This window comes from Diprion similis, chromosome 11 (assembly GCF_021155765.1).
Source record: "Diprion similis isolate iyDipSimi1 chromosome 11, iyDipSimi1.1, whole genome shotgun sequence".
Classification (NCBI taxonomy): domain Eukaryota; kingdom Metazoa; phylum Arthropoda; class Insecta; order Hymenoptera; family Diprionidae; genus Diprion; species Diprion similis.
Genome location: NC_060115.1, coordinates 3,002,734 through 3,118,868, shown reverse-complemented (window position 1 = coordinate 3,118,868; position 116,135 = coordinate 3,002,734). Strand labels below are relative to the sequence as shown.

Below are 116,135 nucleotides of genomic sequence, written 5' to 3'. Positions count from 1 at the left end.
TGTATGGAGATTTAGAGAGTTATGTTATAATTTTACGAATAATTGAGCCTGTTTCCCGGCTGGCCGGTGGTGGCGCTGCGGGATGATTCAGCATGCTAACATAACAGATTCGTCGATCAAATTTAGTCGCCTCAGAATCAATGCGGCCAAGTGTACACCCAAATCGCAACGGAATGGTGACGGAGCAGCGATATAACGTTCCCCCCCTCAAACGCGGTAGGGGCGCTTGATGACGTCACACGCGGGAAACGTCGATGGTCGTCGGCACGATGCGTCGCGTGCGGAGAGAGCGAAAATCCCGAGTTGAACGACTGACTGGAGTCGCGACTACCGTTCGCAACTCTTGCGCCCGTTCAGCGTTCCATCGCTCAGGGTATGTATAATGTATACAGCTGCGTACAGCTCGGATGGCGGTGGGGCGATTAGAACCGAGAGCCCGCGTTCACATGCGTAGTTCGCTCGGCCGTCAGTCAAAGAGTCGGTCGGTTCTCCGCAGGAATAGTTCGCGGGAGCGAACGGAGCGAGCTGCAAGCAGACGCGCTATTCCCATTCCTCCGGCTTCCAGCCTCCAGCATTTCTGCGTCCTTCGCAGAGAACACGCGCCCGCGCCCAACAGCCTCGCGACAAGAGGGTGAAACGGCGGCGGCGGTTATCTCTGTTGTTTTTTTCGTTGCATACCTAGTTGTGGGTGGCGCCGCATCGTCGTTGATCGGTCCATTCCGACTTGGCGTTAGATCGTGTCGGTCGTCGTTTTTATCGTCAGTGGTCAGTGGTGACTGACGTGTGTTGGGATAGAAATGCCGCCGAACGAGGGTAGCAGGGGCAAGGAATTATCCTCGTCGCAAGTGACAACACACGCGTGAATGCGCTAAGCGTGCATACGTGCGTGCGTGCATGCGTGCGTGCGTGCGTGCCTATGTGCCGTGTGATGCATTCGGTGTACGGTGGTAGAAGGTAGTGGCTGCAGGCGAGGAGGAGGACAGGAGTAGTCCGTCCCCTTCTGGAGCGAGGCCGGCGTCCGGCAGCATGAGCCCACGGCGCTCGGCTGCAGCTGTCACTTTTATACTTTCGTTGTTGTTATTATTATCGTTGTTGTTGTCGATCGGCAATAACGGATGCTCAGCTCATTCGGATCGCACGACACCCTCGCAGACTTCCCTGGATCGCTGCAACGCCACTGCTGACGGTAGAGAGGTTGTCTGCCGTGGGGCGGGTTTCGACACGATATACGGACCGCTCGGATCAGCAACCCTTTCGCACTCCGTCAATCTCACCAAAATGTAAGTCACTTATCTCGTTTCCTACGGAATCCTCCCCCTCCTTGCCTCATCATCGTCCGTCCATCCTCTTCCTCCTAGACAAACTAAACATCCACGCCTAATATAATACGCCTCTACAATTCCCGCCTTATTTTACGTCAACTATTCGACACCTAGGTACATACCAGTCTCGGAACCTGCATAACTGCGACTTACTTCGAGACCCTTGTTCGTTTTCCATTACTCGAAAGTTCACCGTAAAGCACGCGTGTACGCGTATCCATGTAGGCATGTATAGTACGCACATACGTGAATCGAATGCGGCGAAGCTGAATGCCTCGAGATTCGCTACGAATGCACCTGCGGGACTACTTTGGATCCCGGTCTAACTTTACTCGCCGGTGTCTGTAGCCGGAGATGGGTCAAAGGGTCGTAGACCCTCCCGACACCTCAGGTCTGTAGGTCTGCACCGCACTGTCTGTACAGTATAAATTAATAACCGGCTGCTACCAACGCTGCCCAGAAATTCTTTTCCCCGGATTATTGCCCCTGTACTATTCTTACCGAGTTTTCTTCACACGGCAGGGCGAAGACTCGCCTCGTCGTTCGTTAAGAATTTTTCAAACTTGTATACCTGTAGATACACTCACGGAGAGAGTATACATTTCACCACATTAAAAAGGGATCGATCAATAATCTTATTCCACCCGGTAGCACGCGCTGTGTTATTAATCATCCCTCCCAAGTCTTGCAGTAGGAATTTATTACGCGTTGTGCGAATATTTGATGAAATATGTATATGTATAGTTTATATTACGTAGGCTCCTTCCTCTATTGTCCGTTTCCCTGGAAATATAAAGGAGTAAATTGAGAAAAAAAGGGACAGAAGAGTCCGCGTTTAGGAATAACTCGCGCGGGGTTTCGCGTAGGTATTATACTTATAACGTAGCCGGGCCAACGGAAGGTCGGAAGCAACTCGCGAGATGTTTTATGATATTTTTTATACGCTGCCAGGCCTCCCGCACAAGTAAATATAGGTATAGTTACGATCGGAGTAAAGTAAGGTCCATTATTCGCTGGTAGGCTCTTCCATTCCTGGATACACTTGTGCTAATCCCTTCGCAACTAGATTTATTGCCCACGGGGCTTTCGCCGGTTTTTGCCCCGCATGCCGTAAAGTTATCTTATTATCGATTGGACAATCTTTATCACCCGAAGAATTCTCTCTTCGTGCTTATCCGCGGACCGTAATAAAGCAACCGTGTAGAAACGGTGACATGTACTACATACCGTATGTACGCATGGTTTATATTATCGCCCCGATCTTCGTAGGATTTTTTTATCGTTCTCTTTTTTATTATGATAATTTTGGCAACTTGAGCTGGCGTCACGAAGTCAAGATTTCAAATCGTCGTAAGTCTGCTTTTTATACTGTACGGTCTAGTTAACTAGAGGTTGCGTGCAAACAATGCGTCATTTCGAAATTTTTTTCACCATAAGGGGGAAAAATCGAAAAATAAATTTATGATATAATATAGGAACCGAAATATGCCAATGGTGCATAATCGCAAACGCGAAACGACTGCACGTGCCGACACATTCGCGAGAATTTAAACCGTCCAAAAAACAGCGCTAGACCTGCGTATGAATTCTATTGACTCGGCTCACTCGTCATCGCTTTGCGGATCAAAGATGATCGTGATCACTAGCTGACTTTCCTTTTCTCTGCATGTAGGCGTTGAGAAAAAAAAAGAAGAAGAAAAAAAAAATAAGAACAAGTATACTTATACATAACATATACAGCTGCCTTCTCACTTTGAGATTGCTGTGATCACTGTGCCAAATGCATGGGTAAAATACGACTTCAGATGTTGGTTGGTATCGTATTCTTTTTAGTTTCTCTTTTTTCTTTCTTACTCTACTTTGTGGAAACTTTAATGGGCCACACAGAGTAACTTATTGGTAGATCACATACGAAATACATACGTACCTACATATCGACGCGAAGCGGTTATACACACACCGAGATCCAGCTTTCATGGGGTGTAAAAGAACAGTATTTAATATATAAAAAAAAAAAAAAATTAAAGGTTAGTTAACTAATTAATAATGCAAGAGTAAACCTACAAATCGAGCTTTGCAATCTAATTAGAACAGTGAGTCAATTGTACGTGTGTACTAATGAGCAGCGCGTATCTGGTGTTGAAGGAGACGGTTGCGGGTCTCGTTAGTATAGGTATGCAGGCAGGATATGCGGGTTGATTCAGGAAATTGTTTACTAAGCTGCAGGCCTTGTTTTGCGGTATAGTTTATTCATGGCGTACTGTCGTTGCGTGCAATTACTTCTCACCAATTCCAACGTCACTCTTTATGCATAATATTACGATTTGAATCTGATAAACGAGCAAACACATGTACATGCAGTTATGATTATCGCGTGTCACGCAATTGATATTATTTTTGGTGAAATTTGAATCCATATGCGTGCGCAGTCAGCGACGTTATATGTAAAAAAAAATACCATAAATACCTACACGTGTATTATATCCCTACGTTATGTTTTATGATTTGAAATTCTTTTCGCCTCTCGACGGCGTTCATCAGCTGCGTGTTTCGCGGGTGCAGAACCCAGAGTTTATGTATAGATTTTATTACCTCGGGAGGATTTTTCACCGCTTTTCAGAAAACAATATTATTTGTGTAATACGTTGAGGTTTCCTTACGCATGCATTATATCTAGAATCGTTATTATACATATCATTACTAAGGAGCCTAATAACTAATCTGCTTGCTCCTTGTGAGGTGCGATGAAATTTTTATAGATCGCGATTCGGTATTATAATACCGTATACATTATACCTTGCAAGGATTATACTATTATATTATACACAGTATATACCTATATTCGTGTTGAATGTGAGTATAAATTCTACGAGCCCCTCATCCAGGGTTCACATTATACGTATACTCGTTTCGCACGCAGCCCGATATTGCTTATCCCCAACGGGTTAATTATTTCGTTGTTTAAATGGCGCTTGGTAATATCGTGGGAACAAGCGATTAAGGGTACAAAGTGACGAATGCAGATATACGCACGGTACAAGTAATTACAATATCTAGTGGAGGTGTACAAAGGTGCGAGATTATACACTTCGTTATACCCTCGCTATGACTCCTCAATTAATTAATTATTATTGATGAGATATACGCGCGTAATGCTCTAAATATCGAATGAAAACTGTGGCGGCGATTTTTAAAATCACCGATAATAGATCAAGTATATTCATTCTCGTGAATATTTCTTTTTTAATTATATTATACTTCTCTCACTCTTGTAAATCCTTTATTGTACAACTATTGTGTGTGGCTATATATTATAGACACGGATAAACATATAAGGTATACCTATATATACTGTGCGGGGTGAAATTTGTCGAAACTACGTCGCGTTGCGGGGAAATTTTTTCCTCTTTTTTCTTTCACTCTTTTCACAGCCATTTCGCATCAGCATGTATACATATCTGTATAGATATATCCGTCAGCGTTCGTTGAGCTTCGCCGGAAACTCGGCACCCATGAACGAAAGACGCGTTTTAGATTTATGGCGGTGAGACATCGAAAAGAAACTTTAACCGGCTGGGATCAGGGATGTTTTGACACCGCGACTTTCGCAGACCTCTCGATCCCTTCTACCTATCCCATCCGTAGGTAATATATCTACCTACTTCCCCTCCTTCTGTCTTTCACGGAGTAACTATAATTCAAGACTTTTTAAATTGGGGCATCGCTCGCCGAATATGCGATAAAAAAAAAAAAAAAAAAAAAAAGAAAGACAAATGAAGAAAAAAAATCACCCATCATTTGCTTGTATATAAATAATATCACTCGGTTGACTGTGTATTTCGTGTATAGATATATATATTTTTTTATTTATTTATTCCTTTTCACACTCAACGCACTGGTCTGTTATAATCGAGAAAACCTTCAAATTCCTTTCAATAGCAGAATTTTCTTAACTCGGGTCGTACGAATAGTAGCGCAAATTAGACTGATTTCATTCGATTTGAGCTTGGCCAGCTTCCAACTCGGAAGCACGCATTGATTTATCGACTCCGCAGTTCTGCTCCCAATCAACTGTGTGTGTGTGTGTATGTATATATATATATATATATATATATATATATATATATATATATATATATATATATTTATGTAGATATAAACATTACCAGTGAATTAACTGTGAGGCTTATTCACAATATCTATTATCGATCCATGATACTGCATATATTTCGCCAAATGTCTGCAACAACGTCTATTATTTTATATTCTTCACTTCTCTCGAATGAGGATACGGCCGGTGATTGTTGCTGATGATGTTTCTTTTCCCTTCCCATTTTTCTTTCTTCGATGTTTATTTATTCATTCATTTATTTTTACTCCTCTGGTCGCTAGAAGCGGCGAGACATTTCATGATGATTAAAAAACAATATATGTCTTCTTTTTTTTCGCGAACGCAATTTTTACGATATATATAATAGAGAACGGGATTATACATTTTTAGGAAAAATATTCTCCAGATTATACTTGGAGATGTAATTATGTATATGTACAATTTTCTATGTAATAAGGAAGCTGAAAAGTACAACAATAAAGTACGTTATTATACATATATATAGATCAGTTTATATTCAATTACAATTTTCTTACGAAACGTTCTGCGCGGACTGTCATTGTGGTCTAGTTTTGGGCGGTGACCGAATGATGATATGTTTCGTGGAATTTATCCATGCACCTAAGTAACGATTAGCCAATCGGTGCAAAGCAAAACTCATCGTCAATACTTTCGCTACATCGACGTGTGATTTACACATCGCGTAAAATTTCGCCGAAATTTGTTAGTCACGGAGATTTTGGGGAAACAGAAAAATAATAATAATAATATTTGTTGTGTAACAGTTAATTTATTGATACGAAATTACAGAATAGAAGAAAAATATATCCGCGGCCATTGTAGGGTTAGAATAAAACAGCTATGTAGATGTATTTAAATATCATACTCATTGTATAAAAACAATGCGAGTGAACAGCTGGTAACCCTTTGAATCACACATTATTGTGCCGAGTCGAGTTTTATAACAAGATTGTATTCTGTGGTTCTCCAGATCAATGATTACGAATCTGGAATCAGATTTAAAAAATTCGAGATGGCGGATCCAATATGGTGGACGAAAATTTCAAATTTGATTGACTCCGGTCAAAAAACTCTATACAGGGGCTTTCGGGATCGCTGATTACTGATCTGAAATCAGATTTGAAAAATTCAAGATGGCGGATGCAATGTGATGGATGAAAATTTCAAATTTAATTGAATACGGTTAAACAACTCTACGCAGGGGTTTTTCGGGGTCGCTGATTGAATTCGCCGTACTGAATTTTCAAAATTTGATCTCAGTTTCGTAATTAGGGACTCCAAAAACTTGTAATTTATATAAAACATGCGTACGTGCAGAGGACTTAACTTTCTCGGAAATAAATCATTCCTTCAATTTTCACGATTTTTTCCAATCAATTTGTTTCTTACAATAATAATTTACGTTACATCGCAATGATTACTCTCGTGTATTGAATACCCTTTAAAAAGTATACCATCAAAAACAGCAAAAAACCGCTAAGAAATATATTATTGAAAATTTCTCTAAACATACAAAAAATGTGTATAAATTCGGTGGTAAGAATACTTACCACCACGACTCCAAGGGTTAACGTTAACATATCCAGAAATTTGATCGAACTTACCGCGTCGATCGAAATTATTTATTGGGTCATCCTTACCACCATTAAATATGCGTGCACTGCACGTATAACGTGGAACGAGGTACGCGTCGTACATAAAACACATTTACACGTGATTGTAGTGCGGCGATATAAATTCATCCATACACACACACACTCACACACACACACACACACACATCGCCGAGGTGCGTGTTGAATCAGTGTTGCAAACCTCTCATGGGTATTATTTTTTTCTTCATATTATACCATGACTCTAACACATACCTACACCCATGTGTTTACGTACGTACGTGTAATGTACGTAGGTGTAATGTACCTGTAATGTACAGGCATAGAATGCGCTAGCAGCTAGGCCAGCTGATCTATATAGGCATGTGAGTTTGAAAGTAGACGGCAGCATATCAAAAGCAAGAGTGAAAGCACCCATGCTTGAACTTGTGCTATTTTTACGTGTATAGGGTGATCCAGAAAACGTTTGCGTTTATCCTTGGGCATTGTATAATGTACGTCTGTGTGTATACATGTATGTATATTGCATACTACTATGATAATCGACGATGACGACAATCGGCTACGTGATTGTATTATATGACATAAAAAATGGCCAGGTGTAATCGTCATCGTCATCATCATGCATCCATGCATCCATGCATTTATGTATGAAAGAAAGTCGATTATTAGAAAATTTCGTATATATATATATGTATGTATATATTTTTTTTAATCCTCTACGAATCGCGCCTGTAACTTTAGACACTGCACTCACTGCTGCAGGCATTCAGCTATATGTACAAAACTGCTTGTGTCAATCTATATAATATAAATCCGGAGTTCTGTATCTTATATACGTGAAAAGAGCGCCGGGAGAGCGTTCTTGAGAGCTACGTTTTAATTTTATATTTGAGATTGGAACGTCGAGTATTTTTTACTTCATCTTTTTTTGTTTTAATTCTTTTTTTTTGCCTAATTTTATTTTTCATTGATAGGTCATAGGTATATAGGTGGATGCGGCTAGTTGAAGGCAAAAGCCTACACGAAAATAGCCTACATGTTGTACATACATGCATATATGTATGTGCGTATATCTATATATTTGGCCTCAAAGACAACAAGAAACGCGCAGGAATATTTAAATATATGCACTATATAGTGTATTATTTGACATGTGACACACGTGTGTGTTCAATCGAAGAATTATGTCGTTTGGACTTGACGCATATTATTATTTATACATACGTGCGAAGTAAAATATATTATGTAGATATATACAATTTACATAGATATGTGTATACAGATGATATACAAATGTAGGGATAGTGGTACAAATAAATTCAACGAAAATTAAATAATATAAAATATACTATTAAATATAAAATTAAATGATATAAAATCTACATAAATGCACTCGTGGAAAAATTTACGGGGACCTTCGGTTTTGGACGGATACAGGTCTAACTTGAAAAAACGTACTGTATTTTTGCGTAAATTGCAATAAGACGGATAACAGTCAAAATAACTTAAAGAACAAGTAAATTCCAAGTAGAAAACAATTTTTGAACTAAGAATCTTAGCTCTAAGCTACATTTTCCAGATTTAGTCTATATACGCATTATTATCCGAGTAATACTATATCTTTAATGGCAAATCACTCGTGTCAAATTTGTAAAGTAGAACTTTCGACTTCCCGTAGTCATTATTCGCGATGAAGGGAATATTTTTTTAGATTTTAAACTTGACCATTTTGTACCTCGGAATTTTCTCTTTGAAATGTTTTTTTAATATCGTCCGCGATTTTTTCACGCCAAGTGATAAGGTATGAAGAGAAATGGCGTCCGACGAATAACTTTGATCCTATGTATAAGATGTGAAAAAAGCATTGTACAAAAATTTTGTTTAAAAAAAAGAAAGAAGATTCTATCTCTGAATGTCACCTTTCTAAATCTTTAATCAATAATTATCCTCAACGTCTGCAATGGGAAATTTGATAACTGTCCAGAGATGATCTTTAAAATTCGGTAATCGTATTACACTTTACAGCGACACAGCTTTCCTAAAAATGGCGATTGTGTTTTCTCGTATTACCATCTTTAGAATTAAATATTTGCCCCTGTTCTTAAATTATTCATATACGTTCTTTAACACCAAAGATATTAAAGTTCGAATAAAAAAACGCGATAAAAGTTTTTCAGACACTATTTCTGTTGATATTGGATAACTTGGTGAGAAAAATGGTAGACATAATTAGAAAAAAAAAAGCTTTCGAAAGGAAAACTTTCAGCCAGAAAATGGATAAATTGAAAATCTTAAAAAGAAATTATGTTTATCGCGTCCAATTACTGCGCGAAGTCATAGATAATTCTCATACGTGACTTAAAGCTAGAATTATTTGAGAAAAAATATACGTATGGACTGAATCTGGAGAATGGAGCTTGAAGCGAAGATTTTCCGTTTCAAAATCGTTTTCCACTGGCAATTTATACAAAGTTGGCCCTTTTGCCAGCCGGGGGGGGGGGGGGGGGGGGGCATAAAATTTTTCCATTCATCGGTGATGTATACGAAATTTGCGAGATTGATATACGTTATCATCTCCGGTCCGATGCAAAGATACATTATATACATTGCTTCGTTCGAGCCGTGTAAAACTCATGTTTATCAATGTATATAATGTGTGTGTGTGTGTATATGTATATATTGCTGTACATATGTTGTTAAACTTCCTGCATAAGGCATTTCTCGTTCCCCCTCAACACATGAACGGTTCTTCATCAATCAGTGTCTATCTGACGCGATAATCAATCATGACACTTTGGTTTAGTGACAGTTATTAATCTGGACAATGCTCTTCCAACGGGCTTACAATAATTTCCATCCAGAATATCGTATCTATACGAATGTATGTATGTGCAGCAGATACGTATACGTTATTGTTTATAAAAGCCTACATGCGAATTGTTTTTTTAGCAGAAAGAAATATTTTTTCATTAAATTATGATATTATCACTCGTTATATTTGTATTATATTGGTATAATAAGAGGTCTCGAAGTAGCGAGTAATCCTGATTAGTTGATATCTTGCAATAACGTGTTTGAATTATATGTGTATAATTTGGCAAGATCTTATATTTTCTTATAAAATTTTACATTCATCGACTTGTGTAAACTCAACATTTATTTTCTTTTGTTTTTGTTACAGCGATTTGTCGAACAACAATATAACTAACATTCCGGCCTTTGCATTTCATCAGTTATCTACACTTCAAGTTTTGTAAGTATTTCATTGTAAGCCACACACTACGTGAACTGACAGAGTGCGTACATATGTCACAATGATTGTTACACATGGTTATACACATCATGCAAATGAATTATATTTTTCCGAATTTTCAATACTTGAATGTATTATTTTTGCGACAGGTCTTTTCGACGTAATCATTTGGTTTCAATCAGCATCGATGCGTTTGTTAATTCAACGAATTTAAAAGTGCTGTGAGTAGTTTTTTGTCAATTGTGCAGAAGGATGCGGAGCAGATTTACATTATACTACTATATTATTGATTGATTGTGAATTTTCAAATGTCATTCGCAGAGAACTTGACGACAATCTGCTGACAGAAATACCCAGAGCTATCGTACAGCTACAAAACCTCGAGGACTTGTGAGTATATTTATTATTTATCATTGACGGTATAATCGAACTACTAAATTTCATTACTCGTACTCTTTTGATGCAACATTTCTAATCCAAGGTCTATAACGAATAATCGAATACAAAGGATAGAAAGCGGATTGCTACAGCACTTGGGAAATCTGGAGTCTTTGGATCTGCGAGGAAATCCCATAAAAGAAATACACCCCGGTAGCTTTCAGGAACTCAAGAAACTTCGTAAACTGTTAGTATCTGTAACCGCAAGAAAAGTCTATTGATTTTATTAAACAAATGCAAGTGAGAAATGAAACATTCCTCCCTAGGAATGATTCTATCCACCGCTATCTAATATTAAATAAGCAGCTTGGCTGTGTATTTTATCTTCCAGGATTTTGTCCAACGTTAGGGATTTGAAAGAGTTTCCAAACCTAAACGGAACCGGCGCACTAGAGTTGCTAAGACTAGATCGCGCTAGACTGAAGGAGGTACCAGCTGGACTCTGTCAAACATGTCCAAAACTTAAGAGTCTGTAAGTTTTGAAATAGGTTTATTTGAATGTTCAATCTCATGCATGCAGTATCCCGACAGATTACGCATTAACGGCATATTTATTTATATAATCACCCCGTCTTATTTTCGCTTTATTCTCTCAGAGACCTGAAGTCCAATTACTTGACGCGCATTCCAACTTTGACAGAGTGCAGTGATCTTCGTGTTTTGTAAGTATTTAACAGCTCTCTCTATTCATCTAAACATATGTGTGTGTATACATATATATATATATATGTACAGGGATGGCCAACCGGTCAGTTGCAATCGACCGATCAATCCTGGCTATTAGGCCAGTCGATCGCGACACGGCAAAGAAAAATACATGATTCTGTCAAAAAATATTTTATTCAATTCTGTGGTAAAGATTTGAGATTGATAGATTGCACAGAGTTTGGACAGTAAACAGTAGATCTCAGGTCTGATCAAGTTGGCCACCTCTGGTCTATAATGAATTCAATATCTGTTTTCAGGGACCTGACTAGTAACATGATTTCTTCGTTATCTGGACAACCTTTTAGAAATCTCTCTGCGCTACATGATTTGCTCTTATCAAATAATAATCTACGATCGCTACCAGGAGATGGTTTCGACGGTCTATTCAAATTGCAAGTCCTGTAAGTTTCAGTTTGGATTGATCCAAGAATTGATAAATAAATTTTTTAATCTACTCAATTGATAAATCAAACTTAAAACTAAAATGTGTTACAGAAATCTTGAAAGTAATTACATTGAATACATACATCCGGATACATTCAGAGAGAATAAACACCTTGAAGATCTGTAAGTGTAATATTGAGTTGCGATATCGGAGTAGATCGAATTACTTCGGTGGTTATTTTTACACGTGAACCCTGTCTTTCAGAAATCTTGGAAACAACGTATTTCCAACTTTGCCAACGGCTGGACTTTCTCAATTGCTGCATTTGAAAACTTTCAATAATCCTGCGCTCAAGGAATTTCCAGCACCCGAAATGTTTCCCCGTGTTCAGACGATGGTACTGTCGTATGCCTATCATTGCTGTGCTTTTCTTACCATGGAATTGGACGAACCAGTTACCAAATCACCGGTAGAAGAGTCGGTACTTTTTCCTACCAATAATAAATTTGACATGAGTCTTTGGAATTCTAGTCTCACTGATATCTGGCCACAGTTACGTAAGTATAAGTACATAATTTATTATAATTTAGCTGCATGTCTCAAACTTTGCACACTCAATACCAAAAGAACAATAAAAAACAGAATAAAGCTCTTGAATCTGCTTATTTCAAAATGAAGCGTAGCATTAGTAAAATTTCGTTTGTAATACCCAAGTAGAGAAAATAGAAGATGATTTCTTGAGAATCTCTTGATTTACTTTTAATTCCAATCACACTTAATGCTGCAAAATGTTAGTACATAATATGTTAACATATATCCTTCGAATTTAGAATCAATACTCACATACAGGTTTGAGGAAAATCACAGAAAAAGAATTGCTCACCATTATAGTAACAACTGATTGAATAAATATGTAACACTTTGGTATTGGTACAAAATTGTTTGGAAAAAGTTTGCAGCACTGAAGTGATGAAATTTTTTAGATAACTTGAGCAACAAATTTGGAACAGAAATAAATGAACTTTGGGATAACTTTGGTTCAGATTTTACATACCCTGGTAACCTGCCTGCCTATGTGGAGGATTATTTTGAGGACCAGGAAGGACGAAGTACAATTCCAAGTCATTTGGCACCATTGCACATACAGTGCTTACCTCAGCCTGGTTTGTTTCTCCACATACAAACCTCTCAGTTCCTAGGAATTTCTATTCCAGAAAGCCCGATGCAGGCGTTAATTATTCGAATTGTAAAATTTAATTCTAGGACCCTTTTTGCCATGTCAAGACTTGTTCGACTGGTGGACCTTGCGCTGTGGAGTTTGGATCGTCTTTCTCCTGGCCATGCTTGGAAATGGCACCGTTGTATTTGTCCTGATCTTTTCAAGGAGCAAGATGGATGTACCAAGGTTTTTGGTGTGCAATTTGGCTGCCGCTGATTTCTTCATGGGTGTCTACTTGGGTAAGTGAGTTGAACGTGTCTTTGTCGGTGTCATTTTAATCTATTCTCGTACCCCTCTGCAGGCTTGTTAGCAGTGATCGATGCCTCGACACTCGGCGAATTTAGGATGTACGCCATTCGATGGCAGATGTCTGCTGGATGTCAACTTGCTGGTTTTCTCGGTGTTCTCAGCTCTGAATTAAGTGTTTACACCCTTGCGGTGATAACTCTGGAAAGAAATTATGCCATTACTCACGCAATGCATCTTAATAAACGGCTATCTCTGAAACACGCCGGATACATTATGACCGTTGGATGGGGATTTGCTCTCTCAATGGCAACATTACCCCTGCTTGGCGTATCTGACTACCGAAAATTTGCGATATGTTTACCATTCGAAACAACAGGGACAGTTTCTCTTACGTATGTAGTTTTTTTAATGCTCATTAACGGAGTAGCATTTTTAATTCTCATGGGATGCTACCTGAAAATGTATTGCGCTATTCGTGGCTCCCAGGCATGGAATTCAAACGATTCGAGAATCGCCAAACGAATGGCGCTTCTGGTATTTACAGACTTCTTGTGTTGGTCTCCGATAGCATTTTTTTCACTCACTGCAACATTTGGCCTACAGTTGGTTTCATTGGAGCAAGCGAAAGTATTTGCCGTATTCGTTCTACCCTTAAATTCATGTTGCAATCCTTTCTTGTATGCTATATTAACTAAACAGTTTAAGAAGGATTGCGTGCTGATTTGCAAAGCAATTGAAGAATCTCGCGTAACGAGAGGTATAGGTAGATGTCGTCACAGCTCAAATTTTAGTAATCGACAAACTCCGGCCAATACTAATAGTCTAGTTGATAGATCGTCGAGGGAAAATCAAGCACCATGTGTGTGTAATACTCGGCTCCTCGAAGCAAGTCAATGTAGAAGTAATTGGTGGGGAACGAGGTGGTTGTGGCCGTGTACACGTAGTCAGCATCAAAGACACGCGCGCAGCGATCAGTACGCCTATCAAATTGCCGAAATACAACAGAAACAACACAAACGTGCTTCGTCTGTGTCATCTAGTGAAAATTTCTCTTCTTCAAGATCAGATTCTTGGAGACAGACCCACCACTGCGGTATACCATTACGATTACTAGACCCCAAGAGACGGGCCTCTTCATGGTTAATAACAAGGAAACCGTCTCAAGACTCTAATCTTAGCTCATCGCGCAACGATTCCTCTGGCTCAGCCACAACTGCTAGCACTAGTACGTGGAGAATGTCTCGCTCAAGCGCTTCTCTAGACGTGACTGCCCGTCCAGCGCCAAGACCTGTAAGGCCAAAGCCGCGATTAACGAGACAGCTTGCTGTTCAAGAACCAGATCCTCCTGCGTCGCCAGGAAGGTTAGCTGTTAGACTTCTGGCCACGATACCCTCAGCGGCTGAAATGAGCGAACAGCAGGACGACGAAGGTGTATTAGGAAATTGATAATGCCAGTAAAAAAGAAAGAAATTAAACGTAGGGAAAAATATATTTATACACTTATTACTTAAGTTAATGACTTTACACGTGGTGTAGAAAATTTACTATTGCAACGGGGTAATGCAAATAATTGGCCATGTCGGGAGTTGGCAAATATATATATATATAGTAATATACATATGACAAGTAAAGAAAAGGCCATGACATTAAATCCACCTCCATTGCTCTCTGAAAAACAAAATGTTAAATTATTTATATATTTCCAATATCAATAATAGTATTATTTCATAGTTTTCAGTGTTTCTTTCTCTCTCTCTTGCTCTCAGCTCTCTTAATGGTGGCGTAAACTCGTAAGGATAGAAACTGCTGACATTAATATTTGTAGATTTTCGGAATTTATAAGACTGACAAAGTACATTTTATACAATCCCATGTAGCAATGCCCACTCAACTGTTACATTTTAAATCCACACTACTTGACGTACAAGATCAAACAATGCACAACTCGGGTTTATTATTATTACAATTGTAAGTTACTCGGAGGTGGATTTGCTGATATTTTGTAAAATCGACACAAAAATATCTTGTTATTAAAAAATTTGCACGGAACTGAATTACACACAGATTCATGAAAGGTGAAATCAAATAGTAGCTAATGTCAAATATTGAATCTCAAGTCTTGTAGGAAAGTTGGAAATATTATAATTTCATCCACAACATAATTCCCCTCAATGATACGTTTCAATTTACCATTTTTATGTAAGTATTTATTATATACAAGTATTAACATTATCATTAATATACACATATTATTTATAAAAGATTAATATATTCCGTGAAAATATACATCTCATAACAACATATTCATGTGTAGCCCATTCAATTGATGTAGATACTAGGATCTTTTAGTCACTCATTGTCAGAACTAATCATTTCCCTCGTGAAAATTATCATAAATATGTACCCGACACACTTATAGTTTAATTTAAAACCAGTCCACTCCAAGACACACAGATTGCGCACCAATCTTACAAAAAATAATCCTGCGCGTAATTATTCTATACAAAATTATCCTATACGAAGGGATGCTGTGTAAAATTATATTTGCACGTAAAGTTATCCTCCACGAAATTTAGTCCTCACATGGCGTTTACACACATGATTACTTGTCTGATTTCATGACGATATACTTAATAAGTACGTGTAAAATAATTAGGTGTAGGATAATTTTCTGTACAATTGTCATGCACTGCCATGACACGGATAGCTAATAGCTAATCTATTATTTGCTCAACAGTATATGTATAATGACAGGATAGCTGAAAAGGCCAAAAGCAAGAAAACCAGTTAACTTACCTTACTCATATTGTCAACTTTTGAATTTTATTCGACAAAATTTCACGCCACCAGAATCAGCTAATTTTTGGACGCACGATCTAATGTAGCTGATTACTGGATGCGGGTAGATTTAAAGAGTTGTCATTAGTTAAGTAAATTATTGATTGAAATAGAATTGCATTTTCCAGCCATTCATAGTTCAACCATGATCAAAGAAATTATCTATATTCAGAATGTTTGTAATAGGCTGCAGTTGCCGCATCAGATTCCACTGAATACGATGCCTTCGTATTATAATATATTGAATACGTGATCTGTGTTGCCTGTCATATTATATCGATGATGGTGGTGACATATTTCATCATTGTTGGTAAGTTAATTCTAATAAAATTCGGAACAGTTCGTAGCTCAAGATGGTTAAAATAACGGCTCCAGAGTAGGGCCAATATGTTGTAATTACTAACTTGACAAAGGATATAATAAGTTGTGTGAAATGTTGATTACTCAAATCTTGAAACTTTGAAACAAATTTTGTGTGATAGCTAACATGTTAAGCAAACTGATAATTATTCATGCTAACAATTTGAATTATAGATTGTATTCCTCGCTGTAAGATATATACGTACCCTAACAATAAGACGTTTGTCCTGCGTACATTTTTAGGTAAACTGATCGTTCCTATAATGCTACTGGTTGTATACTCTTTGATGTCCACAGTATTGAATTATTATTGGGAAGAAAAATATATCCTCCAAATCGTTGAAGTAATATTTAATTAAAAAAAAAAAAAAAAAAAATCTAGTTAATGCTGCAATATTCACTTTATACACGTTTAGGTATACATATTCATACAATTATACATATTTTATTGAAGAGTCCCTCCTTCCTATTGGAGTTATTTATAGTAATATTTCCACTAGCTACGATATTGGACCGCGATTTGTAAATATAAAAATACACCTTTTAACATTCTTCCGAAGTAACAAGTTGTAAGTGTAATAAAATAGTAGTATCGCAGCATACATTTTATATCATAGTGAAAATTTAAAAACTTCAGAAAAATGTAAAACGCGACAGTTCTTCAAGCATTTTCTTGTGTTTTTTGCAAAAATGAGTATTCTGTCATAATAATCAAAACATACTTCAATCTACAGATTCCGAAATTACTCATAAACGAGATTTATCTGTTGATACCTTTACTGAGAATTTGTACACAATAGATAATATTATTCACTTTCGGTCGACATAACGCTTCGAAAACATCTATACCTGCTGAGGATAGATTAATATTGCAACAGAATCAGTCATGCCAGGATGTCTAAGGGGTGTAAACAAAACTTCGTTACAGTACCAATATAATTTTTCGTGTGGCAATCTGTTGAGTTTGAAAAAGAAGAAAAACAATATTCATTCGGTAGTCACATACTTATGATTATAAGCTTGAAAAATATGCAATTCAACGCAATGGTCAATGGCAATATCATAAAACACTCTCTAAATTGCAGTGATTGAATTACTAAAAATTATGCATTTTGCGTCATAAATATTTAAAAAAACGCTTAATATGTGCAGTTCGCGTAGGTGGTTGACGGGTATTTTTCTACACGCTCTGATGTTTTAAAACAAGAAATATTAATTATAGATATACATATATTAGAGGTAAGGAAATTTAATGTGAGGTATTCGAAATAAGCCTGGCTATTCAATGTACGTCGAATATGAAATTATTCAGCATACAGTTTGTATACCAGTATTTCTATACACAGGTATGCCAATGCTCGGGTACATTGATAATTTATGATAAATTTTTATTAAACCTTTAAGATCATGGTAGATCATTGATAATTATTATACATAAAATCATGGGGTGTAAGGACGATAATATTGTTGGACAATAAGAACTGAATTATTGAACTCATGTAAACCTAGTCAATATTTTGCAGTATATACGAAATATTATATCCTGTTCAATAGGCCTATGATTAACAGATTGTAAATTCTTACGGAAGATAAACACAGCTTGATTTGGTTGCTTATAGATGAATAATGGTCTATCTTAAAAATGGGCAAATCGACAGAAATCGCTGTTGGGTTTGTTTCTTTTTTTTTTTTTTTTCATCTCCTAATTCTCTGTAAAGATAAATTTGAAACTTTATGAAAAACGCAGTACGAATAGCCTGTGTGTAGTTACTTATTGTGCCAAAGACTAAATACTTCAGGACCTTGCAATCTTGAGTTCACTATTAGGAGTCATGTTGTCTGTGTTTATAAATATTTAAATCCTGCGAGTGAAATTATAAGAGTCAATTTATCTAACGTGTTCGTTGGAGATTTACAATCCAGCTAAATAAAATTATTGAGCCATTGGTCTGGCTTACTTGTCCTGTTTATAACGAAAAGACAGCATTTTTTTTTGTAATATATCGAACTGTTTTTAATTTATCTACTCCAAAGTAATTAAACTATATCGCCGATAATTTGATCCATAATTATTTCACTTTCAATCAAAAGAGGATTCGTAAAAAAATCCTGAAGAAACAAACGTATTTATTCTTGAGTACTAATTTTTATTTCGGAAAGTTTGATATATTTCTTCGATTACAAGGAAGACGCACATATTCTATACAGGCATTAAAATTCTTACATAATATTCATCTAAACATAATTCAATTGCGTTACAATTAATGTATAGTGAATATATTTAAAGGGGCTCAAATCTATTACTTTAAACTATTGGGCCATATTCAGATAGAACATATTTAATTCTTTTTTAGTTTATATAATTATTCATGTACACAAATTATTTTTTTAGCTGTTCAGTAGAGGGAGTTTGCAAATTGTTTTCCCTTATATCTCTGTAAGGATTTTGAATGAGACGCACGGCCTCCTTAAAAATATTCTATACGCAACTTGCCCAATAATAAGTCATGTAAGTAAGTACATGATCTGTTTTATGTACATTTATGTGCCTACATCTATTTACATTCACGTGTATGATCGGTATTTTTAATCATAATACGTTGAGATTTTTCTCATTTCAATATATACGTGCGATAAGACACTAAGTGAAATACTACCCTTGTTTAACCTGTATTTGACGTATATACCCCGTCACGTAAAGCAGGATTTTATTTGATATTGGGATTAATTTGCTTCAATAGGGGAAAAAAACAAGGAAGCGTGCTTGCTACGCCAATAGACTTACCAGTGCTGGAGTAGCCATAACTAAATGTCCGAAAAATGCTAAAGCAGTTCAAGTTTACTGTTCATTTTCTACCACGTTTACAGTAGTAAACAGTACTGTATTAAAAGCGTAGGTATAAGTTTTTTCTATCAAGTCACTTGAGGGAAATTATTTTTAACTGGTATAGAATCGTGAGTAAATTTTGGGTAATTAACTGAAGTCTCGCAAATCATTCAGCACTCCAAAGTTTGATTCTAAATCCTAAATAAAGTATGATTCGAATGGGTATCATTCGTGAGTCATTGAATAAAATTAACAATTTAAGTTCAACAATCCAGGGTATATCACCCGGCCTTCTTTTTTTGCTATTAACGAAAACAATGCCACAGTCATTGAAAAATGCTTTCAGCATAGAAGAAAAAAATTTAATTTTATTCCAAGAAGTACAGAATTTATTGCCAATTTTGAGAATACTGTATTAATAACTTTGAGATTTTTACGTATTATCAAGTAAATTATCCTTACACCGACAGTACAGCCATGGTTGAAATTTTTTATGTTATTCAGATCCCACGCATTTGGTCATTATTGCTAAATAGAGGAATTACCTCATGTTCTTACTTTTCATTTACATTTTTCACATAGTTAGATCGTTTGCAAATTCGCGATTACATAGATCCAACATTGCATTCTCTTTTTTATTGCAGATTCACCAAATTTTATAATAGACTATAACACAGAGTCGAATTATCTTCACCATATTATTTAATTTACAAAAGTCAAAGTTTGGAACATTATTTAACGAATACTTTTCAAACGTAATTCATACAAAATGTTAAATTCCTAAAATCATTGGACTTCATTCTTTCCAGAAGTTACGTTCATAGATCGTCATATCATCATACTTGATGTGTTGAGATGCAATATTCCAACATATGTGTGAAGATAATTTGTGCTTGGACCGTTCTTCAACAGTCACAAAACTACCGTAATTAACGTGAACAAAAAAGAAAATTCTTATCCAAAGTTATCGTATTATACCATGAAAAACTTATTGCAATACATCACAATTTTATACTTTTAATTGTCATTTCTTTTTCCTTTTTCAGCATTGAGTGGGCGTAAAGACTATGATTGTTTTCCAATCAGTATTGATACCATACCTAGCTACATAAATTCAAGTTAAATGTTACAGAATTCGGTGTATCAGAGTATGTCTATTTAATTATTACAGCAAACGGGATGAGACACATGTGTCTAGCCAATTAACCAAATATCGTAACTTGAAATAATAATTCCTAGTTGAGATGTGAAGTTTTTTCCAAATATTTTAAGTATGCAACATTATGGTGACTAGTGAGGATCATGTGAGCTTAGATTTATTTTTCTTAAATGGGAAATGGAGCTTTCTGCGCCTTCTTTTGAGCTCGTCATTATCAGCAGTGGAATTCGAATCGGTCGATAAAGTTTCATCATCAACTGACATGACAGTAGGAAGATCTTTTAGTGATTTTTTAACAGTATTTATACGGCTGGTCAATTTCTCAGCTGTATCTAATGAATTGTCAGAAAATGATGTTTTGGATAGGAATGATGAGGTAGTCGGTTCGCTGAGGACCATATTAGTATCCTGGCTGTAAGATCGCACCATGTGCGATGTACGGGTTTTCTCTTTGGGGAGGACTCTTCGGGGTTCTTCGTTTCCTTCCCCAACGATAAAATGTACAGCTTCCGGTGGTGTGTCCTTTCCCGTTTCACTGCCAGATGAGTCTGGAGGTATTGACGATTCCTTCCATGTTAAAGTCTCGAGCATACCTGTAGACATAATGCGACCTGCCACTATATCAAATCCTGTCCAAAAGCATCTTATTACAACTAACCAGATTTACTGAAATTGTATTAAATACGAGTGCCAGTGTTTTTCATTTCCTGAAAGTCGAGAGCTTTTGGATTTTAAGCAGCACTCGAATTTCTCAAAGTGAACAGTACAAAAGTTATTGAATGAAATACACCTGTATGCATGAAACAATATTGCACTCAAAATTTTTGTTATCAGTAAACATCATACTACAAATAGTTATTTCATGCTAGTAATTAATTGATGTCACTATATTGAGGTTGCTAATAATCACTCCACAGCAACCGATAAAATAAAATTTTTATGGCCAACACAACTAAATGGTAAACAAAATATACAGAAACTATGTAGAGGTAACCTTTTGCCAACAGCTTTAATATTATTTTTGCAACAATCACAAAATATTCGAGTGCTTCCAAATTCATTGATCTTTTTATCTGCCAAATTTTTTTATGTTTCTTAAATACCTAATTCTATTTCGAAGTAGAGTTGCGATTCCGAATGTATACGTGATCATTGTAGCATTGAACTCTATAAAATATTTCATGATTTCATCTTAAACCCATATAAACAAAACGTATGTTGATGAGAAGCATACAAAATACATATATGTGTATATCTAAGCACAAATATTTTTGGAAGCAAACTAATAGTTCGATTTATAGATTTTTGTTTTTCTCTATTTTTATTATAACTTTTTTCGGAAAAAAGCGACAGGTGTTTCAAAAAAGTTGAAATCTCGTTTTCGTAGACATTTGAGATTTTATTCATGATGATCTAAGCATTCGAGTGAGTACACAATTTTCATTGGATGTATGGTAATCATGTTCTCCGTACCAGTTGTCTAAGAATAGAAAGGAAAAGAATCAAATATGTATATTCGTTTATACAGCCATTCTACAAAATATATTAAAGACAATTGTTATTATCATAAAATTCTACAGAATATTAAAATTGTCATCCCAAAACTATCACAATCTAAATATTACAAATTATATTCTTGCACATAAATATGTATACATACATACATACAAAAGTTATTGGTGTGCAGTGACAAAAAATTCTGATCTCTCACAATATTGCCATGTATCAACTACAATTACTACAGTCGTCAATACACTGGTGCTTGGAACTGAAGTGAAAGCGTATTCAGAGTTTGAAAAGAATCTCATTGCCAATTATAATGCAAATTTGAATTGTACAGTACTTACATGCAAATTCTTTTTTACATTGCTTTGGCGTAATGCAATTTAATGAACGTAGGTTCGGTTATTTTTCCTCTTTTATTAGATTAAATATGTATAAGACCATTCGTTTAAGTAACGGGAAATTAAAATTTGGTGCAATTGTTACATATGTGGCGTAGAACTTTCATTGCTCACAATGAATGTCCGAGTTATTACTGTATCATAAAATAAATCGCAGTTGATTAAAAAGTGTGTAACGCGAAAAAAAATAACGCCAAATAATTATTTGATATCCAGTTCAACGATATCAACTTGAACACACGTCGTATGTACTGACCGTAGTAAACATTCCCTTATTTAAATATAAAAATAATCAAAAGAAATCTTTAATATAGTTCTATATATGCTCAATTTGTTTTTAAAATGAATTTAAAAACTGACTGTAGCCAGCTACAGACTGTTCATTCAACAACTAAAACCTTGAATATTAATCAAGGTATGACTTTATTGATGTCATCCTATCAAATACCACAAGCTTATTTGATAACCAGCCAAGTGTTATATGTGTAATGGCTACCAAATAACAGTACACTAGTATGTGGATATCAGTAATACCCATCACTTTTTACTAAACTTGAAAAGAGGTACAGATGCACAGTGGACCGGAAAATACTTGTTAATAATTGAAGTGGCCTAACGATAGTGTAAACTCAGCTCAGCTGTAATATTGAGTGAAATTTCATTCCTAAGTACTGTTAGGCAAAGTTTCAGAAGTAACTTTGAATGTCAAGAATGTCCAATTAAATTTGAGCACAATCGCTCTTCTGCCTTATATCCAGATTTCGTCAAGGAGGAAGAATGAGATAAATAAATTTAAACTACTTTGATCACAATTGCTGTTAGCACATCGTGTCATTATCAAATTATTACTGGCATGTTATTGCTTCAATTATAATTCTAGCACAGTGTAGAAATTCAAAACAACTTGAATGTATTCTAAACAGATCATTCCTGTAGAAGCAGAATTCAAAATTATAGCTAAATCCAACAATGCATAAATTGCAGATCTTAGGACAAAGTATCGCTTTCCTTCAATAGTGTACATTTAGGTAAAATATCATAAATACAGAAAAAAAAGATGGCGATCAAAATTTAGAATGAAATAAATATCCAAAATAAAAGAATATCGACAACATTAATTTTGCGTACATTTACCGATCAACATTAACATATGCACTAATGTGAGAAGTGCATTATTATTTTGATTAAAGTAAATTTTGTATACATAAATAAGATGATAGATACAGTGAGGATTTTTCGAAGCAGACCCCTCACGTTGACTTTAGAGGCAAACTTACAACACTTGATATGAGAAAAAGACTGACCTTCAGTAGCTAAATGCACGCGCTTTGAGAGGTACCCTCTGTATGTTTACCACTTCCATGTATACAAGTATACAGGATCGTGATAATACGTATTATTCGAAATATATTACTTAGAATTAACCATGCAACTTGTTTTAGATTTTGCATCGAATATCTAAGAGCAAGATCTCACGTTCCAAAAATTTTCACGTTAGGTTTCAAGAGTAATATAATCACATCCTAATTAACACAAATTATAGTGATTAAAAATTCAATGTAACATATTTTCTTGTCATTGAAAGAAATCAGCCACACACAAAAGTGTGAAAAAAAAGGGTGAGCTAATCGTATGTGAAATAAATTCATGTAGGCATCGGTGACTAAAGATATGTCCAAGACTGTTAGTCCCGGATTATTTTTCGTAATGGTTTGCTGGGCTCGAGCAGACACAGGGGTAATTCCAGTACTCTGCACTCACCGATCCGTCTTCTGGGATCCCAATGTAAAATCAAGTTGTCATAGTAGAATACTAAAATTTCCCCCCGAACCCTTCATCTCCGCTGACCTATTACGCCAAAATTTATGAGACTAGCAGTCTTCATATATCTTCAGTCAACATAGGCACTGACAATAAACAATGTCAGTTGGGTTGGATGTCCCTACATCAGTCGAGGTGATTCCGTCATTGTCGGAGGCGATTATTCACGAGCGTTCGGTATAGGTACCAAAATGTACCAATGTATACCAAACCAATAGTATATGTTAAGTAAACTATATGTTGGTACTCTTTGGTACCATATACTACATACCCGCCAAAAATCGCCTCAGGTGGCTTTAACTATTGTCAGCTCCTATACCATGCATTTGACTAATACCAGCCTTGGTAGATGTCCGTTTGCACAATGCACTAATATGCAAATAAAACGTGTGTCACTGAGATGACACTATTCAACTTTACCATATAACAATCACCGAAATAAAGATGATCTTTTTGGAAAAGCATTTCTATAAACTATAGCCATGGCAAAAATATTTTATCTGAAGCAACGTGTTGAAGAAGAGAAGCAATGGTTTTGTAAGTGAAGGCAGAGGTGTTGACATAGTGAGACGAGCATCAATCGGTCAATCTGAGTGCTCTTGGATGTCCAAATCCGGCTTACCTGCAGCACCTGATGTTGATGGTGAATATACAGAGCTTACATCATCGTCCAAGTCATCTTGACTACTCATGCGGCCTGAAACACATTGTCATTATAACATCGGCCCATCAATATTATGGTGATCAACATTGCTCAATTGCTCGAAAATATCAGAAAACATTAAGTTGACAATTTTTTTTCATGTAAGACACATGCACCAGCATTAAGCATAAAACATTTGACCACAGATACAGCTTTGTACATGGTGCAGTGAGAAGTAATGACACAATTTTTATGTTTCAAATTCTGAATATGCAACGCAATGGTTGTAAGAATGCATAAATCCATACCTCTGAATCCAATACCTCGTCCGTTTGGTGCTCCTCTGTACAGAATATTTTCAAGGTAAGGTAAACCACTGTTATTGATTATGTTAAAACCACAGAGGAGTTCAATTTGCTTCCAACGGTGAACTCGCTCCTGTAACTCAATGGTAACTTCGTTCAACGATGTCCTTGCATCTACAATACTTTTGTCCACTTCATCGATAGATTTGCCATGAGTAGAAACAAATGCACCGACCAGACTGGACCTCTTCTTTCTCAACTTTTCACACTGTTTTGTAAGAAATTTATTAACGGTATTGTGAATTTTTTATAGAATAGAAATGACAGAACATTAAATGCACAATTTTTTTTATTATAGAATCAATACGTACTGCCTCACGTGCTTGCTGCAATTGTTTTTCTGCAGCTAGTTTCTTTTTGGTGTATGCTTTGTTCTCTATTTCATGGGTCAATTGCAACCAGTGCTGAAGACCAACAGGTGGAGACCAACAGCGATCTTCCAGTTCACCAACTGTACGCTGTAACTCCATTTTCAGCATCTGGGAATGGAAGGATATTCAATCTGACAAATCTTTTGAATTCCATAAAGAACTATCATATCAACGCAATCGTAATTATGAAGTTTATGCCATTGTATATATGATCAGGTCCACCGAACACACATAAATGATGTGCTCACACAAAAACGCAGATATCCTATACAGTTTGTAAGTAAGAATATTACTGATATGATTACCTCAATTTCTGATTTCAGTTGTGTAACCTCAAGATCTGAATAAGATGTGTTGAGACCCATAGTCTCGTCTTGTAAACGTTTTTCTAGATTTTGTTTCTCTGTTGCAGTACTTTCCTGCTCTAATCTTGCTCTCTCAAGTTCTTTCTGAAATTCGATTTTCAATACAGATATTAGTATTGATGGTAAGGATTGCGAGTGAAATTAACTCAAAGACTTGTAAATATCAAGAGTACACTGCAATTTTACCTGAAGATCTTCTAAAGCAACTTCGGCCTTTTGCAAACTCTCCATATCCTTCATCATTCTAAAAAGATGCTTTTGAGAGCTTTTTTTTTGTTGGTAGGCATACCAACATCCAATCAGTGCCCCAAATAACAGTGTAATGAGAATCAGATCTTTAAGACTGTGACCAGTATCTATTTGTGCATATAAAATAATTATTATATGTTCAACACTTTTATTTTTCATCTATCATTATGTGAAAAACGATATTATAGTTACCTTTTGGAGGTCCAAATAGAACGACATCCATAGCTTTTAAAGCGATTTTTTGCTTATGAATGGGATCTTTGATTCCAAGAACATTGCTAAGGTAGTGCATGTTGTTGACAGCTAGCCTGAAAAAATGCAGTTTGATAATTGTGTGACGAGAATTTCCAGTAAATGTAAGATAAGCATTAACTACCTCGGCAAAGTGGCACCAGTAACGCGATGCTGAATAAACGTTGGTACGTATTGGGGAAGGTCAACGTTTGATGTCAGCCATTCTGAAGTTTGTTCTATGGTCCAGTTGTGTACCTTTATCAAATTTTTTTCAAATTAAGCGGAGGATCCACTTGAAATATTTTTTTCCATCTCGTATAAGAATTTGATTTGCTTTTTCCTCAAAATTCAAATATTTAAACTTGAGTTTAACTTATTGCAAGCTGCGAAATTCATAAAAATACGAAATTGGAAGTAAGAATTGTTAAGGCATGCTTGTGCTCATGGTATTCCAAATCAACATGTAAAACCATTTAAACTATTTAGCTACATATTGTACCTCAGAACGTAGCCAGGCCTCCCACAATTCTCTAACACTAATGTGCATGTCGTCATTATGATGAAACGCGCGTTGTCTTCTTTCATATCCAGCTTCGTACTGCAGTTCTTCTCTCAAAAACTGTCAATAACATAGAAACATTTGAGACTCTTTGTTTTTGCCCGAGCTCAAGTCTTCTGCAAGCAGGCATCATCGATGAGCTTTTGGCAGTGTCATGAAAACAATACTTACATCATCTGATTCGGAAAGATCTACATTCCCATTGGCGTCGTCATCCAACTGGCTGTGAAGCGACTTTATTGCTTCGAGGCCTAACCGGTCGTGAGACGCCATTGTCAAACAAGCTAAGTCATCGTTACAAGTCTCTGTACCTGCGAAGTATTGAAATGATGGTGACAAATGTATACGATTAGCTTGTAGTAAAAAAAAATACATATTTGGGATTAAGTAAAAAATAGTTTGTTCCATATGGTTCTACAGGTACATTCTAAGCAGATGTGCAGACAAACAGCATTAATGGCTTACTTTGCAAACTGAATGGGACACACCTATATCATTTTACGCGTAAAGCTAAATTTGGAAACAACTGGTAAGTAGAGTACTTTTGAAATTTCTAATGACTGAGAGCTGATAGGAAATTTGAGATTGGTAAATAAAAAGTATAAACGTTAATGGTGCCTAATGCTGATTACTGTGCTACTACTCGCTGCAGTCCTGCACATCTGGAAGTGTATTTGAAAGATGTTTCAATATTATAATTATGGTTTACCTCGCATGTGGTGGAAATTATTTTTAATATAATAGTGCTAGTTGTGATAAGACTTGCACATGGTTTCTATAGAAACTGAAGTTGGCTTATTTTTATAAAACGTTTGCAATGTTACGATTATCCTTTCCATACTTACAAATTCTCTTTTTGTAGGTGGCATTGGGAAGCACGAAAAGGATATTAGTCAGATTTCAATCAGTTTGCGGCATAAGTGGATAAAAGTTTTCAATTATCCAAACAAAACGTACACAATTTCCTGAACTCTGTCTATAGATAGAATTGCCGCCAGTAGCAAGGATATTATAACAGGATTATTGTTTTGAGCAAAACGTTTCTTTTTGACCATTCCAAGTTCAATGGACATTTATAAGACATACCAGATCCATACAATTTCACAATAAATTCAATTCAGGTATGCATGTAAACTGTGGTTAATCTATCTGCTCAACCGAGTAGGATATATCTCTGTTAGATCTGTCAACAATTTTACTAATAAAAAGTTGAAGCTAGACAATCTGTATGTCTGGCGAGTATGCACCAATGCCGTGAATTTGTATAGTAGTTAGAGAGAACTTACTGGATTCGTGTGCGACAGCCTGGGCCAATCCATCAGTGAGGCTAGAGGTAAATGCTGTTATTTTAGGTCCAGACGCCCCGGTCGAACCGGGTTGGTAATTATTGCCGGAGTCTAACGCACCCCCAGTAGCAACACCGTGGCCAAAACACCAGCAAAACACGTAACACGAAAATAATCCAATTACTTCGGCATTTACGACTGCTCGCATTTTAGGTTAGATCCAGTTCAACTCTGCCAGCGTTCGCCACTGTCTTTTTTCCTAATCGTGTCGGAAATAAGAATCTGGCACTCGATACACCGCTCGTATTTGGTATGACAGTTAATTGGTAGCCGTCAGCGTTCAAGGTTACAATAATGAAACCGGGGGCTAAATTTTTGAGCAAATGAATTTTACTGATTTAGACTGTCGCCTATACAGCCAGTTTACGTATATAATAATATCACAACTGAACAACGTGCCAATATTTTCCACGCCATTAAAATTATTTTAAACAACTTTAGGATTATTTCAAATTATTTAAATATCGCATGAATTAAGTACACTTGGTTCACTGAAAAAAAAGAATGTCTCTTTGCTGATTGCTCCGAGAAGTAGGACGGAATAAGATTGACTTCCACACTACAAAACTGCATAGATTTTAGGGATTTTTAGCTAGTATTAAATTCTACCACCCGTAGCGTTTAGTGACAATAAACATTATGTCGTATCCGTAGACTGAAAAACCCAATGACGATTACCGCTGGACAAATTTCCGTTACCACACACCGCGGGTAAGTGGGCCCCTTGGAGTAATCAGTTTTCAGTAGACGTATGTCGACAGGTCCTATGAAAACAGACGTATTTTAACGAGCCGAATAGAACGGACGTATCTCATAAGTTGCTGCAGTAAGTGTATACACAACTTGTAGGATATTTGAGAAACTCTTATGACTTTATGCCCGCAAAACATGAATTTTTTCCCGTACTTTACTCCTACTATAGCGAAAACTAGAATTCCATTGGTTTTGATGCGTAGCAAGCACGTGCTGTCGCATCCTTGCGTCAGTATGCATTTTCATGAGCGAATTTTGCTGCCTATAGCGTCTCACTACTGTAGCAATTTGCTGGTTGTGAAGATCCAGCCAAAGACGGTAGAAATGGTACGTTTCTGCATTTATCATTCCATGCAATAATCGGATTATTGGAGCGTTGTCCGTTGTTGACAGCATGTCTATGGTTGACAGGTACAGAAACCGGAAATTATCCCTTAACCAACTCGATGGCGCAAATATTGATGTAAAGTTAAGCGCTTTATGTAGTTATTTAATACCTTGACGCCGTGCCTTGACGTCAGCAGTCAAGGTTATAAGATCGTGCGATATCATAAATGGTCACAATCGTCACGATTCGCGAAGCATTGTGTCGTGTATGGAGCACATACACATGTCTGCACGAATTTTTTTTTTCGTATTCGCTACCCCATTAAAATGACATTGAATATATATGCATACGCATCATCGTGCATACATATCCCTTCGTTTAGATATTTTGTACGATAAAGGTTTATTACAAATGCAAAATTGAGTAACGATACGGGTGTAGTAGTTTAGCAGGCGTAATCATATAATAGGGATTGAAAAAGTGGGGAATGAAGTAATCATGTAAATCTTTTTCACATTTTTGTATTAAAATGCCTCAACAGTACCGAAAATTCTTCTCTTTTGTATAGGTCAACACAGATTTTGAATTTCAAATCATTTCCTGTCTACATACATATAAACGTAACAATAGTTTAAAAAAATATTGAAGCAATTAATAATTAGAGGAACGTCGAATATACTAGAGGAGAGAAACCACAATATCATTATACTTCAGATGTCATAAACACGTTAGATGTATACGTATTTCTAATTGCGTCAAATTTACTCATCAATCATCATCAACGTCGGATTTAGAGGGGTTTTTACACATAATTTTTTCACTGGTAAGTTGAAGTTTCTAGGCTTGATCTGGAATTGGAGAGATTGATATGATTAGCGGATAGTTTATGTAAATGGATTAGAGACCAAAGCACATCACACTCTGTAAGCCTTCAAAGCATAGTGCAGAAGTCATAGCTGATAAAACGTTGTTCACTAGATTTTGCAAGATCATATACACTATGAATTCTGCATTTTGATTAAGACTTCGGAATATTTATGCGTTTCGGTCCAAGTCGGAGCTGAGGTACAATCTAAGGATAGTGGTCAATCGCATGGTTAATGGGATGGCTTATAATAAAGTTGTATAGGTACTATGATTAGTTATTTCACATATTCTATAGTCCTACTGCTGTTTGCACTCATTGGGATTGGCTCCCTGGGCCAGTTTCGCACCTGGTGGGGCGTTAACATGACCATCCTCTTCATCTTCGTCCACCTCGTCATCGTCATCCTCTTCTTCAGGCTCTTCTTCGTAATCGTCTTCCTCGTCCTCCAGTCCTTCGCCTGAGAATGTCGAAAGATTTGTTCATAATATTTTTCAAACTGTCTTTTGCTCACTTTGTTTATCTACACGTTGAAATTTCGTTGAATCATGAATGCATACCTGTGTAATATAGCACTGCTCTGGGTACAATGCGCTCTCTTATGTAGTGACCAATTTCGAAATCGCTCGTCAAAAGGGCCTGAGTTTCGTCGTCAATTTCAGCTTCTGAATCTTCGGGTACTGTGACAAAAAAAAAAGTGATTTTCAATTGCAAGTTTTACCTTAGCTTAGTTTTAAGATGGCAGCATTACTTACCAATTGGTGGACTAAAGAAATTGAAGAAGGAATCATTCTGTACGGTCTTTGTGACCGTGCGCACTGATCCACGGGATTTGTGTTTCTGATTTTTCTTGATTGTTTTCACAGTAACGTTCTTTCCTTTCTTCCAATCGATTACACAGCCCTGTCAAATTACACAAATTAGATTTCAGAGTAGTTTGTAGTCAAGGTAAAATAGGTAATACATTGCCCATGTACACGCCGAATAGCAAAGGTAAATACTTCACATTTAAATTCAACAATTTCTTACCTTGCATTTGTAGATTTCAGGTCCTTCGAAACTGAAAGGATCACTCAATTCAGGGGCACATTTCATTGTATATTCCTTAGTGAGGACAGAGTTTGAGAAGTACTCGTTTGGTTCAAAGTGGAATTCCAGAACAAAGCCCTTAAAAAAAAACACAAAAATTTGTGAACATTAAGGTCGTCACTTTCATGCCAAGGCTTGGATTTCAGTTAGTTGGTAATCATTACATATTCATTTGTTGCTCACCATTGGGTTTGATTCTAGGAAAATCACTTTGACATCATAGAGATGCTTAAGAATGGGCTCATCGTGTTCCTGGACCATTTCTGCCAGCATTCCCACGTTCTTAAATATTGTGAGCCAAAATTCTGGAATACCCTTGACATTCTCATCTTTAACCCTAAGGACAAACGAAGAAATATATACAAGACATTTTTCATGCGATATAGAAACATCATGATTTCTTAATAGCAATGTCTCAGTAAAAAACAGGCATGGGTGGAGAACTAAAGATTTACTGTACTTTCTTAAAATGTGCAAATTTAATACAATCAATATCGCCGGTGTTATTAACTTTACTTCCAAGTATGGATCAAATTGTCACCCCTGCGTATTCTGTACTCCATAAAGGCAGAATGTATTAATCACACAGTTAGTAGTTCAGAGGTCATGAAAGATAAGTGGATCACGAGAGTGCATATTCTCTGACGATTCGAAACTATTTTTCAAGGACATGTTGTATATGTTTGTTAATGTATCATGTTGTGCTGCTACCAGAAACCAATTGAAAATATTACAAGCACCAAAATTTTGCTTTAGATTAAATTCTGATTGCATAAATGGTTGAGTTGATTTGATACGTTACATAAGCTATAATAATTAGTAAATCAGAAGCCTTGAAATCAAAGAAACATACTCGTCTTTTTTCTCTGTAAGGTCTTCAATCTTCACCTTAGTCTTCAATTCGTTAGTAAGGCCTTGTTCTTCTTCGTCACTTTCCCACTCACACTCCTCTTCAGTTGGTTCATAGATGCCAGATACAATTTCTCCTCTCTTTTCGTACAAAGGTACATACATTTTGTGGTATTTGCATTCAAGAGCATGAACTTCTTCATAAAACTTCGCCTCAATATTTGTAGCTACCAATTGTATTTTTTTTAAAGCTTTAATTCTACGTTTAACTGGAGCTGGAAGTGCCTGTTAGAAAAAGAAGATCGTCAGACACGTTTATATTTTTAAACAATTAGACGAGAACTGTTCACACGATACGTTATTGCTACTGATATATTGAGCTGGGAAACATGATGAAAAAGTGATTTGAATCAAATTTTTTTCACGTCATATATTTAAATTACTCGAATTATTAACTATCCCTGCATTGTTAAAAACATTTTTTTTAGCTTTTTCATCAAACCGGGATCCTTTGGTATAAGAGAACTACAAGCGAACCAAGTACCTCCAACATTTGTGCATGAATACGATCTTGTAAAGCTGCCAAAAGATCGGGCCTGCGAAGGATTTGGGAGTTGATACCCGTTGGCTGGTTCTCATCTTCATCCTCAACGAATTCCAAGTCACTGGCGTCTCCAGCTCGTTCCGGATCGGTGCTCATATTTCTGGTCTAAAATAATTGCGAATAATAAAGTAAAAAAAAACTGTTCATCTTTCCCTCCCAACATGTCTGACGTTTGAATAGCCATGTAGAGAGAACAAAAGGTTGCCCGCGTGCGAACACGTTTAATTTGTTAAATATGAAACGCCTAGAAGATCAGAATGGGGACTGATTTTCGGACCTCGAACTACGTGGATACTTTTACATGGTAAAATACTGTCGATAAGCATCTCGTACGAAAATATTTGAGATTATATTGTCAAAATTTGAAGTAAGGTTTTATGCGCCGCGACCGAAGCAGCGTGCACATGGAGCAAATTACAGATGCTAGATTAGCTGGATAAATCAATGATATTTCATACGTTAATTAACGAGCGTCGTGACGCGTGAAAAGTGGAGTACATAGCGGGTAATAAACGGAGATTGAATTAACGATATATATCAAAAATTCATACCCTTGGTTGAGGTTGAGGATCTAAAAAGACGAAGCGACGAACGAAGGAATGAACAGCGAACCGGTCTGAGTACCACCGTACAAAAAATAATCGAGTCTCGTCTCGACTCTGGACTGACGCGAACGTAACCACGAGACTCAGTGTTACCAACAGTCCAAGAGGTGCGAGATGCAGGCGATTGTTCACGCATCCGGCTGGTATTTGGTGACGAGATAAGACCAACTGACCAATAACCACAATCGATATTGAAAAGTGTCGATAGCAATATAGAAATGGCTGACACAAGATATTCACTTCTGCTAGAGACGAAATAGCATCAGCACTAAATAACACGATATACTATTATGATTTGGAATAAAGTATGTTATAATTTTTTTTTTTTTATAACTCTAGAATTAGTGTCGAAAATTTACCCGTCTTCGCACGGACACAATAATGGTGAGTAGTTTTTCCCCTGTTTTTTTCAATGGCCCTGTATTCCATGTTTGATTCAGTATACATAACATAACACTTGTATTATAATAAAACTAACTTTTATAAATTAAAGGGATAATAATCATTTATGCAATCCATTTTTTAACTATGGCTATATTTTTCTTTCGTAAATCGGATTTGTCGTATTGCCATATCAAAATATATTATTTCAGCCGCTTTCCTACATTGCGTATTGTTTACGACACATAAAAACCACAACTGATTGTGAATCGTCCGCCTTGGATTTATCACTTATGCTTGCGGTTAATATGAATGTCTATATATCTATGTGTATGTAATCAAAGTGTCGAGTGAATTTAAAAACAGCTATATCAAACATTACGTCTCCAATATTCGTACTATTCAGTATCCACTGAATGATTCTAAAAAATAAAGTGCTGTGCTCTTGATACGCAATTGATAATAACACAAATGTCTTTCATCAAAAACTTCTGCACATGCTTTGTTAACGTTCATTTGAATATTTTTCTTATAATTCTTCTGTGCTTGTCACTTTCAGCATTTGTGCAAGCCAACAATGAGGTCCAGTACCTTTTGGACAACATTCCCCTGTCCATGCACAAGGTAATGAGATCTACTTTTTAATTCACTTTTTTCCTTTGTTCTAAACAGCATAATCATATTGTACTATCTTTCTTTTACAGGGATTCTCTGGTTCAGTTGAGGAACATAGGTAAGTTAAGTAATGTCAATGACGGTGGATTTTTATATCAATTCAGTCACATGCAATGATAACCTCTTGAATGTAAGAGATTTTTTTCATACCTCACTTATTTTCATGTCTTACTCCTGTTTCCCCTTTTTCTTCCATAAACTGTGCATGATCTCTATAAATTCAGAAATTTTGTTAAAGGAATTCGATGTCAGATGACAACACAGTCGATGCGCTATCATACATTCAATTCAAACCAAGTATATTGGACTTCAAAGAAAGGTGTGTAAATAATTTGCAGTACGAGGCTGTTTAACAAGCACTAAAAATTTTTTGGAACTTGTGATTTAACTATATTTTTAAATATAATTTTTAATATATGAATTTCAGACAGCTTGGTGTACCGCATCAAGAAACCGTGACCTTATACAACAGGGATTGTAACAAAACAATTCATGTCTCATCAATTTCTGGGAATACACAGCACTTTCATTCGTCTTTCTTCCAAGATAAAGTGAGTCTTTAGCATTGCATTTAATACCAATAGTCTGATGGTCTGTCCTGAAGAAAATAAATATAGTTATGAGTGCTACCAGATTCATGAACAAATTTTATCTCCTCAAAGGTAATACCGCCCCTTGGAAATACAACGTTCAATGTTGTATTCCTTGGTAGGGAAGAAGGTGAAATCGATAGCTATCTGTTCATTCATACCTCGGACGGTACTCTAAAATATCAGGTAATTACGATAGTGGAGTAAAGCCAAAAAAGACGAAAGCTATCTTTGTTTTTTTATGATTCAGGTTCGAGGAATCAGTGTGAGCAGTCCATATCGATTGCGACCTGTAGTAGGGATCAAACTACCACTGAATGCCTCCTTCACACCTCTCATATATATGCATAACCCACATCCTGAGCCCATGCAGGTGATTACTACTTGTCATACATATAATTAAATTTTTATATTACAAAGTGATTCCCTTATTTATTTTTGTTCTTTTTTTTTGTACTTTTCGACTCATAGGTAGTCGAAGTCTACAGCAGCGGAGGTGAATTCCAGCTTGAACTGCCGTCGGGACAAGCAGAAGGCCCCCGAGAATTGTGGGAAATACCTCCTTATCAAACAAAACCTGTTATCAGATTACACTTCAATGCGTATACAGAAAAGAACCATACAGCCTATATTAGGTATGCATTTTATTCTATTGTCTCTATAATATTTTTACTTTTGTATCGATGACATTCCATGTCAATTTAAAAATGTGTAACTTTTCAAGGTTCAAGGTTAATAATAGTGCCGAAGTACTGGTAGTCGCAGTTGAAGTAGAAGTTGGCAGTGGAGCCGGACTTCACTGGGGTGGAAGTTCTGGAATTTTTAATTTGGGCATGGGAGGATCGCTCCAGCCTCCTACTCACTATCCCATAGTTCTGAAAAATTCTGCTAAGAAGCCTGTAAAAGTGTTGGTTAGTTTTCACTATTGCACTATTCTATGCAAAATGCAATTTTTTCTAATGATTAATTTCACAAGATTGTTTCCCTCTTTTGAACTTTCTTCTAGAATATAATAAGCACGCCCGTGTCAAAGGCATTGAGAATTAATTTTGAACCAGTTGTGGTCCCAGGTGAAACAGAAGTACCAATTACCGTTGGAACATTGATATACGACTGTAAGTAGTTGGAATATTCTGCGTTACTGTCTTCCAAAATGAATGAATGCGACACAACTCATTATAAATATTCGTATATGTTCTAAATGTAGTTGTGCTTTTTTTTGCATTTCAGGGAAAGTTGGATTAGATTTACAACACTTGAAAGGAAAACTAGTTGTAAAAGGCATCGGGCCTGGTGGCTCACCTCAGAAGCTAGCGATACCCTGGATGGCAGAAGTCTTAATTGGCGGTCTGGAAGTAAACACGTCTGTAACGCATTACTGTGCCCCGTATTCCACACACCCTCGAAACTTTACTGTTGTGAACAAGTACAAAGTACCGCTAGCTATAACCAATGTGTCGCTATCGCCAGAAGCAAAAACACTCTTCTCGGTATGGTTAACAATGACAGACTTTCAAGTCATGTACCGCCAAGCGCCTAATACTAATCCTTATATTTTTCAGATCAAAGATTTTATTCCAAAAGTACTGAGACCGAAGCAGAAGACTAGTATATTCTCATTGCAATTATCCAATGAGAGGAAGTCTGATAATTTGAAACTTGAATCCTCTCTACTAATTCACTCAAATGTTTCTATAACAGAAGTACCATTGTTAAGTTATGATGGAAAAGTGAAAAAAATTATACCAGGAGAGAAAGAAAATGATAAAGGCACAATGAACTTTGGCACTGTCGGTAGCGGGACAGAAAATGAAGCTATTTTTGCATTGGAAAATCACAATCCCATTAATGTTGAACTCCATGGCTGGGGTGTGAACATGCCTGGAGCTGTGTTGGAATTAATGGGATGTCAAAAAGGACCAACTCATTTGTTCAACAAAGGCGTTCGCAACATAAGCGTTTGCAGTCAAATTGGAAATGTAAGCAGGAAAAAAATCACGAATGCTTATTGAATGTTGAAAATAATTTTAATCATATTTCAGTGTTAAAAATATTTCACCATGAATAGGTGATCTTATATCTATTGAATTTCAGCAAAGCATAAAACCAGGATATTTAGCAGTATTTAAAATTAAAGTAAAAACTGCTGCCGTTGAGGAAGATACAATAGTAGGAGAAGTTTTCGTAAGAACAACATACGAACGCCTGACCGTACCTGTCTTCATGCGTGTCGCTCATGGGCGTATTTCTGTAAAGAAACTCACTTTCACGGATTGTTTTCCAGTTAGTCAATTTTTCCGCAGTAATTTTTGTTGATGTTTTTGTGAGCAAGGATAAAAAACCATATGTAAAATCATGAATTTTCAGGGATCCATTTGCATCCATCAAGTGAAAGTGCACTCAACATTTGCAAGGCCGATGGAAATTACGTCAGTTGCACCATTCCACAAGGATGAGAGATTAAAATATATTCCACTGGATGAGGCATCTTTGCCTGTTATATCAAAAGGCGATAATCATATTGGATCCATCACATTTGACTCGTCGATTGCTTGCAAACATCATTGCTACTTGGGATTGTCTCTCAACGCAAGCGGTACTTCTACATACATTTAATTCCGATTTCAAAGAGTGGATAACTACAATATTGTATTATCTTTCAGCTGGTGCTCAGTGGCTAAATACCTTGAGCCTTCCATCGCATACACGTGATTCGGATTTAAACCTATTAAACACGCGTTACACACGTTATTTAAACTCTACGGGTGGGGGATCTTGGGAAAATATTACCATGCGTTTGGACACTACAGAAGTAAGAGGTCACAGATTTAGTGTAAATATAAAACATTATTGGCCAAGTCTTCTGGGTAATACTGGTAACTCAAAGAACAAGAGTTCTTTAATGTTTTCACTTACGCAAGTGGGTAACACTTCCTATAGAACAATAAAAATTGATAATCCCAGTTCTAGTCCGTTGCTTGTGCAGCTGGTGCTAGATTGGAGTTACCCACAAGGGATGCGACTCTATCATTCTTTACCTAACAAGTAAGATCTTTTTCTTGAATATCAATTTTTCAAAGTATTTTCAAGTATTAATAATTACTTTTTTCCATTTTCTATTCAATATTTTTCAATTGACAGGTTTAAGCCGATCTGTTTAGAATGTCCCATGACGATTCCCAGTGAGTTTAAATTGGAAGATAATTCTGAGGAGAGACAACGGTTTGGAAAACATTGGAATGTCGCAGCACCGGCTCAATCCCTGCCACTTTATCTCGATCCACACGAATCTAAAACAATACGAATATCCTACACTCCCTCGTCGGCCAGTTCGTCATCAGCGCTTTTATACATCAGGTCAATTTTCACTTATGTTCTCATTACATCTAATGTACATACAAGTTAAAATGTGTGTGCGCGCGCGCGCGTGTGCGTGTCTGTGTATGTGCACATATATGTTGAATAAGTATATGTGTGTAGTTTTTTTTTATACGATTTACGTGTACGGGTTTCAGAAATAATATGACGATACTGGAAGTTTTGCGACTAGTTGGGCGTGGAGCACATGCACAGTTCAAATTTGGTAATCGTAAGCCGGGATCGAATACACCGCTTCTTTTTGAGCTTGCTGATAAGCACCTCAAGGACTGCGAGCGTAAGATAACACAATTTGAGACTCATGTACTCCTCAATCTTAGTTATAACTATGAATATTATTTTCATTACTTATACATTGGTTAGTTTTAACGTCATTTCAATTGTCATCCTAGTCAGTCTTGCTTTTTTCGAAGTGCTCTTAATGTAATCTGTTACAGGTGAAAGATTGAGGCAAAGCCCGACACCAAATCTAACAGTGAAAAGATCTTTTACTGCAAGAAACACCGGTGAACTGCCAATTGATATTCACGGATTTTACATCAGTGGATTATATTGCGAAGGATATGGATTCAAAGTATTAAATTGTGCAGCTTTTAAGTTGAATCCAAATGCAACAAAGAAAATTGAAATAGCTTTTACACCTGACTTTACACTCTCACGTATTGAAAGAGAGTTACTCATATTAACGAGCTTAGGAACAGACAGTGTCCAGGTAGAGGGTGTCAATGAAAGTGGGCTGGCTAAACTTTCTCTGTTAACTACTGTTCCTGCCCATACCTTAGAAGCCTGTGCAGCTGTCATAACAAGACCTTCTTGGGAGGAGCCTGTACAACTCGCTGCAATTTGCCTTTCTACCATATTGCTAATATGTATTCTTGCTATTTCGTTTCTTGAAGCAGATAGAATTCTGCGTGGGGCATTGGTTAATTTATCTAAAGGGGGTCCTATACAGCCTCCTCTTGATCTTAGATTATTAGCAAATGTTTCGATGGCATCCACACAGAGTAATGCTCTTGGCAAAGAAAAGATGAGTAGCGACGAGCGGAATAGACAAAGTAAAAAAGACGAGATCTCACCAGATTGGTCCATTATGAATGTGAAGAAAACCAAGGAGAAAGATACACAACGTGGAATAAAAATTCCAGATTGGACACCAGACGAGGAACGACGATTCAAAATGGATACTGAATCGAAGGAAATATCGGCAGCCAAGAAATTGGAAGATCCGCCAATTGTAGAAACTGCCAATAGTAATAGCAATAACACAGCTTCCCTGGGAACTAAGAAAAGGAATAATAAGAAACAAAATAACAATCTAGAATCTGTGCTGGTAGAGACTCTGGCACCACTTGGAACTGCGCCTATACCAGACATCCAGATTATACCAGAAAAAAAAAATTCACTAAGTAGTTTACCAAAATCGAGTCCTACTACAACCAAAAAGGGCAAACTGGCTCCGACAGCCAACACAGTTACACATGCAACTGTTAAAGAAGAAGTAAAGAGTGTTGAAAACGAAGTGCAAGTCGAAAATACAACACAAATTCCAAATAACATTAGAGAAAGTAAATTAGAGTCAAAAAAGAAGCAAGAAATCAATAGTAGTGGCGGACACGTTCAGGCTAACAATCATTATAAAAAATACGAGGCTTCAAGTAGCCAAAAAGTCAATCAGTTTTCTGAAGAGGAGACGTCATCTACTACGACAGAAAGTTCCGTTCACGAGGATACAGTTCCATATAAGGTCACATTTTGTTTCCACTCCCTTGTATTTCATCACTAAGTTAGATGTAATATTGTAAAAAATACTTTTGATTCGTAGGATTGCGATCGTACATACGTTAAACCTGAGAAACTTCAAAGAAAACCTTTGGTTAAAAAAGGAAAACCACAGAACATACCGCCTGGACCATCTATAGATTATAGAGATAATTACGAAGGAGATTGTGATGATGATGATTATGATAAAGAAAAACAGGACAATCCGAATCGCTGGAAAACTAGTACAACTCGTTCAAATACAAAGCACCATCATCACCCTGCCCGATGTAACACTGAGTCATCCTTTAAACTAACTCGTCCGAGCAAAAATCCGCCCCGGAAAGAAAAAGCTACTCAGAAACGCCGCGGTACTGAGAAGAACCATCCAAAGTGTATGTAAACAAAACATACGATTTCAGCAATGACAATCTAGAATGTGATTGTAAGTTTGAAATGTTTTTATCCTTTTAGCTAATTCGTTGAGAGCAACTTTGTCACAAAGGGATGAGAGTAGACCTGTTCCACCTGCAATCCCATCTCCACTTCCACCACCACCATCTTGCTGGGGTGAAAACAGAGCTAAATTTAGTGATGTTGTCGCCAGGAACCAAGACAGCATTTCGATCTTTGCCAATGCTAATAGTATGCCAAAAATTTATTCAAAGTCGCTTGAAGTACCTAATCCCTGCAACATACAGACTGAGATAGCGAATAATAGTCCAACGCAAACTGAGGAAGCACCTTGTAGCACTGTTGAGCTCAAGATGAATCCTAAATTTGGTACTGCACATCGATCGTGCAAAGGTGACAAGTCTCCTGATCAAGAACTTTTATCGATGCAGCCAAACAATTGCCATTCCAATAGTTTCTTCATCAACTCATTTACAGAGCCGCCTGTAAGTTATAAAATGATTAATGTTATGGTTTTCTACCCTCCATCGTACTATTACAATTGAAACTGAATTACTTGTAGTTTGAACCAAAATTGGTGCCATATGAATTACCAGAAACTGACGAACCTCTGGTCGAACTTGAAAGTCTCGAAGCAGGTTCAAGCTGTGGGTTATGGGATGATGGCAGTGGAATAATAAATTTATTGAATGATAAGGGACCCAACTTTCATGTCGAGCACTCAAAGTCAGAAGAGAAAACCCCAAACTTGTCCGATGCATTGAAGGGTAAATCATCTTTAGTGCAATAAACACATATGGGGATGTAATTAAAAATACGAATCCGAATGCAATAGAAGTCGTATGTTTGCTTCCAACTTTGCACACTTGTCTGATCTCGATAATCAAATTTCTGGGTTTCAGATAATTGGGTTACAGTAGAAACAAATTGGGAACCACTTTACACACGAGGAGCAGTTGGAGAAGAGCGAAGTGGAGTTTGGGGTGTTAACACAGGTGGTGTGTGGGCAGCTGCACCATGGGGAGCTCCGACACCACCAACAAACACGCTGCAGCCTTCTACAACATTGCAAGAAATAAAACAGGATATTCCGGTATACTATTTACAGATATACGTCTCCTTGGAAAAAAAAAATCTAGCTCCTATAAATTTTCGTCTGAAAAAAATTGATGTGTACTTATAATGTCACCCTTGTTTTATCACTTTCCAGGATCGCTCTGGTTTTGATCCGTTTCGATCTCTCAGCACCATTTGGACACCATCGTCAACAGATCCATGGAAATCAAATCTTCAAAAGTAAATGTTAATGATTACATTTCATTTTCATATTATTTTCTAACAAATTATGGATTCGTTATGTTAATCGTACCCATCAATTCACACTTTTTTAAACAATACATTTCGGTCAAAGTAGGTAAGTCAGATAATCTCGTTTCTTTTAATTGTTCATTTTATTTAATCAGTCGGCTTTCTAATACCGTATTGTTCCGAGTATAAGCCAACCCCGCATATAAGACAACCCCCAATTCTGAGACAGTATTTCAGGATGTTCTTCTTAGTTACTCGTACATAAGACGGGACTGCGTATAAAACAAAAACGATTTTGGGGAGTGCTATCAACGTCAAAACACCTCGACTTATATTTGGAACAGTATGGTATTTGCTTCAACTGAACATTCAACATATGTATATTCAGAACGGTGGCGTAAAAGGAATTCATTGCAGATAAATGGTGTCAATTGTTGAAGATTTTACAAAAAGAAAGCATTCTTTTTAACATTGTTGCAGATGAATAGAAAATATGAATACAAAAACGATGTGATTATGAGATAATTTCTTTATTAGTTACCTTGCTAATAAAACATTTACAATGAAAATGCAAAAAACTGCTATTGAAGCTTTGAACCACTTGTCAAGTTTTGGAGTTTGTCAATAGAAAACTCGAAATAACTTGTATCGTTCACCTAAAATATTACTACTGTACGACCTGACAATGTGTAACAAGGATACACCGTAATTCGAAAAACGTGGTCAATTGTTTAAAAATTATTGTCGGTCAATATGTCCTACATTTTTTTTCCTGATTGTTATTTTGCATGTATACGGGAACTATGCATTTTTTTTTTTTCAAGTTGCTTTGCCATTGTACTCTGGAATACTGTGGATATAATTAGAATCTATGATTAGAACAGTCTAATCATGATTTTTGTTTTCGACCATACAATTTTATTACTCAATTGTTCAGGATACATTTTAATAACATAACTATAATTTACGATATGAGTAAGACCCACAGTATCAAAATGATAAAAGTTCACAAAGCATACTTACGTAAATTCAATTCAATATCGATAATTTTTAGTTTATCAAGTCTAAATCACCAAATATATCTGTGATAGATGACTGCATTAGCTGTAAATACATATATTGTTTGGACATCCGAATGTTATTGTGTTACTTACGTAAATGTATGTGTTGAATTTTTTTTTTTTTTTTTTCTTTATATAGCTACTAGCATACTATTATAACTGTACATACTCTACCAGCGTAACAAACAATAGTCATAAACAGCCGGATGAATATTTTTGATTCAAATTCATTTGGTTGCAGAGCCATTAACTCAATAGCCAGTTTGATGTACAGATATGTCGCGTCAACAATAAAACGTTTTTCTTTTACCTTTAGCCCTTACCATTACTGTAAATGTTTTATTTTGGCCAAATACGTATTTACTTAAAAAAAATTCGCGTATTTCACAAAGGTCCTTTCTATTGTAACATTTTTGTAAGACTTTTCATCCTTGTTTTTGAATAAAAAGAAACTACGAAGTTTCAGTTACACTTTACATACTCTTAAAACTTTTCTATTTCGAAACTTCAGGTTACCAGAGACCAATTGTTACATAAAAATTCGCCGTTTTATTTGTAAAATGACATTATCAATAATTATAAATTTTACAAAAGCAACTGAACAACTGGAGTGAAAATTTCAACCTTTATTCAAGAAGTAAAGATATAAATGTATAAATATAATTTTGATAAGAGGTACCAAATATGTATGCGCACAGGATATTATTGTTCAGTTTGAAAAAGATGCTTAAAAGATGCACACAATTAGGTACACAGAGGTAGTAACTTTAGTACAGTTGCAATGATCACATCATCGTCAGTTTACAACCAGGTACTGAAGTCCTAGGCATAGCGCACGACTTAGTTTGCTGTATTCTCCGCAGCAGCATCTGAAAAAATTTAATCAACCTGATTACAATTTGATAAAATCCGCTAAGGTAATCACAGAATAGGTAGGTAATGGTACCATGTTGTCTTCTTCAATTTTTTTCTGTTGTCTTTTTCTATTGATCGCAGAGCTACTAGTTCTCGGGGGTCCTGAGGTTAATTTTACAGTTTTACCCTGCGGTTTTTGATGGGACATTATTTTCCTGAGTAACAGTTGGTTTTCTCTCTCAATTTTTCGCAATTCTTCATTTGTGAAGCTCATATTTCTTCTCCCACAGCGTGTCAGTTGTCTTCTTTGCTGCTCTAACATGAGCCTGCCTTCGCCTTTACTCAGATATGTCATTTCGCTTTCCGACAAAGGTAAATCTTCATCTTCTTTTCTATCTGTCTGCCAATCTCCGCCATTCCTAGTCCTGATGATATCTAAATTTCTTTTATTATAGTTGACATCTATTGAATGTAACAGCGAGGAACAACCGCTCATGGATGAACGTGGTGTAACATTTGTAACTTCAGACTCTTTGCAGGAAATATCCGAACAAAATGAGTCTACGTCATATTCGGATTTATCATCGTTTTCCATTTCGTCTCGATTAAGATTTTCTTCCAGTTGATAAGTGTTCAAAGCTATTATATTTTCAGATTTGTTGCTAGCTCCAGAAATTTCATTCTCAGTTTCCTCATAGTTTCCAGATCTTTGGCAATCTTTGTGTGCCATAGATACTGCTGCGGACAACTTGTGGTTTACCTGCTCTGGAACTTGCTTGACACCAGTTATCATCAATTCCTCCGATGCTGTTATTTTAGTTTTGGCCATAATTAAAATAAAAAAATAAATTACTATAAAAATGATTAAACAAGTTGATGATTGCTGTAAAAGTAAATGCTTCGAATACACAAAATAAATATTACTCTCTTAAGTCAGATGTCTAGTAGTAGGCTTCGTAACTATGACAACTGAATCGTTACACCTCTGGCTGATTTCATTGAACTAATGATTAGTGAAATAGATGAAATAGTTTTGTTCGTAAAAGGGCGGGAAGCAAGCTGACAATTGATAAAAGTGCGTCATCAAAATTTGTGAATTCAGAGTGACTTGGAGCAGCCTTGAACAGATGATTGTAGTGTGTCGAAACCACTCTATTATTCATATCGCCGCCGACCTCCTCAGAGTTCCTCATTGATTTCCTCATTTACGAGGCTTTCACGACGTCCTGCACGAGCACCCATGAGTATGTAATATTATGCCGAAAACATTTGGTGGTGTCACCCCATTATCACGCTTCGGAGTCGTATCGGGCTAGAGTTTAGTGCAATATAAGACAGGTTTTGCAAATGTATTTGATACTGATTGTGAGTTTCCAGGTGCTTATTACTTCTGGATTCATCCATCGTCATTTAGACCTCTGTTCAAATCCGAGAGCGATATGAAAATCTGGTTGGCAGAGCCAGAGACCCGTTGATTAAAAATATATTCTTCCGCGTACGCCTGATTCAACTCTAAATTCAAATCAAACCTAAATTTGTAAGACTACGCTGAAAAAGTCGCGTGCATGTGAACGCGGTTTAACAGTGATCGTCGAGAATCGAGTATCGAAAGAATTCAGGAACACTCGTGAGCAAATGTTACTACGTGTAAATAGATTAGATTATAACTATTAGTTAATTAAATAAAACGTGTCTACTTGGCGTGTGACCAAGTTATGTTCACCGGCTTTCAAATCGCCTCTTTATGACTGGAATCTGTTGAAACGGTGAGGTATTATCTATCGTCATATACTTACAATTCGATTTAGAGGCTAGGTTCACCTCGAATAAGATTTCAATCTGATATTAAGTGATTTGATTATATTTATATTTATCCACGAAAGTTTAGCCGCTGACTGTTTTTAACCGTTTCGTAAGCGTGCAGAACTTATTCATATGCTTTGGTGCATTATTATTTTAGAAAATCTGTAAATAATTTATTAAGCCTAAAAACGATTTTCAAAGCCACACGACCAATTTTTTTATTATTCGTAGGTCTTTGCGCAATTGTAAGTCTGTACTGATTCAGTACCATTTCATGTACGTATACACAAGTGTAATTTTAAGCCATTGTACTATTGCTTCGGTAACGAAATATACTCGATATATTTATTCCCAGATAATTTAAATGGATAGACTTTTTGTCACCGTCCTGTTCAGTCTGCTATTTAGCGGATTCAATGCAGACAAAGATCATATCCACAATGAGGATTTCAGCGATACTTTAAACCATGGTTATCGAAGCCCGGTCCCCAAAGGGTTTGCCTACTTAGCTGAGCATTTCGATGACCCTGAACACTTTAGGAAACAATGGGTTTTGTCTGAAGCTAAAAAAGATGATACTGATGAGGAAATTTCCAAATACGATGGTTGGTATTGCTTTAGCTGGAGAATGAATCATTGATAGATGATATTCAATACTACGAATGACTCACAATAACTCTAACTCAATTACCAATAATTCACGAAACTTCAGGTATTTGGAAGTTGGAAGAAGCTTCAAAATATGCTCAGGAAGGTGACACTGGACTAGTATTGAAAAGTAAGGCTCGTCATGCTGCCATCTCTGCCCCCTTGTCAAGACCCTTTTATTTCGATGACAAACCCTTAGTCGTCCAGTATGAGGTGATACTACAAGATGGCCAAGAATGCGGCGGCGCTTACCTTAAACTTCTGACTCTTGATTCTCAGCATAAAGACCTCAAACTCTTTAATGACAAGACTCCCTATACCATTATGTTTGGGCCGGACAAATGCGGAAATGATCATAAGGTAAGGAATATTCATAAATAATATAATATGAAAATGAAATTAATGAAACAAACTTCTTAAATATTGTAACATAATTTATTATTCACAGCTGCACTTCATTTTCCGCCATCAAAACCCTCTTAATGGTTCCTTTGAAGAAAAGCACTGCAAAAAGCCCAAAGACCGTCTTGAAGACGCATTTAAGGACAAACAACCTCATTTGTACACACTTATAGTTCGACCAGACAACACTTTTCAAGTGAAATTAGACAATAGTGTCGTAAATGAAGGTAGCCTACTCGATGACTTTACTCCACCTGTAAATCCACCTCTAGAGATTGAAGACCCTAATGATAAACGTCCGGAAAATTGGGATGAGAGAGAAAAGATACCTGATCCCTTAGCTATTAAGCCTGAGGACTGGGATGAAGATGCACCAGCTCAAATAATTGACGAAGAAGCAGTAATGCCTGACGGTTGGCTAGAAGATGAGTCAGCGATGATACCTGACTCTAGTGCCATAAAGCCTGAAGACTGGGACAATGAAATGGATGGAGATTGGGAACCACCTATGTTGAGCAACCCGCTGTGTGAGAAAGCTCCAGGTTGTGGTCCGTGGAAGCAACCATTGAAACAGAATCCCCGTTTCAGAGGAAAATGGTTGGCGCCGCTAATAAACAATCCTAATTACAAGGGTAAATGGATGCCTCGCCTTATACACAATCCTGCCTATTTTAACGACGAACATCCTTTCAAAATGACGCCAATTGTAAGTATATTGAGCATTGTGATGCAAACTACAGAAATATGCATTGTTTAATGAATAACAAAGTCCCATTTTTACTGTAGTGGCCATAGAGCAAAGCGGAAAAAATTAATTTTCAAAATCAATCTTCCCTAAAATAAATCTTATAATTCCATCTAAAAGATTTGTATTGGACCGTGTCTTCACACTCCTAATGACCATCAAATTTGAACACTATCTTCCACATTGCTCTTCAGGATTTTCGAATAAATCTTGTCAGTATAGTAGGGACGACTGATTTCGAAAATTAACTTTTCTTGCTCCATCCTAATGAACATAGGAATCATACACATAGTTTTCCCTCTTCTTGTCTTAGTTCGCAGTTGGATTCGAACTCTGGTCCATGTCACCTGATATCCTCTTTGATAATCTCATTATCACAGATAGTGAAGAGGTTGCAAAGAAATGGTCTGATGATTCGTTTGAATTACGTCGAGCGAGAATTGCTCAGCAAAACGTGAGTATTTTGTTCCTTACCGATTAATGCATCTAAAATCTCACTGGTTGACAATATAAAAAATTTTCAATTGTATGGAGCGGAATTTTTTAATGCCATTAATAATGGCAACAAAAAAATCTGAAAATGCGAGCGGATAATGCTAACACACTGTCATGTGGTTCTATTGGATCGTGATATCCAGGAAACCTTATGGGGTAGAATGATGCATTCTATGAACAATAAGCCAGGATGGTGGGCCATATATTTCATCTACTGCGCTATACCTGTTGTATTATACGTCTCTTACCTAATCAAGCGCTCTGGAGAGGTACTGAAAAAAGATGCGAACCCAAATTATGTTGTGCTTAATCCAATTCCTTATCTAATCACAACCGTATCGCTATACTTTTATAATACTTGAAACAATCGTATAGTTTCAAGTAAAATCCTTCCATAGATATATCACTTCATCTAAAGCCGATAGTTTCTTTGTGAAAAGAATATATAATGTAATATATCATTTTTGTTACTAGTGAATCGTTATAACCTCGAATTTCTCTATGATATCGTGTAGCATTAATTTAATGGAATTAAAAGCCCAGAGCGAAACTTCTTCCATGGGGCATGGACAGCTGGTTTGGCTATTGGTCCACATATGTACATTGTGCACCAACATCACAGACGAAATATTAAAGTTATGTACGACGAATTTAGTTTCTGTTGTGCATAAATCAATACAATAGGTGTCTGATAACCGAATATATTCACAATAATTAACAAGGGAACAAATAATGTGTACTGGGGAAAATCAGGAACTATCAGGGAATTTTTTTTCAAGTTGAGGGTTGACGCCTTGTATAACTTTGCGTATCAGCGTTTTTAATAGAGAAATATTTCGATGAAGAAAAATACGTCACTAAAGAATATATCAAAACATAGTAAGATACAAATTTACATCGGTATTTAATATGATTGGTGTAGAATTTTTTTATTGTTACATATAGTGGAGTGTGTGGAACCAAGTAGCTGCATTTACGGTTGATCATCCATGGATGTGGGCTATTTACGTATTCGTTGCTGGTATTCCCATACTTCTACTAGTTTACTGCTGCTGTATTCCTGCTCAGGTATTATGCTTGGTACACTATAGTTATCGCCTCAAACTTTTTATATGTATGATATATGTATAAAAAAAAGTAAGAAGAGTATGCGCTTTGAAATTAGATTGCTCCCTGAATCATGTATTACATAGTTCCTTTTGAACTTACCTTGACTACATCAATACACTTTCTAGAGATTCTAATCTGTTCAACAAAACTGGGTATTATATATCCATGTTGAAATATTTTCATGATCCTATAATTTGCAGTAAAAATTTTCTCTCGAGCCATCTTTCAATCCACCCGAGATTTCATTAAACTGTAATTCAATATTAGGATAAACAAGACTTCAAACCAGAAGATAGAGAGCCCTTGCAAAATGAAGACCTAAATGAAGAAGAGAGTGTGGCAGATGAAGAAGATACCAGTGCAGAGAACAAAGAGACTGAGCAGAAGAATAAAGAAGAGAGTGATGGAAAACAAAAAGAACTTGTCGAACCTGACGAGTTGGAGAACAGTAGAGACTCGGACGAAGTTGTGACGGAGGAGTCTATTAATAAGGTTTGTAACAATGTATTCAGTTTACACCTGAAATGTGTTACTGTTCGAAAGCCTAGCAATTCAGAAGGTGAATACAAAGCTGTGTATATGGATCCACATGGATTAACGGCTCAGAATCTAGGCAATACCTTCAACTGAGTGTATTAATTTGGTACGCACAATGCTGGTGGTATGTTGCTGTTATAAAGTAGTCTGACTTTTGTTTTTATTTGTAGGAGAAGCCACTAGCAGGAGGTGATGGGCCTCGGCGAAGAAAGCCTAATAAAGAATGAGCACAGTGCAGATTAACATATTGTAATCACATTCCGCTGTAAGTTCACTATCACATGTTCTACAATTACAAGTTATTATTACAGTCGATAAGTATTAAATTTATCCTGGACGACAACAGAGTTATCTGTTAGCATACCACTTTTATTAGCTACAATTAGATCACTATTTAATATCACGTGATCATTGTGGGTAGTAAAAGTCGAATCATTTCATGTGTCGATATTTTTTCTTTTATTATGTTGGTTAATAATGAGTCAACGAATGGCTTCATCCTATGCAGCAGCGATGAAACTTCGGTAGATTTCTCATTAAAAATATCTTGTGTTCACTTAATGTTGTTAGTCGCAGAAATAAAACTCCACAATATCAATATTGTAATACTGATGATAAAGTTTCTGAGAGTGCGCATTTAGTTACTGCCACCGGGTTTTCATTGTGTAGTTCATAAAGTTCGTTCGTGTGATGTTGAGTGATTGATAGATTGTGTAAATTCCTTTCCTCGAATATCTTAAAATTTGTGCCCATATATTCATTAAAGCTTTGTGCCTGTCTTTTGAAACTTTTTTGTTAGTCAATTGAAAAAATCAATAAGTCAATAGTTTGTGGGTTTATCATCTGTCTAATCTTTATGTGGATTATGCGGTTTAATAAATCTCATATGTATGAGTTTCTGAAACTTCTGAGAAATGCAGGTGATAATTGGCAGCGTGTAAATCTTTGACGTGAATTTCACAATATAACTTTTTTCACCCATCATTATGAACTGAAATCAATTTCCATTACTCTAATGAAGATACAAGTAATTGTTAAGAAGACGAGTTCGACGCTGCTTACTAAAAATTATTTTGAGCATTTGATCAGTATTAGGTATGTAGCAATGGCATTTGTTACGAGTAAAGATGTCAATATTCTTGAAAGTGAGAATGTGTAGTAATCCTCAACGTAAGGAGTCAATTTTGACAAAGTTATATTCAACCTATGTATTTTTAATCTGATCTTGTACTGAAAGCTGTAACAGGTTTGACTACGAGTTGAGTGAAATGGATACAAATATACACAAGTACTGATCTGGTATATACTAAGTATCTTTGTGCATGTTGTCCTTGTTATAAATGTCAACTCTAGGTGGAACAAAACTGAGACCAATGGACGTAAAGATATCGTGTATATGTTTATGCATAGCATGAAAGTCAGTTTAATTTATTGTGCAAAATATTATTTACTTTCACAAACCTTAATCTATAATACAATATTTATTTATTCAGCCCCATGTAATGGATATACCTACTTTTTACTTCATAATATAGGAATTATGTACGTATGTACATACATGAATTAGCCAAAGCAAAAACAATTTAAACTGTTTTTGGATAATTTCATACCACATTGCTGTACCTGTTGTAATTATGATGTAAACGTTGTTACATTGTTAGTCAGAAGTCTTTCATTTTAGAATTTCTTACTAGTAATTGAGACTTAATAATTCGTCTTGAGAAGTAATTCTACTTTTGTCTAAGAGCCGTTCATCAAATGCTTCATTGAAATTTGGGAATTTCAATTTTCATAACTTCAAATTTACGTTATTGAAACATTAATAAGCATCCGGCCTGCTTTAAAATATTTGTTTTTTTTTATTATCCAAAAACAGTGTTCATAGTACAACAGCTATGTAGTATCCCTCATGAGTATTATGTAATTTCCTGTTGTTAATAAACGGTAATAGCTTCGTAAATGTAAAGACCGTGAAATAATAATTTCAGGGTGAGCACCAGCCAATTTTCTTACCACATATATGCCTACATAAGAGTGAATTTTGGAGGATGATTACTGGAAAACGTTGATGTTTTTTTGAATCCTCTATACAAATGGTTTCTCAGACAAACATGTTTTGCGTGAAATAACGTTAATTAACGCAATGTTTCGAACAATTGAATGGGAAGATCCAACTACTTGGCGTGAAATCGATACGGCCGATATACTTAATTACGTAGATATAAATTAAACAGTTTTGTGTAATCAGATTCCCATATATGTGAGGACAGGAATGGCTCTGAGTCGTAAAAAAATTAAATGAATTTGGTTTATCCATTTAATCAGGATACTTGTATGTCGTGCTGTGACAAGTTTATTTCAAGTAGATACATCACATACTTATCAGTTATTGAATTCATATAATTATAGTCACATTATAACAAATCATATTTCCCTGTACAAATAAGATACAAAATGGAAATCCATAGATTATATGTAAATTTTCACTAATGTGAGCAGTCAGTTCCGGTGATGAATGGTGACACTAAGAATTAGTTGGTGACGAACTTGATGGATTCTGGGAACAGGATTTGCAAACTGGTACTGCACGCTGTGATAATTGACCAGCTAGTGTCCCGTGTCTTCCCATGCACCTTGTGCAGAATATGTTGCCGCAAGACCAGCAATGGTACTAAAATTATTTATCACATTACATATTATAGTAACCATGAAAACTTTGGTGAGATATAAGGCAAATCGAGGGTGAAATATCTGTACCTTCTTGTTGAAAGTGTCAAACGTAGTAGAGCAAACACATTCTTCAATGTTACGAGAAGATTTCCAATCCAGAGCAACGGATTTCAATTCTTTCTCTAATTGGTTTGTGCTTATATTTGTTCTGTTACTTATTTCTTGAACGTTAGCAGAATTTCTTATTATCTTCTCCGATAGAGATTCTTTGCTGAATTTATTGTCCAGATGTTCGTAGTGTGTTTGTAGTCCCTTTTTTGGAGCATCATTTGGTGTTAATAACTTGCCCATTGAATTGACTCTCTAAAAGTAAGTTTGCAAACATACTTAATTATATTAGAAATTATGTGGAACAGTTATTAATACGCATATGGATCAATCAGCAATATACCTTATACAAAAGTTTTACATGGTCCTCCAAAGCAATGGTGTGGTCATGAATAGTTAGAAGTAAATCTTCATATGTCTCTCTACAGTGTATGCCGTTTTCGAATCTACAGTATAAACCCTTCCAGAACCTATAATTAATTATAAACCAGTTATTACGGTTCCAATAAGATAATTGTGTCATTTATACTAATTTATTACTTACAGGATATTTTGTGGCGACAACTTAGGCCATAGAACATTGTTGCTCTCTTCTTTATAACCATTACAACAGTACAACGGATTAATATATTCGTTCATATGATTTGCCATGTGTCCCCACAAGGAATAAGTTCTGTCACTGAGTCTAAAATATTTTTAAACTCATTAAAAGTTCTGAAAGACTTTTCTATAAGATTTTATTCTATCCCGCACTGCAAATATTTCACCTTAGTGTCTGTCTATCCTTTTCACAGTTACCAACAAATGTTCCATATTGACAACTATGAATGTGATCATGAAGAGTCAAGAGGAAATATTCGTTAAATTGGAAGGCATATGGATGCTGGTTCAAAAGTTGGTATGTTGCGTCAATAAACTGAGTGAATATTGGTGCTATTTCTTTACCATCACTGCTTATATGACCACATCGATTGCTGAACTTGTGACCAAATGATAGCCAGTCTTTCTCTATTAATGCCTAAATATATAGACATTATAAAAGAATATGAATGATGACACTTTAGTCATATCATTTTTTGTATAAATACATGATTTACAACTACTGCACTAAGATTTTCACCTGAAATCCTTGAATTGTTCTGTAAAATGGATCCAGCATCAATGCTGCAACAGAACAAACTTGCGCTGTCCGATCCCAGCCATCACTGCAGTGAACTACGACACTAACTCCATTTGAAATGGCACGTGCTATGAACCAGCCTGTCTCCAGCACGGAACGTATGTGCTTTAACCAGCCACTACTTTCTAATCCATTCAGAAAGCTGCTCACTGTTGTCATTTTATGCACTATCAGGTGAAACATGTTTTTTTAACTTTTGTATTACTTTACTGCTCGACACAGGGAATCGTATTTGAAATGATTGTATAAGTAGTTTAAAAAATTTTACAGTAGCACTTACACTCTGTTAGCTTATTCAAGCTTGCTCGCATTACATGAATATTTTCAATGCCAAAAAAATGAAATTTGATATTTTCGTAAAAGCTTTCGTTTTCATAGCCTTTGCCTGCGGCTCTATTTGCCATTGCGTTAATCTAAAATCGTATAACCATTATAGCCCTTTAGGAGTAGACAGAATGTGCATTATTTTTACCTATGAGCTGAACTTTGATTACAACCTGGTATCCAATTTAAATTAAGACACTTACCCGTGGTCGTGTGTCAACCACATACATGTATTTGGAATTAGGATTAGTACAAAGAATGTTGTATAACATTTGCTCATCTTCAGGGCATCGTGCATTGAAACCAGATAATGGCTGACTGCATCTACATATCGCAGCCTGTAAGTTGAAATTTCACTTTCATTGCAATCTATTTGAATATTTTTTAAACTTGAGGAACCAGAGATCAGCGGCAACAGATAAGTTTCGAACCTTGTTAGAATGAAGATATGTTAAAACTGGTAAGCGGCCTTTACTTCTGAACTTGGCACTGCCAGACAATACATTATTTGTCGATATACTAGGTACGTAAAGATACTTTGGATACGTATCGCACAGCTGAAAAATCAAAATTGTAATATGTTATGTTATGGAATATGCAGAGTTCAAAAGACAGACAAATTCCTACCTCGTAGTTGGTATTGAGATAGGATAGAGACCACTCGTCGTTTGGAACACCTAATCTTTGAAATTCACTCTGAATATCAAAAAAATTCCAGCCGGCATGTTGTGGCAATTCATCCTTACTTGCTTGGTAACTGAAGCAATACAGATCTTCTAATCTTGCTAAAAATATTTTTATTGTACATATCATTTTTATTTACATATTATGTTTTTGTACAGTTTGAAATTGAAATACTTTTTAGTTTTTTATCAAACGGAATTTAGTAACCGAAAAAAAAGGTTAAATTTAAGGGAATCAGCTTGCTATCTGTTGTACAGTTTATAAGTCATTCAACTGATGCTTGAATAGAACTGGAAACAATGTGGTGTATAAAAGAATGAATCATGTAATAATCTTACCTGGCGATGACAATTTTAACAGTGTGAGATATATATCATGGCACTCGCGTTCCTTCGGTATTACAAAAGTAACAGTTAAAAAGTTTTTACACTTTATTTGAAGAGGTGATCCTGTGGTTGACAACGGCTGCTTATCTACACTGGTTATATGCATATATAAAACCTGGAAAGAAATATTGACTGGAAATGTTTTTAGAAAACATATGTATATCTTTAATATATGACAGTGCTGAACATATCGTACGAAGGATAAAATAAATCAGAACGGAGCAGATCTTAAACAGTGCTTAAGGTTGTGCTCTGGTGGATTTCGATGTTGATGTATATATTTGTAAATATCTATGTCCAAGTATCTCAAATGTGAAAAAGGGCTTATCAGCCTCATTCTATACACAATTCTCAACAAAAATATCCCCGACACATTTTCATTTGACACAGAAATACAGTAATGGCATAAATTCTATGAATTTACTATTGCGTTTTCGTAGAATACATACCATTTCTTTAATTCTGTGTCAAATGAAAATGTTTGGAATTTTTTTTTCTAGAATTGTGCATAGAATGAGGCTGTTGAGCTCTTGTTTGTGTTTGAGATATGTGGATTCAGATATTTGGAGATACATAAGTCAACATCGAATTCGACTAGGGTGGGCACCCCCTTAATTGGGTAAGATATATTGGTACATTGAAATGGGATATTTCATCGATGATACGGCGAGAATGGTCAACAGTCAACTAGTCAAAGGACAGGGAAATTATTACCAATTCTCATTGCATAGGTGCCTAAAGAAAATCAATGCAAATGAAACCTCACCCATATTTGTTTTTTCCCATTTGGGTCCACAAATATCAAATGTGTAGCAGTTGGGTAAAGCGTTCCCAAGGAATGATTGTTGCTGTACTTATCGAGCATCCGCACATTTTCCACCTGAAATAAACGAAACAGAAAACACACGTAAGACCTGAGGCATGTAAGTATTGAAAGAAATCTCTGACAAGGTTGCACTGTGCACACTAGCCTTTGGAATTTTAATCAACTCCATCGTATTCATAATCCTTAGCCCCGTTACGTTTGTTAGAGGGGTAAATCAAGGCAAATCATATCTTGTTTTTATGCGAATGGTTGTACCGGTGTGAACATCAATCTTCTCGCCTGTATCAAATTTTCATTCTCGGATTTGACACTTCCCACCAAGCCTTCTGCTGCGGCCTATTCGTACCAAGCTGTTGCCAGCTGAACGCCAGCTGACAGTTAACAGTCAACCGTAGATGCGTGTCCACATAAATACATATATGTCTGAAAGGTATGCGTCGTGTGCTTTTGCAGAACTGCAGTATAGAGATCAGTGGTATACATCACATCTCCGACCGTCAGCGACATCTATTTGGGTTTGTCAGCGTTACTGCTGTATGCCGTGCGTGCATCACATTGAGAGAAGTCTATAGCGTGCATGCACCATGCCACTGCGTATGGTGTTCGCACTAATGCAGGGGGGTGACACTGGCACCTTTTCCTATACGATAAATGCAAACGCGTTTTGTCTCGGAATCTGAAGTTCTTGAAAGCGCCACCAGCAGCGCTGGCTGTTCCCTGAGCGTCTTCGATATAAATAAGCATAGGTATAAAGCGAGGCCGTCAGGTCCGTCAGGTCAACACAACCTCGGGCACACAGAACAGCTAGCGCCACAGTGCGGCAAGCACATTTCGCGTGCCACTTTTATCTATCAGTGTCACCCCCCTGCACTAATGCAAACATGTTCTTTACAGTTGATAAGTAGCAAAACAATTAGCAATGTTGATTTTAAGATTCTGTAATCCTCTTTTGATAAAAAAATTAGTTCCGCATCTAACATTCTAGGCATTAATCAGCTAACTAGTCTTCAATTTTTTATCGTTACTTGGGCTTTTAAATACTTTATGGCTGATTTTTTAACAAGTCCGTGGTAGAACTGTCGTGTGTATAACTTATACGCGTATACTGTGATTCGACTGTAGCTTTATTTGACGATATTTCGGTATTGACAGAATTTTTTAAGTCGCCGCAGGTACGGTTTTTTTCTCTCGCAAATGCCCGACGTATAAATGAAGTAGGTATAGTCATTTATCTCGCACGCTCGGTTCAAATGTTTACGAAGAATGAGTCTAATGTAGAAACAACTTCATGTGTTTTACAAATTGGACCGTCAGGGACAAAAAAAAACATCGCAGGGCTAACAGCTGAGAAAATATGAAAAAATTGCATGCTTTCCGTCCGCATAGCTTTTGGTCCGTTGTGCGGCAGCGAGTCAAGACTGTGCGCAAAAGATTTCTTTCACAAAATTATATACATATAGAGTCGCTGCTGAAGGCGGATAAAAAGTTGGGACCCAAAAATGAAGCATTTCTTCATTTTCCCTTGTAATTTCTCAACTGTTGGTTCCACCATGTTCTACATGTCTGTTTCGAATTCCGGAGGGTCCAATGATTTCTAACAGGGCCCTGCGGATCAAAGCAGCCGTATACCAGGAACAGTTTTCCGCTGAAGTTTCTCCGATTCGCTTAATTCTAACTGGAGGGAGCATGCTACCAGCATTATTCCAAATCTTCAAAATTTTCATCAAAAATCAGCAGGTGTTCGCCTTACGAATTTTTGAGCAAAAAATCATTTGTCTCAGAATAAATTTGTATGACCCTTACTTTACTAATTGGCCCTTCAGGAACGCAGAAAAAGCACCAAAAAAGGGTAGGGCCTACCGCAGAGAAATGATAACAAAAGTAATAAGGAATCTAATTATTCATTAATTTACTTCAACACAGGTTACAAGGGATAGTGAAAATACAATGTCTGACGGTTTTTTGTGGAGTGCCATTACGCCTGTACGCAGGCCGTAGTTTAATCTGTTACATATACTATCCACAAAAATAAATATCTCATTTAACATTCTTCATATTCTCTATTTACAAACTACAATAATAACTATCTCATATAACATTTTTAATATTATACCTAATCTTATGAATATTGAACTTCTTTTGCCTCAGACGATTGAATTGGAATTTCTAAATGTTGGGTTGAATCATTGTGTTGCATTTCATTTTGTCATTCCCCCAATACTATAAGGCATCTCTTGAGAGTACTATATACACTGACACCTGAACACTTGTACTACGTTTAAGGCATATTAAATGAACTGAAACTGAAACTTTGAACGTACGTGTTTGTGATTTGTCTTCCCCGCCGCGCGGACTGAGCGAAATTGACGTCTCTGAGTGAATTACGTCGAAATGATGTATGCAAGATCTCTGTTCAGCATTTTTCAGGTTCAGAAATTTTTTTACCGAAATTCCAAAAGGGATAGCCTTCCGTTTTTTGGTCGAAAAATCTTTTAGCTAAATATCGATTCGTACGACCCTTTCTAGACGAATTGTACCAAGAGAAGCTCCGAAAACACGGCAGAAACAGAACAGCTCCAACAGCAAAGTAATAACGAAGGAAAGAGCTGTGGCAAAAAAATGAAAAAAAAAAGTGTGTAGTTTTTCTGCTGTAACTTCTAATCCATTGCTCGCAGCGTATAAGAACTGCGTTCGATCGATTTCTCTCGCAAAATTACGTCGTAATAGTGCCTCAAAGAACTTCTTTTAGCAGTTTTCGGAATGTTCGAAATTTTCGCCAAAAATCCAAAGGTTTTAGTCTTACTTTTTTGGTGAATTTCAGAGACGAAAAGTTATCGTCTCGGAATCGGTTTGTATCACCCTTTCTAGACTAATTGGACGCCCAGGAACTCAAAAAACACATGAAAAATAGCGTAGGACCAGCAGCAGAGAAATGACGATGAAAATCTGCAGTTTTTCGGCTGTAACTTTACAGGTGTTGCTCGCAGCGCATTGGGACTAAGATAAATCGATTTCTCTCGCAAAATCACGTCGGAATAGTGTTCTACGGAATTAATTGCAGCACTTTTCAAAGTCATCGAAATTTTCATCAAAAATGCAAAGGGGTTAGCCTTGGATTTTTTTCAGCCAAAAAAGTTTGGTCTGAAAATCGATTAGTATGACGCTTTATAGACTAATTGGACGCCCAGGAACTCAAAAAACACATGAAAAATAGCGTAGGACCAGCAGCAGAGAAATGACGATGAAAATCTGCTGTTTTCCGGCTGTAACTTCACAGGTGTTGCTCGCAGCGCATTGGGACTGCGATAAATCGATTTCTCTCGCAAAATTACGTCGGAATAGTGTTCCAAAGAATTAATTGCAGCACTTTTCAAAGTCGTCAAAATTTTCATCAAAAATGCAAAGGGGTTAGCCTTGGATTTTTTTCAGCCAAAAAATTTTTGGTCTAGGAATCGATTAGTATGACGCTTTTTAGACTAATTGGACGCCCAGGAACTCAAAAAACACATGAATAATAGCGTAGGACCAGCAGCAGAGGAATGACGATGAAAATCTGCTGTTTTCCGGCTGTAACTTTACAGGTGTTGCTCGCAGCGCATTGGGACTGCGATAAATCGATTTCTCTCGCAAAATTACGTCGGAATAGTGTTCTAAAGAATTAATTGCAGCACTTTTCAAAGTCGTCGAAATTTTCATCAAAAATGCAAAGGGGTTAGCCTTGGATTTTTTTCAGCCAAAAAATTTTTGGTCTAGGAATCGATTAGTATGACGCTTTTTAGACTAATTGGACGCCCAGGAACTCAAAAAACACATGAACAATAGCGTAGGACCAGCAGCAGAGAAATGACGATGAAAATCTGCTGTTTTCCGGCTGTAACTTTACAGGTGTTGCTCGCAGCGCATTGGGACTGCGATAAATCGATTTCTCTCGCAAAATTACGTCGGAATAGTGTTCTAAAGAATTTATTGCAGCACTTTTCAAAGTCGTCAAAATTTTCATCAAAAATGCAAAGGGGTTAGCCTTGGATTTTTTTTGGCCGAAAAATCTTTTGTCTGGGAATCGATTCGTAAGACGTTTTCTAGACTAATTGGACGCCCAGGAACTCAAAAAACACATGAAAAATAGCGTAGGACCAGCAGCAGAAAAATGACGATGAAAATCTGCTGTTTTCCGGCTGTAACTTTACAGGTGTTGCTCGCAGCGCATTGGGACTGCGATAAAACGATTTCTCTCGCAAAATTACGTCGGAATAGTGTTCTAAAAAATTAATTGCAGCACTTTTCAAAGTCGTCGAAATTTTCATCGAAAATGCAAAGGGGTTAGCCTTGGATTTTTTTCAGCCAAAAACTTTTCGGTCTAGGAATCGATTAGTATGACGCTTTATGGACTAATTGGACGCCCAGGAACTCAAAAAACACATGAAAAATAGCGTAGGACCAGCAGCAGAGAAATGACGATGAAAATCTGCTGTTTTCCGGCTGTATTTTCACAGGTGTTGCTCGCAGCGCATTGGGACTGCGATAAATCGATTTCTCTCGCAAAATTACGTCGGAATAGTGTTCTAAAGAATTAATTGCAGCACTTTTCAAAGTCGTCGAAATTTTCATCAAAAATGCAGAGGGGTTAGCCTTGGATTTTTTTCGGCCAAAAAATTTTTGGTCTAGGAATCGATTAGTATGACGCTTTATAGACTGATTGGACGCCCAGGAACTCAAAAAACACATGAAAAAAAGCGTAGGACCCGCAGCAGAGAAATGACGATGAAAATCTGCTGTTTTCCGGCTGTAACTTTACAGGTGTTGCTCGCAGCGCATTGGGACTGCGATAAATCGATTTCTCTCGCAAAATTACGTCGGAATAGTGTTCTAAAGAATTAATTGCAGCACTTTTCAAAGTCGTCGAAATTTTCATCAAAAATGCAAAGGGGTTAGCCTTGGATTTTTTTCGGCCAAAAAATTTTCGGTCTAGGAATCGATTAGTATGACGCTTTTTGGACTAATTGGACGCCCAGGAACTCAAAAAACACATGAAAAATAGCGTAGGACCAGCAGCAGAGAAATGACAATGAAAATCTGCTGTTTTCCGGCTGTAACTTTACAGGTGTTGCTCGCAGCGCATTGGGACTGCGATGAATCGATTTCTCTCGCAAAATTACGTCGGAATAGTGTTATAAAGAATTAATTGCAGCACTTTTCAAAGTCGTCGAAATTTTCATCAAAAATGCAAAGGGGTTAGCCTTGGATTTTTTTCAGCCAAAAAATTTTCGGTCTAGGAATCGATTAGTATGACGCTTTTTGGACTAATTGGACGCCCAGGAACTCAAAAAACACATGAAAAATAGCGTAGGACCAGCGGCAGAGAATTGACGACGAAAATCTGCTGTTTTCCGGCTGTAACTCCACAGGTGTTGCTCGCAGCGCATTGGGACTGCGATAAATCGATTTCTCTCGCAAAATTACGTCGGGATAGTGTTCCAAAGAATTATTTGCAGCACTTTTCAAAGTCGTCGAAATTTTCATCAAAAATGCAAAGGGATTCGCCTTGGATTTTTTTCAGCCAAAAAATTTCTGGTCTGGGAATCGATTAGTATGACGCTTTTTAGACTAATTGGACGCCCAGGAACTCAAAAAACACATGAAAAATAGCGTAGGACCAGCAGCAGAGAAATGACGATGAAAATCTGCTGTTTTCCGGCTGTAACTTCACAGGTGTTGCTCGCAGCGCATTGGGACTGCGATAAATCGATTTCTCTCGCAAAATTACGTCGGAATAGTTTTCTAAAGAATTAATTGCAGCACTTTTCAAAGTCGTCGAAACTTTCATCAAAAATGCAAAGGGGTTAGCCTTGGATTTTTTTCAGCTAAAAAATTTTTGGTCTGGGAATCGATTAGTATAACGCTTTTTAGACTAATTGGACGCCCAGGAACTCAAAAAACACATGAAAAATAGGGTAGGACCAGCAGCAGAGAAATGACGATGAAAATCTGCTGTTTTCCGGCTGTAACTTTACAGGTGTTGCTCGCAGCGCATTGGGACTGCGATAAATCGATTTCTCCCGCAAAATTACGTCGGAATAGTGTTCTAAAGAATTAATTGCAGCACTTTTCAAAGTCGTCGAAATTTTCATCAAAAATGCAAAGGGGTTAGCCTTGGATTTTTTTCAGCCAAAAAATTTTCGACCTAGGAATCGATTGGTATGACGCTTTTTGGACTAATTGGACGCCCAGGAACTCAAAAAACACATGAAAAATAGCGTAGGACCAGCAGCAGAGAAATGACGATGAAAATCTGCTGTTTTCCGGCTGTAACTTTACAGGTGTTGCTCGCAGCGCATTGGGACTGCGATAAATCGATTTCTCTCGCAAAATTACGTCGGAATAGTGTTCTAAAGAATTGATTGCAGCACTTTTCAAAGTCGTCGAAATTTTCATCAAAAATGCAAAGGGGTTAGCCTTGGATTTTTTTCAGCCAAAAAATTTTTGGTCTAGGAATCGACTAGTATGACGCTTTATAGACTAATTGGACGCCCAGAACTCAAAAAACACATGGAAAATAGCGTAGGACCAGCAGCGGAGAAATGACGATGAAAATCTGCTGTTTTCCGGCTGTAACTTTAGAGGTGTTGCTCGCAGCGCATTGGGACTGCGATAAATCGATTTCTCTCGCAAAATTACGTCGGAATAGTGTTCTGAAGAATTAATTGCAGCACTTTTCAAAGTCGTCGAAATTTTCATCAAAAATGCAAAGGGGTTAGCCTTGGATTTTTTTCAGCCAAAAAATTTTTGGTCCGGGAATCGATTAGTATGACGCTTTTTAGACTAATTGGACGCCCAGGAACTCAAAAAACACATGAAAAATAGCGTAGGACCAGCAGCAGAGAAATGACGATGAAAATCTGCTGTTTTCCGGCTGTAACTTTAGAGGTGTTGCTCGCAGCGCATTGGGACTGCGATAAATCGATTTCTCTCGCAAAATTACGTCGGAATAGTGTTCTAAAGAATTAATTGCAGCACTCTTCAAAGTCGTCGAAATTTTCATCAAAAATGCAAAGGGGTTAGCCTTGGATTTTTTTCAGCCAAAGAATTTTCGGTCTAGGAATCGATTAGTATGACGCTTTTTGGACTAATTGGACGCCCAGGAACTCAAAAAACACATGAAAAATAGCGTAGGACCAGCAGCAGAGAAATGACGATGAAAATCTGCTGTTTTCCGGCTGTAACTCCACAGGTGTTGCTCGCAGCGCATTGGAACTGCGATAAATCGATTTCTCTCGCAAAATTACGTCGGAATAGTGTTCTAAAGAATTAATTGCAGCACTTTTCAAAGTCGTCGAAATTTTCATCAAAAATGCAAAGGGGTTAGCCTTGGATTTTTTTCAGCCAAAAAATTTTCGGTCTAGGAATCGATTAGTATGACGCTTTTTAGACTAATTGGACGCCCAGGAACTCAAAAAACACATGAAAAAAAGCGTAGGACCAGCAGCAGAGAAATGACGATGAAAATCTGCTGTTTCGCGGCTGTAACTTTACAGGTGTTGCTCGCAGCGCATTGGGACTGCGATAAATCGATTTCTCTCGCAAAATTACGTCGGAATAGTGTTCTAAAGAATTAATTGCAGCACTTTTCAAAGTCGTCGAAATTTTCATCAAAAATGCAAAGGGGTTAGCCTTGGATTTTTTTCGGCCAAAAAATTTTTGGTCTAGGAATCGATTAGTATGACGCTTTTTAGACTAATTGGACGCCCAGGAACTCAAAAAACACATGAAAAAAAGCGTAGGACCAGCAGCAGAGAAATGACGATGAAAATCTGCTGTTTTCCGGCTGTAACTTTACAGGTGTTGCTCGCAGCGCATTGGGACTGCGATAAATCGATTTCCCTCGCAAAATTACGTCGGAATAGTGTTCTAAAGAATTAATTGCAGCACTTTTCAAAGTCGTCGAAATTTTCATCAAAAATGCAAAGGGGTTAGCCTTGGATTTTTTTCAGCCAAAGAATTTTCGGTCTAGGAATCGATTAGTATGACGCTTTTTGGACTAATTGGACGCCCAGGAACTCAAAAAACACATGAAAAATAGCGTAGGACCAGCAGCAGAGAAATGACGATGAAAATCTGCTGTTTTCCGGCTGTAACTTTACAGGTGTTGCTCGCAGCGCATTGGGACTGCGATAAATCGATTTCTCTCGCAAAATTACGTCGGAATAGTGTTCTAAAGAATTAATTGCAGCACTTTTCAAAGTCGTCGAAATTTTCATCAAAAATGCAAAGGGGTTAGCCTTGGATTTTTTTCGGCCAAAAAATTTTCGGTCTAGGAATCGATTAGTATGACGCTTTTTGGACTAATTGGACGCCCAGGAACTCAAAAAACACATGAAAAATAGCGTAGGACCAGCAGCAGAGAAATGACGATGAAAATCTGCTGTTTTCCGGCTGTAACTTTACAGGTGTTGCTCGCAGCGCATTGGGACTGCGATGAATCGATTTCTCTCGCAAAATTACGTCGGAATAGTGTTATAAAGAATTAATTGCAGCACTTTTCAAAGTCGTCGAAATTTTCATCAAAAATGCAAAGGGGTTAGCCTTGGATTTTTTTCAGCCAAAAAATTTTCGGTCTAGGAATCGATTAGTATGACGCTTTTTGGACTAATTGGACGCCCAGGAACTCAAAAAACACATGAAAAATAGCGTAGGACCAGCAGCAGAGAAATGACGATGAAAATCTGCTGTTTTCCGGCTGTAACTTTACAGGTGTTGCTCGCAGCGCATTGGGACTGCGATAAATCGATTTCTCTCGCAAAATTACGTCGGAATAGTGTTATAAAGAATTAATTGCAGCACTTTTCAAAGTCGTCGACATTTTCATCAAAAATGCAAAGGGGTTAGCCTTGGATTTTTTTCCAGCCAAAAAATTTTCGGTCTAGGAATCGATTAGTATGACGCTTTTTGGACTAATTGGACGCCCAGGAACTCAAAAAACACATGAAAAATAGCGTAGGACCAGCGGCAGAGAATTGACGACGAAAATCTGCTGTTTTCCGGCTGTAACTCCACAGGTGTTGCTCGCAGCGCATTGGGACTGCGATAAATCGATTTCTCTCGCAAAATTACGTCGGAATAGTGTTCCAAAGAATTATTTGCAGCACTTTTCAAAGTCGTCGAAATTTTCATCAAAAATGCAAAGGGATTCGCCTTGGATTTTTTTCAGCCAAAAAATTTCTGGTCTGGGAATCGATTAGTATGACGCTTTTTAGACTAATTGGACGCCCAGGAACTCAAAAAACACATGAAAAATAGCGTAGGACCAGCAGTAGAGAAATGACGATGAAAATCTGCTGTTTTCCGGCTGTAACTTTACAGGTGTTGCTCGCAGCGCATTGGGACTGCGATAAATCGATTTCTCTCGCAAAATTACGTCGGAATAGTGTTCTAAAGAATTAATTGCAGCACTTTTCAAAGTCGTCGAAATTTTCATCAAAAATGCAAAGGGGTTAGCCTTGGATTTTTTTCAGCCAAAAAATTTTTGGTCTAGGAATCGATTAGTATGACGCTTTTCAGACTAATTGGACGCCCAGGAACTCAAAAAACACATGAAAAAAAGCGTAGGACCAGCAGCAGAGAAATGACGATGAAAATCTGCTGTTTTCCGGCTGTAACTTCACAGGTGTTGCTCGCAGCGCATTGGGACTGCGATAAATCGATTTCTCTCGCAAAATTACGTCGGAATAGTGTTCTAAAGAATTAATTGCAGCACTTTTCAAAGTCGTCGAAACTTTCATCAAAAATGCAAAGGGGTTAGCCTTGGATTTTTTTCAGCTAAAAAATTTTTGGTCTGGGAATCGATTAGTATAACGCTTTTTAGACTAATTGGACGCCCAGGAACTCAAAAAACACATGAAAAATAGCGTAGGACCAGCAGCAGAGAAATGACGATGAAAATCTGCTGTTTTCCGGCTGTAACTTTACAGGTGTTGCTCGCAGCGCATTGGGACTGCGATAAATCGATTTCTCCCGCAAAATTACGTCGGAATAGTGTTCTAAAGAATTAATTGCAGCACTTTTCAAAGTCGTCGAAATTTTCATCAAAAATGCAAAGGGGTTAGCCTTGGATTTTTTTCAGCCAAAAAATTTTCGACCTCGGAATCGATTGGTATGACGCTTTTTGGACTAATTGGACGCCCAGGAACTCAAAAAACACATGAAAAATAGCGTAGGACCAGCAGCAGAGAAATGACGATGAAAATCTGCTGTTTTCCGGCTGTAACTTTACAGGTGTTGCTCGCAGCGCATTGGGACTGCGATAAATCGATTTCTCTCGCAAAATTACGTCGGAATAGTGTTCCAAAGAATTATTTGCAGCACTTTTCAAAGTCGTCGAAATTTTCATCAAAAATGCAAAGGGATTCGCCTTGGATTTTTTTCAGCCAAAAAATTTCTGGTCTGGGAATCGATTAGTATGACGCTTTTTAGACTAATTGGACGCCCAGGAACTCAAAAAACACATGAAAAATAGCGTAGGACCAGCAGCAGAGAAATGACGATGAAAATCTGCTGTTTTCCGGCTGTAACTTTACAGGTGTTGCTCGCAGCGCATTGGGACTGCGATAAATCGATTTCTCTCGCAAAATTACGTCGGAATAGTGTTATAAAGAATTAATTGCAGCACTTTTCAAAGTCGTCGAAACTTTCATCAAAAATGCAAAGGGGTTAGCCTTGGATTTTTTTCAGCTAAAAAATTTTTGGTCTGGGAATCGATTAGTATAACGCTTTTTAGACTAATTGGACGCCCAGGAACTCAAAAAACACATGAAAAATAGCGTAGGACCAGCAGCAGAGAAATGACGATGAAAATCTGCTGTTTTCCGGCTGTAACTTTACAGGTGTTGCTCGCAGCGCATTGGGACTGCGATAAATCGATTTCTCCCGCAAAATTACGTCGGAATAGTGTTCTAAAGAATTAATTGCAGCACTTTTCAAAGTCGTCGAAATTTTCATCAAAAATGCAAAGGGGTTAGCATTGGATTTTTTTCAGCCAAAAAATTTTCGACCTCGGAATCGATTGGTATGACGCTTTTTGGACTAATTGGACGCCCAGGAACTCAAAAAACACATGAAAAATAGCGTAGGACCAGCAGCAGAGAAATGACGATGAAAATCTGCTGTTTTCCGGCTGTAACTTTACAGGTGTTGCTCGCAGCGCATTGGGACTGCGATAAATCGATTTCTCTCGCAAAATTACGTCGGAATAGTGTTCCAAAGAATTATTTGCAGCACTTTTCAAAGTCGTCGAAATTTTCATCAAAAATGCAAAGGGATTCGCCTTGGATTTTTTTCAGCCAAAAAATTTCTGGTCTGGGAATCGATTAGTATGACGCTTTTTAGACTAATTGGACGCCCAGGAACTCAAAAAACACATGAAAAAAAGCGTAGGACCAGCAGCAGAGAAATGACGATGAAAATCTGCTGTTTTCCGGCTGTAACTTCACAGGTGTTGCTCGCAGCGCATTGGGACTGCGATAAATCGATTTCTCTCGCAAAATTACGTCGGAATAGTGTTCTAAAGAATTAATTGCAGTACTTTTCAAAGTCGTCGACATTTTCATCAAAAATGCAAAGGGGTTAGCCTTGGATTTTTTTCCAGCCAAAAAATTTTCGGTCTAGGAATCGATTAGTATGACGCTTTTTGGACTAATTGGACGCCCAGGAACTCAAAAAACACATGAAAAATAGCGTAGGACCAGCGGCAGAGAATTGACGACGAAAATCTGCTGTTTTCCGGCTGTAACTCCACAGGTGTTGCTCGCAGCGCATTGGGACTGCGATAAATCGATTTCTCTCGCAAAATTACGTCGGAATAGTGTTCCAAAGAATTATTTGCAGCACTTTTCAAAGTCGTCGAAATTTTCATCAAAAATGCAAAGGGATTCGCCTTGGATTTTTTTCAGCCAAAAAATTTCTGGTCTGGGAATCGATTAGTATGACGCTTTTTAGACTAATTGGACGCCCAGGAACTCAAAAAACACATGAAAAATAGCGTAGGACCAGCAGTAGAGAAATGACGATGAAAATCTGCTGTTTTCCGGCTGTAACTTTACAGGTGTTGCTCGCAGCGCATTGGGACTGCGATAAATCGATTTCTCTCGCAAAATTACGTCGGAATAGTGTTCTAAAGAATTAATTGCAGCACTTTTCAAAGTCGTCGAAATTTTCATCAAAAATGCAAAGGGGTTAGCCTTGGATTTTTTTCAGCCAAAAAATTTTTGGTCTAGGAATCGATTAGTATGACGCTTTTCAGACTAATTGGACGCCCAGGAACTCAAAAAACACATGAAAAAAAGCGTAGGACCAGCAGCAGAGAAATGACGATGAAAATCTGCTGTTTTCCGGCTGTAACTTCACAGGTGTTGCTCGCAGCGCATTGGGACTGCGATAAATCGATTTCTCTCGCAAAATTACGTCGGAATAGTGTTCTAAAGAATTAATTGCAGCACTTTTCAAAGTCGTCGAAACTTTCATCAAAAATGCAAAGGGGTTAGCCTTGGATTTTTTTCAGCTAAAAAATTTTTGGTCTGGGAATCGATTAGTATAACGCTTTTTAGACTAATTGGACGCCCAGGAACTCAAAAAACACATGAAAAATAGCGTAGGACCAGCAGCAGAGAAATGACGATGAAAATCTGCTGTTTTCCGGCTGTAACTTTACAGGTGTTGCTCGCAGCGCATTGGGACTGCGATAAATCGATTTCTCCCGCAAAATTACGTCGGAATAGTGTTCTAAAGAATTAATTGCAGCACTTTTCAAAGTCGTCGAAATTTTCATCAAAAATGCAAAGGGGTTAGCCTTGGATTTTTTTCAGCCAAAAAATTTTCGACCTCGGAATCGATTGGTATGACGCTTTTTGGACTAATTGGACGCCCAGGAACTCAAAAAACACATGAAAAATAGCGTAGGACCAGCAGCAGAGAAATGACGATGAAAATCTGCTGTTTTCCGGCTGTAACTTTACAGGTGTTGCTCGCAGCGCATTGGGACTGCGATAAATCGATTTCTCTCGCAAAATTACGTCGGAATAGTGTTCCAAAGAATTATTTGCAGCACTTTTCAAAGTCGTCGAAATTTTCATCAAAAATGCAAAGGGATTCGCCTTGGATTTTTTTCAGCCAAAAAATTTCTGGTCTGGGAATCGATTAGTATGACGCTTTTTAGACTAATTGGACGCCCAGGAACTCAAAAAACACATGAAAAATAGCGTAGGACCAGCAGCAGAGAAATGACGATGAAAATCTGCTGTTTTCCGGCTGTAACTTTACAGGTGTTGCTCGCAGCGCATTGGGACTGCGATAAATCGATTTCTCTCGCAAAATTACGTCGGAATAGTGTTATAAAGAATTAATTGCAGCACTTTTCAAAGTCGTCGAAACTTTCATCAAAAATGCAAAGGGGTTAGCCTTGGATTTTTTTCAGCTAAAAAATTTTTGGTCTGGGAATCGATTAGTATAACGCTTTTTAGACTAATTGGACGCCCAGGAACTCAAAAAACACATGAAAAATAGCGTAGGACCAGCAGCAGAGAAATGACGATGAAAATCTGCTGTTTTCCGGCTGTAACTTTACAGGTGTTGCTCGCAGCGCATTGGGACTGCGATAAATCGATTTCTCCCGCAAAATTACGTCGGAATAGTGTTCTAAAGAATTAATTGCAGCACTTTTCAAAGTCGTCGAAATTTTCATCAAAAATGCAAAGGGGTTAGCATTGGATTTTTTTCAGCCAAAAAATTTTCGACCTCGGAATCGATTGGTATGACGCTTTTTGGACTAATTGGACGCCCAGGAACTCAAAAAACACATGAAAAATAGCGTAGGACCAGCAGCAGAGAAATGACGATGAAAATCTGCTGTTTTCCGGCTGTAACTTTACAGGTGTTGCTCGCAGCGCATTGGGACTGCGATAAATCGATTTCTCTCGCAAAATTACGTCGGAATAGTGTTCCAAAGAATTATTTGCAGCACTTTTCAAAGTCGTCGAAATTTTCATCAAAAATGCAAAGGGATTCGCCTTGGATTTTTTTCAGCCAAAAAATTTCTGGTCTGGGAATCGATTAGTATGACGCTTTTTAGACTAATTGGACGCCCAGGAACTCAAAAAACACATGAAAAAAAGCGTAGGACCAGCAGCAGAGAAATGACGATGAAAATCTGCTGTTTTCCGGCTGTAACTTCACAGGTGTTGCTCGCAGCGCATTGGGACTGCGATAAATCGATTTCTCTCGCAAAATTACGTCGGAATAGTGTTCTAAAGAATTAATTGCAGCACTTTTCAAAGTCGTCGAAACTTTCATCAAAAATGCAAAGGGGTTAGCCTTGGATTTTTTTCAGCTAAAAAATTTTTGGTCTGGGAATCGATTAGTATAACGCTTTTTAGACTAATTGGACGCCCAGGAACTCAAAAAACACATGAAAAATAGCGTAGGACCAGCAGCAGAGAAATGACGATGAAAATCTGCTGTTTTCCGGCTGTAACTTTACAGGTGTTGCTCGCAGCGCATTGGGACTGCGATAAATCGATTTCTCCCGCAAAATTACGTCGGAATAGTGTTCTAAAGAATTAATTGCAGCACTTTTCAAAGTCGTCGAAATTTTCATCAAAAATGCAAAGGGGTTAGCCTTGGATTTTTTTCAGCCAAAAAATTTTCGACCTCGGAATCGATTGGTATGACGCTTTTTGGACTAATTGGACGCCCAGGAACTCAAAAAACACATGAAAAATAGCGTAGGACCAGCAGCAGAGAAATGACGATGAAAATCTGCTGTTTTCCGGCTGTAACTTTACAGGTGTTGCTCGCAGCGCATTGGGACTGCGATAAATCGATTTCTCTCGCAAAATTACGTCGGAATAGTGTTCCAAAGAATTATTTGCAGCACTTTTCAAAGTCGTCGAAATTTTCATCAAAAATGCAAAGGGATTCGCCTTGGATTTTTTTCAGCCAAAAAATTTCTGGTCTGGGAATCGATTAGTATGACGCTTTTTAGACTAATTGGACGCCCAGGAACTCAAAAAACACATGAAAAATAGCGTAGGACCAGCAGCAGAGAAATGACGATGAAAATCTGCTGTTTTCCGGCTGTAACTTTACAGGTGTTGCTCGCAGCGCATTGGGACTGCGATAAATCGATTTCTCTCGCAAAATTACGTCGGAATAGTGTTATAAAGAATTAATTGCAGCACTTTTCAAAGTCGTCGACATTTTCATCAAAAATGCAAAGGGGTTAGCCTTGGATTTTTTTCAGCCAAAAAATTTTCGGTCTAGGAATCGATTAGTATGACGCTTTTTGGACTAATTGGACGCCCAGGAACTCAAAAAACACATGAAAAATAGCGTAGGACCAGCGGCAGAGAATTGACGACGAAAATCTGCTGTTTTCCGGCTGTAACTCCACAGGTGTTGCTCGCAGCGCATTGGGACTGCGATAAATCGATTTCTCTCGCAAAATTACGTCGGAATAGTGTTCCAAAGAATTATTTGCAGCACTTTTCAAAGTCGTCGAAATTTTCATCAAAAATGCAAAGGGATTCGCCTTGGATTTTTTTCAGCCAAAAAATTTCTGGTCTGGGAATCGATTAGTATGACGCTTTTTAGACTAATTGGACGCCCAGGAACTCAAAAAACACATGAAAAATAGCGTAGGACCAGCAGCAGAGAAATGACGATGAAAATCTGCTGTTTTCCGGCTGTAACTTTACAGGTGTTGCTCGCAGCGCATTGGGACTGCGATAAATCGATTTCTCTCGCAAAATTACGTCGGAATAGTGTTCTAAAGAATTAATTGCAGCACTTTTCAAAGTCGTCGAAATTTTCATCAAAAATGCAAAGGGGTTAGCCTTGGATTTTTTTCAGCTAAAAAATTTTTGGTCTGGGAATCGATTAGTATAACGCTTTTTAGACTAATTGGACGCCCAGGAACTCAAAAAACACATGAAAAATAGCGTAGGACCAGCAGCAGAGAAATGACGATGAAAATCTGCTGTTTTCCGGCTGTAACTTTACAGGTGTTGCTCGCAGCGCATTGGGACTGCGATAAATCGATTTCTCCCGCAAAATTACGTCGGAATAGTGTTATAAAGAATTAATTGCAGCACTTTTCAAAGTCGTCGAAATTTTCATCAAAAATGCAAAGGGGTTAGCCTTGGATTTTTTTCAGCCAAAAAATTTTTGGTCTAGGAATCGATTAGTATGACGCTTTATAGACTAATTGGACGCCCAGAACTCAAAAAACACATGGAAAATAGAGTAGGACCAGCAGCGGAGAAATGACGATGAAAATCTGCTGTTTTCCGGCTGTAACTTTACAGGTGTTGCTCGCAGCGCATTGGGACTGCGATAAATCGATTTCTCTCGCAAAATTACGTCGGAATAGTGTTCTAAAGAATTAATTGCAGCACTTTTCAAAGTCGTCGAAATTTTCATCAAAAATGCAAAGGGGTTAGCCTTGGATTTTTTTCGGCCAAAAAATTTTCGGTCTAGGAATCGATTAGTATGACGCTTTTTGGACTAATTGGACGCCCAGGAACTCAAAAAACACATGAAAAATAGCGTAGGACCAGCAGCAGAGAAATGACGATGAAAATCTGCTGTTTTCCGGCTGTAACTTTACAGGTGTTGCTCGCAGCGCATTGGGACTGCGATGAATCGATTTCTCTCGCAAAATTACGTCGGAATAGTGTTATAAAGAATTAATTGCAGCACTTATCAAAGTCGTCGAAATTTTCATCAAAAATGCAAAGGGGTTAGCCTTGGATTTTTTTCAGCCAAAAAATTTTCGGTCTAGGAATCGATTAGTATGACGCTTTTTGGACTAATTGGACGCCCAGGAACTCAAAAAACACATGAAAAATAGCGTAGGACCAGCAGCAGAGAAATGACGATGAAAATCTGCTGTTTTCCGGCTGTAACTTTACAGGTGTTGCTCGCAGCGCATTGGGACTGCGATAAATCGATTTCTCTCGCAAAATTACGTCGGAATAGTGTTATAAAGAATTAATTGCAGCACTTTTCAAAGTCGTCGACATTTTCATCAAAAATGCAAAGGGGTTAGCCTTGGATTTTTTTCCAGCCAAAAAATTTTCGGTCTAGGAATCGATTAGTATGACGCTTTTTGGACTAATTGGACGCCCAGGAACTCAAAAAACACATGAAAAATAGCGTAGGACCAGCGGCAGAGAATTGACGACGAAAATCTGCTGTTTTCCGGCTGTAACTCCACAGGTGTTGCTCGCAGCGCATTGGGACTGCGATAAATCGATTTCTCTCGCAAAATTACGTCGGAATAGTGTTCCAAAGAATTATTTGCAGCACTTTTCAAAGTCGTCGAAATTTTCATCAAAAATGCAAAGGGATTCGCCTTGGATTTTTTTCAGCCAAAAAATTTCTGGTCTGGGAATCGATTAGTATGACGCTTTTTAGACTAATTGGACGCCCAGGAACTCAAAAAACACATGAAAAATAGCGTAGGACCAGCAGCAGAGAAATGACGATGAAAATCTGCTTTTTTCCGGCTGTAACTTTACAGGTGTTGCTCGCAGCGCATTGGGACTGCGATAAATCGATTTCTCTCGCAAAATTACGTCGGAATAGTGTTATAAAGAATTAATTGCAGCACTTTTCAAAGTCGTCGACATTTTCATCAAAAATGCAAAGGGGTTAGCCTTGGATTTTTTTCCAGCCAAAAAATTTTCGGTCTAGGAATCGATTAGTATGACGCTTTTTGGACTAATTGGACGCCCAGGAACTCAAAAAACACATGAAAAATAGCGTAGGACCAGCGGCAGAGAATTGACGACGAAAATCTGCTGTTTTCCGGCTGTAACTCCACAGGTGTTGCTCGCAGCGCATTGGGACTGCGATAAATCGATTTCTCTCGCAAAATTACGTCGGAATAGTGTTCCAAAGAATTATTTGCAGCACTTTTCAAAGTCGTCGAAATTTTCATCAAAAATGCAAAGGGATTCGCCTTGGATTTTTTTCAGCCAAAAAATTTCTGGTCTGGGAATCGATTAGTATGACGCTTTTTAGACTAATTGGACGCCCAGGAACTCAAAAAACACATGAAAAATAGCGTAGGACCAGCAGTAGAGAAATGACGATGAAAATCTGCTGTTTTCCGGCTGTAACTTTACAGGTGTTGCTCGCAGCGCATTGGGACTGCGATAAATCGATTTCTCTCGCAAAATTACGTCGGAATAGTGTTCTAAAGAATTAATTGCAGCACTTTTCAAAGTCGTCGAAATTTTCATCAAAAATGCAAAGGGGTTAGCCTTGGATTTTTTTCAGCCAAAAAATTTTTGGTCTAGGAATCGATTAGTATGACGCTTTATAGACTAATTGGACGCCCAGGAACTCAAAAAACACATGAAAAAAAGCGTAGGACCAGCAGCAGAGAAATGACGATGAAAATCTGCTGTTTTCCGGCTGTAACTTCACAGGTGTTGCTCGCAGCGCATTGGGACTGCGATAAATCGATTTCTCTCGCAAAATTACGTCGGAATAGTGTTCTAAAGAATTAATTGCAGCACTTTTCAAAGTCGTCGAAACTTTCATCAAAAATGCAAAGGGGTTAGCCTTGGATTTTTTTCAGCTAAAAAATTTTTGGTCTGGGAATCGATTAGTATAACGCTTTTTAGACTAATTGGACGCCCAGGAACTCAAAAAACACATGAAAAATAGCGTAGGACCAGCAGCAGAGAAATGACGATGAAAATCTGCTGTTTTCCGGCTGTAACTTTACAGGTGTTGCTCGCAGCGCATTGGGACTGCGATAAATCGATTTCTCCCGCAAAATTACGTCGGAATAGTGTTCTAAAGAATTAATTGCAGCACTTTTCAAAGTCGTCGAAATTTTCATCAAAAATGCAAAGGGGTTAGCCTTGGATTTTTTTCAGCCAAAAAATTTTCGACCTCGGAATCGATTGGTATGACGCTTTTTGGACTAATTGGACGCCCAGGAACTCAAAAAACACATGAAAAATAGCGTAGGACCAGCAGCAGAGAAATGACGATGAAAATCTGCTGTTTTCCGGCTGTAACTTCACAGGTGTTGCTCGCAGCGCATTGGGACTGCGATAAATCGATTTCTCTCGCAAAATTACGTCGGAATAGTGTTCCAAAGAATTATTTGCAGCACTTTTCAAAGTCGTCGAAATTTTCATCAAAAATGCAAAGGGATTCGCCTTGGATTTTTTTCAGCCAAAAAATTTCTGGTCTGGGAATCGATTAGTATGACGCTTTTTAGACTAATTGGACGCCCAGGAACTCAAAAAACACATGAAAAATAGCGTAGGACCAGCAGCAGAGAAATGACGATGAAAATCTGCTGTTTTCCGGCTGTAACTTTACAGGTGTTGCTCGCAGCGCATTGGGACTGCGATAAATCGATTTCTCTCGCAAAATTACGTCGGAATAGTGTTATAAAGAATTAATTGCAGCACTTTTCAAAGTCGTCGAAACTTTCATCAAAAATGCAAAGGGGTTAGCCTTGGATTTTTTTCAGCTAAAAAATTTTTGGTCTGGGAATCGATTAGTATAACGCTTTTTAGACTAATTGGACGCCCAGGAACTCAAAAAACACATGAAAAATAGCGTAGGACCAGCAGCAGAGAAATGACGATGAAAATCTGCTGTTTTCCGGCTGTAACTTTACAGGTGTTGCTCGCAGCGCATTGGGACTGCGATAAATCGATTTCTCCCGCAAAATTACGTCGGAATAGTGTTCTAAAGAATTAATTGCAGCACTTTTCAAAGTCGTCGAAATTTTCATCAAAAATGCAAAGGGGTTAGCCTTGGATTTTTTTCAGCCAAAAAATTTTCGACCTCGGAATCGATTGGTATGACGCTTTTTGGACTAATTGGACGCCCAGGAACTCAAAAAACACATGAAAAATAGCGTAGGACCAGCAGCAGAGAAATGACGATGAAAATCTGCTGTTTTCCGGCTGTAACTTTACAGGTGTTGCTCGCAGCGCATTGGGACTGCGATAAATCGAGTTCTCTCGCAAAATTACGTCGGAATAGTGTTCTAAAGAATTGATTGCAGCACTTCTCAAAGTCGTCGAAATTTTCATCAAAAATGCAAAGGGATTAGCCTTGGATTTTTTTCAGCCAAAAAATTTTTGGTCTAGGAATCGATTAGTATGACGCTTTATAGACTAATTGGACGCCCAGGAACTCAAAAAACACATGAAAAATAGCGTAGGACCAGCAGCAGAGAAATGACGATGAAAATCTGCTGTTCTCCGGCTGTAACTTTACAGGTGTTGCTCGCAGCGCGTTGGGACTGCGATCAATCGATTTCTCTCGCAAAATTACGTCGGAATAGTGTTCTAAAGAATTAATTGCAGCACTTTTCAAAGTCGTCGAAATTTTCATCAAAAATGCAAAGGGGTTAGCCTTGGATTTTTTCCAGCCAAAAAATTTTTGGTCTGGGAATCGATTAGTATGACGCTTTTTAGACTAATTGGACGCCCAGGAACTCAAAAAACACATGAAAAATAGCGTAGGACCAGCAGCAGAGAAATGACGATGAAAATCTGCTGTTTTCCGGCTGTAACTTTACAGGTGTTGCTCGCAGCGCATTGGGACTGCGATGAATCGATTTCTCTCGCAAAATTACGTCGGAATAGTGTTCTAAAGAATTAATTGCAGCACTTTTCAAAGTCGTCGAAATTTTCATCAAAAATGCAAAGGGGTTAGCCTTGAATTTTTTTCAGCTAAAAAATTTTCGGTCTAGGAATCGATTAGTATGACGCTTTTTGGACTAATTGGACGCCCAGGAACTCAAAAAACACATGAAAAATAGCGTAGGACCAGCAGCAGAGAAATGACGATGAAAATCTGCTGTTTTCCGGCTGTAACTTTACAGGTGTTGCTCGCAGCGCATTGGGACTGCGATAAATCGATTTCTCTCGCAAAATTACGTCGGAATAGTGTTCTAAAGAATTTATTGCAGCACCGTTCAAAGTCGTCGAAATTTTCATCAAAAATGCAAAGGGGTTAGCCTTGGATTTTTTTCAGCTAAAAATTTTTCGGTCTAGGAATCGATTAGTATGACGCTTTTTGGACTAATTGGACGCCCAGGAACTCAAAAAACACATGAAAAATAGCGTAGGACCAGCAGCAGAGAAATGACGATGAAAATCTGCTGTTTTCCGGCTGTAACTTCACAGGTGTTGCTCGCAGCGCATTGGGACTGCGATAAATCGATTTCTCTCGCCAAATTACGTCGGAATAGTGTTCTAAAGAATTAATTGCAGCACTTTTCAAAGTCGTCGGAATTTTCATCAAAAATGCAAAAGGATTAGCCTTGGATTTTTTTCAGCCTAAAAATTTTTGGTCTAGGAATCGATTAGTATGACGCTTTTTAGACTAATTGAACGCCCAGGAACTCAAAAAACACATGAAAAATAGCGTAGGACCAGCAGCAGAGAAATGACGATGAAAATCTGCTGTTTTCCGGCTGTAACTTTACAGGTGTTGCTCGCAGCGCATTGGGACTGCGATAAATCGATTTCTCTCGCAAAATTACGTCGGAATAGTGTTCTGAAGAATTAATTGCAGCACTTTTCAAAGTCGTCGAAATTTTCATCAAAAATGCAAAGGGGTTAGCCTCGGATTTTTTTCAGCCAAAAAATTTTCGGTCTAGGAATCGATTAGTATGACGCTTTTTAGACTAATTGGACGCCCAGGAACTCAAAAAACACATGAAACATAGCGTAGGACCAGCAGCAGAGAAATGACGATGAAAATCTGCTGTTTTACGGCAGTAACTTTACAGGTGTTGCTCGCAGCGCATTGGGACTGCGATAAATCGATTTCTCTCGCAAAATTACTCTGGAATAGTGTTCTAAAGAATTTATTGCAGCACCGTTCAAAGTCGTCGAAATTTTCATCAAAAATGCAAAGGGGTTAGCCTTGGATTTTTTTCAGCCAAAAAATTTTTGGTCTAGGAATCGATTAGTATGACGCTTTATAGACTAATTGGACGCCCAGGAACTCAAAAAACACATGAAAAAAAGCGTAGGACCAGCAGCAGAGAAATGACGATGAAAATCTGCTGTTTTCCGGCTGTAACTTCTCAGGTGTTGCTCGCAGCGCATTGGGACTGCGATAAATCGATTTCTCTCGCAAAATTACGTCGGAATAGTGTTCTAAAGAATTAATTGCAGCACTTTTCAAAGTCGTCGAAATTTACATCAAAAATGCAAAGGGGTTAGCCTTGGATTTTTTTCAGCCAAAAAATTTTTGGTCTAGGAATCGATTAGTATGACGCTTTTCAGACTAATTGGACGCCCAGGAACTCAAAAAACACATGAAAAAAAGCGTAGGACCAGCAGCAGAGAAATGACGATGAAAATCTGCTGTTTTCCGGCTGTAACTTCACAGGTGTTGCTCGCAGCGCATTGGGACTGCGATAAATCGATTTCTCTCGCAAAATTACGTCGGAATAGTGTTCTAAAGAATTAATTGCAGCACTTTTCAAAGTCGTCGAAACTTTCATCAAAAATGCAAAGGGGTTAGCCTTGGATTTTTTTCAGCTAAAAAATTTTTGGTCTGGGAATCGATTAGTATAACGCTTTTTAGACTAATTGGACGCCCAGGAACTCAAAAAACACATGAAAAATAGCGTAGGACCAGCAGCAGAGAAATGACGATGAAAATCTGCTGTTTTCCGGCTGTAACTTTACAGGTGTTGCTCGCAGCGCATTGGGACTGCGATAAATCGATTTCTCCCGCAAAATTACGTCGGAATAGTGTTCTAAAGAATTAATTGCAGCACTTTTCAAAGTCGTCGAAATTTTCATCAAAAATGCAAAGGGGTTAGCCTTTGATTTGTTTCAGCCAAAAAATTTTCGACCTAGGAATCGATTAGTATGACGCTTTTTGGACTAATTGGACGCCCAGGAACTCAAAAAACACATGAAAAATAGCGTAGGACCAGCAGCAGAGAAATGACGATGAAAATCTGCTGTTTTCCGGCTGTAACTTTACAGGTGTTGCTCGCAGCGCATTGGGACTGCGATAAATCGATTTCTCTCGCAAAATTACGTCGGAATAGTGTTCTAAAGAATTGATTGCAGCACTTTTCAAAGTCGTCGAAATTTTCATCAAAAATGCAAAGGGGTTAGCCTTGGATTTTTTTCAGCCAAAAAATTTTTGGTCTAGGAATCGATTAGTATGACGCTTTATAGACTAATTGGACGCCCAGAACTCAAAAAACACATGGAAAATAGCGTAGGACCAGCAGCGGAGAAATGACGATGAAAATCTGCTGTTTTCCGGCTGTAACTTTAGAGGTGTTGCTCGCAGCGCATTGGGACTGCGATAAATCGATTTCTCTCGCAAAATTACGTCGGAATAGTGTTCTAAAGAATTAATTGCAGCACTTTTCAAAGTCGTCGAAATTTTCATCAAAAATGCAAAGGGGTTAGCCTTGGATTTTTTTCAGCCAAAAAATTTTAGGTCCGGGAATCGATTAGTATGACGCTTTTTAGACTAATTGGACGCCCAGGAATTCAAAAAACACATGAAAAATAGCGTAGGACCAGCAGCAGAGAAATGACGATGAAAATCTGCTGTTTTCCGGCTGTAACTTTACAAATGTTGCTCGCAGCGCATTGGGACTGCGATAAATCGATTTCTCCCGCAAAATTACGTCGGAATAGTGTTCTAAAGAATTAATTGCAGCACTTTTCAAAGTCGTCGAAATTTTCATCAAAAATGCAAAGGGGTTAGCCTTGGATTTTTTTCAGCCAAAAAATTTTCGACCTAGGAATCGATTGGTATGACGCTTTTTGGACTAATTGGACGCCCAGGAACTCAAAAAACACATGAAAAATAGCGTAGGACCAGCAGCAGAGAAATGACGATGAAAATCTGCTGTTTTCCGGCTGTAACTTTACAGGTGTTGCTCGCAGCGCATTGGGACTGCGATAAATCGATTTCTCTCGCAAAATTACGTCGGAATAGTGTTCTAAAGAATTGATTGCAGCACTTCTCAAAGTCGTCGAAATTTTCATCAAAAATGCAAAGGGATTAGCCTTGGATTTTTTTCAGCCAAAAAATTTTTGGTCTAGGAATCGATTAGTATGACGCTTTATAGACTAATTGGACGCCCAGGAACTCAAAAAACACATGAAAAATAGCGTAGGACCAGCAGCAGAGAAATGACGATGAAAATCTGCTGTTCTCCGGCTGTAACTTTACAGGTGTTGCTCGCAGCGCGTTGGGACTGCGATCAATCGATTTCTCTCGCAAAATTACGTCGGAATAGTGTTCTAAAGAATTAATTGCAGCACTTTTCAAAGTCGTCGAAATTTTCATCAAAAATGCAAAGGGGTTAGCCTTGGATTTTTTTCAGCCAAAAAATTTTTGGTCTGGGAATCGATTAGTATGACGCTTTTTAGACTAATTGGACGCCCAGGAACTCAAAAAACACATGAAAAATAGCGTAGGACCAGCAGCAGAGAAATGACGATGAAAATCTGCTGTTTTCCGGCTGTAACTTTACAGGTGTTGCTCGCAGCGCATTGGGACTGCGATAAATCGATTTCTCTCGCAAAATTACGTCGGAATAGTGTTCTAAAGAATTAATTGCAGCACTTTTCAAAGTCGTCGAAATTTTCATCAAAAATGCAAAGGGGTTAGCCTTGAATTTTTTTCAGCTAAAAAATTTTCGGTCTAGGAATCGATTAGTATGACGCTTTTTGGACTAATTGGACGCCCAGGAACTCAAAAAACACATGAAAAATAGCGTAGGACCAGCAGCAGAGAAATGACGATGAAAATCTGCTGTTTTCCGGCTGTAACTTTACAGGTGTTGCTCGCAGCGCATTGGGACTGCGATAAATCGATTTCTCTCGCAAAATTACGTCGGAATAGTGTTCTAAAGAATTTATTGCAGCACCGTTCAAAGTCGTCGAAATTTTCATCAAAAATGCAAAGGGGTTAGCCTTGGATTTTTTTCAGCCAAAAAATTTTTGGTCTAGGAATCGATTAGTATGACGCTTTTTAGACTAATTGGACGCCCAGGAACTCAAAAAACACATGAAAAAAAGCGTAGGACCAGCAGCAGAGAAATGACGATGAAAATCTGCTGTTTTCCGGCCGTAACTTCTCAGGTGTTGCTCGCAGCGCATTAGGACTGCGATAAATCGATTTCTCTCGCAAAATTACGTCGGAATAGTGTTCTAAAGAATTAATTGCAGCACTTTTCAAAGTCGTCGAAATTTTCATCAAAAATGCAAAGGGGTTAGCCTTGGATTTTTTTCGGCCAAAAAATTTTTGGTCCAGGAATCGATTAGTATGACGCTTTATAGACTAATTGGACGCCCAGGAACTCAAAAAACACATGAAAAATAGCGTAGGACCAGCAGCAGAGAAATGACGATGAAAATCTGCTGTTTTCCGGCTGTAACTTTACAGGTGTTGCTCGCAGCGCATTGGGACTGCGATAAATCGATTTTTCTCGCAAAATTACGTCGGAATAGTGTTCTAAAGAATTAATTGCAGCACTTTTCAAAGTCGTCGAAATTTTCATCAAAAATGCAAAGGGGTTAGCCTTGAATTTTTTTCAGCTAAAAAATTTTCGGTCTAGGAATCGATTAGTATGACGCTTTTTGGACTAATTGGACGCCCAGGAACTCAAAAAACACATGAAAAATAGCGTAGGACCAGCAGCAGAGAAATGACGATGAAAATCTGCTGTTTTCCGGCTGTAACTTTACAGGTGTTGCTCGCAGCGCATTGGGACTGCGATAAATCGATTTCTCTCGCAAAATTACGTCGGAATAGTGTTCTAAAGAATTTATTGCAGCACCGTTCAAAGTCGTCGAAATTTTCATCAAAAATGCAAAGGGGTTAGCCTTGGATTTTTTTCAGCCAAAAAATTTTTGGTCTAGGAATCGATTAGTATGACGCTTTTTAGACTAATTGGACGCCCAGGAACTCAAAAAACACATGAAAAAAAGCGTAGGACCAGCAGCAGAGAAATGACGATGAAAATCTGCTGTTTTCCGGCCGTAACTTCTCAGGTGTTGCTCGCAGCGCATTAGGACTGCGATAAATCGATTTCTCTCGCAAAATTACGTCGGAATAGTGTTCTAAAGAATTAATTGCAGCACTTTTCAAAGTCGTCGAAATTTTCATCAAAAATGCAAATGGGTTAGCCTTGGATTTTTTTCGGCCAAAAAATTTTTGGTCCAGGAATCGATTAGTATGACGCTTTATAGACTAATTGGACGCCCAGGAACTCAAAAAACACATGAAAAATAGCGTAGGACCAGCAGCAGAGAAATGACGATGAAAATCTGCTGTTTTCCGGCTGTAACTTTACAGGTGTTGCTCGCAGCGCATTGGGACTGCGATAAATCGATTTTTCTCGCAAAATTACGTCGGAATAGTGTTCTAAAAAATTAATTGCAGCACTTTTCAAAGTCGTCGAAATTTTCATCAAAAATGCAAAGGGGTTAGCCTTGGATTTTTTTCAGCTAAAAATTTTTCGGTCTAGGAATCGATTAGTATGACGCTTTTTGGACTAATTGGACGCCCAGGAACTCAAAAAACACATGAAAAATAGCGTAGGACCAGCAGCAGAGAAATGACGATGAAAATCTGCTGTTTTCCGGCTGTAACTTCACAGGTGTTGCTCGCAGCGCATTGGGACTGCGATAAATCGATTTCTCTCGCCAAATTACGTCGGAATAGTGTTCTAAAGAATTAATTGCAGCACTTTTCAAAGTCGTCGGAATTTTCATCAAAAATGCAAAAGGATTAGCCTTGGATTTTTTTCAGCCTAAAAATTTTTGGTCTAGGAATCGATTAGTATGACGCTTTTTAGACTAATTGAACGCCCAGGAACTCAAAAAACACATGAAAAATAGCGTAGGACCAGCAGCAGAGAAATGACGATGAAAATCTGCTGTTTTCCGGCTGTAACTTTACAGGTGTTGCTCGCAGCGCATTGGGACTGCGATAAATCGATTTCTCTCGCAAAATTACGTCGGAATAGTGTTCTGAAGAATTAATTGCAGCACTTTTCAAAGTCGTCGAAATTTTCATCAAAAATGCAAAGGGGTTAGCCTCGGATTTTTTTCAGCCAAAAAATTTTCGGTCTAGGAATCGATTAGTATGACGCTTTTTAGACTAATTGGACGCCCAGGAACTCAAAAAACACATGAAACATAGCGTAGGACCAGCAGCAGAGAAATGACGATGAAAATCTGCTGTTTTACGGCAGTAACTTTACAGGTGTTGCTCGCAGCGCATTGGGACTGCGATAAATCGATTTCTCTCGCAAAATTACTCTGGAATAGTGTTCTAAAGAATTTATTGCAGCACCGTTCAAAGTCGTCGAAATTTTCATCAAAAATGCAAAGGGGTTAGCCTTGGATTTTTTTCAGCCAAAAAATTTTTGGTCTAGGAATCGATTAGTATGACGCTTTATAGACTAATTGGACGCCCAGGAACTCAAAAAACACATGAAAAAAAGCGTAGGACCAGCAGCAGAGAAATGACGATGAAAATCTGCTGTTTTCCGGCTGTAACTTCTCAGGTGTTGCTCGCAGCGCATTGGGACTGCGATAAATCGATTTCTCTCGCAAAATTACGTCGGAATAGTGTTCTAAAGAATTAATTGCAGCACTTTTCAAAGTCGTCGAAATTTACATCAAAAATGCAAAGGGGTTAGCCTTGGATTTTTTTCAGCCAAAAAATTTTTGGTCTAGGAATCGATTAGTATGACGCTTTATAGACTAATTGGACGCCCAGGAACTCAAAAAACACATGAAAAATAGCGTAGGACCAGCAGCAGAGAAATGACGATGAAAATCTGCTGTTTTCCGGCTGTAACTTTACAGGTGTTGCTCGCAGCGCATTGGGACTGCGATAAATCGATTTCTCTCGCAAAATTACGTCGGAATAGTGTTCTAAAAAATTAATTGCAGCACTTTTCAAAGTCGTCGAAATTTTCATCAAAAATGCAAAGGGGTTAGCCTTGGATTTTTTTCAGCTAAAAATTTTTCGGTCTAGGAATTGATTAGTATGACGCTTTTTGGACTAATTGGACGCCCAGGAACTCAAAAAACACATGAAAAATAGCGTAGGACCAGCAGCAGAGAAATGACGATGAAAATCTGCTGTTTTTCGGCTGTAACTTCACAGGTGTTGCTCGCAGCGCATTGGGACTGCGATAAATCGATTTCTCTCGCAAAATTACGTCGGAATAGTGTTCTAAAGAATTCATTGCAGCACTTTTCAAAGTCGTCGGAATTTTCATCAAAAATGCAAAAGGATTAGCCTTGGATTTTTTTCAGCCTAAAAATTTTTGGTCTAGGAATCGATTAGTATGACGCTTTTTAGACTAATTGAACGCCCAGGAACTCAAAAAACACATGAAAAATAGCGTAGGACCAGCAGCAGAGAAATGACGATGAAAATCTGCTGTTTTCCGGCTGAAACTTTACAGGTGTTGCTCGCAGCGCATTGGGACTGCGATAAATCGATTTCTCTCGCAAAATTATGTCGGAATAGTGTTCTAAAGAATTAATTGCAGCACTTTTCAAAGTCGTCGAAATTTTCATCAAAAATGCAAAGGGGTTAGCCTTGGATTTTTTTCAGTCAAAAAATTTTTGGTCTAGGAATCGATTAGTATGACGCTTTATAGACTAATTGGACGCCCAGGAACTCAAAAAACACATGAAAAATAGCGTAGGACCAGCAGCAGAGAAATGACGATGAAAATCTGCTGTTTTCCGGCTGTAACTTCACAGGTGTTGCTCGCAGCGCATTGGGACTGCGATAAATCGATTTCTCTCGCAAAATTACGTCGGAATAGTGTTCTAAAGAATTAATTGCAGCACTTTTCAAAGTCGTCGGAATTTTCATCAAAAATGCAAAAGGATTAGCCTTGGATTTTTTTCAGCCTAAAAATTTTTGGTCTAGGAATCGATTAGTATGACGCTTTTTAGACTAATTGAACGCCCAGGAACTCAAAAAACACATGAAAAATAGCGTAGGACCAGCAGCAGAGAAATGACGATGAAAATCTGCTGTTTTTCGGCTGTAACTTTACAGGTGTTGCTCGCAGCGCATTGGGACTGCGATAAATCGATTTCTCTCGCAAAATTACGTCGGAATAGTGTTCTAAAGAATTAATTGCAGCACTTTTCAAAGTCGTCGAAATTTTCATCAAAAATGCAAAGGGGTTAGCCTCGGATTTTTTTCAGCCTAAAAATTTTTGGTCTAGGAATCGATTAGTATGACGCTTTTTAGACTAATTGAACGCCCAGGAACTCAAAAAACACATGAAAAATAGCGTAGGACCAGCAGCAGAGAAATGACGATGAAAATCTGCTGTTTTCCGGCTGTAACTTTACAGGTGTTGCTCGCAGCGCATTGGGACTGCGATAAATCGATTTCTCTCGCAAAATTACGTCGGAATAGTGTTCTGAAGAATTAATTGCAGCACTTTTCAAAGTCGTCGAAATTTTCATCAAAAATGCAAAGGGGTTAGCCTCGGATTTTTTTCAGCCAAAAAATTTTCGGTCTAGGAATCGATTAGTATGACGCTTTTTAGACTAATTGGACGCCCAGGAACTCAAAAAACACATGAAACATAGCGTAGGACCAGCAGCAGAGAAATGACGATGAAAATCTGCTGTTTTACGGCAGTAACTTTACAGGTGTTGCTCGCAGCGCATTGGGACTGCGATAAATCGATTTCTCTCGCAAAATTACTCTGGAATAGTGTTCTAAAGAATTTATTGCAGCACCGTTCAAAGTCGTCGAAATTTTCATCAAAAATGCAAAGGGGTTAGCCTTGGATTTTTTTCAGCCAAAAAATTTTTGGTCTAGGAATCGATTAGTATGACGCTTTATAGACTAATTGGACGCCCAGGAACTCAAAAAACACATGAAAAAAAGCGTAGGACCAGCAGCAGAGAAATGACGATGAAAATCTGCTGTTTTCCGGCTGTAACTTCTCAGGTGTTGCTCGCAGCGCATTGGGACTGCGATAAATCGATTTCTCTCGCAAAATTACGTCGGAATAGTGTTCTAAAGAATTAATTGCAGCACTTTTCAAAGTCGTCGAAATTTACATCAAAAATGCAAAGGGGTTAGCCTTGGATTTTTTTCAGCCAAAAAATTTTTGGTCTAGGAATCGATTAGTATGACGCTTTATAGACTAATTGGACGCCCAGGAACTCAAAAAACACATGAAAAATAGCGTAGGACCAGCAGCAGAGAAATGACGATGAAAATCTGCTGTTTTCCGGCTGTAACTTTACAGGTGTTGCTCGCAGCGCATTGGGACTGCGATAAATCGATTTCTCTCGCAAAATTACGTCGGAATAGTGTTCTAAAAAATTAATTGCAGCACTTTTCAAAGTCGTCGAAATTTTCATCAAAAATGCAAAGGGGTTAGCCTTGGATTTTTTTCAGCTAAAAATTTTTCGGTCCAGGAATTGATTAGTATGACGCTTTTTGGACTAATTGGACGCCCAGGAACTCAAAAAACACATGAAAAATAGCGTAGGACCAGCAGCAGAGAAATGACGATGAAAATCTGCTGTTTTTCGGCTGTAACTTCACAGGTGTTGCTCGCAGCGCATTGGGACTGCGATAAATCGATTTCTCTCGCAAAATTACGTCGGAATAGTGTTCTAAAGAATTCATTGCAGCACTTTTCAAAGTCGTCGGAATTTTCATCAAAAATGCAAAAGGATTAGCCTTGGATTTTTTTCAGCCTAAAAATTTTTGGTCTAGGAATCGATTAGTATGACGCTTTTTAGACTAATTGAACGCCCAGGAACTCAAAAAACACATGAAAAATAGCGTAGGACCAGCAGCAGAGAAATGACGATGAAAATCTGCTGTTTTCCGGCTGAAACTTTACAGGTGTTGCTCGCAGCGCATTGGGACTGCGATAAATCGATTTCTCTCGCAAAATTATGTCGGAATAGTGTTCTAAAGAATTAATTGCAGCACTTTTCAAAGTCGTCGAAATTTTCATCAAAAATGCAAAGGGGTTAGCCTTGGATTTTTTTCAGTCAAAAAATTTTTGGTCTAGGAATCGATTAGTATGACGCTTTATAGACTAATTGGACGCCCAGGAACTCAAAAAACACATGAAAAATAGCGTAGGACCAGCAGCAGAGAAATGACGATGAAAATCTGCTGTTTTCCGGCTGTAACTTCACAGGTGTTGCTCGCAGCGCATTGGGACTGCGATAAATCGATTTCTCTCGCAAAATTACGTCGGAATAGTGTTCTAAAGAATTAATTGCAGCACTTTTCAAAGTCGTCGGAATTTTCATCAAAAATGCAAAAGGATTAGCCTTGGATTTTTTTCAGCCTAAAAATTTTTGGTCTAGGAATCGATTAGTATGACGCTTTTTAGACTAATTGAACGCCCAGGAACTCAAAAAACACATGAAAAATAGCGTAGGACCAGCAGCAGAGAAATGACGATGAAAATCTGCTGTTTTTCGGCTGTAACTTTACAGGTGTTGCTCGCAGCGCATTGGGACTGCGATAAATCGATTTCTCTCGCAAAATTACGTCGGAATAGTGTTCTAAAGAATTAATTGCAGCACTTTTCAAAGTCGTCGAAATTTTCATCAAAAATGCAAAGGGGTTAGCCTCGGATTTTTTTCAGCCAAAAAATTTTCGGTCTAGGAATCGATTAGTATGACGCTTTTTAGACTAATTGGACGCCCAGGAACTCAAAAAACACATGAAACATAGCGTAGGACCAGCAGCAGAGAAATGACGATGAAAATCTGCTGTTTTTCGGCAGTAACTTTACAGGTGTTGCTCGCAGCGCATTGGGACTGCGATAAATCGATTTCTCTCGCAAAATTACGTCGGAATAGTGTTCTAAAGAATTAATTGCAGCACTTTTCAAAGTCGTCGAAATTTTCATCAAAAATGCAAAGGGGTTAGCCTTGGATTTTTTTCAGTCAAAAAATTTTTGGTCTAGGAATCGATTAGTATTACGCTTTATAGACTAATTGGACGCCCAGGAACTCAAAAAACACATGAAAAATAGCGTAGGACCAGCAGCAGAGAAATGACGATGAAAATCTGCTGTTTTCCGGCTGTAACTTTACAGGTGTTGCTCGCAGCGCATTGGGACTGCGATAAATCGATTTCTCTCGCAAAATTACGTCGGAATAGTGTTCTAAAAAATCAATTGCAGCACTTTTCAAAGTCGTCGAAATTTTCATCAAAAATGCAAAGGGGTTAGCCTTGGATTTTTTTCAGCTAAAAATTTTTCGGTCTAGGAATTGATTAGTATGACGCTTTTTGGACTAATTGGACGCCCAGGAACTCAAAAAACACATGAAAAATAGCGTAGGACCAGCAGCAGAGAAATGACGATGAAAATCTGCTGTTTTCCGGCTGTAACTTTACAGGTGTTGCTCGCAGCGCATTGGGACTGCGATAAATCGATTTCTCTCGCAAAATTACGTCGGAATAGTGTTCTAAAGAATTAATTGCAGCACTTTTCAAAGTCGTCGAAATTTTCATTAAAAATGCAAAGGGGTTAGCCTTGGATTTTTTTCAGCTAAAAAAATTTTGGTCTAGGAATCGATTAGTATGACCCTTTTTAGACTAATTGGACGCCCAGGAACTCAAAAAACACATGAAAAATAGCGTAGGACCAGCAGCAGAGAAATGACGATAAAAATCAGCTGTTTTCCGGCTGTACCTTCACAGGTGTTGCTCGCAGCGCATTGGGACTGCGATAAATCGATTTCTCTCGCAAAATCACGTCGGAATAGTGTTCTAAAGAATTAATTGCAGCACTTTTCAAAGTCATGAAAATTTTCAGCAAAAATGCAAAGGGGTTAGCCTTGGATTTTTTCCAGCCAAAAAATTTTTGGTCTAGGAATCGATTAGTATGACGCTTTTTAGACTAATTGAACGCCCAGGAACTCAAAAAACACATGAAAAATAGCGTAGGACCAGCAGCAGAGAAATGACGATGAAAATCTGCTGTTTTCCGGCTGTCACTTTACAGGTGTTGCTCGCAGCGCATTGGGACTGCGATAAATCGATTTCTCTCGCAAAATTACGTCGGAATAGTGTTCTAAAGAATTAATTGCAGCACTTTTCAAAGTCGTCGAAATTTCCATCAAAAATGCAAAGGGATTAGCCTTGGATTTTTTTCAGCCAAAAAATTTTTGGTCTAGGAATCGATTAGTATGACGCTTTTTAGACTAATTGGACGCCCAGGAACTCAAAAAACACATGAAAAATAGCGTAGGACCAGCAGCAGAGAAATGACGATGAAAATCTGCTGTTTTCCGGCTGTAACTTCACAGGTGTTGCTCGCAGCGCATTGGGACTGCGATAAATCGATTTCTCTCGCCAAATTACGTCGGAATAGTGTTCTAAAGAATTAATTGCAGCACTTTTCAAAGTCGTCGGAATTTTCATCAAAAATGCAAAAGGATTAGCCTTGGATTTTTTTCAGCCTAAAAATTTTTGGTCTAGGAATCGATTAGTATGACGCTTTTTAGACTAATTGAACGCCCAGGAACTCAAAAAACACATGAAAAATAGCGTAGGACCAGCAGCAGAGAAATGACGATGAAAATCTGCTGTTTTCCGGCTGTAACTTTACAGGTGTTGCTCGCAGCGCATTGGGACTGCGATAAATCGATTTCTCTCGCAAAATTACGTCGGAATAGTGTTCTGAAGAATTAATTGCAGCACTTTTCAAAGTCGTCGAAATTTTCATCAAAAATGCAAAGGGGTTAGCCTCGGATTTTTTTCAGCCAAAAAATTTTCGGTCTAGGAATCGATTAGTATGACGCTTTTTAGACTAATTGGACGCCCAGGAACTCAAAAAACACATGAAACATAGCGTAGGACCAGCAGCAGAGAAATGACGATGAAAATCTGCTGTTTTACGGCAGTAACTTTACAGGTGTTGCTCGCAGCGCATTGGGACTGCGATAAATCGATTTCTCTCGCAAAATTACTCTGGAATAGTGTTCTAAAGAATTTATTGCAGCACCGTTCAAAGTCGTCGAAATTTTCATCAAAAATGCAAAGGGGTTAGCCTTGGATTTTTTTCAGCCAAAAAATTTTTGGTCTAGGAATCGATTAGTATGACGCTTTATAGACTAATTGGACGCCCAGGAACTCAAAAAACACATGAAAAAAAGCGTAGGACCAGCAGCAGAGAAATGACGATGAAAATCTGCTGTTTTCCGGCTGTAACTTCTCAGGTGTTGCTCGCAGCGCATTGGGACTGCGATAAATCGATTTCTCTCGCAAAATTACGTCGGAATAGTGTTCTAAAGAATTAATTGCAGCACTTTTCAAAGTCGTCGAAATTTACATCAAAAATGCAAAGGGGTTAGCCTTGGATTTTTTTCAGCCAAAAAATTTTTGGTCTAGGAATCGATTAGTATGACGCTTTATAGACTAATTGGACGCCCAGGAACTCAAAAAACACATGAAAAATAGCGTAGGACCAGCAGCAGAGAAATGACGATGAAAATCTGCTGTTTTCCGGCTGTAACTTTACAGGTGTTGCTCGCAGCGCATTGGGACTGCGATAAATCGATTTCTCTCGCAAAATTACGTCGGAATAGTGTTCTAAAAAATTAATTGCAGCACTTTTCAAAGTCGTCGAAATTTTCATCAAAAATGCAAAGGGGTTAGCCTTGGATTTTTTTCAGCTAAAAATTTTTCGGTCTAGGAATTGATTAGTATGACGCTTTTTGGACTAATTGGACGCCCAGGAACTCAAAAAACACATGAAAAATAGCGTAGGACCAGCAGCAGAGAAATGACGATGAAAATCTGCTGTTTTTCGGCTGTAACTTCACAGGTGTTGCTCGCAGCGCATTGGGACTGCGATAAATCGATTTCTCTCGCAAAATTACGTCGGAATAGTGTTCTAAAGAATTCATTGCAGCACTTTTCAAAGTCGTCGGAATTTTCATCAAAAATGCAAAAGGATTAGCCTTGGATTTTTTTCAGCCTAAAAATTTTTGGTCTAGGAATCGATTAGTATGACGCTTTTTAGACTAATTGAACGCCCAGGAACTCAAAAAACACATGAAAAATAGCGTAGGACCAGCAGCAGAGAAATGACGATGAAAATCTGCTGTTTTCCGGCTGAAACTTTACAGGTGTTGCTCGCAGCGCATTGGGACTGCGATAAATCGATTTCTCTCGCAAAATTATGTCGGAATAGTGTTCTAAAGAATTAATTGCAGCACTTTTCAAAGTCGTCGAAATTTTCATCAAAAATGCAAAGGGGTTAGCCTTGGATTTTTTTCAGTCAAAAAATTTTTGGTCTAGGAATCGATTAGTATGACGCTTTATAGACTAATTGGACGCCCAGGAACTCAAAAAACACATGAAAAATAGCGTAGGACCAGCAGCAGAGAAATGACGATGAAAATCTGCTGTTTTCCGGCTGTAACTTCACAGGTGTTGCTCGCAGCGCATTGGGACTGCGATAAATCGATTTCTCTCGCAAAATTACGTCGGAATAGTGTTCTAAAGAATTAATTGCAGCACTTTTCAAAGTCGTCGGAATTTTCATCAAAAATGCAAAAGGATTAGCCTTGGATTTTTTTCAGCCTAAAAATTTTTGGTCTAGGAATCGATTAGTATGACGCTTTTTAGACTAATTGAACGCCCAGGAACTCAAAAAACACATGAAAAATAGCGTAGGACCAGCAGCAGAGAAATGACGATGAAAATCTGCTGTTTTTCGGCTGTAACTTTACAGGTGTTGCTCGCAGCGCATTGGGACTGCGATAAATCGATTTCTCTCGCAAAATTACGTCGGAATAGTGTTCTAAAGAATTAATTGCAGCACTTTTCAAAGTCGTCGAAATTTTCATCAAAAATGCAAAGGGGTTAGCCTCGGATTTTTTTCAGCCAAAAAATTTTCGGTCTAGGAATCGATTAGTATGACGCTTTTTAGACTAATTGGACGCCCAGGAACTCAAAAAACACATGAAACATAGCGTAGGACCAGCAGCAGAGAAATGACGATGAAAATCTGCTGTTTTTCGGCAGTAACTTTACAGGTGTTGCTCGCAGCGCATTGGGACTGCGATAAATCGATTTCTCTCGCAAAATTACGTCGGAATAGTGTTCTAAAGAATTAATTGCAGCACTTTTCAAAGTCGTCGAAATTTTCATCAAAAATGCAAAGGGGTTAGCCTTGGATTTTTTTCAGTCAAAAAATTTTTGGTCTAGGAATCGATTAGTATTACGCTTTATAGACTAATTGGACGCCCAGGAACTCAAAAAACACATGAAAAATAGCGTAGGACCAGCAGCAGAGAAATGACGATGAAAATCTGCTGTTTTCCGGCTGTAACTTTACAGGTGTTGCTCGCAGCGCATTGGGACTGCGATAAATCGATTTCTCTCGCAAAATTACGTCGGAATAGTGTTCTAAAAAATCAATTGCAGCACTTTTCAAAGTCGTCGAAATTTTCATCAAAAATGCAAAGGGGTTAGCCTTGGATTTTTTTCAGCTAAAAATTTTTCGGTCTAGGAATTGATTAGTATGACGCTTTTTGGACTAATTGGACGCCCAGGAACTCAAAAAACACATGAAAAATAGCGTAGGACCAGCAGCAGAGAAATGACGATGAAAATCTGCTGTTTTCCGGCTGTAACTTTACAGGTGTTGCTCGCAGCGCATTGGGACTGCGATAAATCGATTTCTCTCGCAAAATTACGTCGGAATAGTGTTCTAAAGAATTAATTGCAGCACTTTTCAAAGTCGTCGAAATTTTCATTAAAAATGCAAAGGGGTTAGCCTTGGATTTTTTTCAGCTAAAAAAATTTTGGTCTAGGAATCGATTAGTATGACCCTTTTTAGACTAATTGGACGCCCAGGAACTCAAAAAACACATGAAAAATAGCGTAGGACCAGCAGCAGAGAAATGACGATAAAAATCAGCTGTTTTCCGGCTGTACCTTCACAGGTGTTGCTCGCAGCGCATTGGGACTGCGATAAATCGATTTCTCTCGCAAAATCACGTCGGAATAGTGTTCTAAAGAATTAATTGCAGCACTTTTCAAAGTCATGAAAATTTTCAGCAAAAATGCAAAGGGGTTAGCCTTGGATTTTTTCCAGCCAAAAAATTTTTGGTCTAGGAATCGATTAGTATGACGCTTTTTAGACTAATTGAACGCCCAGGAACTCAAAAAACACATGAAAAATAGCGTAGGACCAGCAGCAGAGAAATGACGATGAAAATCTGCTGTTTTCCGGCTGTCACTTTACAGGTGTTGCTCGCAGCGCATTGGGACTGCGATAAATCGATTTCTCTCGCAAAATTACGTCGGAATAGTGTTCTAAAGAATTAATTGCAGCACTTTTCAAAGTCGTCGAAATTTTCATCAAAAATGCAAAGGGATTAGCCTTGGATTTTTTTCAGCCAAAAAATTTTTGGTCTAGGAATCGATTAGTATGACGCTTTTTAGACTAATTGGACGCCCAGGAACTCAAAAAACACATGAAAAATAGCGTAGGACCAGCAGCAGAGAAATGACGATGAAAATCTGCTGTTTTCCGGCTGTAACTTTACAGGTGTTGCTCGCAGCGCATTGGGACTGCGATAAATGGATTTCTCTCGCAAAATTACGTCGGAATAGCGTTCTAAAAAATTAATTGCAGCACTTTTCAAAGTCGTCGAAATTTTCATCAAAAATGCAAAGGGGTTAGCCTTGGATTTTTTTCAGCTAAAAAATTTTTGGTCTAGGAATCGATTAGTATGACGCTTTTTAGACTAATTGGACGCCCAGGAACTCAAAAAACACATGAAAAATAGCGTACGACCAGCAGCAGAGAAATGACGATGAAAATCTGCTGTTTTCCGGCTGTAACTTTACAGGTGTTGCTCGCAGCGCATTGGGACTGCGATAAATCGATTTCTCTCGCAAAATTACGTCGGAATAGTGCCCTAAAGAATTAATTGCAGCACTTTTCAAAGTCGTCGAAATTTTCATCAAAAATGCAAAGGGGTTAGCCTTGGATTTTTTTCAGCCAAAAAATTTTTGGTCCAGGAAACAATCAGTATGACGCTTTTTAGACTAATTGGACGCCCAGGAACTCAAAAAACACATGAAAAATAGCGTAGGACCAGCAGCAGAGAAATGACGATGAAAATCTGCTGTTTTCCGGCTGTCACTTTACAGGTGTTGCTCGCAGCGCATTGGGACTGCGATAAATCGATTTCTCTCGCAAAATTACGTCGGAATAGTGCCTTAAAGAATTCATTCTAGCTTTTTTCAGAATGTTTGATATTTTCGCCAAAAATCCAAAGGGATAAGCCTTACTTTTTTGCTCATTTCCGGAGCTGAACATTTTTCGTCTTGGAATCGATTTGTATATGACCATCTCTACAGGAATTGGACCCCTATGCACTCAAAAAACGCAGCAAAAAGTGTATACGACAATCAGCTGAGAAATCACGTTGGATAGACCAGCAGGAGAGATATTACGATAAAAATGTTTTGCTCTTCGCCCTTAACCATTTACCTGTTTTCCGCACCCTATTGAGACTGCGCGCAATTGATTCCACGCTCAAAACTGCGTCGGGTTAGTGCGCACAAGCATCTATTCCAGCATTTCTCTCTGGCAAAATTAAGTGCATATAGGGTCTGAATGAATCGATTTCGCCGTTTCTCAACAGCCGCCAAAAGTGGACCGAAAAATTCTACTATCAATTTCCCTTCTCTGCGATTGGCTTCACAAAAAACCATTAGTTTACATGCTAGTTTGCAGGTTTCTCATACTACTACTTGGTTCCTCAGAAATGTAAAAATGTCAAGTAAAACATTTTAGAATCAACCGCTGCAATAATAGAACAAGAGAATTCAGTCTAGGTATCAATGTTGACCTTTGAACCATCGATTGCAGTGACCACAGACTAGTCGTCACCATTCTCACTCAAATAAGCCCGTGGATATAGCGTATGAACGATTTGATACGAGCGCTTACGTATCGTACGTAAGTCGAAATTCTTTATATCGAATATACATGACTCTGCTGTTTTAGCTGTGTCGACCTAATCATTTTCAGGTTTCCTAATTATTCGGAATTTTCTAAAAACAGCAAAAGTACATTACTAAGTTAAAATTATATTAAATTAATTCCATTCGACATGATCGAACGAAATTTAGCTGTGAATTCAAAATTGGAGTTGAATTAATTACCAACAGTAATAGAAAATAACATCAAATTATATGGATAATATATTTCATAACAAACTTGCACAATAATTGATAATACGCATCCATGAGGTAGAAATATTTAGTGATCCATGTGTGACAAATATTCTTATATATATATCTTCGCTGTAATATCTAACATAGTCTAAAAAATCAGTCTTACAAATAATACAACAGCAGTTGTTAAGGCAGTATCATTCACTTATAACTATTTACTCTTGTTTTATAATTTATTTATAGTAAGCAAATTAAGTAAATATGGTAGTGTCTCATAAGGCATCGTAGTTCTTGCAAGTAACGATATTGTGGCCAACCCCATTGTTGATACAACCTTAACGTTTATATGAGAATATAATAAAACCATACAATGCTATTTCAATCTAAGGCTTTCTCTGTTCCAAATCAAGTGTGATATTCACAATTTCTTTTTTTTTTTTTTTTTAATAAAATATATATAGATACCTATACATACATGGTGCGATGGCTGGGCCACATCAACACTTAAAGCACTCATTTATTTCAATGTCGAAAAATAATTACAAATAAATTTTTCGAAATTATTATAAGATAAAAAAAAAAAAGATAACAAAATGGAAACGAAATTTCTACAACTGATCGTTCTTATGTGTCCTCCAAACTAGTCCTACAATTATTTTTATGCACTAACATGAACAAAACTTGTCACTACGATTACAGGCAAAGTAATGTAATTTCATTTCTTTGTGTTATTTCTGCTTGACGAACTATTTTTTTTTCTCTTAGTATCAATCTGATTGAATATTCTGTGAGTGGAGAGTGAGAAATACAAAAATGAGAAGCACAGTATTGTATGAAGGCGAGAGACAAATCACATTTGCAGGTACTTTAACAATAGCTTGAATATAAACCATTATTCTATGGGTTAAAAATATTTTGCACATGAGTTTATGGAATGCCCAATAATCGTATAAAACATTACAGTGTAGGTTTGTACGTCGTTGTAATCTACATACGTATATTAGTTATTATTGGAAAACTAAGATTTTAAAGAAATAGAGGGCCATGTATAATATCCTCCATGCAGTTGTGGCCAATTTTTTACGAGTAAACACTATGTCTGTATAATTTTATGCCAAATTTTGTGTACGTGTAATAAAATCTTTCGTTACATTTGAAGGTAGGACTTAATATATGAATTGTACATTGCGGCTGTGTAATTACTAATTCAGACTTTTAAAGAACTATGCACGCATCTTTACACGTATATAGGTTTCTCAGTGTATTTCTAGATATCTACCTGTGTGTACACCGATGTATAATTATATGCACACACATACTTATTGAATTTATTTATTTGTGTGTGTGTGTGTGTGTGTATGTATGTGTGTATATATATCGGTAGATATCTATACATATGTGAATTAGATTCGATTTTATGGCAATAGTCTCCTAAGGCATTTCCTCATGATTACATACAACGTGCTCCGCTGTTTCGACACGCAGCTTCAGCACAGCATCAGGTACTAGTGCCGAATTTTATGAAAACACACAATGTATCTTTTGTCATAAGCCGTTGGACGGCTATGATAAGGCAACTACAGTGATATACTGTGTATAATAATAATAATAATAATAATCATAGTAATAGTAATCATAGTAATATTAATAAAATAATAATAATAATAATAATAATAATAATAATAAAAATAAAAATTGATACTAGTTACAATATAATAATATAGTATTTATAACTTATAATATAATATATATGTATAATAATATATGATGTAATTAGCGTGTTTAACATGAGGATTGTCGAGTTGGTATCATGTATTCGGTAGATCAGTCTTATGTTAAAGTACAACATATCCGTATTGTACAATGAGGTAGGTCGTTCTATTATATTATGTAGATATGTTTGAGCAATATTGCAGCTGTTTCCCAGGGCCAAGGTCTGTAGAGATAATAATCTATTCTTATTTATATAACAAATTAACAGCGGTATCTCAGTCATCAACGAAATTGTTTAATGTATAGTGTATATAATAAATTCACGTCCTATGGCTAGCATTTAATGCCAAGTAAGGATATTTTGAAAATGTGAAAATAATATACATCTTCCCCAATATACCATAACGTAACTCAATTCTACTATGCTCGTTTAAGAATTTATTCTTATCTTAAAGTACTACTATATGTTAATCGATTGCAAATAAAAATGGATCACAACAATATAAAATAAGTGTAAATATGGTCGCTGGTCCAAGAATTTACAGAGCATGGCACGATAATGAAGGATTGATTTTGTCGTAATATTAATATCGGCTGAATACTCATACAAATTTTGGACAAGCATATTATATTTTCAGTCTCATGAAATTGCGACGCATAGTCAGTCTTATTGAAGCTACTACCAGGAATAATCACCACGTTTCATTGATTTTCTTTTTTTTTCTCTCTTCGTAACATTCACATTATATAGTACGGATGGGTGAATATGAATGCTTATAGCATTAGTTACATGCGTCGCATGACTATTGGTATGCAGCTAACGATTAATCCCTGAAACTATCTTTGTAACTAAACGAAACAAAAATTGACAACAACGACAACGTTAGTAATTAGTTACGATCAGAGTTATTTGGAGTATCCTGTTCTTCCTCCTTGACTATTAACGGTGGTACTATTACTCGAATCTCGGGCTTACGGTTCACCGACAAATCTTCTACTTGATCCTCTGTAGTCGGCTGTTGCTGCTGCTGCTGTTGGTGCTGTTGAGACATTGAGTGAACGGCTGGGCTCGGACTGCGAAGTGTCATTTCTATCATAGCTTCTCGTTCGACGGTGTCTCGACCTTCTATGAAACTTGGATCAAGCATCGACCCAGGATTATTCCCTATTCCTGCGCTACTGTTTTCATTTTCACTTTCCGACAATCCACCGCTGTAAATATTTCCATTTGCATTACCACCTATACCATATGGAAAACAAGCCCCGCTTCCATTAGATCCACGTTTGAAAGGTCTCGATGTGGTTATTCCCAGTTTCTTGACTTTGTCATACAGGGTGCGCGATGGCACACCATACTTCCGAGCTGCTTGCAGGGCACTCATTCCTGATCTGACCGCTTCTATCGCCGACATTATGTCGTTCCTTGTGTATTGTTTGTAACGTTTCCATTCGGGTTTTTGTGTTGGAACGTAATTGACTATTCCTAAAATGATTACACAAAACAAAATTACAATCTTGATAACAAAGTATAGAAACATGTGATAAACATCTATCAGCCCTCCGGCTATTTACTAGCTGTAATAGCAAACATTCAGCACTCTTGCAAAATCATTGGCTTATCTTCTGATACAATCTCTAGGAAAGCTTACACTTATTTCAAAATCATCAAGGCTCTGTAAAATTCACCCCCTGAAGCTAATTGTGGTTGTTCAATCCTATTCGACAGATCCTAATTCCATTCCAACAGAGAAGCTCCGTGATTATATTTCTCAATCTCACCTCGGTTTGTTTCTCCAGCAAAAGATTGCGGCGAAGGCTTTTCATCCTCATCCATTAGCGATATGTCTGTGTAAGGACTGTGGACTGCCTCGCTGTGCGAAAGATCGTTACTGTTGCGCCTGTCCATGTCGTTGGCCGAGCCGTTGCTGTGCGTGCGAGAGTGGCTCTCGTGACTGTCTGGATGTAACAAGGGTACGCCCCCTTGGGAGCTGTCGGCATGGCCTTGTCCAAGTACGGTTCTCAGGATCGGTGTATCACGGTTCATAATCATATTTGAAATTTTTTTTCGTTTCAGAGGTGACGAGTCTGATCCGTTGTCGTACGAGCCACCCAACATGGAAGAATGCTGAGCATGGGGGGGTGGCGGATGACCGGATGACGGATGCTGGGCCAACGGCAGCCCTGATAATGCCCACATCGGCATAGACAACCTTCCCTGTCCTCTATCTACAGGCGATTTGCCGTACAAACTGTAAGGGGTGCCAGTCGAGTGAGGTGGTGAGATTTGGCCACTACTGTGAGCTGCGCTGCTTGTAGTGCTGGTCGTTATTGCAGGAGGCGACGGGGCTGTGGTTTCACCTTCCTCCCTTCTACCCTGTGAGCCATTTTCTTCTACCAGGCCTTTGACCTTGAGTGCTTCTGCGACCTTTAGCAAGCCCCCGAGCTGTTCCTGAGCAACGTTTACCTCTCCACGATACATGTACTCCAGAATTGCTTTTATCTCAATATATTTGACATCTTTGAGCACGACAACAGGATGTTTGCACGGTAGATCAATGAAGAGAGTTTGGAAGTACGAGGAGCACGCCGCGAGGACCATCCTGTGACATTTGACCGATGCACCGCCATCCACTGCTAACGTGACATCGGTGAAAGCCTCGTTTTGCAACAGCTCGTCGAACACTGTCAGTAAGTTTGATCTGTGATTGTTCCAGCGCAGGCAGTACTGTTGAGTTGCAGTCCCCATTACAGTTTTGTTTTTTCTCTATCCTAGAAAAAACGAAATAGACAAATGTTTGTTTTCGATCGTTGAAATTTTTACTAGTCGAAAAAACATTAGTTATAACAACAAAATTAGAATTTCATCTACAGTAATTTTATATCTGCAGAAGTTATGCCTAAATATGTTCTCCGTCACTTGTACTGCTTCACCTAAATACTGCATGTTCAACTGCAGTTATGCATGTTACATGGTTTCGGTATAACCAACATATAATGAATATAATATGAATATCTCAAATTCATCTTAAGCAGTATCATTGAAAATGTATTCTGATTTACAGCGAATTTCATACGCTCGTGAAAATTTTGATTCAATTATTTGCAGTTATAGTTCTCAGTTTATGAAATGCATGTATACACACACATATATATATATATATATATACATATGAGTATACTATACCGTGCATACGACCGTAGGTGTAAAATTCAACTTTTCAAATCAGCAAATGAAATATGGTAGCGACGTGAATAAGTCAAGTGAAATCACCTACACATTTGTATTTATACATGCATATCGATTTCTACACGGCGAAACGGCATGAAAAATATCGAAATCGAATACCGGCAATAGATGATTGGATATGAGAACGCGAAAATATTTGCACCACACCGCGACAACGAACCGTATAAAACATAATGCAGTGCATAATTGAGGGAGCGTGAAAAATGCAATCAAAGTTAAACGCCGCAAAGCATCTGCAAGAACATTTATCGTTAGCTAAATTGTCATAGGTTTGGGTAACAGGCATGACATATTTAGATTAGAAATGAATTCCGCAGTAATCGCATCGACCGACAATAAGAATCTGCGTCATTGTACGGACATTCCCAAAGTATACGATTCAAAGTCCTGACGTGTGTACAATTGACTTGAATAAACCGTTTCTGTCGCAATTTCCGACAATCATCGTTTACATTCAATAACAATAGTTATCGTTTCCGTTTAATAAAACAGATATGTCAGTGCATACGTGCGCGTATTATTTATATATACAACGCTTGAATATTCGGACGTATGTGTGTTATTACGTCAATCATTCGATTGGTCGGACTAGCATGCACGTTCGCCTTATGATAAGGTATAAGCTCATACAACGAAAACTGCATCAGCCGTTACGTACTCTGCGCATACTATGCGTGAAAAACACGACAACTGCATATTACACAGGACTGATTAGGCCCAGCATGAGACCATGCATTTATCAACTGAAATGGATGTGTAGACCAATTATTACGAGTCCATAAAATGAAAGGCCAATGTGTATTTTTCGCAGCTGTAGTGCATGCGCAGAGCGGTTCGTATGCGCATATCCTGCATATACGCCATATTTGGCAGAGAAGCACATTTTTATCCGTCGTTAATTAACTGTTATCGCATCGGATAATTTCACCCACAACTGAACAAGAATCTTGTCATTCAATACTATTGAAAGTGCAGCGAATAATTTGTTGCAAGCAAATAATGTAATATATATATACCGGATAATTATACAACGCGCGCAAATTAACCGCGATTTACGAATTAGTAGTAGGTACACGACTTTCTTGAGAACGGATCAGTGGATGTAAAAAATACGCTAAAACTGAACTATGGAGAAACATATTTCTTTGACTAATGCCTACCGGAATAGCAATAATAGAATAAAAGTGAATTGTGGATTTAATGATTAGCCGTGGATATTGTAGGTATGTGAAATATAAGAATTACACGATATTTGTTCTACGCTAAAAGTACGCAGACGAAGCAGAAAATTATCGCGATCACATAGCGCGTGAAAGTTATTCGAAAAAGCCACTTACTTGATGTAATAAGTGCGGAATGTGTGCAGTTTTTCAAATATAGCTGTTTTTACTACATTCACACTATAAAATATACATATATATATATACGTATAAGTGCATATGTATATGTATACGTATAAGTTCGGTATATATAGATATATACATATATATATATATATATTTATATGGATTGATATATAGATATATATATATGTATATATGTATATGTGGCTGTGTATATATATATATATATATGTGTATATGTATATGTATATGTAAAAAAAGAAAACAATTAATATAACCGATATTAATAATAATCGGGTATCACTCGTAAATTCGCGATGGATGCATGTTTGTTTAATTTCGATTGTTTTATCGATGAGCGCGAACGGAACGATCACTTAAATGCCACATTTAGAGACTGAAGCCTGCGTTGCGTTCAGGATGCGATAGAGGAAGGCACGGCTCTCGCTCGACGCACTCATGCGCACTTTTTTCACGCACGCACTCTCGGCTGCACGGCACGCACTGTCTCTATAAAACACCCGCACGAATTCTGAAAAGAGGTTGGACGAAAACGGAACCCTCTCTCTAGCCGGTGCCCTATGCCTAGACTATCGAGCCTATGGTGTTTGGCCCGAGCTGGCTCGAGTGCCGCGGAGCTGAGCGGAATGAACCAAACCAAAGTGGAATGAGTGAGGACGGACGTCGTGGTCGTGGTCGTGGTCGTGGTCGTGGTCGTGGTCGCGGTCGTGGTCCCCGTCCTCCCCGTCCTCCCCGTCCTCGTCTACGTCGTCTACGTCGTCGTCGTCCTCCTCCTCCTCGTCCTCCGTCTCCTCCCCCTCCTCCTCCTCCTCGTCGTCGTCTTCGTCTTCGTCTTCGTCTTCGTCTTCGTCGTCTTCGTCTTCGTCTTCGTCTTCGTCGTCGTCGTCGTCGTCGTCGTCGTCGTCGTCGTCCTTGCAGTAGTATCGTCGTGCGTAGGTCGTCCGAGTCCTTCGTCCTGCTTGCAGTTCCTTCTCCAGCTCCAGCTCCAGACCGTACTGTTCGAACTCGCCGCGTATACTCTAGTAATATAGGGGTGGCCCGCGCGGTCTGCCGTCGCTCGTAGAGTCCCCGTAGACGTAGACGTAGCCGAGCATCCAGCCATACACGCAGAAGCGTCGTCGTCTATCGCGGACCCTCGAGCTCCCTCATGCATCAGAGCCAAGGTGCAGCCTCACTACCATCAACGCAGTTTTCCTGCCTGTGCCCCATCCCGTCGTAACAAGGGTGATGCCCTCCCTGACTGTGGGGCAGGCGGCAGGAAGGGGGAGGGGTTGCAACTTGCGAGTCACTCGATAAACTTTCGTATGTGTGTTGTATATGTATAAACGAACGGAGGAGGGAGAGAGATAGAAGGAGAGAGAGACGGAGTATAGGCTAGATGTGGATAGGTCGTCACCACGCCCAGGTTCATAAGCTTCGCGCGGTTGTCGCGGTCACAGATTCTTAGATTTTCCAATTTCATAGGCGTAATTTATGTCTGGGAATAAAGGATCGTAGAATAAAACAAGGAAAAATTTTTCTAACTTTCAAATCTTCCCGCCCAATTTTTTTTTTTTTTTTTTTTCTTTCCACCGATAGATAATTCTTACTATGGAAAATTAACTCCCGGGCGTGTGAAATAAAATTGCAATCGACAGACCTGCATGCATGGCAGTTGTATGTATTTGTTGCTACATTTCTTGTTCGTGGTCAGCTGCATTCGTTAAAAATATTATACTATTTTGCTTCGACGAATTTCTATCCGCCAGAGATACACGCGAAAAGCATATACCGGTTCGATTATGCTGATTGAATCGAACAGCACCGTTATATTTATTATATGAACATGGAAAATGTATGATATATGAGCGCTAATATGAAATTCAAATTTCAATTACGCAATATTTGCACTTGTCGTTTAAGCCCTAGTTACACTTTTTGCCTTCTATTATGACACTAACAATGTGTCAGCAGGTAGCTCGTAATCGATTTAGGGCGAAAGCGGTCAATGGCCTTGCAATGCGGTAAATAGGTGTATAGTATATACATATATAGTATATATATATACTATATATATATATAGGTATAGCAGGAATACGTGCAAGAATATCCAACAGTCAGGCACCCTCGGTGCCTTAGAAATAGGGCTTACGGTGTTTATTCCATCAGGGGCTTCTTCTTCTTCTCGGGTCTTGCACACCGACCGACACAAGATTATTTCGGGCATCCATCGAGTTGTTGCAATTTATTTAGATCTAAATACAGAAACGTAGCTGCGTCGTAAATAAAAGAAATCCAAGTAAATATAAGAAACTGAAACGAATGTCGCACGGATCGAAAATTCGACCGTCATTCCGTATACTTGAGGCTATACCTATACGAGAATAGATAACTAATTATTGTCTAGCTGTTGCTGTTACAACGTTGAAATATGGTGAAAAATAAATTCGTACCAAGTACAGACCTAGACTATACGTTACACGCAGCTCGTATTATACTTTGGTGCCATGGGTATGCACTACTGTAAGTATAGTATCGCGGATGGCCGCGTGTACGTGTGAACAGCACATATGAGAACGTCGACATCGACGTTAATCGAAATGATACGCATAATCGAGACGCATACGATGCTATCGCGATGAGCAAACATGAGTTTCCCTGCTCTACTTCGTCTCTCTGTGATATATACATACGTACCTATAGATAGTGCAGAACACCGCACAGTCGTGCATCACTGTCGATATACTATACACAGAGTTTGTAACATAGTAAAGGTATACAGTGTGTAAGTAAAATATGCCTACGTGTTTGTCGAACATCAATTTTCAATTTTCAGTTGCTGTAGGCACCTTTCGACGCATGAGGAAACGACTGTGTTCATGCACACACATATTTCCAACCTCGTTCTCTGTCTATCCTTACAGTCGTGGTTACGAACATCTCTCTCTTTCTGGATGCAATTCAAACTTTCCCTAAACCTTGCTGTGCCATTCTGAGTGTGGTTGTTCGTTTTCCGCGTGCATTTGCTTTTCAGTGTCGCACGCGGGTAAAATTTATACATAGATATCTTTCGGTAAATACATATGTATATGCTATGTGTAAGAGATATGTTGTTTGGTCGAATACTAACCGGCACAGTACGTGTCTGCAGGCGGTAGATAAGATCAAGTCAGAATTCGAACGCGGGTTCCGTCTAGGCAAATTTCCTTCAAAGAAAAATGCGGTCTATGTCAATTATATTGCGTACACAGTGCGACTGCACACATACAGCGATATACTTGCAAGTAGGGTATAACATATGTTATTCCCGTCAACAATTATATTGCGTTATTAAACAAGAAAAATTGCAAATTACAGAAAAATACACGAGATTCGTAATTCTTAAGTATCCCGTGAGGATCGATGCGACCTGCATGATTCACCGCCATTTAATGCATTCCTGCATTATACGTGTATAATAATAACAATTCACGCTCACATAATCGCATCAATGTACAATATACGGGCGTCTCGTATATACCAAACAGCCACTGTAGCGTTGATCTTGCTCTACGGCTAAAGCGAGTGTCTGCCGCAGTGTCTTTGATCCCTTGACATTACTGCCCTACGGCATATCTTTCTACGATGATACACTGTGTGAGCCATTCTCCGTAACACGAGGCAGCCTTTCAATTGTCCTCCATATCTAAAAACGAAAGTATATGTGTATATAGATTATGGTGTTGATCTCGCGTAATTTGTTGCACCGGAAATGCAGGCCGGTGATAGTGGTTTGCATTCTGACCGCGCTGATAATTCAAATGGACGATAGGCAAAGACAGAGGGAAAGAGAGAGAGAGAGAGAGTGAGAGAAAGATAGATAAATAGAGAGAGAGAGAGAGAGAGAGAAAAATTGTCGACAGAAATTTCGCAATTCTTTCCGTTATACACGTTCGTAAGGCGAGTTGCATTTCCTGGCAGAAAGTTGACGGTTCTATTATTATGATTAGCGGGTTGTGAAACGTCCTTCAAATTTCGATTATTCGAACGTTATATGTGCGGCTTAGAATAAGCTGCATTAGTGAGTGCAGCTTGCGGCTCTGTCGAGTCGCCCACCATTCCAAATGATTCCGCATGTATTTCTCGATAAACGAGGTGGGCAATTAGGAGAACGTGATTCCTCTTTACATCCTCATACTTAAACTCAAGGCAAAATGGCATGTATGACGAGAGTTTTAATTACGCCATCTAAATGGGCCGCGAGTGAGGATATGGGAGGAAAAAAATAGCCAAGAAACTCGTGTATCACACACGAACGTTATTACAATACATTGCCACGAAATACGTTCATACCGAGTAAATTCAATTGTATAACCAATGTACGCACGGTATTATACCCGTATGTAGTATACGAATACAAATATATGTTATACAAGTAAAATCAACCGGCTAGCTGACTATTGAATTTTGTATTCCGGACGTGGGGAATGAAACAACAGCTGTTCTTGCCATGAATTTTCTAATTCGCCTCGCTGCTTCTGCAATATTACATAACGGTGTTTTAGGCGTGTGAAGGTTGTTGGGTAAGCGCATATGCCGCCAGACGAAGCAAACGAAACACCTCGTCGCACCACCGCATCGTACCGTAAAAAACACACACACATGCGTTGCATTTAACATAGGTGCAGTTTTCAAGTGGGTGTGCGTGCCCGGTTCGTTCGTTAACAAAGAAACGACAGGTATTCCGTTATCTGGACCGAGAAAAGGAGCCAAATTCTATAGCTAGATTTCGCATCTATTATGTGCCCCGAGCCTTTTTTCATCCAACCCTCGACGAATTTAGCAGAGAACCGAGCTATAATGTACATAATATATATCTACGCTAGTGCAGCGGTACAATGCCCGCAGCACAATTTATCACACCGTTTTTAATGGACACAACTGCCTACATGTTAAAATCCAACATAAAGATACAAAATTCCACTAAAAAGTTTCGCCGACGTGGAGGTCAGATTACGAAACGTCATTTAACACAGCGGCTCTGACTATTATTTATACCTCAAGTTCTAAAGTACTACATGCGAATTAATATTTCTCATTCACAGCTTTGGGAAGCCGTTGAAATTTTTCAACAACCATAAGATATGTATTCATATATATATAGTATATACATATATATATATATATATATATACATTATTCCGGAAAAAAGTCGACTCGTGGAATATTCACGGTATGTATCATAATAGATAGCGAGGTATACGCGCGCGTAAGTCTATAGAATCTACGAACTACCAAGTTTTCCGTCACGAGTCAAATCGGTATACATATATGTATATATATAGAAATGTATGTACATGTATTTTTTCTCATTCGTTTTTCATTCAGGCCAGATAGTTGTAATCAAAGAATTCGGTGTGTCGACTTCAAGCAGTTATGTATGCAGGAGTGCATATATAGCTACACAGAACGGCTGGCAGACATCGCTGGCATATAGGAACGAATGGATCATGGCTAGGCGAAGCAAACGAACTAGCTAGCAAGGAGGCAGCTAGTGAGCCAGCCAGCCTGCAGCAGAAGCAGCAGCGTCGGCCGGTTGCAATAAAAAATAAGCGACAAATCCCCCCTCTCCTCCCCCCGCCTCACCCCGCCCTCCTGACTTGCCGTCCCTAGCCGCCCTCTTACCTCCCTATGGCGCGGGCGGAAGGGAGGGAGGGTGGGAGGTTTATCTGCATTAGACTCGTGTTAGAAGGCCGGCAACCGCAAACCGGTCCTGATCATGTGGAATGTTAGCCCTAGCACTGTTGCCACATGTATGCGCATGATTTTCTGAAACTGCATCACCCGGTCCACGTAGATTTTCTCCACGTCGATGAAATGCAGGAATATAAGCGAGTACGTGCCGTAGATAACTATTGCTCGCAGTTTCTAACGCGATCGCCCTAAAAATCTTATGCGTGCAGACTTTATATATTCACTGGACGGTGATCGCAACTAGAGACGTGGCTATAGTCTCTTGACAACTGTGAGAACCTGCTTGCAATTTTCTAAGCAGCCCCAAAAGATTTACAACTTCTCAAACACACTGGGTGTGGACTGTCGGAACCGACCGCGGTAACCATACTGGTTTCTATTCGCAACGGTTCCCGGTTCAACGACTTTTGCAAAGAAGAAACTGTGGAACGTATTACAAGTTTCATTGATCCACAAAAAGAAAAAGAAAAATAGTCGTACTCGTTTCGTTATGTCATTATTTTCGGTGAACCTCGCGTGATGTGATTTCATTCTCAGCGTTAAAACGGACGTTGGACATTTAAACGGACAGTCATTCACTCCGCGAGTCGACGCCATTCAAAATAGCAAATTTTTGTACCAATGGTACTTAAACAAAATTTCAGATACTTTTCTTCGCAGATACTTGATCAATATAGGTATATACATCGATATAGGTATGTATGCCGAGTTCAGCGCAAAGAATGACACTTTAACAGCTATTAAAGACGAACGAAAATTGAAATATTGACATTGTGGATGAAACTTTCTGTTTTAATTATTTTTTTAAACCCGTGGATGTACGGCGGTGCATGCAGGAAAGAAGACGTTGCACGATCTACAAGTCATGTCGTAGCCGTGGATCGACATACGGATAAACTAAATGTAGGACAATTATTAGCGAGGCTTAGAATTAGGCGAGTATTGTAGTATATTTAACGGTAAGAAAAAATTGTGCATCGCGAGACCAGTTCGTATAATACAGAAAGAGCGCGGTAACAGGTGCTGCACAGGAAACACGCCGGCATTGTTGGTCTCAAGGCCACGCAGCTATAAAACCCTTCTATCGCATAAGAGCGTAAAAAAAAGAGTGAGAAAAGAGGGAGGATGACCTTGGCAACTAGGGTTGTCCATAACTAGCCTGGCTATAGCCCTGCAGCGCACCATCGTCTAGCTCCGATAGACGCCGGCCATACCTAACAGACGAAATGCGCTTGCCCTGGGCACAGCTACTCCTCGCCTTCTCCTCCTCCTCCTCCTCCTCCTTCTACTTTGCCACCTTGGCCTCCTCCCTCTCCACCGACACCATGCTCCTCCCGTCTCCCGTCTAGCCAGTCTAGGGCTCGCGCTCCGTGCTGGTCCTAGATCAAGTTAGCAGCAGCTAGTCCGCGCCCTATACTCGCATGCCATGCATATACTGACATACATAGCACACACATCCAGGGCCGTCCAGCGAATAAATGTACAGGGCCGAAACGCGGTTGCGTCGAAAGTCATTTAAACGTGTGTGTAATTTTTGTCATAGGTATATCGTGGCATACGTGTAGGGTACACGGATATACCTTTTTTAGGTGTGTATGTACGATGCATGTGTACCTAAAGGTACACGTATACACACTCGTAGGCGTCATGTTGGCGTGCCCGATTTCGAACTGACCCCAAAAAACACCGTCGACGCGACGACGTAGCTACATTATTATACGCTTCGTGCGCATAATCACCTTACGATTCAAGATACTTTGGCAAAATTTTGTACAGTGCTTATACGTTATAACGCTGTACAACGGAGTACGACACCGTCTGTTTATATACACAACATCTATTCACGGTTTTCTGGTCTAATTGCTGCTCCACGTATCAGTAGTGTATACATATACAATTAGGTAGCTGCATGCACATAAATCCACGCGCCGAAGTTACGTATAAGCGCAAAGTGCGCGGTGTACACGGCGAAGAAGGGCCTGAATTTCGTAATAACGTGCGATTAACTATTCGTCAGTATTATATGCACACATTGCGCAGGTGTATGTGTACAACGCATGGCGCAGTTTCTGCCTAACTTTGCCTACAGCGTGTACGTATACGTATAATGTATGCATGTGCGAGGTCGACGCCATTTTATATTCACAGTGGAGAACCACACCGCCTTTGATAGGCGTTCTTGCACGCGCGAGGGCCCGGCAGTTGCTTATCGCGCGAATTTTAGGTCAGAATATTATAACGTAATCGATATATTGCACGGTTGCGCAAAGCCCTTCGATCAATGACAACCGTATAATTCTCATTCCGAGACTTTGAGACAGCATTAAATCAACCAAATATACCAAAACTCACCGCGACTACGATGTAATAAACGTGTATATTGAAAGTCGATAATTGATCCGAAAATCGTATACACTGTAGCGGCGAGCTTTTGGTTGATCATAATGCCAGTTTATAGAATTGAAAATGTGCAGTTACGGTACGTGCAGCCACGCTTCGATATTGTCTCGAATAAAAATCTATGTATATTAAAAGAATTGCATAATCTAAGGTGTACATGTTTTTATTAAAAAATAGCACTAGATCCCCGCATCTCTATGTTTTAGATCTTCAATTTACGACCATAAGGTTCGTAAATCAAACCAACATAGCTGTTTAAGAATATAGTCTAATATCGACTACAACTATATACTTGAAGGGTTATTAAGTCGGATCGCTGAAAAACTAAAGTCAAAGCGATATCATGGCCTGTGTCTAGCTGGCTTCAAAAATTGTGCGCCCCTGCAGCGTGTACATACATATACACATATGTAGACGTAAAATTTAGACGGCCCATCGGCTGTGTAGTCGCGCCGTGCAGTCGCTCTAGCCGTATCCCTAAACTTCTACAATCGCCCGCAAACCTTCACGAACAAGAATAAGCCACCGCGCATGCATGCGTGCATCATGCGGCCGCGAGATTTTCCCTCCTTATTTTTCTCCCTCTCTACTTCTCTTACTCACGCGCTCTCTTTCTCTCTCTCTCTTTATGCGGCGACGTAGCACTGCAGTATTTGGCGCTCACTCGCTCAGCAGCAGCAGCATAGCGGGCTCGTTTAACTTTGCCCATCCAACCGCCCTTTACCCGGCGCAGTACTGACTGTTCCCACACTATAGCTGACTGGCCGCTGGTATATTATGATGGGTCTTATTGCGGCGAAACCCTCCGCCATCCACAGCTCTACCTGTATAACAGGTTATTCTGTATGTGTGTGTGTATTTGTCTGTGTTTTTTAAAGGATTTATAAAAAGGATTAGACGCTCCAGCCCGGCAGTATTTTTATTTGCAACCCTGGCACAGTAATTTGCATCCGTTCTCCTCCCCCTCCCAGCCCGTGAGATTTTTACAACATTTATTTGTTGCATGTTTATTAGCACCAAATATTATAGTCACTAAAAATCGACCCTTGTCAACTCGTACTGCAAATGTCGAAATGCGCGTTTATATCTCCCTGTAGATATTGCTTTACTGCCTCGAACGTACAAAGAGCGGAAATTGCAAGCGACCTAAGGATTGTTTATCTGTACAGGCTTCTTGAGGAAAATATATACATTTCTTTTTGTCGCTGGTCGATTCTCTAATTGTTCTTTTATCTCTAATTAGCCGTACAGATACCGCAGTCATGTTTTTCCGCCGTTTTAATCTTAAGTCGCTAAATTTCCTCATGGTAGCTGACCGTTTTTTCAACGTTTACACAATGACACAAATTCCGTGTATTCGTTAAGTTACTTGGTGGCTCGCAAAACACCCGATTCATTACATCGACGATCAATTATGAAACAGGGCGTTATTAAATTTTCGGAAAGAAATATTTCAGCCAATGTACAATATATCGTGTGTCATTCCGCGCACACTGCTTTAGCATTTATATACTATATGGTATACACCTATAGGTATACATGTAGGCATATACAAGGGGTACGGGACTTCGGAACATCCGTAGGGAGTGGCTACGCCCTATAATAAATGAAAAAGAAATTTTAGAAGTGCTGCCGCTCCATAAGTTCTATGTTATTGAAAACTTGGCGATTATATGTTTACGCTTAACATATCTGTGTGTAAGTGCAGCGAAGGTGTAAGCAGTGTAAATATTACACATATCATATGTACACATTTTTGATGTGCATGCAGCCATTTTTCGAGGCACAACGGGCAATTGTGTGTTTGCTCGTTTTCCGCTCATGTGATTAAACCTAATTCTGAGATTATAAGTCGCTAATTATACCTAACGTCGACCAAAGATTTCATCGCTAGTCTCACCTTCGGTGTACAAACACTCGGACGATTTCGCGTAGTGATATTTCTGCTAGATATATAATTGCGAAGCATCCGCTATCCCCGAGTACTGCAGTATAAGCGTATAATTCTCTTTTATCGAAACCTATTACGCACGACCAGAAATGAGCTGGACTTTTTCCAAAATTCTGCTCAGCGCGTGGATACTTTAGACATAGAATAGCTGAGGTCATATACCGCTTCTATGCCGAGACATGCGAATATCAAAGATTGTGAATTGTAGTGAATTTTATTTATTATCCCCGGTCAACATCAAAGAAATGCATGTACGGTCGTCGTGAGTCGAAAAATAGAAAATTGATTGGATTAAAAGTATGCACGATACACAAATTGCATATTTTATGGAATATGCATTTCTTATTTCCATATGGCACAATAATTATTGCATAACAGTTGTCACCCGCTCTGATCTCTATACTGACGCAATGCGCGTTCTAATTTGTAGTTCGTTGATCAACGAATCAGAGTAGTCAGACAGGGTATCCAGAAATATAGCTGACCATGGGTACTTGTTGTCATTAAAATATTTCAACGTAATTGTTTTCGTATTAGTAATCATTCTTTTTACGGGTAAAGCCACGTGGACTGGATACGAAATTAAATTTACTTTTAGAATAGTGAAAAATTTATATCAACTAGTGGTTCCGCCTGAGGGACGCAACCCGCGATACATGAATGCGTCGCATTTTGCAGTAGCGTAACACATTAAATATTTCAATTTCAAGCGTTGTTTAATAATGTACAAATATTTTGTTACCTTGTTTACAACCATAAGTACGAAGTTTTGTCATCTACAAGTAATTGTTACATACCTATATTGGTTTAATGCTGTATTGAAATTTTCACCTTTGAAATAGGGGCAGTGCCTGGTATTTGTTAATTTATAATTATGTCAATATTTTACAAGTTAAAAAGAGATTCAAATAGTAACCGATGATAGCTGGCCATACGATAAACCTCATGGTGAAATATAACTGACATGTGTTTAAAACACCGACTAGCTGAGATATAAAAAATTATGTTCAACGCGAGGACGTTAATTGACAAACTTGTCTGCGTAACGAAAATGCTGCATAAATTTATTTTGGCAATCAGGTAATAATATACGATGCTGAAGACAGATGAAGGATTGTAAGAGATTTGAAATGCAGTAGTGATTCAGTTCAGTAAGCTCGTTCTTCCCGCACGGGTCACCTTTCTCCGATAACCCGTCGAGGGGAGAAAAAGTGTAAGGATCTCACGTTTACAAAATAAAATTGTATACTTCAACTTTCTAGTAGTTTAATTACGAAAATTTCCTGGATGCGAAAACTAGCTTTCAAGTTATTTCAAGAAGTTGACCAAACCTTTGCAAACCAGTGACCTTGCCAATTCATAGACGTTACCGAGATTAATATTTTTCCGGATGTGGACGGTAACGAAACTACTTTTTACTTTGCGACTATGAAATATTCTCCAACAATCGATTGGCAGTTCGCTGTAATCCTTTTAGCAGGGCTGGTATATTTGTGCACGTATACCAATGCACTTGGTCTTTCCTGCCATCCACATCCAAGTTTGCTCAGAGGTGACCTGTGACCTATGTCCTCGATTAACTATATCTCCATTGTGTTAAAGTCTCAAACTACCACGCAAATTACACATTGCACAATCATCTTTGAAAGTGTAATTCACCGTTTGTCATAGATAACCAATGCATGTGATATTATTCAGAAAAGATTTCGTATGCTATCTCATACTTTTCTTATGCTGGCTCTGTTTGAACAGTTTTATCATCCATCGTTGGATCTTTATCCAGAGATCCGTACTTGTTAGCTATATCAAGTATTTCTCGTAGAACAGTATTCTCTTCTTTCAGTCGAGAATAAACCTCCTTTCCTCTAATATCATTCTCTTCATCGATCGCAGCTGCAGTTTTCATTACTGCTGCCATCTCATTGATCTTTTCCGCTTGGCTGGTAATCAACTGGAACAACGTCAGACATTTAGATGATATCGTATGTACATTACAGTGTTTGTTAAACAAATGCAGATTCATCAGTGAGTTTATTTTTTTTAATCGAACTTACCTGAGTATATTTTGAATTGTGGAAGGAGGTAAAATCCACTTTGCAACGGCGAATCAAAGATGAAGTCTGTTCTCTGTATTTTGACATTATTAGTTCAAGAGCATTCTGATGATCCTCCAACGCATTTTTTAATTCTTTATTCTCTGCTTGAATTTCACGCAGATATTTATTTTCTTGTTGAATTCCAGCAATTAATTGTAAGTGAGGTCTGTGGTGTGCTTCCGAGTTAAGGATTTCAACTTCCTCTTGATACTTAATGTAAAAAAAAAAGATATCACAGTGAAAAGGATGTGCTTCATAATAAAATGTGAAAGTGTATTTTATTCACTGTCAAGTTTGAAATTGTAATATACTAACTTGTTTCATGCTGTCGATTTGACTGCATACTGATTGTATATCTGATATCAAATTATCCGTATTATTTTCTTGATCTGAAATGCGTCCCACCAGCTTTTCAGCATCCAACATAATTTGTTGAAAAGTTATTGACATCTATAACATAAATGTTACAAAAACTTAACAAAGAAAGCGATTTACAATTCGTACAATGTTTGACATAATAGCAATTTGATCGCTATGAACGATTTTCATGCAGATGTTGTTCAAAATTTTTGGACTATAATTTGCCGCTTCACAAAATACGATTTGATTGAAACATAGCTGTAATTACTTGGTGAGTTCACATATGATTGCTATTCCTACACCAGTACCTAAACTAAAACCGTATGACGCTATATTCTGACGCATACGTTAAGTTAGGTTAATATGGGTAAGACACGGACTTAGAGTAAAATAATATATTTCTCTTACTCTTCCAAACTATTGGTCGCCGAGTTGATAGCAAGAACAGTTAAATTAGAAGAATAATTAGGTTTCGTTACAGGACCGTACTTGTGAGATCCACGATTTGTTGAAAATAAGGTAAGTACTGAACAGATATAAAGATAAGTGAACAATGGGGGAAACATTGACATGGAGCATGGACTAAGTAGTCATCAGGTTAGAAACTCTGTCTCGCCCGTGAAAAATAATTCTGTATAATGCCGGCCACGGCATATACACAGGTCTTGCAACTGTGGGTTTTGACCTCGGCCTATTAACGTGCCAAGCCGCTAGCGTCGCTGCGATCGAGGGATACATTAAATTATGCTAAACGTAAACCAGACCAATATACTGTAACATCCGAACGCCCGGCTTTTTTTTTCGTTTTTAACCTTTCTTTTCTAATTTTTTTTTTTTTTTTTCAAACCTTTCTTTTCTATTTTTGTTCCTTTGCACCGAGAAAATTGTATATTTTACGTATATGTTGTACATACCTCTATAACAATTCTTTTATAACTGATTGAACTATAATACAAGACAAAATTAAAATATGTAACCACTATACATAGACGCGTAATACTTAACTTAATGTATATATATCAATTTCAAATTAAAATCTAAGTAAAAACAACAAAAAATCAGAGAAATTACCAATCATACTCTAGTTCCTAAATGCCAAGCTTAGGGACATCAGGCTCTAAAGGGAAAATAAAAAATTTAATTTTTTGCCTATTTGAACGCTCTTGAAATCAAAACCAATTGTAATGCCGACACTCACCAGTCTGGCTTTTTACCCATTCCTCTAATGCACATATATAGGATTCAAACTCTGACTGACAATGACTGCATTTCTGGAACAAGATCTGAACAGTAGAAGCAAGTAATTAATTCAGGCTAGTGTATCACCACACATTCCCTATTCCAGATCAAGTGCAAACAACTCACCATAACCAAAGGTTCATGACATAAAATACATGCAGGAATCCAGTTTATCGGGAAATTTTCTAGTGTATGACCACCCAGAATCTCCTGGGGGCCTCGGATACTGCGAATACAGTTCACACAGTACTCCATCGGACACCCCTCAACTCTGTAGATTGCAGTGGTCTTACAGTATGTCCGACGGGCAAAGGCTGCCCTCAACGCTCTTCGCCTCACCTCCCAAGTGTTATGCCGAGGCAGGTCCCAGTCTTGTATCAAATCTACAATGCATCGCATCGTCGGGGTCAAGATAAAGTTGAGGAATCCTGAATAAATCATAAAATTTCGAATTAATCACATGCAACTGTACCTGGAAATTACACGAAAGCACCAATTATAACATTGCGTTCGAATTGACAGGATTAAAAGAGAAAATGTCGTATAGAAAAAAAAGCCAAAGTTTCTTAGTAATAAACGAACAAGAATAACACAAATAAACTAGCACTAAGGTTCATACCACTTTCAATCATTTTTTTATTTTTTTTTTTATTTCCTTTTTCCTTTTCTCCCTTTCAAAACTCAATACTCCAAAAAATAAGCTATATATATATATATATCCACACCTTAGTCGCACGAGATCTTGAATGCAACTGAAAGATGCAGCAGCGTCATTAGTGTACCAGGCTCATACCCATCGACTGCAGATCTTGGTCTACAGGGCCCATAAATTAAGTGGCGATAACTAACACAACCGATGTTTACATACCCATGCGTGCACGTGTGCGTGTTCTAGCAAAGGTAAATAAATACATTCCCCCGAAATCATAGTCGGGCGGTCGGATGTACAATGCAGTCAGTCACACGCATGATATAGCACGATGTAGATT

At 38.1% G+C, this 116,135-nt stretch overlaps 9 protein-coding genes across 26 annotated transcripts; 3 read left to right on the top strand and 6 right to left on the bottom strand.

Moving 5' to 3' along the window:
- Nucleotides 1–309: 309 nt before the first annotated feature.
- On the top strand, nucleotides 310–18,534 carry LOC124412613 (lutropin-choriogonadotropic hormone receptor). Of its 2 annotated transcripts, none has more exons than XM_046892627.1 (13): nucleotides 310–1,280; nucleotides 10,252–10,323; nucleotides 10,473–10,544; nucleotides 10,645–10,713; nucleotides 10,805–10,948; nucleotides 11,093–11,233; nucleotides 11,358–11,423; nucleotides 11,727–11,870; nucleotides 11,965–12,036; nucleotides 12,119–12,411; nucleotides 12,898–13,017; nucleotides 13,118–13,312; nucleotides 13,375–18,534. In XM_046892627.1, the coding sequence occupies exons 1-13, from the start codon at nucleotides 1,027–1,029 to the stop codon at nucleotides 14,766–14,768; spliced, it is 3,036 nt and encodes a 1,011-aa protein (XP_046748583.1). In that variant the 5' UTR covers nucleotides 310–1,026; the 3' UTR covers nucleotides 14,769–18,534. The 2 variants fall into 2 exon arrangements, with proteins under 2 accessions (XP_046748583.1, XP_046748582.1); XM_046892626.1 differs by having other exon boundaries at nucleotides 12,838–13,017.
- A 1,463-nt stretch (nucleotides 18,535–19,997) lies between these two features.
- LOC124412615 (stromal interaction molecule homolog) lies at nucleotides 19,998–28,896 on the bottom strand. 4 transcript variants are annotated; one of them, XM_046892633.1, is made up of 12 exons: nucleotides 28,304–28,470; nucleotides 27,863–27,869; nucleotides 27,189–27,328; nucleotides 26,958–27,077; nucleotides 26,601–26,713; nucleotides 26,417–26,532; nucleotides 26,162–26,331; nucleotides 25,916–26,059; nucleotides 25,551–25,718; nucleotides 25,183–25,447; nucleotides 24,854–24,928; nucleotides 19,998–21,117 (listed from the first exon to the last, which is right to left on the bottom strand). In XM_046892633.1, exons 1-12 carry the CDS (start codon nucleotides 28,334–28,336, stop codon nucleotides 20,648–20,650), a joined length of 1,821 nt encoding a protein of 606 aa, XP_046748589.1. In that variant the 5' UTR covers nucleotides 28,337–28,470; the 3' UTR covers nucleotides 19,998–20,647. The 4 variants fall into 4 exon arrangements, with proteins under 4 accessions (XP_046748589.1, XP_046748587.1, XP_046748586.1 ...); XM_046892631.1 differs by lacking the exon at nucleotides 27,863–27,869 and having other exon boundaries at nucleotides 25,916–26,064; nucleotides 26,167–26,331; nucleotides 28,304–28,896; XM_046892630.1 differs by lacking the exon at nucleotides 27,863–27,869 and having other exon boundaries at nucleotides 28,304–28,894.
- A 1,053-nt stretch (nucleotides 28,897–29,949) lies between these two features.
- On the bottom strand, nucleotides 29,950–33,490 carry LOC124412648 (nucleosome assembly protein 1-like 1). Of its 2 annotated transcripts, XM_046892700.1 has the most exons (9): nucleotides 33,403–33,490; nucleotides 32,792–32,951; nucleotides 32,252–32,532; nucleotides 31,582–31,735; nucleotides 31,339–31,476; nucleotides 31,065–31,212; nucleotides 30,870–30,989; nucleotides 30,659–30,769; nucleotides 29,950–30,292 (listed from the first exon to the last, which is right to left on the bottom strand). In XM_046892700.1, the coding sequence occupies exons 2-9, from the start codon at nucleotides 32,945–32,947 to the stop codon at nucleotides 30,282–30,284; spliced, it is 1,119 nt and encodes a 372-aa protein (XP_046748656.1). In that variant the 5' UTR covers nucleotides 32,948–32,951; nucleotides 33,403–33,490; the 3' UTR covers nucleotides 29,950–30,281. The 2 variants fall into 2 exon arrangements, with proteins under 2 accessions (XP_046748656.1, XP_046748655.1); XM_046892699.1 differs by having other exon boundaries at nucleotides 29,950–30,769.
- Nucleotides 33,491–33,596: 106 nt separating this feature from the next.
- LOC124412647 (transmembrane protein 131) lies at nucleotides 33,597–42,314 on the top strand. Of its 5 annotated transcripts, XM_046892697.1 has the most exons (25): nucleotides 33,597–33,840; nucleotides 34,397–34,461; nucleotides 34,542–34,570; nucleotides 34,751–34,831; nucleotides 34,940–35,063; nucleotides 35,175–35,288; nucleotides 35,353–35,475; nucleotides 35,574–35,737; nucleotides 35,827–36,013; nucleotides 36,109–36,217; nucleotides 36,333–36,592; nucleotides 36,665–37,081; nucleotides 37,197–37,385; nucleotides 37,470–37,698; nucleotides 37,766–38,147; nucleotides 38,244–38,459; nucleotides 38,618–38,757; nucleotides 38,918–40,224; nucleotides 40,303–40,633; nucleotides 40,713–40,883; nucleotides 41,031–41,137; nucleotides 41,215–41,334; nucleotides 41,374–41,419; nucleotides 41,555–41,745; nucleotides 41,863–42,314. In XM_046892697.1, exons 1-25 carry the CDS (start codon nucleotides 33,747–33,749, stop codon nucleotides 41,950–41,952), a joined length of 5,286 nt encoding a protein of 1,761 aa, XP_046748653.1. In that variant the 5' UTR covers nucleotides 33,597–33,746; the 3' UTR covers nucleotides 41,953–42,314. The 5 variants fall into 5 exon arrangements, with proteins under 5 accessions (XP_046748653.1, XP_046748651.1, XP_046748654.1 ...); XM_046892695.1 differs by having other exon boundaries at nucleotides 40,713–41,137; XM_046892698.1 differs by lacking the exon at nucleotides 37,197–37,385 and having other exon boundaries at nucleotides 40,713–41,137.
- A 932-nt stretch (nucleotides 42,315–43,246) lies between these two features.
- Nucleotides 43,247–44,826, bottom strand: LOC124412650 (cilia- and flagella-associated protein 97). Of its 2 annotated transcripts, none has more exons than XM_046892701.1 (2): nucleotides 43,968–44,826; nucleotides 43,247–43,890 (listed from the first exon to the last, which is right to left on the bottom strand). In XM_046892701.1, the coding sequence occupies exons 1-2, from the start codon at nucleotides 44,703–44,705 to the stop codon at nucleotides 43,807–43,809; spliced, it is 822 nt and encodes a 273-aa protein (XP_046748657.1). In that variant the 5' UTR covers nucleotides 44,706–44,826; the 3' UTR covers nucleotides 43,247–43,806. The 2 variants fall into 2 exon arrangements, with proteins under 2 accessions (XP_046748657.1, XP_046748658.1); XM_046892702.1 differs by having other exon boundaries at nucleotides 43,782–43,909.
- A 611-nt stretch (nucleotides 44,827–45,437) lies between these two features.
- Nucleotides 45,438–53,496, top strand: LOC124412141 (calnexin). 5 transcript variants are annotated; one of them, XM_046891787.1, is made up of 9 exons: nucleotides 45,463–45,642; nucleotides 46,035–46,284; nucleotides 46,392–46,687; nucleotides 46,776–47,435; nucleotides 47,788–47,928; nucleotides 48,113–48,238; nucleotides 49,347–49,571; nucleotides 49,787–49,881; nucleotides 53,189–53,496. In XM_046891787.1, exons 2-8 carry the CDS (start codon nucleotides 46,044–46,046, stop codon nucleotides 49,841–49,843), a joined length of 1,746 nt encoding a protein of 581 aa, XP_046747743.1. In that variant the 5' UTR covers nucleotides 45,463–45,642; nucleotides 46,035–46,043; the 3' UTR covers nucleotides 49,844–49,881; nucleotides 53,189–53,496. The 5 variants fall into 5 exon arrangements, with proteins under 5 accessions (XP_046747742.1, XP_046747743.1, XP_046747741.1 ...); XM_046891785.1 differs by lacking the exon at nucleotides 53,189–53,496 and adding an exon at nucleotides 45,911–45,955 and having other exon boundaries at nucleotides 49,787–50,918; XM_046891786.1 differs by lacking the exon at nucleotides 53,189–53,496 and having other exon boundaries at nucleotides 45,438–45,503; nucleotides 49,787–50,918.
- LOC124412140 (myotubularin-related protein 6) lies at nucleotides 51,920–56,152 on the bottom strand. 3 transcript variants are annotated; one of them, XM_046891781.1, is made up of 13 exons: nucleotides 55,940–56,152; nucleotides 55,735–55,848; nucleotides 54,921–55,083; nucleotides 54,526–54,683; nucleotides 54,330–54,455; nucleotides 54,102–54,236; nucleotides 53,855–53,987; nucleotides 53,515–53,741; nucleotides 53,162–53,412; nucleotides 52,939–53,079; nucleotides 52,738–52,864; nucleotides 52,374–52,649; nucleotides 51,920–52,287 (listed from the first exon to the last, which is right to left on the bottom strand). In XM_046891781.1, the coding sequence occupies exons 1-13, from the start codon at nucleotides 55,970–55,972 to the stop codon at nucleotides 52,141–52,143; spliced, it is 2,031 nt and encodes a 676-aa protein (XP_046747737.1). In that variant the 5' UTR covers nucleotides 55,973–56,152; the 3' UTR covers nucleotides 51,920–52,140. The 3 variants fall into 3 exon arrangements, with proteins under 3 accessions (XP_046747737.1, XP_046747738.1, XP_046747739.1); XM_046891782.1 differs by having other exon boundaries at nucleotides 54,921–55,060; XM_046891783.1 differs by lacking the exon at nucleotides 55,940–56,152 and having other exon boundaries at nucleotides 54,921–55,055; nucleotides 55,735–55,850.
- Nucleotides 56,153–95,454: 39,302 nt separating this feature from the next.
- LOC124412640 (protein tramtrack, beta isoform) lies at nucleotides 95,455–99,523 on the bottom strand. Its single transcript, XM_046892685.1, has 2 exons — nucleotides 98,557–99,523; nucleotides 95,455–98,260 (listed from the first exon to the last, which is right to left on the bottom strand). The coding sequence occupies exons 1-2, from the start codon at nucleotides 99,521–99,523 to the stop codon at nucleotides 97,668–97,670; spliced, it is 1,560 nt and encodes a 519-aa protein (XP_046748641.1). The 3' UTR covers nucleotides 95,455–97,667.
- A 12,629-nt stretch (nucleotides 99,524–112,152) lies between these two features.
- Nucleotides 112,153–114,460, bottom strand: LOC124412641 (FGFR1 oncogene partner 2 homolog). Of its 2 annotated transcripts, none has more exons than XM_046892687.1 (5): nucleotides 114,316–114,460; nucleotides 113,863–113,997; nucleotides 113,506–113,757; nucleotides 113,176–113,402; nucleotides 112,153–113,060 (listed from the first exon to the last, which is right to left on the bottom strand). In XM_046892687.1, the coding sequence occupies exons 2-4, from the start codon at nucleotides 113,995–113,997 to the stop codon at nucleotides 113,181–113,183; spliced, it is 609 nt and encodes a 202-aa protein (XP_046748643.1). In that variant the 5' UTR covers nucleotides 114,316–114,460; the 3' UTR covers nucleotides 112,153–113,060; nucleotides 113,176–113,180. The 2 variants fall into 2 exon arrangements, with proteins under 2 accessions (XP_046748643.1, XP_046748642.1); XM_046892686.1 differs by lacking the exon at nucleotides 114,316–114,460 and adding an exon at nucleotides 114,208–114,308.
- Between the last annotated feature and the right edge of the window lie 1,675 nt (nucleotides 114,461–116,135).

What these genes read in the sequence shown, in the direction of transcription:
- LOC124412613 (XM_046892626.1), top strand. Translation starts at nt 1,027, where the DNA reads ATGAGCCCACGGCGCTCGGCTGCAGCTGTCACTTTTATACTTTCGTTG. An exon ending in TTATCTACACTTCAAGTTTT is followed by an intron (nt 10,324 to 10,472) that starts GTAAGTATTTCA and finishes TTTTTGCGACAG; the next exon opens with GTCTTTTCGACGTAATCATT. An exon ending in TCAACGAATTTAAAAGTGCT is followed by an intron (nt 10,545 to 10,644) that starts GTGAGTAGTTTT and finishes TGTCATTCGCAG; the next exon opens with AGAACTTGACGACAATCTGC.
- LOC124412141 (XM_046891787.1), top strand. Translation starts at nt 46,044, where the DNA reads ATGGATAGACTTTTTGTCACCGTCCTGTTCAGTCTGCTATTTAGCGGA. An exon ending in GGAAATTTCCAAATACGATG is followed by an intron (nt 46,285 to 46,391) that starts GTTGGTATTGCT and finishes ACGAAACTTCAG; the next exon opens with GTATTTGGAAGTTGGAAGAA. An exon ending in CTTTCAAAATGACGCCAATT is followed by an intron (nt 47,436 to 47,787) that starts GTAAGTATATTG and finishes TTCTTGTCTTAG; the next exon opens with TTCGCAGTTGGATTCGAACT.
- LOC124412640 (XM_046892685.1), bottom strand. Translation starts at nt 99,523, where the DNA reads ATGGGGACTGCAACTCAACAGTACTGCCTGCGCTGGAACAATCACAGA. An exon ending in TGCTGGAGAAACAAACCGAG is followed by an intron (nt 98,261 to 98,556) that starts GTGAGATTGAGA and finishes TAATCATTTTAG; the next exon opens with GAATAGTCAATTACGTTCCA.
- LOC124412641 (XM_046892686.1), bottom strand. Translation starts at nt 114,252, where the DNA reads ATGCGTCAGAATATAGCGTCATACGGTTTTAGTTTAGGTACTGGT. An exon ending in AAATCGACAGCATGAAACAA is followed by an intron (nt 113,758 to 113,862) that starts GTTAGTATATTA and finishes TTTTACATTAAG; the next exon opens with TATCAAGAGGAAGTTGAAAT. An exon ending in ACAATTCAAAATATACTCAG is followed by an intron (nt 113,403 to 113,505) that starts GTAAGTTCGATT and finishes ACGTTGTTCCAG; the next exon opens with TTGATTACCAGCCAAGCGGA.
- LOC124412615 (XM_046892631.1), bottom strand. Translation starts at nt 28,511, where the DNA reads ATGCGAGCAGTCGTAAATGCCGAAGTAATTGGATTATTTTCGTGTTAC. An exon ending in AACTGAAATCAGAAATTGAG is followed by an intron (nt 25,719 to 25,915) that starts GTAATCATATCA and finishes TTCCATTCCCAG; the next exon opens with ATGCTGAAAATGGAGTTACA. An exon ending in ATCAACATCAGGTGCTGCAG is followed by an intron (nt 21,118 to 24,853) that starts GTAAGCCGGATT and finishes ATATAGTGGCAG; the next exon opens with GTCGCATTATGTCTACAGGT.
- LOC124412647 (XM_046892694.1), top strand. Translation starts at nt 33,747, where the DNA reads ATGATTTGGAATAAAGTATGTTATAATTTTTTTTTTTTTATAACTCTA. An exon ending in CGTCTTTCTTCCAAGATAAA is followed by an intron (nt 35,064 to 35,174) that starts GTGAGTCTTTAG and finishes ATCTCCTCAAAG; the next exon opens with GTAATACCGCCCCTTGGAAA. An exon ending in AACCATACAGCCTATATTAG is followed by an intron (nt 35,738 to 35,826) that starts GTATGCATTTTA and finishes TAACTTTTCAAG; the next exon opens with GTTCAAGGTTAATAATAGTG.
- LOC124412648 (XM_046892699.1), bottom strand. Translation starts at nt 32,947, where the DNA reads ATGAGCACCGATCCGGAACGAGCTGGAGACGCCAGTGACTTGGAATTC. An exon ending in TTTCTTTAGTCCACCAATTG is followed by an intron (nt 30,990 to 31,064) that starts GTAAGTAATGCT and finishes TTTTTGTCACAG; the next exon opens with TACCCGAAGATTCAGAAGCT. An exon ending in AGCAGTGCTATATTACACAG is followed by an intron (nt 30,770 to 30,869) that starts GTATGCATTCAT and finishes CGACATTCTCAG; the next exon opens with GCGAAGGACTGGAGGACGAG.
- LOC124412140 (XM_046891781.1), bottom strand. Translation starts at nt 55,972, where the DNA reads ATGAATACGATGGAGTTGATTAAAATTCCAAAG. An exon ending in ATGGGAAAAAACAAATATGG is followed by an intron (nt 55,084 to 55,734) that starts GTGAGGTTTCAT and finishes ATTTCTTTCCAG; the next exon opens with GTTTTATATATGCATATAAC. An exon ending in AAGGATAGACAGACACTAAG is followed by an intron (nt 53,080 to 53,161) that starts GTGAAATATTTG and finishes AAAATATTTTAG; the next exon opens with ACTCAGTGACAGAACTTATT.
- LOC124412650 (XM_046892701.1), bottom strand. Translation starts at nt 44,705, where the DNA reads ATGGCCAAAACTAAAATAACAGCATCGGAGGAATTGATGATAACTGGT. An exon ending in AAATTGAAGAAGACAACATG is followed by an intron (nt 43,891 to 43,967) that starts GTACCATTACCT and finishes AAATTTTTTCAG; the next exon opens with ATGCTGCTGCGGAGAATACA.